This window comes from Ranitomeya variabilis, chromosome 4 (genome assembly GCF_051348905.1).
Source record: "Ranitomeya variabilis isolate aRanVar5 chromosome 4, aRanVar5.hap1, whole genome shotgun sequence".
Classification (NCBI taxonomy): domain Eukaryota; kingdom Metazoa; phylum Chordata; class Amphibia; order Anura; family Dendrobatidae; genus Ranitomeya; species Ranitomeya variabilis.
Window position 1 is genome coordinate 727400708 of NC_135235.1, and position 144179 is coordinate 727544886.

Genomic DNA, 144179 nt, shown 5'->3' on the forward strand with positions numbered 1-144179 from the left:
CTCGAAGGTCAATCTTGGTAAACCAACTAGCCCCCTTAATCCGAGCAAACAAATCAGAAAGCAAAGGTAAAGGGTATTGGAATTTGACCGTGATCTTATTAAGAAGGCTATAATCAGTACAGGGTCTCAAGGAGCCATCCTTCTTGGCAACAAAAAAGAATCCCGCTCCCAACGGTGACAAAGAGGGCTGAATATGCCCCTTCTCCAAAGACTCCTTAACATAACTCCGCATGGCAGCATGCTCTGTCACAGACAGATTGAAAAGTCGGCCCTTAGGGAACTTACAGCCAGGAATCAAGTTAATAGCACAATCAGTCCCTATGAGGAGGAAGGGAACTGGACCTGGGCTCATGAAATATATCCTGGAAATCCGACAAAAACTCAGGAACTTCAGAAGAAGGGGAAGAGGATATTGACATCAAAGGAATGTCACTATGTACCCCTTGACAACCCCAACTAGTCACCGACATAGATTTCCAATCCAGCACCGGATTATGTACCTGTAACCATGGAAAACCCAGCACAACAACTTCATGCAAATTATGCAACACCAGAAAACGACAATCTTCCTGATGTGCTGGAGCCATGCACATGGTCAGCTGAGTCCAGTACTGAGGTTTATTCTTGGCCAATGGTGTAGCATCAATGCCCCTTAAGGGAATAGGGCTCTGCAAAGGCTGCAAGGAAAAACCACAGCGTCTGGCGAACTCTAAGTCCATCAAGTTCAGGGCAGCACCTGAATCCACAAATGCCATGACAGAAAAGTACGATAATGAGCAAATCAGGGTACCAGACAAGAGAAATTTAGGCTGTACAGTACTAATGGTAACAGACCTAGCGTGTTGTGATTCGGTTTGTGGGCTCCCCCGGTGGTCTCTTGTGGTACTGGTGTCTTGTGAGCTTTGCTTTCTCAGTTCACCTGTTTCTATCAGGATGTGGGAGTATCCTATTTAGCCTTGCTCCTCAGTCATTCCAGTGCCGGCCATCAATGTATCCTGAGTCATTCTGTTGCATGTACCTGCTCCCAGTCTGCTGACCAGCTAAGTTGGACACTTTTGTCCTTAGTATATTTTTGTATGTTTTGTCCAGTTTGCAGTTATGTGATTCTCTGCAGCTGGAAGCTCTTGTGGGCTGAAGTTACCACTCCGGTGTCATGAGTTGGCACATGAGTTTAAGGTAACTTCAGGATGGTATTTGATAGGGTTTTGTCGCGAAGTCCACTATTGTATCCTTCTGCTATCTAGTTAGTGGGCCTCGCTGTGCTAAATCTGCTTTCATACTACGTGTGTCTTTTCATCTGAACTCACCGTTATTATATGTGGGGGGCTACTATCTCCTGTGGGGATTTTCTCTGGAGGCAAGCCAGGTCTATGTTTCATCTACCAGGGGTAGTTAGTTCTCCGGCTGGTGCGAGACGTCTAGCAAAAACGTAGGTACGTTCCCTGGCTACTATTAGTTGTGTGATAGGTTTAGCATCGTGGTCAGCTCTAGTTTCCATCACCCGAGAGCTTGTCCGTTTTTCTATGTGTCCTGATGTTCCCCTGCCATTGGGAACCATGACACTAGCGACCCTCTTAGTACGCTTAGGGCAATCAGAAATAACATGAGCAGAATCACCACAGTAAAAACACAGCCTATTCTGACGTCTGAATTCCTGCCGTTCTGCTCTAGTCAAAATCCTATCACATTGCATAGGCTCAGGACTCTGCTCAGAGGACACTGCCATATGGTGCACAACCTTGCGCTCGCGCAGACGCCGATCAATCTGAATAGCTAGAGACATAGATTCGCTCAAACCAGCAGGCGTGGGGAACCCCACCATAAGATCTTTAAGGGCTTCAGAAAGACCCTTTCTGAAAATTGCTGCCAGGGCATCCTCATTCCATTTAGTGAGCACAGACCACTTTCTAAATTTCTGGCAGTATAATTCTGCCGCTTCCTGACCCTGACACAGAGCCAGCAAGGTTTTTTCTGCCTGATCCACAGAATTAGGTTTGTCATACAGTAATCCGAGCGCTTGAAAAAATGCGTCTACATTAAGCAATGCCGGATCTCCTGATTCAAGGGAGAATGCCCAGTCCTGAGGGTCACCACGCAGCAGAGAGATGACAATTTTCACCTGCTGAATGGGGTCACCAGAGGAAAGGGGTCTCAAAGCAAAAAACAATCTGCCGTTATTTTTAACCCCTTCACCCCGAAGCCTGTTTTCACCTAAGTGACACGGCCAATTTTTACAATTCTGACCACTGTCACTTTATGAGGTCATAACTCTGAAACGCTTCAACGGATCCTGCTGATTCTGACATTGTTTTCTCGTGACATATTGTACTTCATGATAGTGGTAAAACTTCTTCGATATGACTTGCATTTATTTGTGAAAAAAACAAAAATTTGTCGAAAATTATGAAAATTTAGCAATTTTCACACTTTTAGTTTTTATGCCCTTAAATTAGAGAGTTATATCTCATAATACAGTTAATAAACAACATTTTCCATATGTCTGCTATACATCAGCACAATTTTGGAAACATAATTTTTTTTTGTTAGGGAGTTATAAGGGTTAAAAGTTGACCAGCGATTTCTCATTTTTGCAACAAAATTTGCAAAACCATTTTTTTTACGGACCACCTCACACTTGAAGTGACTTTGAGGGGTCTATATGACAGAAAATGCCCAAAAGTGACACCATTCAAAAAACTGCACCCCTCAAGGTACTCAAAACCACATTCAAAAAGTTTATTAACCCCTCAGGTGCTTCACAGGAATTTTTGAAATGTTTAAAAAAAAAATTGAACATTTAACTTTTTTTTCACAAAATTTTTACTTCAAATCCAATTTGTTTTATTTTACCAAGGGTAACAGGAGAAAGTGGACCAAAAAAGTAGTTGTACAATTTGTCCTGAGTACGCCGATACCCCACATGTTGGGGTAAACCATTGATTGGGCACATGGCAGAGCTCGGAAGTGAAGGAGCGCCATTTGACTTTTCAATGCAAGATTTGCTGGAATTGAGATCGGAACCCATGTCGCGATTGGAGAGCCCCTGATGTGCCTAAAACAGTGGAAACCCCCACAAGTGACACCATTTTGGAAAGTAGACCCTCTAAGGAACTAATCTAGATGTGTGGTGAGCACTTTTAACCCCCAATTGTTTCACTAAAGTTTAGAATGTAGCGCTGTGAAAATTAAAAAATCATTTTTTCTTTCCACAAAATGATGTTTTAGCCCGCAATTTTTTTCCCCAAGGGTATCATGAGAAATTGGACCACAAAAGTTATTGTCCAATTTGTCTTGAGTACGGTGATACCCCATACATTGGGGGGGAACCACTGTTTGGGCGCACGGCAGAGTTCGGAAGGGAAGGAGCGCCGTTTGAAATGCAGACTTAGATGGATTGGTCTGCAGGTGTCATGTTGCATTTGCAGAGCCCCTGATGTACCTAAACAGTAGAAACCCCCCACAAGTGACCCCATATTGGAAACTAGACCCCCCACGGAACTTATCTAGATGTGTTGTGAGAACTTTGAACCAACAAGTGTTTCACTACAGTTTATCACGCAGAGCCGTGAAAATAAAAAATATTTTTTTTCCACGAAAATTATATTTTAGCCCCCACGTTTTTATTTTCCCAAGGGTAACAGGAGAAATTGGACAACAAAAGTTGTTGTCCAACTTGTCCTGAGAACGCTGATACCCCATATGTTGGGGGGAACCACTGTTTGGGCGCACAGGAGAACTCGGAAGGGAAGGAGCACTGTTTTAGTTTTTCAAAGCAGAATTGGCTGGAATTGAGATCGGACGCCATGTCGCGTCTGGAGAGCTCCTGATGTGCCTAAACAGTGGAAACTCCCTAATTCTAACTGAAACCCCAACCCCAACCCTAACCCTAGCCCTAACCCTAGTCCTAACCCTAGCGCTACTTTCACACTAGCGTTTTTTTGCATACGTCGCAATGCGTCGTTTTGGCGAAAAAACGCATCCTGCAAAGTCATCTGCAGGATGCGTTTTTTCCCCATAGACTAACATTAGCGACGTATTGACACACGTCGCAACCGTCGTGTTGTGTCGGTTGCGTCGTGTTGTGGCGGACCGCCGGCAGCAAAAAAACGTTACATGTAACTTTTTTTGTGCCGACGGTCCACCATTTCCGACCACGCATGCGCGGCTGGAACTCCGCCCCCACCTCCCCGCACCTCACAATGGGGCAGCGGATGCGTGGAAAAACAGCATCCGCTGCTCCCGTTGTGCAGCGCTTGCACAGTATGCGTCGGTACGTCGGGCCAACGCAGCGCGACGGCCCCGTACCGACGCTAGTGTGAAAGTAGCCTAACGGGAAAATGGAAATAAATATATTTTTTAAAATTGTCTTATTTTTCCCTAACTAAGCGGGTGATGAAGGGGGGTTTGATTTACTTTTATAGCGGGTTTTTTAGCGGATTTTTATGATTGGCAGCCGTCACACATTAAAAGACGCTTTTTATTGCAAAAAATAGTTTTTGCATCACCACATTTTGAGAGCTATAATTTTTCCATATTTTGGTCCACAGAGTCATGTGAGGTCTTGTTTTTTGCGGGACGAGTTGACGTTTTTATTGGTACCATTTTCGGGCACATGACATTTTTTGATCGCTTTTTATTCCGATTTTTGGGAGGCGGAATGAACAAAAACCAGCAATTCCTGAAATTCTTTTAAGAGGGGCGTTGATACCGTTCCGCGTTTGGTAAAAAAGATAAAGCCGTTTTATTCTTCGGGTCAGTACGATTACAACGATACCTCATTTATGTAATTTTTTTATGTTTTGGCGCTTTTACACAATAAAAACTTTTATATAAAAAATAATTGTTTTTGCATCGCTTTATTCTGAGAGCTATAACTTTTTTATTTTTCTGCTGATGATGCTGTATGGCGGCTTTTTTTTTGCGGGACAAGATGACGTTTTCAGCGGTACCATGGTTATTTATATCCGTCTTTTTGATCGCGTGTTATTCCACTTTTTGTTTGGCGGTATGAGAATAAAGCGTTGTTTTTTGCCTCGTTTTTTTTTTTTTACGGCGTTCACTTAAGGGGTTAACTAGTAATATAGTATTATAGGTGGGGTCGTTACGGACGCGGAGATAATAAACATGTGTACTTTTATTGTGTGATTTTTTTTTTTATTTAGATAAAGAAATTTATGGGAATATTTTTTCTTTATTTTTTTCTTTATTTAGGAATTTTTTTTTTATTTTTTTTTTTTTACACATGTGGACATTTTTTTTTTTTTTTTACTTTGTCCCAGGGGGGGACATCACAGATCGGTGATCTGAGAGTGTGCACAGCACTCTGTCAGATCACCGATGTGACAGGCACTTTGCAGAGGCTTGCCGGCGCCTGCACTCAGCAGCTCTCAGCAGGCGCCGGCAAGCAGGGTCATCTCATGACCCGGAAGGAGTCCCACGGCCATCTTGGATCCGGGGACTCATCGCGCTGCTCCGGTAGGAGAGCGCAGGGAGCCCCCGTCCCTGCGCGATCCCCCTCTATGCCGCTGTCACTATTGACAGCGGCATCAGAGGGGTTAAATACCCGCGATCGGCGATAGCGCCGATTGTGGGCATTGCTGCGGGGTGTCAGCTGTCATATACAGCTGACACCCACAGCCGATCACCGCGGCGCTCAGCGCGAGACCGCCGTGATCGAGTCGCCGTACTAGTACTGCGGCTGTCAGTAATGCAGTGCCGGCAGCGCAGTACTAGTACGGCGCATGTCGAAAAGGGGTTAAAGTTCAAAAACTTGGATCTGTCCCCAAAAAACAAATCAGGAGTAGGAATTCTAGGCTCTAAAGCCGGAGTCTGAACAACATAATCTTGGAAACTCTGTACCCTTGCAGCAAGTTGATCCAGACGAGAGAACAGACCCTGAACATCCATGTCAGCGCCAAAATCCTGAACCACCCAGAGATTAAGGGGAAAAAAAAGACAAAACAGGCTGCAGAAAAAAAAAATGGCTCAGAACTTTTTTTTTCCCCTCTTTTGAGATGCATTCAATACATTGCTGGCCAGCTGTACTGTTATGAGTTGGTGGTTAAGGAGCAACATGGGACGAGCTCTGGGGAGGTGGTATCTGTACTGACCGCAGTTCCTAAACCTAACACAACACTAGAAGTAGCCGTGGAATGTTCCTGACACTCCCTAGACATCTCGTCACAGCCGGAGAACTAACTACCCCTTAGGCCGGAGACACACTGGTGCGAGATACAGCCGAGTCTCGCTGGTTAAAAGCAAGCTGAGGCACCTGCACTCCGTAGCGGAGCGTGCAGCTGCATAGCAATACATGGAGCCGCACGCTCCGCTCCAGAGTGCAGGTGCCACAGCTTGCTTTTAACCAGCGAGACTCGGCCGTATCTCGCACCAGTGTGTCTCCGGCCTAAAGATGGAAACAGGAAAGCTATCTTGCCTCAGAGAAAATTCCCAAAGGATAGATAGCCCCCCACAAATATTGACTGTGAGTAGAGGGGGAAACGACATACACAGAATGAAACCAGGATTTAGCAAAGGAGGCCACTTCTAACTAGATAGACAGAATAGGAAAGAATACTGTGCGGTCAGTATTAAAAGCTAGAAAAATCCACCGCAGAGTTTACAAAAAATCTCCACACCTGACTAACAGTGTGGAGGGCAAATCTGCTTCCCCAGAGCTTCCAGCTTAACTGAATATTCAATACTGACAAGCTAGACTAGAGAAAACATAAAATGAGCTGAACGATTAAGTCCACAGCAAGTGGACAACAAATGAACAAGCAAGGACTTATCTTTGCTGAACTGGACAGACTATCAGGGAAATCCAAGGAGAGATCTGAATCCAACCAAGAAACATTGACAGCTGGCACTGGCTGAAGATTAGAGCCAGGCTAAATAGCAGAGCAGGAGAGACGATCAGTGGAAGCAGCTGCTAAAGCTAAATCCAAGGAGCAGCAGTTCCACTTAAAACCACCGGAGGGAGCCCAAGGGCAGAATTCACAACAGAGCTGCCAACCTCTTTGCTGTCCCTGCAATCCCATCACAGGGCGACTTTCCATGACTGCTACCAAAAACAATTCCATTCAGCGCTGATATTGAAATCAGCATTGTGGTGGCACAAGTTGAGAAAAATTTTGAAATGTTTGTACTGGGCTGCAGATCCATCGCTGAAGTAGTGGATATGATGAATCCCATAGATGAGTCTTGAGATACTCCACAATTACTGTTAAGAAAGTGTGGACTGCAACTGTCATGTCGTGAGCAATCACTGATTTATGCACAAGCTGATGTTCTGCGCAGCTTCACCATTTAACTCCTTGAAGTAAATTACAAATGGGTGTACTGTAGCTTGACTATTTTCCCAGTGGAAACCTTGAATGGCATCTTGAACAATAAATGAGTAATTTTCAGGAAATTCCATAAGGATCACAAGCTTTCCAGGTCTCAGATTTTCCTTCAACGATTTCAGATAGCAACTTTGATGCTTGGCAATGTAGTGATGGCTACAAAGTTTAGAAATTTTCAAAACCAATTCTTCAATGAAATCTTCTATAGTCAGTTGTTTGGTATCAAGAGTTTCTCGATCAGTGTGAATCCATTGTTTGAACTCAATAATATCTTCAGGGTCACTGTTGACAAACACATTGACTAGAAATTCTTTTAAAACTTCAGGACCCGGGCATTTATAACAACGGCCAAGCATACAGTCCTTGGATTCAATTCCACAGACAATTTTGCATTTGAGCTCTTTGTAGTCATCATTGATTGGGCATGCTGCAAGCATTAGTTTGACATTTTGGTGAATGGTACACACACAAACGGAATGTGTTCCAGCAGATCCAACGGTTACGCACCACTTTGGCCGAAGCTCACAAAACTTGGAAAATCCAATTTGAGGGCCATTCCGATCCCGATAGGCAACAAACATTTCCCTCATATTGCTCAGTAATAGTCGCTTTTAATAATAGCGACTAATAGTCGCTAAGGCTATATCAGATGAATTTCGGTGTCTCTGAACGAATGGTCAAACAAGCATGAAAACTTAAATGTGAACATGGGAGCTTAGCCTTACCTAGAGTCAAGTGTAGCAAGAAACTTTCTGAGGAAGTGAAGAAAAAGGTGCAGGCATTTTTTGAGGATGATGAATTCAGTCGAATGTGCCCTGGTAAAAAAGACTATGTGTCAGTGCGAATAGCAGGGGAATAAAAGCAGATGCAAAAGTGACTATTACTGAGCAATATGAGGAAAATGTTTGTTGCCTATTGGGATCGGAATGGCCCTGAAATTGGATTTTCCAAGTTTTGTGAGCTTCGGCCAAAGTGGTGCGTAACCGTTGGAACTGCTGGAACACATTCCGTTTGTGTGTGTACCATTCACCAAAATGTCAAACTAATGCTTGCAGCATGCCCAATCAATGATGACTGCAAAGAGCTCATATGCAAAATGGTCTGTGGAATTGAATCCAAGGACTGTATGCTTGGCCATTGTGATAAATGCCCGGGTCCTGAAGTTTTAAAAGAATTTCTAGTCAATGTGTCTGTCAACAGTGACCCTGAAGACATTATTGAGTTCAAACAATGGATTCACACTGATCGAGACACTCTTGATACCAAACAACTGACTATAGAAGATTTCATTGAAGAATTGGTTTTGAAAATTTCTAAACTTTGTAGCCATCACTACATCGCCAAGCATCAAAAGTTGCTATCTGAAATCGTTGAAGGAAAATCCTTATGGACTTTGCTGAAAATTACTCATTTATTGTTCAAGATGCTATTCAAGGTTTCCACTGGGAAAATAGTCAAGCTACAGTACACCCATTTGTAATTTACTTCAAGGAGTTAAATGGTGAAGCTGCGCAGAACATCAGCTTGTGCATAATCAGTGATTGCTCACGACATGACACAGTTGCAGTCCACACTTTCTTAACAGTAATTGTGGAGTATCTCAAGACTCTCATCTATGGGATTCGTCATATCCACTACCTCAGCGATGGATCTGCAGCTCATTACAAAAATTTGAACATTTTTCTCAACTTGTGCCACCATAATTCTGATTTCAATATCAGCGCTGAATGGAATTTTTTTGCTACCAGTCATGGAAAGTCGCCCTGTGATGGGATTGGAGGGACAGCAAAGAGGTTGGCAGCTCGTGCCAGTCTTCAACGCCCAACTGAAAACCAAATACTGACCCCGGTGGATTTATTCAACTTTTGCAACGAGCAACTGCATGGAATCAAGTTTTTTTTTTTGTTCCAAAAGAAAAAATTGACGAAATACGGGTAGTTCGGGAGGAAAAGTTCAAAGATGGACATGCAATTGCTGGAACAAGAGAAAAATGACCAGTTTGTGCCAATTGATGACAAAAAGATTCGCATTTCAAGGGTGTCAAATGACCCATCATCTTTCATTACAAATGTAGATAGATCTGTCAGATCAGAAATGCCTTTTGTGCCAATTGCAAACCTCCAGCCAGGGCAATAAATTGCCTGCATTTACGATAGGAACTGGTGGATTGGAAATATTTCTGAAATTTCAGTCGACGAGCATGATGCATTAATAAATTTTATGCATCCTCATGGACCAGCTAGCTTCTTTCACTGGCCTGTGAGAAATGATACATGCTGGATTCCCGAGCAGTCAATCATTGCAATAATTCCAGCACCAGCTGCAACAGCAATGGGCCGACAATACACCTTCTCTGAACCGATTATGTTGCAAATTCAGCAACAATTCCAGACCACTTAGACTGAACATTATGGCTTGGGAACCAGCAAAAGATACCCAATATTAGGCTTGGGATCCTAGGCAAAGACACCCACCCTCAGGCTTCGGAATCTGCGATAAAGAGACCGCCCGAGGCTCGCCTTGCATGGCTATCGGCCATGGCTCCTAGGCGATGGGGTTGCCAATTCTCGAAAGACAGCATTATTACAATTCTTAATAGGATTATAATACCAATTCTTAGGGAATTGGTTGTGGTATAACCACCATGGACCAACGCAAGGGTTTGAATAGAGCAGTTACCATTCATTGCGTATTAATAAATAACACCATGTTCAGTGGCATTTTTCATTTCTTAAACGGAGAGACTCCAAAAAAAAACCCAATGATCCTTGTAGAGAAAAATGTGCTCTTTCTAATGATATCAGAATTAATATATTTTAGGGGTACCCTTTTTGAGAAATTTGACCTAAAAATAGGTAAAATTCGTTTTTTAAGTTTTTCATCATATGTGGGTGTGAATATTTCCACAAATACATATGCTTTGACCGTGATATTGCAGCAATGCAAAGTCATGTAGATGTTTGGTGTACAGGGCAAAGCACCAGTTACTATTGGTTTTTGGTCTTGAGTTATATATGGGCAAAGTTTGGCATAAATTTTATGCAACGCGTTTTTCAAGCTACTTTGACACAAAATTGCGGCCGAAATATTGTTTTGTCATAGCCGGTAATAATTTTATCGTGTTTAGCAGCAAAAGTTGAGCTAGTATGCCAAATTTCAGCATCACAGCCAGTATAGAACTCTAATGGCTATGTGCCAAAGTTTGCAAAATCCTCTTAGCTGAAGCCGCAGGCTTGGTGGAACCTCCAGTGAAAGGTCAACAGTGCCCAATGTATTTGAGATCTGGCCCTAAAAATTTACAGAACCTCTTTTCAAACATACATGTACATCCTTATAAATTTTCAGCAAAATCGGAGAAGGTCGAGTGGGGACGATTTTTAAAACTGGTCCACTTGATGTGGAATGACCCACATACAAGACTCTGATGGCTTTGGTGATGCCCTGTACTACTGTAGTGCCGTGTATCATCTGCTGTCAGTGTAATACTAACGGCCCCATACACATGAGATAAGTGTTGCCTGAACGGTCATTTGGCAGCCGGCCATCTCTCGCGACTCCCCATACACACAAATATTCCAGCTTTCCTGTGGTCTGTATGAGAGAGTCGCCTCCAAACTCCTCTAGCAGAGGATTATCTAGATCCTTCTATGGCCTGACATCATCTGTCGGGAGGCCGCCAAATACATTATATAGTCAACCAAACCCCCCGAAATCAGTGCTTTCATTCAGCTTTAGTCTAATGTGTATGGGGGTGTAAGATGGCCTGCCAGATGAGTCCTTGAGGAGAGATATACACTCACTGGCCACTTTATTAGGTACACCTGTCCAACTTCTTGTTAACACTTAATTTCTAATCAGCCAATCACATGGCGGCAACTCAGTGCATTTAGGCATGTAGACATGGTCAAGACAATCTCCTGCAGTTCAAACCGAGCATCAGTATGGGGAAGAAAGGTGATTTGAGTGCCTTTGAACGTGGCATGGTTGTTGGTGCCAGAAGGGCTGGTCTGAGTATTTCAGAAACTGCTGATCTACTGGGATTTTCACGCACAACCATCTCTAGGGTTTACAGAGAATGGTCCGAAAAAGAAAAAAAATCCAGTGAGCGGCAGTTCTGTGGGCGGAAATGCCTTGTTGATGCCAGAGGTCAGAGGAGAATGGGCAGACTGGTTCGAGCTGATAGAAAGGCAACAGTGACTCAAATCGCCACCCGTTACAACCAAGGTAGGCCTAAGAGCATCTCTGAATGCACAGTGCATCGAACTTTGAGGCAGATGGGCTACAGCAGCAGAAGACCACACCGGGTACCACTCCTTTCAGCTAAGAACAGGAAACTGAGGCTACAATTTGTACAAGCTCATCGAAATTGGACAGTAGAAGATTGGAAAAACGTTGCTTGGTCTGATGAGTCTCGATTTCTGCTGCGACATTCGGATGGTAGGGTCAGAATTTGGCGTAAACAACATGAAAGCATGGATCCATCCTGCCTAGTATGGAGCATCTTTGGGATGTGCAGCCGACAAATCTGCGGCAACTGTGTGATGCCATCATGTCAATATGGACCAAAATCTCTGAGGAATGCTTCCAGCACCTTGTTGAATCTATGCCACGAAGAATTGAGGCAGTTCTGAAAGCAAAAGGGGGTCCAACCCGTTACTAGCATGGTGTACCTAATAAAGTGGCCGGTGAGTGTATATCATTTCAGCTATTAGCTGTGGTGATGTGAGCGCGGAAGCATGCTCCAGAAATACAGTGCTGAGAGAGTTATTAAGCCATTCCAGGGCCGGGTTTTACGAGCAGTCATAAGAGATGGGTGGGAATGACTGCCCGCATATCCCAACCCCAGGGGCACGATTTGGCAGATAAAATGGAGGCCGAGTCTCTCTTTCAGTGTCTGGACCTTAATGTGTGGATCTCCTGTGTGTTTGTCTGTGCTAAAGAATTGGACACTATCCTGAGCAGGCGGACCCGTTGTATGGACTTTTTACTTTATGTTTTCACTTTGTGTTCTGGAAAAGGCTGTTCTTTTGTTTTGCCAACCTGAGCAGTTTATGAAGTTTAAATAAACTTGCCTGGACATTGGTGCAATAGCAATTCCTGTGCCTACCTCAACCTCAGCCGAGTGAGTACAGACCTCTACAGAGGTTAGAAAGTAACTTATTGGACGCTACCTCTGGCCCGGCCTAATAGACCTTCACACATTGCAGCCCAGACACCATTATTAGGTATGTAATTTTTGTAGTATCTAGACCGCCCCATACTATCGAGTACTTGGGGGCGGAGGGCATTCAGCCGAACTCTCTCACACCTTCTTAGATGCCATGTTTGCTTTTCACAGCAGCAAGTGGTTAAACTGCCAGGGTTTTTGTTGCATCCGCTCCTGTGCCCTCTCTGCGGTCTATATCTATGTTCTGGGGCCCAAAATAGTTAATTTGTAAAAAAAGGTTTCACTTGTTAAAAAATAATAAAATATGTTTCCTTCTTTTTTATGTTTTTTTTATTTTTACAAGAATTGTTGGAGCCAATTTTCTTTTGAAACATTTTAATATCTGATTTTTCTGGTGTTTTTCTTGCAATATAGGAAAGCCTAAGGCCAGAAATAAACCCCATAAACACTGTACATGGAGACTTTGGGATCAGATAATTTCTGTCCATGGTGTTTGTGGAAACAAAAAAGCTTTTATTAAAGCCTCAAACTTCTGTGTGTGACTCAGAGCTGAGATCTAACGTGATAGAAGATTGCAGTGCGGGGAAGACGGGAAACCTTCTGTAGGGATTGGCTCAGGTGAGCAATGGTAGGGCCGCAGTAATGAGGCAACACACAGGCTTCTAGTCCAAACTTCAGTGGTTTATTGTCACTTTAAACAGTCCGAGACAGAAAGTAAGAGAAAAAACAAACATACTCCAGCTTGGAGAACCACTGGTCTCAGACTCACCCTTACACGGGACGGGCTTAACTAAGCGGCTGCCAAGTCAGCGGCTTCTGCCAGGTGCCATTCCCAGGGTTGCTAATAGTCATATCATGAACCTTTGTGACATGTGTGGGAGAGAAAAACAGTTCAGGCTCCTTCCAGCCTAGTTCCATCTTGCTGGGAGAAATATATCTTCCATCCAGCACTACACCTTTTACTGCACCACATACCTTCCCCCTTTGTTCAACCCTATGGGGGTGGACACATGACATACAGTGAACTCTGGACAGGGCATCTGCATTCCCCTGTAGTCTGCCTGCCCGATGTTCTACTGAAAATTTAAAATTTTGCAGGGACAGAAACCATCTGGTGACTCGTGCATTTCTCTCCTTAGCTTGACTCATCCATGTAAGAGGGGAATGATCTGTCACCAAGCAAAACTTTCTCCCCAGCAAATAATAGCGAAGAGACTCAAGTGCCCACTTAATGGCCAGGCACTCTCTCTCCACAATACTGTACCTGATTTCGGCTGGGGTAAGCTTTCGGCTCAGAAAACTAACGGGATGCTCTTCTCCGTTAATTTCTTGAGACAACACGGCACCAAGACCTACCTCAGAGGCATCGGTTTGCACAATGAACTCTCTTTTGAAATCAGGTGTAATCAGGACAGGTGTACCACACAGTACTGATTTTAACTTTACAAAGGCCTCTTCTAACTGATAATTCCATTGGACCATCACACTCTTCCTCCCTTTCAAGCAGTCTGTTAGAGGCGCGGACAATGTTGCAAAGTTGGGAACAAATCGCCTGTAATATCCCAGTAAGCCTAAAAAGGCTTTTACCTGCTTTGTTGTGAGGGGACGGGGCCAGTTCTGTATTGCCTCCACTTTGTTTATTTGAGGCTTAAGGACCCCTCTCCCAATGACATAACCCAAGTACCGAGCTTCCTCCAACCCTATGGAACACTTCTTGGGATTGGCTGTTAGCCCTGCTTGTCGGAGTAAATCAATCACCGCCTGTACCTTGGGTAAGTGACTTTCCCAGTCTGCACTGTACACAACAATATCATCCAGATAGGCTGAGGCATAACGGCGATGGGGACGGAGAACAATATCCATTAGCCGTTGGAACGTCGCCGGCGCGCCATGCAAACCAAAAGGTAATACCTTATACTGAAACAGCCCTTCGGGCGTTACAAAGGCCGTTTTTTCCTTAGCTGCCTTTGTCAGGGGCACCTGCCAATACCCTTTTGTAAGGTCAAGGGTTGTAAAATACCGTGCCTGCCCAAACCGTTCTATCAATTCATCCACCCGGGGCATGGGGTAAGCATCAAATTTTGTAACTTCATTAAGTTTCCTGAAGTCATTACAGAATCTTAGGGTCCCATCAGGCTTAGGTATTAGGACTATTGGACTGGCCCAGTCACTTTGCGACTCTTCTATGACCCCTAATTGTAACATATGTTCCACCTCCCGGGATATGGCTTGTCGCCGAGCCTCAGGCACCCGATATGGCTTTAACCGGACTTTGGCCTGTGGCTCCGTAACAATGTCATGTTGGATTATGGAGGTACGTCCATAATCCAAGAGGTATATACCTCTTCTCCTGTTATCACGCCGACCTTTTTAGAAAACACCAGTGATTGTCTTACCGCTGTCTCTAACATCATGTCCTCCCTCTATCTGAAACTGAACCTGTCAAAAACTGAACTCCTCGTGTTCTCTCCCTCTACAAACCTACCTTTGCCCGACATTGCCATCTCTGTGTGCGGTTCCACCATTACTCCAAAGCAACATGCCCGCTGCCTTGGAGTCATCCTTGATTCCGAGCTTTCATTCACCCCCCACATCCGATCACTGGCTCGCTCTTCTTATCTGCATCTCAAAAACATTTCCAGAATTCGCCCTTTTCTTACTTTCGACTCTGCAAAAACTCTTACTGTCTCACTTATTCATTCTCGTCTGGACTATTGTAACTCTCTACTAATTGGCCTACCTTTTACCAGACTCTCCCCGCTCCAATCTGTCCTGAATGCTGCTGCCAGGATCATATTCCTCGCCAACCGTTACACCGATGCCTCTACCTTGTGCCAGTCATTACACTGGCTACCCATCCAATCCAGAATCCAGTACAAAACTACTACCCTCATCCACAAAGCACTCCATGGCTCAGCACCACCCTACATCTCCTCTCTGGTCTCAGTCTACCAACCTACCCGTGCCCTCCGCTCTGCTAATGACCTCAGGTTAGCATCCTCAATAATCAGAACCTCCCACTCCCGTCTCCAAGACTTTACACGTGCGGCGCCGATTCTTTGGAATGCACTACCTAGGTTAATACAATTAATCCCCAATCCCCACAGTTTTAAGCGTGCCCTAAAAACTCATTTGTTCAGATTGGCCTACCGCCTCAACGCATTAACCTAATTATCCCTGTGTGGCCTATTAATAAAAAAACAACAACATAATCACGTTCCTCCATCATGTTCTCATACACTTTATGCAGTTAATAGCCTCTGTGTCTGTACTGTTACATACTTAGGCAGTTAACTGGTTCATGCAGCTTTACATGAACACCCGAGCCTTACACTATGGCTGGTCCAAATAACTAAAGCAATTGTTACCATCCACCTCTCGTGTCTCCCCTTTTCCTCATAGATTGTAAGCTTGCGAGCAGGGCCCTCATTCCTACTGGTATCTGTTTTGAACTGTGATTTCTGTTATGCTGTAATGTCTATTGTCTGTATAAGTCCCCTCTATAAGTTGTAAAGCGCTGCGGAATATGTTGGCGCTATATAAATAAAATTATTATTATTATTATTATTATTACGTCCAGGGAGTTCAGAAAAAACGTCCGTATTTCGGCTAACAAACTCCCGGACCTCCTGAACCTGTTTAGGAGACAACGTATCTGGTATTTTGACTGCAGACCAGGCTTCTTCTGACTCACTCAGAGGTAACGGAGCCTTCTCTACAGAAAATGCAGGCAGCGGACTATCCCCCCCAAGGTAGTCTCTGTCTTTCCAGAATTTAAGCAAGTTAACATGATAAACCTGCTCTGGCTTCCTACGGCCAGGTTGGTGTACCTTTATAGTCTACCGGTCCCACCTTCTCCATAATCTCATAGGGCCCCTGCCACCTTGCTAGAAATTTGCTATCCACTGTGGGCACAAGTACCAACACGCGATCCCCAGGACTAAAGGTTCTTACCCGAGCCTCCCGGTTATAGACCCGACTCTGAGACTGTTGGGCTGCCTCCATATGTTCCCGTACCAATGGTAGGACCTCCCATACTGCAACAACAAATATGGGAGTAAAAGATCCCAATCCTTCCCATCTTTAGAAACGTTTTTTTTTAGCATGCTCTTTAGCGTTTTGTTGAATCTTTCTACCAGCCCATCTGTTTGGGGGTGATAAACTGAGGTGCGCAACTGTTTGACATTTAACAAGCGGCAGAGCTCTTTCATTATTTTTGACATAAAGGGGGTTCCTTGGTCTGTTAAAATCTCTTGCGGAATCCCCACCCTAGAAAACATTCCCATGAGTTCTTTTGCTATGAGCTTAGCTGACGTATGGCGCAGCGGAACAGCCTCAGGATAGCGGGTGGCATAATCTAGAACTACTAGGATGTGTTGGTGCCCCCTTGCTGACTTATTGACAGGACCGACCAGATCCATTGCCACTCTTTCGAAAGGCACCTCTATAATAGGTAAAGGCACTAAAGGACTCCGAAAGTGTGACTGGGGACTGGTTACCTGGCACACAGGACAGGAATTACAATACCGTTTAACCTCTTCATGGACCCCCAACCAGTAAAACCGCTGCAAAATTCGGTCTAGGGTTTTCTTTTGGCCCAAATGCCCTCCGAGTACATGCGCATGCGCTAGGTCCATTACCAGTTTACGATAGGCCTGAGGTACCAATAATTGTTCTACCATTTCCCCACGTACTTTCTCAACTCGATACAACAGGTCTCGGTTTAGCTCAAAGCGTGGCAATTTGGTGGCTGCCCCAGGTTGTTGGGGTTCCCCGTTAATAAACAGTACATTTTCCCTGGCCCGAGTCAAAGTAGGGTCTAGGAGTTGAGCTGTACCAAAATTATCGCTCGATACATTTAAATCTACCAATTCAGGTCCTGGCGGTAAGTCTTCCACATCCCCGGCCAACACTTCTATGGGAGAATTTTCCCCCTCCTCCACCGAAGGGGAGGTCACCCCTACCGCCAACTCTTCTTCCTCTGGGCTACCAGGTTCATGCCCCAGTTCTGGAGAATGTAGCCTGGTTGTCACCGGTGTCGGCAGGTGTCCACTGGGTGAGACAACTGTGGGCCACAGTACAGAAAATAAAGGAAAATCTCTACCAAGTATCACTTCATAATGTAAGCTAACCACAACCCCCACCTCATGGCACCGCCTCCCCGCTGGCGTGTTTATCACCACTAGGGCAGTGGGATAGTCTTTTAAGTCCCCATGTATACATAACACCCCAATTTTCCGACCAGTGTACTCGCTGGACTGAACCAGACTGGCTCGTACTAGGGTCACGAGACTCCCTGAGTCCAGTAGGGCCACAGCTGGGGTACCCTCCACATCCACCTTACACAAATGTCCCATATTGGATCCCTCCTGGATACCTGTAGCGCAAATCAGTTCGGCATAATGGGATTGGCGATACCCAAAGTTTGTCTCCATGGGCTCAGTCAGGTGGGGGCAATCAGCTCTCAAATGGCCAGGCTCCTGGCACCGCCAGCAGACTATGGGGCCTCTTTCTCCTCCAGATAAGTCATGAGTGGCCTTCCTGGGCTCTGCTTGTCGAGCTAGGGGTGGAGATTTAGGGAACCTTCCGGACACCTTCCGGGGAGTTCCTCCCTGGAGCTCTTTGGTGGCCCCATATCGCTCTATCAGATCCATCATCTGGAGCGCATTAGTAGGGGACGCCTGCCCGACCCATGATTGGAGGGAGCGGGGCAATCCCCTCCAAATTTATCAGTCACTATGCGGTCCAGTATGGCCACGGGAGACAGAACCTCAGGCTTTAACCACTTCTGAAATAAGTGCAACAGGTCATAATATTGGGAGCGAGCTGGCTTAGAGGGGGTTAAACTCCCACTGATGTACCCGCTGGGCCCGAACCAACACATTTACCCCAAGACGTGCCAGTATCTCACCCTTGACGACTGCGTAGTCCTCCCTCTGCTCAGGGGATAGATCTTGATAGGCCTTCAAAGGTCCTGGAGCCAGAAATGGAGCAATGACTTCTGCCCACTGGTCCCGGGGTAGTCTCTCCCGCTCAGCTACTCCCTCAAACATCTCCAAGTACGTCTCGACATCATCAGATTTCTCCATTTTGGGGATCGCTGTACGAACCACTTTCCGGACATCATGGATTCCCCGTGAAGTTTCTCTTGTCTGCGATGCCATGATATGCTGTATCAACAGCTGGTTGGTTTCCTGCTGCTGCTGCGTAGCCTGCTGCTGTTGTCGCATAGCATCCACAAGCACTTTTATTGTGGCCTCCATTTCTGCAGAGTTCCCCGACTTGGTCTGCTCCACTACTTTCACCCAGGACATAAGCTGGAGTAAAAATAAGCAAAAATAGCCTGGCCTCACTGCGTATGCCCGCATTCGAGCACCAAATGTAGGGATTGGCTCAGGTGAGCAATGGTAGGGCCGCAGTAATGAGGCAACACACAGGCTTCCAGTCCAAACTTCAGTGGTTTATTGTCACTTTAAACGGTCCGAGACAGAAAGTAAGAGAAAAAACAAACATACTCCAGCTTGGAAAACCACTGGTCTCAGACTCACCCTTACACGGGACGGGCTTAACTAAGCGGCTGCCAAGTCAGCGGCTTCCGCCAGGTGCCATTCCCAGGGTTGCTAATAGTCATATCACGAACCTTTGTGACATGTGTGGGAGAGAAAAACAGTTCAGGCTCCTTCCAGCCTAGTTCCATCCCCAGGATAACGTGCCAAACAAAAGAAACTCCATTACATACATTCCATAACAGTCCAAAACTTATCTTGCTGGGAGAAATATATCTTCTGTCCAGCACTACACCTTTTACTGCACCACACTTCATATAGACGGCCGGTGGGGATGGAGTCAGTGACGGACTCTGGACAAATCTGTTCCTAGAGCCGTAGTAGAAGATGAAGATGTCGTCCTCACCATGAAGTCGTTATTTCTCCTGTCACGTGTAATGAATATCTCCTGCAGTATTGCTAATGCCGATTCCAGGGTCGGTAAATGAGACGAGAATTAGCGTTATGGAAGATGAGTCTATGAGAAACGTATTCAGCTGCCGACTCCGAGGGAGAAACTGCTTGTTGTCTGTGGCCTAAATATATAGGTTTTATTAGTAGATGGAAAGAAGAAAACTAAATACTGTAAAATAATAAATCTCCTCATATGTTTCCCTTATTATCTCCGGTAAGTGTATTACACTGGATTTTTATGATGTTACATCGGCTCATCTTCTCATTCAGGTCTCTACAATATCGGATCCTCTCAGTGAAGATCTTCTATAGAAGAGAATTTTCCTGATTTACCCATCAAGGATGAATATGGACAGAGACAAGATGGCGGAGAGGATATTACACCTCACCCTAGAGCTCCTCTTCCGGCTTACTGGAGAGGTGAGAGATTCTGATGACGTCACATTACATCATTCTTATCTATGGGAATAACAGATGGACAGAACTGGAGAGGTGAGGACTCTGGAAATGTCTGTAGTGAGATTTATTAATGTGTCTCTCCATAACCAGGATTACACAGTAGTGAAGAAGACCTCTAGTGAGCGCTGTCAGGACCCTGTGTCTGAGGGATGGGAAAGACCCCTGAGCCCAATCACGGGGCTTCCAACTCACCCCCTGTTACATGAGGACATCAAAGACCAGAAGATCCTAGAACTCACCTACAAAATGATTGAGATGCTGACTGGAGAGGTGACACTGCTGGGAATGCTGGGACATTATACAGTAAAACTATGAAGGGATCGGGGGATGATGATATCATTGTATGTGTCAGGTTCCTATAAGGTATCAGGATGTCGCTGTCTATTTCTCCATGGAGGAGTGGGAGTATTTAGAAGGACACAAAGATGTGTACAAGGACGCCATGATGAAGATTCCCCAGCCCATCACCTCACCAGGTAATAGACAGGACTAAATACACAGGACCTATAATTTTCTTTATGTAAATAATTAGTTCAGTCCCTGTATGTGTTTCCTCCAGAACTATCCATTAAGAGGACAACACCAGAGAGATGTCCCCATCTTCTTCTTCTTCCACAGGACTGTAAACAAGAAGATCCCAATGTTCCTCAGGATCATCAGGTAGATGGAGAGCAGATGTCATGAGATCTCCCTTATGATGTGTAGACGGCTGTGAAGGTCTTTTTTTATCCACTAGTATATACTCGAGTATAAGCCGACCCCTAATTTTGCCACAAAAAACTGGGAAAACTTAATGACTTGAGTATAAGCCTAGGGTGGAAAATGCAGCAGTTACCGGTAAATGTCAAAAATAAAAATAGGTACCAATAAAAGTAAAAATAATTGAGATATCAGTAGGTTAAGTTTTTTTGAATATCTATATTGAATCAGGAGCCCCATATAACGCTCCATACAGGTCATGATGGGCCCCATAAGATGCTCCATATTAAAATATGCCCCATATAATGCTGCATAAATGAGGATTATGGCCTCATAAGATGCTCCATACAGACATTTGTCCCATATAATGCTGCACAAATGCAGATTATGGCCCCATAAGATGCTCCATGAAGATATTTGCCCCATATAATGCTGCACAAATGTTGATTATGGCCCCATAAGATGACCATACAGACATTTGCCCCATATAATGCTTCACAAACGTTGCTTATGGCCCCATAAAATGCTCCATACAGTCATTTGCCCCATGTAATGCTCCACAAACGTTGCTTATGGCCCCATAAGATGTTCCATACAGTCATTTGCCCCATGTAATGCTACACAAATGTTGATTATGGCACCATAAGGTGCTCCATGTAGACATTTGCCCCATGTAATGCTCCACAAACGTTGCTTATGGCCCCATAAGATGTTCCATACAGTCATTTGCCCCATGTAATGCTACACAAATGTTGATTATGGCCCCATAAGATGCTCCATGTAGACATTTGCCCCATATGCTGTTGCTGCGTTAAAAAAATAAATCACATACTCATCTCTCGTCGCTTCACTGCCGCCGCTTCGTTCCCTGTCCTCTGCAGTGATTGTTCAGGCAGAGGGTGGCGCGCAGACACTAATCACGTCACTCCGCCCTCTGACCTGAGCATTACTGCAGAGGACGGAACGCAGCGGTGCAACGGGGAGCAGGTGAATATCATGCACTGCGTTATACTCACCTGCTCCTGGCGCGGTGCAGTCCCTGGTTCTCCGGCGCCGGCAGCTTCTTCCTGTAGTGAGCGGTCACATGGTACTTCTCATTACAGTAATGAATATGCGGCTCTACCCCTATGGGAGTCCATATTCATTACTGTAATGAACGGTACCATGTGACCGCTCACTACAGGAAGAAGCTGCCGATGCCGGGTAACCAGGGTCTGCGCCAGGAGCAGGTGAGTATTAGACAGCTGCTGCTCCCACTCCCCTGCCGACCCCTGGGTATGACTCGAGTATATACGGTATATGTTTTATACTTAGAATCATAGTTTCAGTTATATTCCATTGGTCCTCGTGTTTCCATATGCAAATGAGAATAAGGATGATCTCTCTACACTGTGACATCCATTCAGATATTTGTAGACTGTTATTAAGTCTCCTCTTAGCCTTTTTTTTTTGCAAAATAAACATTCCCAAATCCAACCCCTTCGCGACATGCTCCATACTAGTACCTCTGCAGGAGGTGCTATTGTGCCCGGGGCAGTATTAGTACAGTGCCGCGAATACCGCGGCCTCATGGTGAGGGCCGCGGCGATCGCGTGTGGGTGTCAGCTGTATGTGACAGCTGACACACGGCAGCAATGCCCACGATCGGTGCTATACCGATCATGGGCGTTTAACCCCTTTGATGCCTCTGTCAGTAGTGACAGCGGCATAGAGAAGCATCGCAAAGGGAGGGGGCTCCCTGCGTACATCCCTCAGAACAATGCGATGCGATCGCATTGTCCTGAGGGTCTCCATGGGGACCCCAGCACCAAGAAGGCCGAGGGTTTCTTCCAGGTCCTGCAGGGAGGTGGCTTGCAGGACCTGAGAAGCCTCTTTCACTGCCTGTCAGATCGCTGATCTGATACTCTGCAGTGCTAAGTTTCAAATCAGATCACTCAATCCACATAAAAAGCAAGTCCCCAATCAGATGTGTCATCTGTTAACGGAAATATAGGGGGCTTCTACGTTAGTAGTACAAAGGCTCTGGAAAAGCAAAATGGCTCCTGACCCGCCAAAAGAAATTCAGCAAATCTTCCCCTCCCAAACCAAATGCCCCCTCCCTTCTGAGCCCTAGTGTGCCTAAACAACATATAGCACCCACCTGTTTGGACTGTAATATGGTGCTACTTCCCTTCTTAGCTTTGCACTGTGCCTCAAAAGTAGTTTTCGACCACATATGGGTATGGGTAAACTCAGGAGAAATTGCAAAGCAAACTTTTGTGTCCATTTTCTCCTTTTGCCCTTGTGAAAATACAAAATTTGTAGCTAAAAAAGATTTTTTTTGTCGGAAAAATTTGATTTTTTTCAATTTTTACAGCTTACCGTATTTTTCGGACTACATGACGCACTTTTTCCCCCCCAAAAAAGGGGGGAAAATGGGGGGTGCGTCTAATAGTCGCAATGCAGGCTTACCGTGGCGTCAGAGGTGCGGTGGCAGAGGTGCGGCGGCAGAGGTGTGGCAGCAGAGGTACGGAGATGAGGAGGCGCAGTGAGCGGGGTCCCTTTTCCCGGTGAGGTGAGGCAGCAGAGCCGGGTGAATCCTGATGTTATCGGTGGGCGCGGCCATCTTCCTGAGGCCGCGCGTTCGCAGATGGAGCTCTGCTGCCCGGGGCTTCAGGAAAATGGCCGCGGGATGCCGCGCGTGCGCAGATGGGGATCGCGGCGGCCATTTTCCTGAAGCCCCGGGCAGCAGAGCTCCATCTGCGAACGCGCGGCCTCAGGAAGATGGCCGCGCCCACCGTTATCAACAGGATTCACCCGGCTCTGCTGCATTACCGGGCTGCTGCATCACCTCACCGGGACTTTGGACTCTGTATACTCCATCCTTTTGCTTCCCAGGATGGGTGCAGCAGGGTTCAGGAAGGATCTCGTGGGCACATGGACTGGAGATGATGGAGGTAGTGGTGTACATTGTGAAGCGAGTATTCCACAGGCGCTCAGATGTCTGAGTCCTTGCCGCTTCCCGGCGCTCCTCACCACCGCATGGCACGGCCGGCTCTCCGCCTCCAGCAGGGCTCGCAGCAGTACAGAGGCGCTTTTCCCCCAGTGTTCGGTCATGGCGGCCGTGTCTCGGTAGCGAAGCTCCTCACTTATTACCGGCTTCTGAAATAGGAAGCGGCAAGGACTCAGACATCTGAGCTCCTGTGGAATACTCGCTTCACAATGTACACCACTACCTCCATCATCTCCAGTCCATGTGCCCACGAGATCCTTCCATCACCTCACCGGGGAAAGGGACCCCTCTCACGCCATACCTCTCACTGTGCCTCCTCATCCCAGCACCTCTGTCGGTAACCACTGCTGCCACCCTCCCATGGACACCAGGCCGTGGCGTCGCCCACCTAAGCAGGAAGGGACCCTGCTCAGGTGCACGCCGTACCGCATCACCCCACCTCTGCCGCAACCATGCCTCCTGTGACCCTGCTCTGCCACCACCAGCCCTCAGGTAAGATACTGTAAATTCGGACAATAAGACGGACCCCCATCTTATAAAAAATCTTTTTTTCTGCAATTTTCACCCCAAATTTGGGGTGCGCCTTATGGTCCGGTGCGTCTTATAGTCCGAAAAATACGGTAATATTATAAACGTCTGTGAAGCACCTAGGGGTTCCAGGTGCTCAATACACATCTGGATAAGGTCCCAAAGGGGTCTAGTTTCCAAAATGGTGTCACATGTGGGGGTTTCCACTGTTTAGGCACATCAGGGGCTCTTCAAACGGGACATGGCATCTGCTAATTCCATCAAATTTTGCATTCACAAAATCAAATGGCGCTCCTTCCCTTCCAAGCCCTGCCGTGCGCCTAAACAGTGGTTTTCCTCCACATATGGGGTATCGGCGTACTCAGGAGAAATGGCACAACAAATTTTATGGAGCAATTTCTCTTGTTACCCTTATGAAAATGCAAAATAGGGAGCTAAAAAAGATTTATTTGGGAAAAATGTGATTTGTTTTTTTTTTATTTCCACGCTATAAACTTCTGTGAAGTTCCCTAAGGGGTCTGGTTTCCAAAATGTTGTCACATGTGGGGGTTTCCACTGTTTAGGTGCGTCAGGGCCCAGGGGCTGGCTGGCAAATTTTAGCCTGGGGGCAAGCACAATGCAGTGGCCCACTGTGACGCGGACCGTGGCCCATCTCAAGGCTTGGGTCTCCAGTAGTAGCACTTGAGTATAGCACATGTGTGACAGAGGTACACTTTCTAACAACCCATTTCATAAAAATGGTTGAGGAACAATAAATACTTATCAATAGAAAAAATGCTCTGTTAGTGTATCACCACCGATAACGCAAGTAAGTGCTCAATTAACAAATGTATTTCTCTCATTTGCTTCACATCAGCGTGTCAGCCAGGGGTCCTCAGCATACCATAACATTGCTGTTAGCGCAAATCCTGCCTTTCTGCAGGTCCCGCTCTCTGAACCCTCGGCACGCTATACCACCACCGCCAGTACATGCTAATACTAATTTTATTAAATTATCGGTAGTGGTTGTAGTAGTGCCTATACAACCAGCCGATATTTCAGCCTCATATTTTTATTTTGGGGAAGAAAAAAAAAATATACAAAAATACATGACAGCAGATATAACAGGTATGTCTTTAAAGCACCACTACAGCATTTTTGTTCAGCTATCGAGTAGCACTTTAAATGTAAGCCCCCTGCCCCTGTCTTATTCTCACCCTGTAGTAGCTCCATCCTTTTTCAGCAGTTTGCCAGTCCCGTGGCGCCATCTTGTGCCCATAACTTCTGACTGGCCAGTTACGTCACAAGCTCCCAATGTATCTCTAGGAGAGCCAGACCGAGGCTCTCAGAAATGTATTGAGTTGTGACCTCCGATACACTCCATGAAACACTGTATCTGCCGGAAGGTCACAAAGGAGCACAGTGGGAGCAACACTGGAAACAGATGATGATGGCAGAGGGTGAGTATAAAGCAGGGAGCAGGAGACTTACATTTAGAGCACCACTCCAGCACTGAAGAAAAACAAATTGCTAGAGCGGTGCTTTAAACACCGAGAATTCTCATACAGTTAGCAAAGATGTCATCAGAGCTGAACTTTCACGAATAATTTCCAGCACTTGAAACTGAACTAGTTCCAAGAGATCTCGCTCCTCAGACATGATCATAAAGGCTTCAAGCAGGTCTTGTCCCATTGTAACCCACAGTCCTGTCTTCATGAGTTTAAGCTTGCTGAATGCTCTTTCACATGCAACTTGTGAGAAAGATGGCGTCAGTAAGTACTCATATGCCACAGTCAGAGTCTCATAGGCAGCTGAATAGAGATTGTACATGACTTGCATTTAATTTTCACAACGTCTGTAGGTACACCCCATTCATCTCCATCTCCTCCATATTCTTCTGTAGCTGCAGTTGCTTTTTCTGGTTCATCCAAGTGCACCATCAACTTAGGAAAGAGGTTTGCAAAACTAGTTCTGAGCTCACTAATAAGAGCTTCCTCATTAACTTTTGATAATTCAGAGATTCTTGTTAGGTTGCTGTTGTGAATTTGGTTTTGGGCTCCCCCGGTGGTCACTGGTGGTACTGGACTTGTGTCCTCACTTTCTCTGTTCACCTGTTTCCTCCAGGATATGGGAGTTTCCTATTTAGCCTTGCTGCTCAGTCATTGCCTTGCCGGTCACCAATGTAACCAGAGCTTTCTGTTGCATGTTCCTGCTCCTAGATATCTGATCAGCTAAGTTGGACTTTTGTCCTGAGTATTGTTTTGCATTTTTGTTCCAGTTCACAGTTCTGTTATATTTCTGTAGCTGGAAGCTCTTGTGAGCTGAAATTACCACTCCAGTCTCATGAGTTGATACTTGAGTTTAAAGTAATTTCAGGATGGTCTTTTGAATAGGGTTTTCAGCTGACCGTGAAGTTCCCTTTCCTACTTTCCTACTATCTAGTAAGTGGACCTCGCTTTGCTGAACCTGCCTTCATACTACGTATGTCTTTTCCCTCTGAACTCACCGTCAATACATGTGGGGGGCTTCTGTCACCTTTTTGGGGAATTTCCGCTAGAGGTAAGTCAGGCCTGTTTTTCCTCTGCCAGGGGTAGTTAGTCCTCCGGCTGGCGCTGGGCGTCTAGGGATATAACGTAGGCACGCTACCCGGCCACTGTTAGTTGTGCGGTAGGTTTAGCTCACGGTCAGCTCTAGTTGCCATCATCCAAGAGCTAGTCCTGATTTATGTTTTTCTGTATTTCTCTTGCCATTGAGAACCATGACAGGTTGCCTTCCTTGAGTAGGTTGGGGTCATTTTGAATATTTTCAAAAAATTTTGGCTGCAAAAATTGAGTATCAATTATCAACTGTTTATTTTCTGAAAATCTTTCAGTGAGGCTTGTCAAAATCTGATCTAAAATTGGCCTGTATACTTCCACACGAAAACGTTGTGTTTGATCAGCCGGCCGTTCATCAACCGAGCTTTCACCTGCCATTCTTTTCTCTCTGCCAGTCTTCTTCACTTGGATCTCTAGTTCAATCTCCAAGAATGAAATAATATCACGACTCGATATTAGATCATTCATTGTTAATGCAAACTGTGTATCAGTTTCTTTAATATGTTCACATGTTATCTTCTTAAGCTGGTCAATCGCATTTTCAATCATTGCCCATGCTACCATAAAGTCAAGGCTACTTTTCTGCAAATATTTTGAAACAGGCCCGATAACTTCAAAAATAGGAAGAAACACGTGTGCTGTTAAGGCTAGGTTAATGCAGCCCATTCAACACATGCGTTAAACGGGCTGCATTAACACAAGTGGCGAAATTCGATTGCGCTAGCGCAGATAGAGCTAGCAGATGCTCTATCAGCCCCTAGGAGTGACGGACCCGGAAACGCTGCAGCCCGCGTCTCAGGGTCCATCACACAATGACGGCATATCGCTAGCGCAAGCCCATTTTGGGCGTGCGCTACCGATGCCCCCCGAAATAGAGTTTAATGGCAGTGTTAACGGACTGCGTTACACTGTGTTATGCCACGGTGTAACACAATCCGTCTAACGGACTGCCTGGATGCAATGTGAACCTAGCCTAAAATGGTCTTGAACTCGCACAGCTTTTCATACCGGGATGCAGCCTCAGATGCAGTTCTTGAATCACAGTTGTGCATTTGTGAGATTAAAAATAAAACCTCAATGGCATCCAGAAAAAGAGATTGCTTCTCCCCAAATAGCCAATTAAGTTCCTTCTCCTTTGCCCACCATCTTGTTTCTCCAATTTTCTGTAATCTTAAAAGTTTTTCATGACCGTGGCGTTTTTGAAGTCGTCCTCCCCAAATGTTCATTCGCTTGTGTGAATCTCCAATAAAGGATGCCATGCGAATTAACAGCACAAAACAGTTTTTTGCCTCAAGGACCTCCCAACAATCGGAGATACAGAGATTGAGGATGTGACTGTAGCACCAGATGTAAATAGTCAGGCACTTCTTTAGCAATCTGTGCTCGTAAGCCTACATATGAACTTCAAATATTTGCTGCACCATCAAATGATTCTTCAGCGATCTTATGGTAGTCAAGTCCAAGTACTTTGAAGTTAGCCATTAACAGTTCATGAAATCCTCGACCAGATGCATCTTTTACTGGAAGAACAGAAATGAGTCGTTCCTGAATCTCTTCATTTTTCACGTACCTTAAGAGAACTGTTGCTTGATCTACAATCCCTGCATCTTGAGTGGAATCAACTTGGATGCTAAATCTCTTTTCACCAATTCCACAAACTATGGCTTGTTTTACTCAATGACCCACTGCCATAACAACTTTATTAGCGGTCTTGTATGATAAAAAGTCACTAAACTTCCACGACAAACTGCAATTTTCCCGGCTTTTCCTCGTTTTTCTTTTTTGACTCTCTTGAATACTTTTTTCAAGTTGATTTTTTAATGGTACGTCATAATGGGATAACAGTAAGATCATTTCCAAAAAATGACCATGGTTAATTTCACTATTGTTAAGGTTGTAGAGTGACTCGTTGGTTCCATGGGCACGAAAAGGCAAGCCTTGCTTCCCTAATAGTTTTATCACATCAAAAATGCGTTTCCTGACTTCAGTATTCTGAAGTACTTCCTTCTTTCATTTTGAAGCTTGAACTGGGTTTATTAACATGTCGATGGTTTTGTTTTTCTTTGCTATGAGTTATGCATTAGCGGCATCACAATCAGGGCCGTATTTAGAGTTTCTGCTGCCCTAGGCACTTTTAGCGCTGCCTCCCCCATTGGTGAGTATGACACTATCGGCAGTGACTTTGGCAAGAATCGCTGATGTGAAAGTCGCCTTTTGCAGCAGATCAGGCAGTTTTTTCACATCTGCCGCGTAACGGATCACTTACGGCAACACTGCGTTTGGCTTCATTCATTCCCTATTGGATTTGCAGCACTTGCTGGCAAATGCGGTACCATACCTCCCAACTTTTGAAGGGAAAGAGGTATAAAGGTAAATTTTAGGCCACGCCTCTGACCACACCCATTTCACAACTAGTCACACCCATATCCAAGTCCCAACCAAACCCATTTAGCACTGCTGATCACACTGTTTCATATACAATAATTATAACCCAAAAAAAACATGGCCACACAATGCTCCATAATGTATAATGGCCACGCATGATGCTCCATACTGTATAATGACCCCACATGATGTTCAATACTGTATAATGGCCCCACATGATGCTCAATACTGTATAATGGCCACACATGATGCTCCATACTGTATATTGGCCACACATGATGCTCCATACTGTATGATGACTGCACATGATGCTCCATACTGTATAATGGCCACACATTATGCTCCATACTGTATAATGGCCGCACATGATGCTCCATACTGTATAATGGCCGCACATGATGCTCCATACTGTATAATGACCCCACATGATCTTCAATACTGAATAATGACCCCACATGATGCTCAATAGTGTATAATGACCCCACATGATGCTCAATAGTGTATAATGCCCCCCTCCCATCTTGTATGCATGGCTCATCTTCCTCCCATCCCATATGCATGGCTCATATTCTCCCCTCTTGTATGCATGGCTTATAATCCCCCCCACCTCTTGTATGCATGACTCATATTCCCCCCTATGCGTGGCTCATCTCTCCACCCCCACCCCCCGTGTGCATGGCTCATCACTCCACCACCCCCACCCCCCCTGTATGCATGGCTCATCTCTCCACCCCCCCCTGTATGCATGGCTCATCTCTCCACACCCCCCCCCCCCCGTATGCATGGCTCATCTCTCCATTTCTCGGAGGTGAAAAAAAAAAATACCTTGCTCAGGTGCCGCCCCCCGCAGCGTCCCCGCCCTAGGCACGTGCCATCGAGTGCCTAGTGGCAAATACGGCCCTGATCCCAATGGCTGTTTGATAATTCATGTTTTATAACAGCTTGGTAGCAGTGTCTAAAATTTGTAGAGCCATCAGTAAAAGGTGAAGCAGCATTTGAAATGCCAATGCATATGCTGCAGAAAAAGGCTTCAATTTTTCGATTTATCACCTTCAAGATAACCAAGAGCGCACAACATGATCTCCATTTTGTCCTCCGATAATAGAAATCTGCCTCCTCAAATGGGATGTGGTTTACTATTAAACATTTGAAAACTGTAAATCGTTAAAGCAATATGGACATGGTGACATTTGATTGGTCTTCAAACTGCCAAAAGCTCCATCATTTTTAGTGGATAATGAAAATGATCATACATTTAGGTGCGACTTAAAGATATTCGAGCAGAAACCAGATGAACTTAATATGCTCAAGAAAATCCATGAACTCAAAGTAAAACACCATGCAAAGATTGGGTGCTGTACGTTCACGCTTACAGCCACTACCATTATTGTTAGAATAATATTTGTAGTATCTTTCTTTAACATTGTGATTATGTTAAAGCATGCTATATCATATCCCTCTGAAGGTGCAGTTAGAGGGCCATATAAGTCGGACTGAAATTTGCCCACAATGTTACCATGGCCCGCAGCTCTCTGGAGCCGGGCACGACAGCTGCATATGTATCTGTATATTGTGGACAGATTTCAATCCGACTTATATGGCCCTTTGACTGCACACTTATGGTTACTGTAGAAGACTCAAAAAGTCTCATGCCAGAGAGTTATGTGGACCAATAGACTTAGGGTACCGTCACACAGTGGCATTTTCATCGCTACGACGGCACGATTCGTGACGTTCTAGCGATATAGTTACGATCTCGCAGTGTCTAACACGCAGCAGCGATCAGGGACCCTGCTGAGAATCGTACGTCATAGCAGGTCGTTTGAAACTTTCTTTCGTCGCTGGATCTCCCGCTGTCATCGCTGGATCGTTGTGTGTGACAGCGATCCAGCGATGCGTTCGCTGGTAACCAGGGTAAACATCGGGTTACTAAGCGCAGGGCCGCGCTTAGTAACCCGATGTTTACCGTGGTTACCAGAGTAAAAAAAAAAAAAAAAAACGTACATACTCACCATCTGATGTCCGTCAGGTCCCTTGCCGTCTGCTTCCCGCTCTGACTGACTGCCGGCCGGAAAGTGAGAGCAGATCACAGCGGTGACGTCACCGCTGCACTCTGCTCTCACTGTACGGCGGCGCTCAGTCAGCGCAGGAAGCAGACTGCGAGGGACCTGACGGACATCAGATGGTGAGTATGTACGGTTTTTTTTTTTTTTTTTACTTTTACGCTGGTAACCACGGTAAACATCGGGTTACTAAGCCCGGCCCTGCGCTTAGTAACCCGATGTTTACCCTGGTTACCAGCGAACCTCGGCATCGTTGGTCGCTGGAGAGCGGTCTGTGTGACAGCTCCCCAGCGACCACACAACGACTTACCAACGATCACGGCCAGGTCGTATCGCAGGTCGTGATCGTTGGTAAATCGTATAGTGAGACGGTACCCTTACTGTTGAACCCATACAATGCTCTATGCACTTGGCTCTTGCAGGAGCTAGGCATTTCAGAGCATTCTTTTGACTAATCGGGGAACCCCAATGACTGGAAGCACAAAAGCCTTTGTTTGTATATGATTGGTACTTTTTAAACATTTTAAGCCATAATTTAAGGAAATACATAAAGTAACAAGTAATTTATTTTAAAAACAAGTAAGAGTGACTGCATGTAGCCCTACGACCTACTGCCATTTTTAACCTGTCAGCTTGTTTTGCCGCTATAAGATGCGGCCACTGATTTTCAGGGCTTATCTACAGCATTCTAGAATGCCATAGATAAGCCCATGATCTGACCTGCAAGATAAGAAAAATAAATGTAATTATACTTGTCATGAACCGGGGGTGTTTGGTTGTGTAACGGTTCACAGCATGCTGCCAACAATATGCCACGAATCCCAGCATTATGTCAGGGATCCCGGGGAGAATACCTTTGTCGTCCCCACCTCTCACACCAATTTGTCACGCATTGGTGTGGTTTGGTTGCCCCCTGGTTCCTTCTGAAGGGGATTTATTTATATCCCACTCCCCAATTCCCAGTTAGGAACTTGCAGCTCTCTGGCACCCCCTTTACCTTCAGGTCAGATTAGGTACTGCACCTAGGGTAATTCGTCGCCAGAAAGGCTGCTATGTACTAGCTATTAGGCTCACTGCAGCCAGGGCGATTTAACTACTCCCACTCAGGCGGGAACAATAATTAACAACGCCGCCGTGGCTACAAAGCTTCCCAAATGCACAGAACAAAGTATGCTGCCACCAGCTCCGATTTTCACAAGGATTATCGGGTCCGGAGCCAACCCAAATCAGTAGCGTAATTCAGTTCAGAGGAAGCGAGAGTTCGTTTATAGAGCAGAAGACAAACTAGTAAATTATATATTTACCTTCATAAAAAGATAGGCAGTGTTTACAAAGTATTAAAAAGATACAGTATTATAAAGAAGACAATTCATGTGTGCATTACAGATTACAAATAAAATAGGATTAACAATGAAAAGAGAACACTTACAGGTCGTTCAGATCATTTCATATTATCATGGCAGCCGTGTGCTCAGGAGATACCGTATTTTCTGCTGTATAAGACGACTGGGCGTATAAGACGACCCCCAACTTTTCCATATAAAATATGGAATTTGGGATATACTCGCCGTATAAGACGTGGGTCATCTTATACGCTCAGTCATCTTATTCGGGGTGTGCGGTGCGGATGGTTCCCAGGATCTGGAGGAGAGGAGACTCTCCTTCAGGCCCTGGGATCCATATTCATGTAAAAAAAAAAAGAATAAAAATAAAAAATATGCATATACTCACCCTCCGACGGCCTCTGGCTCTCAGCGGTGCAAGCGGCAGCCTCCGTTCCTAAGAATGCATTGAGCGTAGGACCTGCGATGACGTCGCGGTAACACGACCGGTCACGTGACCACGACGTCATCGCAGGTCCTACGCTCAATGCATTCTTAGGAACGGAGGCTGCCGCTTGCACTGCTGAGAGCCAGGAGTCGTCGGAGGGTGAGTATATGCATATTTTTTTTTTTTATTCTTTTTTTTTTTTACATGAATATGGATCCCAGGGCTTGAAGGAGGGTCTCCTCTCCTTCTAACCCTGGGAACCATCCAGGATCGCTCCCTGCGCACGCCGTACCCGGCGTATAAGACGACCCCCGACTTTTGAGATGATTTTCAGGGGTTAAAAAGGCGTCTTATATGCCGGAAAATACGGTACATCCAGGTACATTAGAACAGCTTTGCCGGGCTGTTAGCTCGCTTCCTGGGCCAAGACTAACTCACAACTCAGCAGGAATAAGATCTATGCCCTCTTGTCGTGACATCACTAAGTGGGCTGAGTAACGACATGCATTCCTCTTCTACTGTTTTACGTTTCTGAGCCTCCAGACACAGACATTCCTGGGTCAGTAAGGGATGGGGAACAAGTGGCTGTAGGAGATTGGTCCAGTGATTCTAGTGAGGGTTTTGAATTACACATACAAGCAGCAGGCAGAGAGAGAAGAAGGGGGGTCGGAATAGCCCACAGCGTGTGTTGTCAGCTTTAAGGGACTTAGCAGAGCTCACAATACACAATCAGATACCTCATGTTCCTGACAGGTTGCCCCAGTTCTTTCTTCAGGGATTTACCTTTATTGTCCCCACATCTCACACCAATGTGTCACGAATTGGTGGTTTGGTTGCCCCCTGGTTCCTATTGAAGGGGATTTATTTATATCCCACTCCCCAATTCCCGGTTTGGAACTCGCAGCTCCCTGGCGCCCCCCTTACCCTCAGGTCAGTCAGGGAACTGCAACTAGGATAATTATTTGCCAGAAAGGCTGCCTTGCTATGTACTTGCTATTGGGCACACTGCAGCAAGGGCAATATAACTAGTCCCGCTCAGGCAGGAATTATAATTATCAAACGCCGTCCGTCCCTGCCAGTTTTGCCCAACCAGCTCAGAATGCTTTGCTGCCACCAGCTGCTATTACTATGATTAGTAACGGGTCAGGAGCCAACCCAATCAGTAGCGTGATTTACTTTAGAGTATGTTGGGGGTAAGCAGGGGTGTAACTACAACAGGTGCAGGAGTTGCAATCGCACCCGGGCCCTGGAGCCTAGGAGGTCCTTAAAGTCCCTTTGGCCTATAGAAAAAGACTATTGCTATTAAAGATTTAAAATATTTGGGGCCCCGTTGGAGCTTTCACATGGAGGCCAGCGAGTTTCAAGTTACGCCACTGGGGGTACGTTTTAGAACAAGGAGAACAAGACTAGTAGATATTATAGCTTTTACTCCAAAAAGATGAGGCAGTGTTTGCAAAAAGTATAAAAAATATTACGAGATGAGACAATTATAGTATGTACAAAACAATTACAAAATAAAAGGGATTCAAGTTGAAAAAAACACTTACAGTTCTCTCATATCATGGCAGCTTATGTGGCTGGGGGAAAGGGGGACACATCCCAATGCATCAGAGCAGATTGCAGAGTTTCTGTTAGCTGACTTCCTGGCCAAAAGACACGCCTAAAATGAGGCTGAATTTCATACCCTTGGCTCGTTACATCACTGAGGGACTGGATACTCCCCTTTTTATGAAAGTTATGAAATATGGCTATTAGCCATAATTCCTGGGGAGAAGCCCGTAGAAGGAAGACAAAATTATCATTTTTCTCAGCATGAAAGGGATGTTCAATTAAGTCTAAACATGATTTGACTATATACCTCGGTTAAGTCGTAATCCACTACTTGGATTCTGCCGGTACGGGAAATTAGGAAACGCACTGGTGTGTGTAGCTCTATCGTTGCACATCCCAAATATGTACTGTAACTTTCACACCTATACCACTACTTGGGGTTGAGTTATTCCATCTTGAATAACTCTCATACACAAATGGAAGCACATGGCTTCAAACAAAGAACTGGTTTCTGCTAACCAACACATTCTTGAGGGAGGGGGGAATGAGTGGTATAGAATTACAGAGTGAGAAGGAGAGCTTTCTAGGCAGTGAGAAGGAGGAGCTGTGGAGGGGAACCACAGCTGCAGCGTGTGTCTTACACAGACCTAATGGATGTAGCAGACTTCAGTGTGCGTGATAATATCGAAACAAATACGTCATATTTCCTGACAATACTCACCCAGGGGGGCGGTCCGGTTCGATGGGTGTCGCGGATCCGGATCCGGCGCCTCCCATCTTATGATTGCCGTCCTCTTGCTTGCTTAATGGTTCTTGGCATCGCACGCCTGCGCAGGAGTACTTACTTGCTCTGTTGAGGACAGAGGAAAGTACTGCCGTGCGCTTTTGCCGGAAGGGTCAGAGAAGCCCAGCGCCTGTGCACTGCAGTACTTTGCTTTGCTGTCAACAGGGCAGATAAGTACTCCTGGCCAGGAGTGTGGTGCCAAGAACCATGAAGCAAGCAGGAGGGCGGCAATCATAAGAAGATGGGAGGTGCCGTACCTGTGACACCCATTGGACCTGATGCATCCTCTCCGGGTGAGTATAATAAAACTTATTTTTTTTACCTTTCAGGTGGGATCGGGGGCTTACGTGCAGCATTATAGAATGCTGTAGATAAGCCCTGAAAGGCAGTGGCCATATCTTATATCAGCCAAAACAACTGACAGGTTCCCTTTAAAAAAGATGATATAACTTGGCATTTTTTTATTTATATTTTAAATGCCACACTTACAAAAGGACAGTAGATACCTGTCTTATAACCAGCTGATAAGAAATCAGGGTTGCCAATTTGATATTTTTTATTCTATCTGAATAACTTAATCAAAAGTCATAGACTTTTTTTGGCAGACAAATTGAAAACCGTAATGAATAAAGTATATCAGTTATTTCTATCTACAGCTTTGATATTATTGAAAACATTAGCAACATGCACTGTACCGTATATACTCGAGTATAGCCGAGAATTTCAGCCCATTTATTTAGGCTGAAATTGCCCCTCTCAGCTTATATTCGAGTCACACCCAGGGGTCGGTAGGGGAGGCGGAGCAGCAGCTGTGTAATAATACTCACCTGCTCCTGGTGCGGTCCATGCAGATCCCTGGTTCCCCAGCGCCGGCAGCTTCTTCCTGTATTAAGCGGTCACATGGTACCGCTCATTGCAGTAATGAATATGGAACCGACTCCACTCCCATAGGGGTGGGGTCGCATATTCATTACTGTAATGAGCGGTACCATGTGAACGCTCAATACAGGAAGAAGCTGCTGGGCCCAGGGGAACCAGGGACCGCTCCAGGAGCAGGTGAGTATAACGCAGTGCGCGATATTCACCTGCTCCCCGTTCCACCGCCGCCGGCCACCGCTTCGTCTTCCGCTTCCTCTGCAGTGACGCTCAGGTCAGAGGGCGCGATGACATGATTAGTGTGCACGCCGCCCTCTGCCTGAACAGTCAGTGCAGAGGACGGGGAAGACGCAGCGGCGGCCATCGGCGTTAGAACGGGGAGCAGGTGAATATAGCAAGTACCGGGGGCCTGAGCGACGAGAGGTGAGTATGTGTTTTTTTTTTTATCGCAGCAACAGCAAATGGGGCAAATATCTCTATGGAGCATCTTATGGGGCATAATCATTGTTTGTGCAACTTTATATGGGGCAAATGTCTACATGGAGCATCTTATGGGGCCATAATCAATGTTTGTGCAGCTTTATATGGGGCAAATGTCTGTATGGAGCATCTTATGGGGCCATAATCCGCATTTGTGCAGCATTATATGGGGCATATTTTAATATGGAGCATCTTATGGGACCCATCAAACTTTATGGAGCATTTTATGGGGCTCCTGATTCAATATGGATATTCAAAAACACTTAGCCTACGGATGTCTCAATTAATTTTTCTATTATTGGTATCTATTTGTATTTTTGACATTTACCGGTAGCTGCTGCATTTTCCACCCTAGGCTTATACTCGAGTCATTAAGTTTTCCCAGTTTTTTGTGGCAAAATTAGGGGTCTCGGCTTATACTCGGGTCGGCTTATACTCGAGTATATGCGGTAATTTGTAAAATCACAATAACCTACGAAACCTCATCAAGCTTCAAATGACAGGACACAAAAAAAGAAAGCTGGCGACCCTGATCTGTATTCTGATCACTTTTTACATACCACCTTATAAGACAGTCTCATTTGTTTTGGATCCTTTCCAGCTAAATCAAGCTCTTTCATCTTTTTCTCTCGAGCTTTCTGAGCACCTCCTTTACCTGCTTTTGATTTTCCACTCTCCATATTTATTTATAAACTACAAACAACTACCACCATAGAAAAAAAACAAAATTAAATAATAGAAGCAGCAGCCCGGCTAAACAATAAAGCTCAATATGACATTTCAGCCATTAATTTACACTCAATAACAATATGGCTTAGGCCTGTTTCACACTAGCGTGTGTGATGGGAGAAGCTCGCACGAGTCTCTCACAACAACACCCGGTGCTGCCGCCGGCCTTCTGTTATGACCCCAGTGGACAGGGTCTCAGAGGTACGTGTAAGTCTGCGAGATACAAAAATCCAGCTCATAGGGCAGTGGTAACTGGGTTGACCAAATATCTACTCCTAACGCCAACACTAGAAGTAGCCGGGGATCATGCCTACGGTGATCGCTAGATGACTCGCGCCAGCCGGAGAATCTAACTACCCCTAGGAGAAGAAAACAAAGACCTCTCTTGCCTCCAGAGAAAGGGACCCCAAAGCAAGATACAAGCCCCCCACAAATAATAACGGTGAGGTAAGAGGAAATGACAAACACAGAAATGAACTAGGTTCAGCAAAGAGAGGCCAGCTTACTAATAGCAGAATAAAGCAAGATAACTTATTTGGTCAACAAAAACCCTATAAAAATCCACGCTGGAGATTCAAGAACCCCCGAACCGTCTAACGGTCCAGGGGGAGAACACCAGCCCCCTAGAGCTTCCAGCAAAGGACAGGATACAGATAGGAACAAGCTGGACAAAAATACAAAACAAAACAAAAGCAAAAAGCAAGGAAGAGACTTAGCTTTAACCAGCAGGAACCAGGATCAGTACACAAGAGCACAACAGATTAGCTCTGATTTCAACGATGCCAGGCATAGAACTGAAGGTCCAGAGAGCTTATATAGCAACGCCCCTGAACTAACGGCCCAGGTGATCATATAGGAGAAGACAGAAGCTCCAGAGTCAAATCACTAATGACCACTAGAGGGAGCAAAACGCAAATTCACAACAGTACCCCCCCCTTAGTGAGGGGTCACCGAACCCTCACCACGACCACCAGGGCGATCAGGATGAGCGGCGTGAAAGGCACGAACTAAATCGGCCGCATGAACATCAGAGGCGACCACCCAGGAATTATCTTCCTGACCATAGCCCTTCCACTTGACCAGGTACTGAAGCCTCCGCCTGGAGAGACGAGAATCCAAGATCTTCTCCACCACGTACTCCAACTCGCCCTCAACCAACACCGGAGCAGGAGGCTCAGCAGAAGGAACTACAGGCACAACGTACCGCCGCAACAAGGACCTATGAAACACGTTGTGGATAGCAAACGACACAGGAAGATCCAGACGAAAGGATACAGGATTAAGGATTTCCAATATCTTGTAAGGACCAATAAAACGAGGTTTAAATTTGGGAGAGGAAACCTTCATAGGAACAAAGCGGGAAGAAAGCCACACCAAATCCCCAACACGTAGTCGGGGACCCACACCGCGGCGGCGGTTGGCAAAGCGCTGAGCCCTCTCCTGTGACACCTTCAAGTTGTCCATCACAAGATTCCAGATCCGCTGCAACCTATCCACCACAGAATCCACCCCAGGACAGTCAGAAGGTTCCACATGACCCGAAGAAAAACGAGGGTGGAAACCAGAGTTGCAGAAAAACTGCGAAACCAAAGTGGCGGAACTAGCCCGATTATTAAGGGCAAACTCAGCCAACGGCAAGAAGGTCACCCAATCGTCCTGATCAGCAGAGACAAAACACCTCAAATAAGCCTCCAAAGTCTGATTAGTTCGCTCCGTCTGTCCATTAGTCTGAGGATGGAAAGCCGACGAAAACGACAAATCAATGCCCATCCTACTACAAAAGGATCGCCAGAATCTGGAAACGAACTGGGATCCTCTGTCTGACACAATATTCTCAGGGATGCCGTGCAAACGAACCACGTTCTGGAAAAACACAGGAACCAGATCGGAAGAGGAAGGCAGCTTAGGCAAAGGAACCAAATGGACCATCTTGGAGAAGCGATCACATATCACCCAGATAACAGACATGCCTTGAGACACCGGAAGATCAGAAATGAAATCCATGGAGATATGTGTCCAAGGTCTCTTAGGGACAGGCAAGGGCAAGAGCAACCCGCTGGCACGAGAACAGCAAGGCTTAGCTCGAGCACAAGTCCCACAGGACTGTACAAATGACCGCACATCCCTTGACAAGGAAGGCCACCAAAAGGATCTGGCCACCAGATCTCTGGTGCCAAAAATTCCTGGGTGACCTGCCAACACCGAGGTATGAACCTCGGAAATGACTCTGCTGGTCCACTTATCAGGCACAAACAGTCGGTCAGGTGGACAAGAATCAGGCCTATCAGCCTGAAATCTCTGCAACACACGTCGCAGATCTGGATAAATAGCTGACAAGATAACTCCATCCTTAAGAATACCAACAGGTTCAGCGACTCCAGGAGCATCAGGCACAAAGCTCCTGGAAAGAGCATCGGCCTTCACATTCTTTGAACCTGGTAAATACGAGACAACGAAGTCAAAACGGGAGAAAAACAATGACCAGCGGGCCTGTCTAGGATTCAGGCGTTTAGCAGACTCGAGATACATCAGATTTTTGTGATCAGTCAAGACCACCACACGATGCTTAGCACCCTCGAGCCAATGACGCCACTCCTCAAATGCCCATTTCATGGCCAACAACTCCCGATTGCCCACATCATAATTTCGCTCAGCAGGCGAAAACTTCCTAGAGAAAAAGGCGCAAGGTCTCATAACAGAGCAACCAGGGCCTCTCTGCGACAAAACGGCCCCTGCTCCAATCTCTGAAGCATCCACCTCAACCTGAAAGGGAAGCGAGACATCAGGCTGGCACAAAACAGGCGCCGAAGTAAACCGACGTTTCAACTCCTGGAAAGCCTCCACGGCAGCAGGAGCCCAATTAGCCACATCGGAGCCCTTCTTGGTCATATCCGTCAAAGGTTTCACAATGCTAGAAAAATTAGCGATAAAACGACGGTAGAAGTTAGCGAAACCTAAGAACTTCTGAAGACTCTTAACTGACGAGGGCTGAGTCCAATCAAGAATAGCTCGGACCTTGACTGGGTCCATCTCCACAGCAGAAGGGGAAAAAATGAACCCCAAAAAGGGAACCTTCTGTACACCAAAAAGACACTTTGAGCCCTTGACAAACAAAGAATTTTCACGCAAAATTTTAAAGACCATCCTGACCTGCTCCACATGCGAGTCCCAATTATCAGAAAAAAACAGAATATCATCCAGGTAAATGATCAAAAATTTATCCAGATAGTTCCGAAAAATGTCATGCATAAAGGACTGAAAAACTGAAGGGGCATTAGAGAGCCCAAAAGGCATCACCAAGTACTCAAAATGACCTTCGGGCGTATTGAATGCGGTTTTCCATTCATCACCTTGCTTAATGCGCACAAGGTTGTACGCACCACGAAGGTCTATCTTGGTGAACCACTTGGCACCTTTAATCCGGGCAAACAAGTCAGACAACAACGGCAAAGGATACTGAAATTTGACAGTGATCTTATTTAAAAGCCGATAGTCAATACAAGGCCTCAAAGATCCGTCCTTTTTAGCCACAAAAAAGAATCCCGCACCAAGAGGGGAAGAAGACGGACGGATGTGTCCTTTCTCCAGAGACTCCTTGATATATGAACGCATAGCGGTATGTTCAGGTACCGACAGATTAAACAGTCTTCCCTTAGGAAATTTACTGCCTGGAATCAAATCTATTGCACAGTCACATTCCCTATGAGGAGGCAATGCACTGGACCTGGACTCGCTAAAGACATCCTGATAATCAGACAAATACTCCGGAACTTCCGAAGGCGTAGAAGAAGCAATAGACACAGGCAGGGAATCCTCATGAATACCACGACAGCCCCAACTTGACACTGACATAGCCTTCCAGTCCAGGACTGGATTATGGGTCTGTAACCATGGCAGCCCCAAAACAACCACATCATGCATTTTATGCAAAACAAGAAAACGTATCACCTCGCGGTGTTCAGGAGTCATGCACATGGTAACCTGTGTCCAATACTGCGGTTTATTTTCTGCTAATGGCGTAGCATCAATACCCCTAAGAGGTATAGGATTTTCTAATGGTTCAAGAATAAAACCACAGCGCTTAGCAAATGAGAGATCCATAAGACTCAGGGCAGCACCTGAATCTACAAACGCCATGACAGGATAAGATGACAGTGAGCAAATCAAAGTTACAGACAGAATAAACTTAGGATGCAAATTACCAACGGTGACAGGACTAACAACCTTAGTTATACGTTTAGAGCATGCTGAGATAACATGTGTAGAATCACCACAGTAGTAGCACAAGCCATTCCGGCGTCTATGAATTTTCCTCTCATTTCTAGTCAGGATTCTATCACATTGCATCAAATCAGGTGTCCGTTCAGACAACACCATGAGGGAATTTGCGGCTTTTCTATCACATTGCATCAAATCAGGTGTCCGTTCAGACAACACCATGAGGGAATTTGCGGTTTTGCGCTCCCGCAACCGCCGGTCAATTTGAATAGCCAGGGCCATAGAATCATTCAAACCTGTGGGAATAGGAAAACCCACCATAACATTCTTAATGGCTTCAGAAAGGCCATTTCTAAAATTAGCAGCCAGTGCACACTCGTTCCAATGTGTCAGCACGGACCATTTCCGAAATTTTTGGCAATACACTTCAGCCTCGTCCTGGCCCTGAGACATAGCCAGCAAGGCTTTTTCTGCCTGAATCTCAAGATTGGGTTCCTCATAAAGTAAACCGAGCGCCAGAAAAAACGCATCAATATCAGCCAATGCCGGATCTCCTGGCGCCAACGAAAAAGCCCAATCTTGAGGGTCACCCCGTAAGAATGAAATAACAATTTTTACTTGTTGAGCAGAGTCTCCAGACGAACAGGGTCTCAGGGACAAAAACAATTTACAATTATTCCTGAAATTCCTAAACTTAAATCGGTCTCCTGAAAACGGTTCAGGAATCGGTATCTTGGGTTCAGACCTAGGATTTCTGATAACATAATCTTGTATACCCTGCACACGAGCAGCAAGCTGGTCCACACTTGTAATCAAGGTCTGGACATTCATGTCTGCAGCAAGCTTAAGCCACTCTGAGGTAAAGGGGAAAAGAAAAAAAAAAATGAGAGAGGGAAAAAAAAACCTCAAAATTTTCTTTCTTATAATCCCACTTCTGCAATGCATCAAACATTCAATACTGGCCTGGCATACTGTTATGACCCCAGTGGACAGGGTCTCAGAGGTACGTGTAAGTCTGCGAGATACAAAAATCCAGCTCATAGGGCAGTGGTAACTGGGTTGACCAAATATCTACTCCTAACGCCAACACTAGAAGTAGCCGGGGATCATGCCTACGGTGATCGCTAGATGACTCGCGCCAGCCGGAGAATCTAACTACCCCTAGGAGAAGAAAACAAAGACCTCTCTTGCCTCCAGAGAAAGGGACCCCAAAGCAAGATACAAGCCCCCCACAAATAATAACGGTGAGGTAAGAGGAAATGACAAACACAGAAATGAACCAGGTTCAGCAAAGAGAGGCCAGCTTACTAATAGCAGAATAAAGCAAGATAACTTATTTGGTCAACAAAAACCCTATAAAAATCCACGTTGGAGATTCAAGAACCCCCGAACCGTCTAACGGTCCGGGGGGAGAACACCAGCCCCCTAGAGCTTCCAGCAAAGGACAGGATACAGATAGGAACAAGCTGGACAAAAATACAAAACAAAACAAAAAGCAAGGAAGAGACTTAGCTTTAACCAGCAGGGACCAGGATCAGTACACAAGAGCACAACAGATTAGCTCTGATTTCAACGATGCCAGGCATAGAACTGAAGGTCCAGAGAGCTTATATAGCAACGCCCCTGAACTAACGGCCCAGGTGATCATATAGGAGAAGACAGAAGCTCCAGAGTCAAATCACTAATGACCACTAGAGGGAGCAAAACGCAAATTCACAACAGCCTTCTTACCGTAGCGTGCAGCTGCATGTATTTCTGTGTGAGTCTCTCACATCAACACCCGGTGCTGCCGCCGGCCCTCTGAACGGAGCGTGCGGCTGCATGTATTTCTATGTGTGTCTCTCACATCAATACCCAGTGCTGCCACCGGCCCTCTGACCGGAGCGTGCGGCTGCATGGATTTCTATGTGAGTCTCTCGCATCAACACCCGGTGCTGCCGCCAGCCTTCCGACCGGAGCGTGCGGCTGCATGTATTTCTATGTGAGTCTGTCGCATCAACACCCGGTGCTGCCGCCTGCCCTCTGACCGGAGCATGCGGCTGCATGTATTTCTGTGTGAGTCTCTCACATTTTCACCGGGTGCTGCCGCCTGCCCTCTGACCGGAGTGTGCGGCTGCATGTATTTATGTGTGTGAGTCTCTCACATCTTCACTCGGTGCTGCCACCGGCCCTCTGACCGGAGCGTGCGGCTGCATGTATTTCTGTGTGAGTCTTTCACATCAATACCCAGTGCTGCCACCGGCCCTCTGACCCGAGCGTGCAGCTGCATGTATTTTTACGTGAGTCTCTCGCATCAACACCCGGTGCTGCCACAGGCCCTCTCAACGGAGCGTGCGGCTGCATGTATTTCTATGTGAGTCTCTCGCATCAACACCCAGTGCTGCCGCCTGCCCTCTGACCAGAGCGTGCGGCTGCATGTATTTCTGTGTGAGTCTCTCACATTTTCACCGGGTGTTGCCACCGGCCCTCTGACCGGAGCGTGCAGCTGCATGTATTTCTGTGTGAGTCTTTCACATCAACACCCGGTGCTGCCACATGCCCTCTCAATGGAGCATGCGGCTGCATGTATTTCTGTGTGAGTCTCTCACATCTTCACCCGGTGCTGCCGCCGGCCCTCTGATCAGATTGTGCGGCTGCATGTATTTCTATGTGAGTCTCACATCTTCACCCTGTGCTGCCGCCTGCCCTCGGACCGGAGCGTGCGGCTGCATGTATTTCTATGCGAGTTTCTTGCATCACACACGCTATTGTGAAACCGGCCTTAAAGGAAACCTAGCATGTCCCCAAAAGCTATGAAGCTGCAGATATGTGGTTACTCTGCAGGTTAGTAGCACCTGCTCTGATGCTGGAAGGAAATTCACTATATTCCATCTGGCAGTCTCACTCTTTCAGTCACGTGGTTACTGCCGGCGTGGGTTCAGTCATCACTCTGTGTATAGGGAGCAGTGGCTGTGACTATTCCCGCTGCATTGACTGACAGCTAACTATGCATTAGAACCTGCTGTCAGTCAGTGAACACGCAACTGAAAGAGCGAGACTGTCGGATGGAATAAAGTTAATTTCCTCCCAGTATCAGAGCTCTCAGCACCCGTATAAACAGGGTGCAGTATACACAGGTACTATATACAGGGTACAGTATATACAGGGTACAGTGTATATATATGGTACAGTATACACAGGTACTACATACAGGGTGCAGTATACACAAGGACTATATACAGGGTGCAGTATACACTGGTCGTATATACAGGGTGCAGTATATATATGGTACAATATGCATAGGTACTATATACTGTACAGGGTGCAGTATATATATGGTGCAGTATACACAGGTACTATATACAGGGTGCAGTATATAAAGGTATTATACAGGGTGCAGTATATATAGAAAAATTCTGATAAGCATACTAGATGGTGGAGACAACCTAGATATTATATTATAAGTGTGTGTATATATACACACACACTTGTCCAACTTCATCTACCACAACACCACCTATGCATGGACATACGGACAACTGCAGTTTATACTATGCAAATCAAAAGAGGACAATCAGTCATAAAGTCCAGACAATACCATTTTTATTATATCAACAACATATAAAATACAGACAAACGATGCATGACTGGGCTAAAAAGATGACAATGGGGGGTCACCTACAACATACAAAAAGAAGCCCAAGGCAGGGTGCCACCTAACTAGCAATAATACTAATAGCATATGGGGAATGGCTCAGAGTACACACAGCTGTAAAGTGATAGTCTCCCGTACAGCTGGGAGGTGTTCTATCCCCAGCACTGAATACTCCATATAGGCATTAGATATCCGGGCTAAATAGGCCATATACATTACCCGATGCCGATGGTCTGTAAAGTAGGGACACCCGTACACCCCGACGCGCGTTTCGGTAGTGTTCCTTCCTCAGGGGGCGCATGGAGAAACAGGGGGCAAGGCTGAATAAATAGGGTCCCTTCATACAGGCGGCACAGCAGCACATACCGTCACTTCCGCCCAGTCACAGCTAGCCGAGCGCTAGGCAGCCGGAAACACGTGGGGCCCCACGTGACCAGGCAGTCCGCGCACAGCCAGCAGAGAACCGATGATGAGAAGAGCGCATGCGTGCGCTTACTAAAAGTACAGTGCCACCATTACAGAAAGGGGAAAGAGTGTGGGCAAAGAAACCGTGGAGCCGCAATAACAAAGCTGCACCCAGATATCCATCTATAACATACGATATATGGTCCAAATGGACCAGAGGCTAATCCATTGCTAATCTATATAGATATAATTATCCATAGAAAACGATGCTGCGCAGCAAGAGGGAGCAAATATAAGACACCCCTGATGTCAAAAAATGCACATAAAAATATAGCATATTACCTCATCAAGAGAAAAAATAAAAAATGTAATACAAAATATCAGTATAAATATATAATAGTATATAGAGAGTAAGCATATTAAGTCAGACGTACAACTATATATTCATATGTCCATAGGGGGTACATTGTCTCTTCACCATACCCAAATAACAGCACTCAAATAGGCATTTCATATTCCCATAGTATGCTCTCTGCTCAACACACAGCAACTAGAATAGAGTTCATCTTTTGCTCCAAGAATCTTCACAGGCTCCAGATAGAACGAATGCCCACATCCCTATCCCATCAAACAGGGCCCTACAATCAAGGAATAGAAAGGGAAAAGGTTAAAACCAAATAAAATCAATAAGCATGCGGGTACATACCCCGACACAACAACGTGACGACTAAAGAAAAGGCACATAACTAATGTTTTCGTTCAAACCCTTTGGGGAAACGGTGTCCAGGGCCCATATCCAGCGTGTCTCCAACTGACCCAAACGCTTAAACAGATTGCCCCCACGGATATTAATATTAAGTGCATCAATGGGCAGTTCCTCCGTTTTTTGACATCAGGGGTGTCTTATATTTGCTCCCTCTTGCTGCGCAGCATCGTTTTCTATGGATAATTATATCTATATAGATTAGCAATGGATTAGCCTCTGGTCCATTTGGACCATATATCGTATGTTATAGATGGATATCTGGGTGCAGCTTTGTTATTGCGGCTCCACGGTTTCTTTGCCCACACTCTTTCCCCTTTCTGTAATGGTGGCACTGTACTTTTAGTAAGCGCACGCATGCGCTCTTCTCATCATCGGTTCTCTGCTGGCTGTGCGCGGACTGCCTGGTCACGTGGGGCCCCACGTGTTTCCGGCTGCCTAGCGCTCGGCTAGCTGTGACTGGGCGGAAGTGACGGTATGTGCTGCTGTGCCGCCTGTATGAAGGGACCCTATTTATTCAGCCTTGCCCCCTGTTTGTCCATGCGCCCCCTGAGGAAGGAACACTACCAAAACGCGCGTCGGGGTGTACGGGTGTCCCTACTTTACAGACCATCGGCATCGGGTAATGCATATGGCCTATTTCAGCCCGGATATCTAATGCCTATATGGAGTATTCAGTGCTGGGGATACAATACCTCCCAGCTATACGGGAGACTATCACTTTACAGCTGTGTGTACTCTGAGCCATTCCCCATATGCTATTAGTATTATTGCTTGTTAGGTGGCACCCTGCCTTGGGCTTCTTTTTGTATGTTGTAGATGACCCCCCATTGTCATCTTTTTAGCCCAGTCATGCATCGTTTGTCTGTATTTTATATGTTTTTGATATAATAAAAATAGTATTGTCTGGACTTTATGACTGCTTGTCCTCTTTTGATTTGCAGGGTGCAGTATATATATGGCACAGCATAGACAGGTACTATATAAAGGGTGCAGTATACATGGTACAGTATAGACAGGTACTATATAAAGGGTGCAGTATACACAGGTACAACATACAGGGTGCAGTATATATATGGTACAATATACACAGGTACTATATACAGGGTGTAGTATATACAGGTACTATATACAGGCTGCAGTAAACACAGGTACTACATGCAGGGTGCAGTATACAGTGGGGCAAAAAAGTATTTAGTCAGTCAGCAATAGTGCAAGTTCCACCACTTAAAAAGATGAGAGGCGTCTGTAATTTACATCATAGGTAGACCTCAACTATGGGAGACAAACTGAGAAAAAAAATCCAGAAAATCACATTGTCTGTTTTTTTATCATTTTATTTGCATATTATGGTGGAAAATAAGTATTTGGTCAAAAACAAAATTTAATCTCAATACTTTGTAATATATCCTTTGTTGGCAATGACAGAGGTCAAACGTTTTCTGTAAGTCTTCACAAGGTTGCCACACATTGTTGTTGGTATGTTGGCCCATTCCTCCATGCAGATCTCCTCTAGAGCAGTGATATTTTTGGCTTTTCGCTTGGCAACACGGACTTTCAACTCCCTCCAAAGGTTTTCTATAGGGTTGAGATCTGGAGACTGGCTAGGCCACTCCAGGACCTTGAAATGCTTCTTACGAAGACACTCCTTCGTTGCCCTGGCGGTGTGCTTTGGATCATTGTCATGTTGAAAGACCCAGCCACGTTTCATCTTCAATGCCCTTGCTGATGGAAGGAGGTTTGCACTCAAAATCTCACGATACATGGCCCCATTCATTCTTTCATGTACCCGGATCAGTCGTCCTGGCCCCTTTTGCAGAGAAACAGCCCCAAAGCATGATATTTCCACCACTATGCTTTACAGTAGGTATGGTGTTTGATGGATGCAACTCAGTATTCTTTTTCCTCCAAACACGACAAGTTGTGTTTCTACCAAACAGTTCCAGTTTGGTTTCATCAGACCATAGGACATTCTCCCAAAACTCCTCTGGATCATCCAAATGCTCTCTAGCAAACTTCAGATTGGCCCGGACATGTACTGGCTTAAGCAGTGGGACACGTCTGGCACTGAAGGATCTGAGTCCATGGTGGTGTAGTGTGTTACTTATGGTAGGCCTTGTTACATTGGTCCCAGCTCTCTGCAGTTCATTCACTAGGTCCCCCCGCGTGGTTCTGGGATTTTTGCTCACCGTTCTTGTGATCATTCTGACCCCACGGGGTGGGATTTTGCGTGGAGCCCCAGATCGAGGGAGATTATCAGTGGTCTTGTATGTCTTCCATTTTCTAATTATTGCTCCCACTGTTGATTTCTTCACTCCAAGCTGGTTGGCTATTGCAGATTCAGTCTTCCCAGCCTGGTGCAGGGCTACAATTTTGTTTCTGGTGTCCTTTGACAGCTCTTTGGTCGTCACCATAGTGGAGTTTGGAGTCAGACTGTTTGAGGGTGTGCACAGGTGTCTTTTTATACTGATAACAAGTTTAAACAGGTGCCATTACTACAGGTAATGAGTGGAGGAAAGAGGAGACTCTTAAAGAAGAAGTCACAGGTCTGTGAGAGCCAGAAATCTTGATTGTTTGTTTCTGACCAAATACTTATTTTCCACCATAAAATGCAAATAAAATGATAAAAAAACAGACAATGTGATTTTCTGGATTTTTTTTCTCAGTTTGTCTCCCATAGTTGAGGTCTACCTATGATGTAAATTACAGACGCCTCTCATCTTTTTAAGTGGTGGAACTTGCACTATTGCTGACTGACTAAATACTTTTTTGCCCCACTGTATATATGGTACAGTATAAACAGTTACTATATACAGGTGCAGTATATATATGGTACAGTATAGACAGGTACTATATACAGGGTGCAGTATATATATATGGTACAATATACACAGGTACTATATACATGTACTATATACAAGGTGTAGTGTATATACAGGCTGCAGTAAACACAGGTACTACATGCAGGGTGCAGTATATATATGGTACAGTATAAACAGTTACTATATACAGGTGCAGTATACACAGGTACTATATACAGGGTGCAGTATATACAGGGTGCAGAATACACAGGTGCTATATACAGGGTGCAGTATATATATGGTACAGTATAAACAGTTGCTATATACAGGTGCAGTATACACAGGTACTATATACAGGGTGCAGTATATATATGGTACAATATACATAGGTACTATATACAGGGTGTAGTATATACAGGTACTATATACAGGCTGTAGTAAACACAGGTACTACATGCAGGGTGCAGTATATATATGGTACAGTATAAACAGTTACTATATACAGGTGCAGTATACACAGGTACTATATACAGGTGCAGTATACACAGGTACTATATACAGGTGCAGTATACACAGGTACTATATACAGGTGCAGTATACACAGGTACTATATACAGGGTACAGTATGCACAGGTACTATATACAGGGTGCAGTATACACAGGTACTATATACAGGGTGCAGTATATATTAAACACACAAATTTTTGCATATCCCATTAAATTCTTTAGGAACAAAAATTAAATTGAAGTGACCAAGGAAAATATATTAAAATGATGAAATGTATTAATTCATACAAAAATTGATCAAAATGACAGGAACAAAAGGTACTGGATGGTGGAGGCTGTCTCATAAAGTCCACATGTTAATTTTTAATGACATAGAACATATAGCTTATATCAGTAATTGCCAATGATTATTTTTGGGCTTGATCCTAAGTAAAAAGGTACATGTGCAAAAAAGGTGCTCTAATGCTATAAAGTGCTTAGTGCAGAAAAATGTACTAACATTTCATTTGTGCCTTAAATACAATCATCATATGAAGTAGTAGTTGCTATTTCCACAATTAGCCATCAGATGGTTCTGTTATCCCATACTAAAACATTCTCCTAGCAAGTCAAGCATTTATCATTAAATCAATAAATATCAGATAGACGATTTTAAAGGGAACCTGTCACCTCGTTTTTCCGCTATAAGATGCGGCCACTGCCTTTCAGGACTTATCTACATCATTCTATAATGCTGTACATAAGCCTCCGGTCTGACCTGAAAGATAAGTAAAGCAAGTTTTATTATACTCACCCAGGGGAGGTCCAATCCAATGGATGTCGCATGTCCGGGTCCGGCGCCTGCCATCTTCATGCGATGTCGTTATCCTGCTTGCTTCGTGTCATACTCCTGCGCAGGCGTACTGATTTGGTCTGTTGAGGGCAGAGCAAAGTACAGCAGTGCACAGGCGCTGGGCCTCTCTTACCTTTCCCAGCGCCTGCGCATTGCAGGACTTTGCCCTGCCCTCAACAGGGCAGATCAGTACACCTGCACAGGAGCACAATGCGAAGCAAGCAGGATGATGACATCGCATGGAGATGGGAGGCACCGGACCCAGACCTCTGACACCCATCGGATCGGACCCCCCCCCCCCCCCCCCGGGTGAGTATAATAAAATTTGTATTCCTTATCTTTCAGGTTGGACCGGGGGCTTATCTGCAGCATTATAGAATGCTGTACATAAGCCCCGAAAGCCAGTGGCCGCATCTTACAGCAGCAAATGAGGTGACACGTTCCCTTTAAGTATTCAACTGAGCAAATGCACTAATAAGACTGGCACAAATACTATTGTTGCATATATTCATGTTAATACCATCTAATTCAGTTTGCTATTCAAAAAATGGCATAATACAACCCAAAGGTGTCTGGGATAATATTGGACGTGGACACCACTTACCGCAGGGCACAGGCACTGAGCAGCAGGGACTGGAGTAGGAGTGGGACTCAGACTATCCTGTGGGCTGTGGGCCTGTGGCAAACTGTAATGGCGGCCACTGCCTGTCTTCTCAGCCTCAGATCCAGAGGGTTCAGAGGCGTGCTTACGTATTAGGCTGTACATGACAGGACTCTCTGAACCCCAGCTGGATCCAATCCCAGCATGCCACTGGGTGCCATAGCAATGCGCTCTCAGCCTGCAGTGAGTCCCGCCCGCCCCGCTGTCAGCTGTGTGTGGCCGGCCGCTCTCCACTACCGCGGGCCGCAGTCAGGTGTTCTTTCATTGTACACGCTTCAGGGCGGGCAGGTGCTGATTAAGTGGCTCGGGGAGCAAATGCTTCTGCCACCTGGCTCAGCCCGCCCCTGCCTACAGCACATTTCTTGGGATTCACCATCAGGCCCACGGCTTTGAGCAAATCTACCGCTTGCACCTAGAACAAGTGGGTATGCCAGTCAGTACTAAAGATGAAAACGCCTTCCAATGGGGGTTCCAGTACTATGTCCATTAACCTCTGGAACGTGGCTGGGGCCCCATGTAGTCCAAAGGGCAGGCTGACATAGTGGTACAGACCCTCCGGTGTTATGAAGTTGGTCTTTTCCTTTGCCGACTCTGTAAGATGCACCTACCAATATCACTTAGTCAGATCGAGCGTGGTGACGTACTGGGCCTGACCCAGGAGCTCGATCAGCTTGCCTACCCTGGACATTAGGTAAAGGTCGAACTTTGACACCTCAGTTAACTTAAGGAAGTCAATACAGAACCGTTATGACCCAGCCGGCTTCAGGATTAGCACCATCGGGCTAGCCCAGTCACTCCGGGATTCCTCAATTACTCCCAGCTGAAGCATTTGTTTCACCTCACTCATGATCGCTTGTCTGCGGGCCTCGGGCACACAGTATGGTTTCATTTATACCGTCACGTGAGGCTCGGTGACAATGTCATGCTGGATGACATAGGTTTGACTGGGTAAACCCGATAATACATCAGTATTCCCTTTTACCAATTTCCGTACCTCTCGCTGCTGCTGTTTCAAGAGGGTATCTCCTATCTTTACCTCTCCCTCAGCCTCCGTCTGGGCCGATATCGGAGGGTTCCCAGATGATATGTTGGGAGTCACCTCCGTAAGCATACACTCCCGGTCCTTCCACGCTTTCAACAGATTAATGTTGAATGAGAGACTCATTGCCAGAGAGAGCAAAAATAATCCCAAAATATTCTTTAACTACATAAATAGTAAGAAACTAAAAAATGATAGTGTTGACCCCCTTATAATTAGTCTGGGTGAAATGGTGGATGAGGATGAGGAAAAAGCCAATATGTTAAATGACTTTTTTTCATCAGTATTTACAAAAGAAAATCCCATGGCAGACAAAATGACTAGTGATAAAAATTCCCAATTAAATGTTACCTGCTTAACCCAGCAGGAAGTACGGCGGCGTCTAAAAATCACAAAAATTGACAAATCTCCGGGCCCGGATGGGATACACCCCCGAGTACTGCAGGAATTAAGTACAGTCATTGATAGACCATTATTTTTAATCTTTAAAGACTCCATAATAACAGGGTCTGTACCACAGGACTAGCGTATAGCAAATGTGGTGCCAATATTCAAAAAGGGGACAAAAACTGAACTCGGAAATTATAGGCCAGTAAGTTTAACCTCTACTGTGGGTAAAATCCTGGAGGGCATTCTAAGGGATGCTATACTGGAGTATCTGAAGAGGAATAACCTCATGACCCAGTATCAGCACGGGTTTACTAAGGACCGTTCATGTCAGACTAATTTGATCAGCTTCTATGATGAGGTAAGTTCCGGACTGGACCAAGGGAGCCCAGTGGATATAGTGTATATGGACTTTTCAAAAGCTTTTGATACGGTGCCACACAAAAGGTTGTTACATAAAATGAGAATAATGGGGATAGGGGAAAATATGTGTAAGTGGATTGAGAGCTGGCTCAGGGATAGGAAACAAAGGGTGGTTATTAATGGAGCACACTCGGACTGGGTCGCGGTTAGCAGTGGGGTACCACAGGGGTCAGTATTGGGCCCTCTTCTTTTTAACATATTTATTAATGACCTTGTAGGGGGAATTCAGAGTAGAATTTCAATATTTGCAGATGACACTAAACTCTGCAGGGTAATCAATACAGAGGAGGACAATTTTATATTACAGGATGATTTATGTAAACTAGAAGCTTGGGCTGATAAATGGCAAATGAGCTTTAATGGGGATAAATGTAAGGTCATGCACTTGGGTAGAAGTAATAAGATGTATAACTATGTGCTTAATTCTAAAACTCTGGGCAAAACCGTCAATGAAAAAGACCTGGGTGTATGGGTGGATGACAAACTCATATTCAGTGGCCAGTGTCAGGCAGCTGCTACAAAGGCAAATGAAATAATGGGATGCATTAAAAGAGGCATAGATGCTCATGAGGAGAACATAATTTTACCTCTATACAAGTCACTAGTTCGACCACACTTAGAATACGGTGCACAGTTCTGGTCTCCGGTGTATAAGAAAGACATAGCTGAACTGGAGCGGGTGCAGAGAAGAGCAACCAAGGTTATTAGAGGACTTGGGGGGGTCTGCAATACCAAGATAGGTTATTGTTGTGAATTCCGTTCTCGGGCTCCCTCCTCTGGTCATGAATGGTACTTTGTTGGGTTCTGTTCATGGGCTCCCTCTGGTGGCTTTGAGTGATACTGCTGGTCTTTAGCTGGGCTCCCAGGTGCCTCGTTTTCTGCTATGCTGGTTTCCTATTTAACTCCACATGGACCTTTACTTGTTGCCAGCTGTCGTTGTATTCAGTATTGGTTCAGATCTCTCTGGGACTACTCTTGTGACCTGTCTCCTTCAGGAGAAGCTAAGTTTATGCTTGTTCATTTTTGCTCATTGCTTTTGGAAAATGTTTCTCAGTACATGATCAGTTCAGTCCAGCTTGCTTCCTTTTTGGAAGTGCATTTGAAAAGCAAGGTGGATTGCTGTTAAGGGGAGAAAGAGACAAAAAAAAAAAATCTATAAATCTTCAGCACAGCGAGTGTGAGCGAGCTGAGTGTGAACGGAGCGTAAGTGCGAACGGCGGTAAGTGAGTGACTTGTGATTCAGTGAAGAGGTATTTGGAAGGCCTTTAACAAATACCTGTGTGAATTGGTGTGAGTTGCTGAACTGGGAGTAGCTATATACATAAGGAGTTAACTTAGGGTGGGGGCTCATAATTAAGGGGATATAAGGGGCAGCTGTTTGGGGCTCAAGTCCTTTTTGGAAGTGCATTTGAACAGCAAGGTGGATTGCTGTTAAGGGGAGAAAGAGACAAAAAAAAAAAATCTAAATCTTCAGCACAGCGAGTGTGAGCGAGCTGAGTGTGAACGGAGCGTAAGTGCGAATGGCGGTAAGTGAGTGACTTGTGATTCAGTGAAGAGGTATTTGGAAGGCCTTTAACAAATACCTGTGTGAATTGGTGTGAGTTGCTGAATTGGGAGTAGCTATATTCATAAGGAGTTAACTTAGGGTGGGGGCTCATAATTAAGGGGATATAAGGGGCAGCTGTTTGGGGCTCAAGTCCTTTTTGGAAGTGCATTTGAACAGCAAGGTGGATTGCTGTTAAGGGGAGAAAGAGACAAAAAAAAAAAAATCTAAATCTTCAGCACAGCGAGTGTGAGCGAGCTGAGTGTGAACGGAGCGTAAGTGCGAACGGCGGTAAGTGTGTGACTTGTGATTCAGTGAAGAGGTATTTGGAAGGCCTTTAACAAATACCTGTGTGAATTGGTGTGAGGTGCTGAATTGGGAGTAGCTATATTCATAAGGAGTTAACTTAGGGTGGGGGCTCATAATTAAGGGAATTTAAGGGGCAGCTGTTTGGGGCTCAAGTCCTTTTTGGAAGTGCATTTGAACAGCAAGGTGGATTGCTGTTAAGGGGAGAAAGAGACAAAAAAAAAAATCTATAAATCTTCAGCACAGCGAGTGTGAGCGAGCTGAGTGTGAACGGAGCGTAAGTGCGAACGGCGGTAAGTGAGTGACTTGTGATTCAGTGAAGAGGTATTTGGAAGGCCTTTAACAAATACCTGTGTGAATTGGTGTGAGTTGCTGAATTGGGAGTAGCTATATTCATAAGGAGTTAACTTAGGGTGGGGGCTCATAATTAAGGGGATATAAGGGGCAGCTGTTTGGGGCTCAAGTCCTTTTTGGAAGTGCATTTGAACAGCAAGGTGGATTGCTGTTAAGGGGAGAAAGAGACAAAAAAAAAAAAATCTAAATCTTCAGCACAGCGAGTGTGAGCGAGCTGAGTGTGAACGGAGCGTAAGTGTGAACGGAGCGTAAGTGTGAACGGCGGTAAGTGTGTGACTTGTGATTCAGTGAAGAGGTATTTGGAAGGCCTTTAACAAATACCTGTGTGAATTGGTGTGAGTTGCTGAATTGGGAGTAGCTATATTCATAAGGAGTTAACTTAGGGTGGGGGCTCATAATTAAGGGAATTTAAGGGGCAGCTGTTTGGGGCTCAAGTCCTTTTTGGAAGTGCATTTGAACAGCAAGGTGGATTGCTGTTAAGGGGAGAAAGAGACAAAAAAAAAAAAATCTATAAATCTTCAGCACAGCGAGTGTGAGCGAGCTGAGTGTGAACGGAGTGTAAGTGCGAACGGCGGTAAGTGTGTGACTTGTGATTCAGTGAAGAGGTATTTGGAAGGCCTTTAACAAATACCTGTGTGAATTGGTGTGAGTTGCTGAATTGGGAGTAGCTATATTCATAAGGAGTTAACTTAGGGTGGGGGCTCATAATTAAGGGGATATAAGGGGCAGCTGTTTGGGGCTCAAGTCCTTTTTGGAAGTGCATTTGAACAGCAAGGTGGATTGCTGTTAAGGGGAGAAAGAGACAAAAAAAAAAATCTATAAATCTTCAGCACAGCGAGTGTGAGCGAGCTGAGTGTGAACGGAGCGTAAGTGCGAACGGCGGTAAGTGAGTGACTTGTGATTCAGTGAAGAGGTATTTGGAAGGCCTTTAACAAATACCTGTGTGAATTGGTGTGAGTTGCTGAATTGGGAGTAGCTATATTCATAAGGAGTTAACTTAGGGTGGGGGCTCATAATTAAGGGGATATAAGGGGCAGCTGTTTGGGGCTCAAGTCCTTTTTGGAAGTGCATTTGAACAGCAAGGTGGATTGCTGTTAAGGGGAGAAAGAGACAAAAAAAAAAAAATCTAAATCTTCAGCACAGCGAGTGTGAGCGAGCTGAGTGTGAACGGAGCGTAAGTGTGAACGGAGCGTAAGTGTGAACGGCGGTAAGTGTGTGACTTGTGATTCAGTGAAGAGGTATTTGGAAGGCCTTTAACAAATACCTGTGTGAATTGGTGTGAGTTGCTGAACTGGGAGTAGCTATATTCATAAGGAGTTAACTTAGGGTGGGGGCTCATAATTAAGGGGATATAAGGGGCAGCTGTTTGGGGCTCAAGTCCTTTTTGGAAGTGCATTTGAACAGCAAGGTGGATTGCTGTTAAGGGGAGAAAGAGACAAAAAAAAAAATCTAAATCTTCAGCACAGCGAGTGTGAGCGAGCTGAGTGTGAACGGAGCGTAAGTGCGAACGGCGGTAAGTGTGTGACTTGTGATTCAGTGAAGAGGTATTTGGAAGGCCTTTAACAAATACCTGTGTGAATTGGTGTGAGTTGCTGAATTGGGAGTAGCTATATTCATAAGGAGTTAACTTAGGGTGGGGGCTCATAATTAAGGGAATTTAAGGGGCAGCTGTTTGGGGCTCAAGTCCTTTTTGGAAGTGCATTTGAACAGCAAGGTGGATTGCTGTTAAGGGGAGAAAGAGACAAAAAAAAAAATCTATAAATCTTCAGCACAGCGAGTGTGAGCGAGCTGAGTGTGAACGGAGCGTAAGTGCGAACGGCGGTAAGTGAGTGACTTGTGATTCAGTGAAGAGGTATTTGGAAGGCCTTTAACAAATACCTGTGTGAATTGGTGTGAGTTGCTGAATTGGGAGTAGCTATATTCATAAGGAGTTAACTTAGGGTGGGGGCTCATAATTAAGGGAATTTAAGGGGCAGCTGTTTGGGGCTCAAGTCCTTTTTGGAAGTGCATTTGAACAGCAAGGTGGATTGCTGTTAAGGGGAGAAAGAGACAAAAAAAAAAAATCTATAAATCTTCAGCACAGCGAGTGTGAGCGAGCTGAGTGTGAACGGAGCGTAAGTGCGAACGGCGGTAAGTGTGTGACTTGTGATTCAGTGACTTTGGAATCAGGGAGTTTCCAAGGGAGGAATTGCTGTCTGTATTTTATTAATACTTTGTATTTATTTTTAATTAACGTTTCTGTGTGGTCCAATCCCCATTAGGAAATGTGCTCCACAATTGTTAATGCCATCCAGTGCACATCTTGCCACATGTATGCAGTCCTTGACCAGCCGGTCGAGGGTGCATACTGCTGTGCGAGATGTGAGCACGTTGTGCATTTGGAAGCCCAGATTCTGGATCTGAATGTGCAGCTGGCAACACTGAGATCCATAGACAATATGGAGAGGAGTCTTCTGCTCACAGAGCAGACGCTCAATGGGATAGATGAGGAGGGGGATGGTAGGATGGAGCTGCAGGACAGTGACGCAGTTAGCTGGGTGACAGTTAGGAAGCGGGGTAGAGGGAAGAGTGCCAGGGAGGCTAGTCCTGATCTGGCACACCCCAATAAGTTTGCTAAGTTGGCAGATGAGGGGGGTGCCAGTACAGGGGTAGCACTGCTGCAGCCAGGTATGTCCTCTGAAAGCCGGAGGAGTGACTGCTCCAGTAAGGAGGGAAATAGGAGAGCAGGGCAGGCCAGACAGGTGCTGGTAGTGGGGGACTCAATTATTAGGGGAACAGATAGGGCAATCTGTCACAAAGACAGGGATCGTCGGACGGTGTGCTGCCTACCTGGCGCTCGAGTCCGACACATCGCTGATCGGGTGGACAGATTATTGGGAGGGGCTGGTGAGGACCCAGCGGTCATGGTGCACATTGGCACAAATGACAAAGTTAGAGGTAGGTGGAAGGTCCTTAAAGATGATTTCAGGGAATTAGGCTGCAAGCTGAAAGCAAGGACCTCCAACATGGTATTTTCCGAAATACTGCCTGTACCACGTGCCACGCCAGAGAGGCAACGGGAGATTAGGGAGGTTAATAAGTGGCTCAAGAATTGGTGTAGGAAGGAGGGGTTTGGGTTCCTGCAGAACTGGGCCGACTTCTCAGTGGTCTACAGGCTCTATGCTAGGGACGGGCTGCACCTCAATGGGGAAGGTGCAGCTGTGCTGGGGGAGAAAATGGCTAGACGTTTGGAGGAGTGTTTAAACTAGGGACTGGGGGGGAGGGTATTCTTTTTATAGGAGGGGAAGATAGTGCAGATAGAGACCTGGGCACAAATAAGGAAGTTGGGGGTGGCGGTGGCATGGGGGGTGGGGTTAGAACAGTTAGTAATTTAAGAAAGAATAGAGGTACAGAGAGGAACATCAAGTGCATGTATACTAATGCCAGAAGCCTCGCCAACAAAATGGACGAATTAGAACTAATGTTGTTGGAGCATAATTATGACATGGTGGGGATATCTGAGACGTGGCTGGATGAGAGCCATGACTGGGCTGTTAACTTGCAGGGCTATAGCCTGTTCAGAAATGACCGTACAGATAAGCGAGGGGGTGGGGTGTGTCTGTATGTAAAATCGTCCTTAAAACCCATCCGGCGTGGGGGGGCGTGTCCTGGCCATGAGGAAGGAAGGCTGCTAATTCCCTGAGCTCCTGCTTCCCCGGCCGAATAAAGCCCTGCAACAGCCCAGAAACTGACTTTACCAGAGCCTATGCCTGCTAAACGGAAGCCTGCACGCCCCACCACCCCTTCTGGACCCCCTGTGGAGTTCTCTGCAAGTATATCTCGCTTTTTAAGAAGCTCTGGCAAGGGGCCTTGGAGCTGCACTGTTCCTAAGATGGCTGATCCCTCCCCCAAGCCCTGCAGCACTACACATGAGGCAAAAAACAAACAGAGAGAGAAGGAGACACCTCAGGCCTGCAAGGAGGTTTCCAGAGCATCTGTCACCAGACTGTTTACTCAGGAGAGGCCCCTGGAGGCCCCCCTGCAGGGGGTCTCAGATGAAGGTACCGCAGGGGAGAGGGAGGATGGTGGGGGCTCGGATCATGAGACTGTACAAACAGTGGGAGAAGTGGTGAGGTCCTGGTCACAGAGAGCAGAGCTCTACCCCTCCCAAACTGAATGGCCTGTGCTGCAGGAGACTCAGCTGCCTCTTAGTCTGTCACCTCAGCCACTTACACCTACAGAGGGGATGCTTCAACAACTCTCTATTCAGAAACCGGGCTGTGGGGCAGGTTATCTCTCCCCTCTACTAAACCACCCCACAGAAGCCACAGGGGGTGAGCGACGAGTGGAGCCGACCATCACTGGAGGCCCCAGTGGTTCCCCCATTTTACCAAATATGCGGCCACAAGATAGCCCTGACCCAGACATGTGGGAAGCTTTTAAGGCCCGTATTAGCAACGTCCCAACTAAAGAGGAACTTGAGAGCTTTATCTCCAGGGTGGAGAACTCCTTTAAAGCTGAAACAATGGCCCTGAGAGGGGACGTCTCAGCTCTAGCGGGCAGAGTCACACTTACTGACACTACTGTGGAAAATCTCTCCAGCAAGATTCTAGCCCTTGAGGATAAACTGTCAGCCCAGACGTCCACCTTTGAGAGCTTTCTAGACCATATGGAGGACTTGGAGAATCGGGAAAGAAGGCAAAATCTGAGAGTGAGGGGTCTACCGGAATCAGTCCAAGCCAGTGACCTAACTGCGACTCTTCAAGCTTTGTTCAATTCCGTTAGGAACACTGCCCCGGAGGTGGGTATTGAATTTGACAGAGCTCATAGGTCGCTGGGCCCTCTCCCCGAGGATGGAGGTCTGCCTAGAGACGTGATTTGTCGTTTTCATAGGTACCAAGTGAAGGAAGAAATCCTCAACTGTTCCAGAAAGACCCAGGAGATCCGATTCCAAGATTACCAATTACAGTTCCTCTCGGATCTGTCACGGAGAACCCTCCAAAAGAGGAGAGCTTTGCGACCTCTACTTAACCTCCTTCGCCAGAGCCAGATCCCCTATTCTTGGGGATATCCGTTCCGCCTTCAGGTTCGGCGGGGAACCCAGATGGTGTCCTTATCTCACCCCAGGGAGCATCGTTCATTTCTCTCCCTTCTGAACCTCGAGGATCTGGGCTTACAATTCCCTGACTGGCCTTATCCCGTTGGTCAGGATATGGGCCCTATGCCACAGCGCCGAAAGAGGGCGCGTCGCAACCGTGGAAGAGGCCGCACTAGATCTCGTGGTAGAGGACAGAACTGTAATGATGTATCTGAAGACGGCTGATATGCAAGCGTCCAGTATTTTTGGTTCAGTCGGTTGTAGACCTTTAGGTCTTTGGTCTAGCTTCAGGCAGTAATGGCTGTGTTGATGATATATGCTTTGCTCTTTTCCCTTGGTCATTTTCCCTTCCCTCTCCACTATTCCATTCTCTTCCTTTCCTCTTCATATTCTTCCCCCTCCCTCTCCTCTCCTTTGATTACCCCTCCCCCCCTTTTTTCTTCTCCCTTTCCCTCCCCCTCTGGTTGTTCGGTTGGTTGTACTGGGTAATTTTGTGTATTTTCTTTGTCTCAGGGTAGTTCGCCGGGGAACATAGTGTGTTATACAGATATATTGTTTATCAAATCCGTCGGTATACGACTTATTTTGTTATATATTGTTTTGACTTTCTTCCTTTTTTCAGTGGAAAGGACACGACTCGTTACGGGGTTATACGGTTGGTCCAAACCGTGATAATCGTAAAACGACTATACCCCATATCTTAAGTAAGAGTTTTCAATTTTCAGCTCCCCCAGGGGTACAATTTACTGCTACATTCCTTTTTTCTTCTATATTTGCCTACTCTTTTTCTCTTCTTTTTTTTCTAATTTGCTGCGTCTTGTTTTCTGCTCTAATCTCTCAGGTGTCAGGATAACCCCTTTTTGGGGCCTAACGGTTGGGTACTCGACGTTCTATTGAAAAATGGGTTCCTTAAAATTTGGGTCCCTAAATGTACGGGGTTTCAATACTCCCCAAAAACGAAGCCACGTACTTTCAGATATGCACAAGCTAGGGGTTCAGATACTCTTTCTTCAAGAAACTCATTTTAGAACTGACCGGATACCAGTTATCGGGGGTAGACTTTATGATAGATGGTCCCATAGTTCCAACCCCGAATCGAGGACAAAAGGTGTCTCAATAGCCTTTTGTAAGAATTTAAATATCATATTGATAGACACGGTCATAGATGAAGGGGGACGCTATATTTTTATGAAAGTTAAAGTTGCTGAACGGATCCTGACCCTTGTTAACTGGTATCTCCCGAACCGGGAACAGCCTAAGGTCTGCAAGTCTCTATTGTTGAAACTGTCTTCATTTGCGGAGGGCCAGGTTGTGATAGGTGGAGATTTTAACTTTGTCTTTAATCCCAAACTAGATACCTCCTCTGGTCGGGGGGCGGTCCCATCGAAAAAGGTGAGAGCCCTACAAAAATTCTTACTTAAACTACATCTGATAGATGTCTGGAGAATCCTCAATCCTAGAGGTAAGGATTATACTTTCTATTCTACTCCACATAACTCCTACAGCAGAATTGACCTTTTTCTGGTCAGCAGGGGGGTCTTATCTTGGAGGCCTGATGCCAGGATTGGTAATATGGTTCAGTCGGATCATTGCCCTATTTTTTTATCCTTGGAGATACCTGGGCTGGCTATGAAAAAATTCTCATGGAAATTGAATGGCAACCTTTTACGAGACGCAACCTGTTTGAGTGATTTGAAATCTGACATTGCAGCGTTCGCCCATACTCATGCGACAGATCCCACACCTCAGGCAATTAAATGGGAAGCACTGAAGTGCGTCATGAGAGGCACCCTAATCAAACATGGGGCTAGAATCAAAAAACTTCAGACTGAGGAAATAGACGCTTTGTTGTCACAAATTCAGACCCTGGAAAGCAGGCATAAGAATTCGAGGTCCTCTGAGACTTTGGTCGAGCTCACTACAAAAAGGCTTGAACTTAAAGGCCTGCTGGATAGACGGTTTATGGGTGACAAGGAAAGAACTAAAGGGTTTTTCTACAAAAGAGCTAATGTTTGCGGGCGCCCTCTAGCACGACTGCTTCATCCCAGATCGGGTCCCACCCTTATCTCATCACTCAAAAATGATAAGGGCCAACTGGTTCATAGTAATGAGGAGATCCTAGAGGTCTTTCAAAAGTTCTATAAATCTCTATACAACATTAGGGGCAGGTTTGGATCCCACCACGTTGAAAAATAAAATTAAATCTTATATGAATAGGATCAAGGTCCCGTCCCTCCTTGAGGCGGATTTGGCTGTCCTGGAAAAGGACGTAACCCCTGAGGAGCTGTCAGAAGCTGTTAAATCCACGTCCACCTCTAAATGTCCTGGGCCGGATGGGTTCACTCCCTTATTCTATAAATCCCTTCTATCTGACTTGCTTCCCCAAATGGTCCTCACCTTTAATGCGATTTCTGAGGAGAATAGTTTTACCCCCCAGTCTCTAGAGGCTCATATTTCTGTTCTGCTAAAGCCTAATAAAGATCCCCTGCTGGCCGGGAGTTATAGGCCAATCTCCCTGATCAACGTCGATGTAAAATTATTTGCTAAGATATTGGCTGACAGATTGTCGGGACTTCTCCCATCTATTATCGACATTGATCAGGTGGGCTTTGTCAAGGGCCGGGAGGCGCGGGACAGCATTATCAGGTCTCTTCTCCTTATTGAGAGGACCAAGATGCAAAAGTCCCCTCTTTGTCTTCTGTCGATTGACGCGGAAAAGGCCTTTGATAGAGTCCATTGGGATTTTCTACGGGAGACCCTGACCCATATTGGCTTACAATCCAATTTCCTGGGGAAAATTATGTCATTATATTCAAAACCCTCAGCTCGTGTTAGAGTCAATGGATCTTTGTCCGATCGTTTTTATATCCAGAACGGTACTAGACAAGGCTGCCCGTTGTCGCCCCTATTATATGTTTTAGTTATTGAGCATTTGGCTAAGGCTATCCGAGTTAATGACAGTATCTCAGGGATTCAAGTTGGAAACTCTAACCATAAAACGGCCCTATTTGCCGACGACATCCTCCTCTTTGTCTCTAACCCAGTCGTCTCTTTTCCAGTGCTTATGAAGGAGTTTGAATCCTTCGGGGATTTAAGTAACTTCAAGATTAATTACTCCAAAACTGAGGTCCTAAACATTTCTCTATCTTCTTCCGTGGTGGCTTCCTTGAAGCAGGCCTTCCCCTTCAGATGGCAACGGGATCAGATTTCATATCTCGGGGTGAACCTCACTTCGGATCCTCTTCAATTATTTTCTTTGAACCATCAGGTCATTTTGAACAAGGTGGGATCCCTTCTGGAGTCTTACGGCCCATTGAGGCTGTCGTGGCTCGGTAGGATTCAGGTGGTAAAGATGGATATCCTGCCGAGATTTCTTTATATCTTTCAGGCAATTCCCATTTGGCCACATACAGTTAGGTCCATATATATTTGGACAGAGACAACATTATTCTAATTTTGGTTCTAGACATTACCACAATAAATTTTAAACAAAACGATTCAGATGCAGTTGAAGTTCAGACTTTCAGCTTTCATTTGAGGGTATCCACATTAAAATTGGATGAAGGGTTTAGGAGTTTCAGCTCCTTAATATGTGCCACCCTGTTTTTAAAGGGACCAAAAGTAATTGGACAAATTCAATAATTGTAAATAAAATGTTCATTTCTAGTACTTGGTTGAAAATCCTTTGTTGGCAATGACTGCCTGAAGTCTTGAACTCATGGACATCACCAGACGCTGTGTTTCCTCCTTTTTGATGCTCTGCCAGGCCTTCACTGCAGTGGTTTTCAGTTGCTGTTTGTTTGTGGGCCTTTCTGTCTGAAGTTTAGTCTATAACAAGTGAAATGCATGCTCAATTGGGTTCAGATCAGGTGACTGACTTGGCCATTCAAGAATATTCCACTTCTTTGCTTTAATAAACTCCTGAGTTGCTTTGGCTTTATGTTTTGGGTCATTGTCCATCTGTAGTATGAAACGACAACCAACCAGTTTGGCTGCATTTGGCTGGATCTGAGCACACAGTATGTCACTGAATACCTCAGAATTCATTCGGCTGCTTCTGTCCTGTGTCACATCATCAATAAACACTAGTGACCCAGTGCCACTGGCAGCCATGCATGCCCAAGCCATCACACTGCCTCCACCGTGTTTTACAGATGATGTGGTATGCTTTGGATCATGAGCTGTACCACGCCTTCGCCATACTTTTCTCTTTCCATCATTCTGGTAGAGGTTGATCTTGGTTTCATCTGTCCAAAGAATGTTCTTCCAGAACTGTGCTGGCTTTTTTAGTTGTTTTTTTAGCAAAGTCCAGTCTAGCCTTTTTATTCTTGATGCTTATGAGTGGCTTGCACCGTGCAGTGAGCCCTCTGTATTTACTTTCATGCAGTCTTCTCTTTATGGTAGATTTGGATATTGATACGCCTACCTCCTGGAGAGTGTTGGTCACTTGGTTGGCTGTTGTGAAGGGGTTTCTCTTCACCATGGAGATTATTCTGCGATCATCCACCACTGTTGTCTTCCGTGGGCGCCCAGGTCTTTTTGCATTGATGAGTTCACCAGTGCTTTCTTTCTTTCTCAGGATGTACCAAACTGTAGATTTTGCCACTCCTAATATTGTAGCAATTTCTCGGATGGTTTTTTTCTGTTTTCACAGCTTAAGGATGGCTTGTTTCATCTGCATGGAGAGCTCCTTTGACCGCATGTTTACTTCACAGCAAAACCTTCCAAATGCAAGCACCACACCTCAAATCAACTCCAGGCCTTTTATCTGCTTAATTCAGAATGACATAATGAAGGGATTGCCCACAACTGTCCATGAAATAGCCTTGGAGTCAATTGTCCAATTACTTTTGGTCCCTTTAAAAACAGGGTGGCACATGCTAAGGAGCGGAAGCTCCTAAACCCTTCATCCAATTTTAATGTGGATACCCTCAAATGAAAGCTGAAAGTCGGAACGTCAACTGCATCTGAATTGTTTTATTTAAAATTCATTGTGGTAATGTCTATAACCAAAATTAGAAAAATGTTGTCTCTGTCCAAATATATATGGACCTAACTGTAAATCGTTTTTTATTAAAATACAGTCCTTGATTTCCCGTTTTATCTGGAAGGGAAAAACACCGAGGGTGAGTTACAAGGTTTTATCTAGGCCACGCCAGTTTGGTGGGGTTGGTCTACCCAACCTCCGAAACTATTGCAGGGCGGCCATATTAGTTCGCCTCTTGGACTGGAAATATAAAATTAAATTTAAAAAATGGGTAGAGTTGGAACAAGAATGGTCCGATTTGCCTCTTCAGTATCTTCAGTGGATCCCAAAGCAATATGCTCTTCAACAGGGGAGTTTTTCCTTCCTAACCTCAGAGGCTATGAGGGCATGGCACTGCAGTGGGGTGAAGGGGTCCGCTCCTTCTGGGGCCAGCCTTCTTACACCTATTTTTTGCAACCCGGCATTTCCTCCGGGCATTCACAGGAAAGCCTTCATGGGATGGAAATACGAGGATGACATACGGGTTGGTGATATCTTACAGCGTGGCGAGATTCCCACCCTCTGTTCCCTCCAAACCCAATCTCCCTCCACTAAACTTCTATGGTGGGAGTACTTGCAGGTCCGGTCTTTCCTGGCCTCTTTGAATTTGCCTAGGGGTTCGAACTGTAGACTCTCTCCCTTGGAACTGTTGTTTGCCGGTGGTGACGCCCCGAGCAGGGGAATCTCTTCCCTCTACTCAATTTTTTCAACACCTGATTCTGACGCAAGGCTCTATTTCCAGTCTGCTTGGGAGAAGGATTTAGGGCGGACTCTGTCGGATGAGGATTGGGAGCGTTGCTTCCTGATGAACCATAAACTCCCGAGTTCCAGTGAGGCCTCGGAGAAGGGGTATAAACTGCAATATAGGTGGTACCTCACACCTGACAGGTTACACAAATTTTCTCCCTCAATTTCAAACTGCTGCTGGAGGTGTGGAAATGGCATTGGCTCCCTTTTGCATATCTGGTGGGACTGCCCCTTGATTAGAACATTCTGGGACCAAGTGTTCCGAATTTATGGTTTGATCACAGGCAAGCACATCACCGGTACTCCGGAGATAGCATTGCTCTCCATGATTCCCGGTTCGGTGAGATCCCAAAAAAAGGACATCCTTAAATTTTGCCTAGCAGCTGCTAGAACGGTCATCCCCCGCCGATGGCGAGACCCGGTTCCCCCCGATGTTGTGGAGTGGTTTTCAGAATTTGAAACCATCTTTAGGATGGAGGAAATTGAAGCAGACCTTTCACAGACAAGGGTCTCCTTCTTAGGTACCTGGACTGAATGGATTCTATTTAAAGATTCTGCTCGTTTCCCTGACCTGTTTACCTGAATACACCTGTCTATTCTACAGTCGATTACTAAGCTACTCTTCCTTTCTTTTCGTGTTCTCATTTTATATATCTTTTCTTGAGCCCCACCTAATTGGGCTCCCCCCTCTATTTTTTCTTCTTTCTATCTCCCTCTTGGGTGAGCTGTTCACCTTCCACCAGCTCGGTGTGATAGGTCTGTACCATGATTTACCAGTTACTTTTATAATGATACTATCTGCGTGCATGTCTCGCTTTAGGGGACATGGGCGAACTGATTTTGGGTATGCTTTACTTTATTTACGGTAATGAAAGTCCTCGCCTGTTGCGGGGGCAAGGAGTCATTGCTTATATGTTAAAGATACCGTAGTTATTCTTGAGGGTTTACTGCCTCTAATTTTTTATTTTTTTTTTTTCTCTCTTTTTTGTAAGATTTATGCAAGGTTTGTGAATGAGTGTTTTTTTGTGTTACTCTTCTCGAATTGTATATTATAAGAAAAAGTACTTTGATCATTGACGTAGTTTTCAACTACTGTTTTTCTTGTAAAATTCTCTTCTCTTTAATAAAAATATATTTAACCAAAAAACCCATCCGGCGTGATAATATAGGTGAATCTAATGAAAATGTAGAGTCCCTGTGGGTTGAGATAAGGGGAGGGGGAAAAAATAATAAATTACTGATAGGGGTTTGTTATAAATCTCCAAAAATAATGGAAGCAATGGAGAATATCCTCGTAAAGCAAATAGATGAAGCTGCGACTCAAGGAGAAGTCATTATTATGGGGGACTTCAACTACCCTGAAATAGATTGGGGAACAGAAACCTGCAGTTCCAGTAAAGGTAATCGGTTTTTGACAACTATGAGAGACAATTACCTTTCACAACTGGTTCAGGACCCAACAAGGAGGGGGGCACTGCTAGACCTAATATTAACCAACAGGCCAGACCGCATAGCAAATATAAGGGTTGGGGGTCACTTGGGGAATAGTGATCACAAAATAATAAGTTTTCATGTAACCTTTAATAAGATGGGTAGTAGGGGGGTTACACGGACACTAAACTTCAGGAGGGCAAATTTCCAACGGATGAGAGAGGATCTTGGTGCAATTAACTGGGACGATATCCTGAGACACAAAAATACACAAAGAAAATGGGAGACGTTTATTAGCATCCTGGATAGGACCTGTGCACAGTATATACCCTATGGGAATAAACATACTAGAAATAGGAGGAAACCAATATGGCTAAATAGAGCTGTAAGGGGCGCAATAAGGGACAAAAAGAAAGCATTTAGAGAATTAAAGGAAGTAGGTAGTGAGGAGGCATTAAATAAATACAGAAAATTAAATAAATTCTGTAAAAAGCAAATCAAGGCAGCAAAGATTGAGACAGAGAGACTCATTGCCAGAGAGTGTAAAAATAATCCCAAAATATTCTTTAACTATATAAATAGTAAGAAACTAAAAAATGACAGTGTTGGCCCCCTTAAAAATAGTCTGGGGGAAATGGTGGATGAGGATGAGGAAAAAGCCAATATGTTAAATGACTTTTTTTCATCAGTATTTACAAAAGAAAATCCCATGGCAGCCAATATGACTAGTGATAAAAATTCCCAATTAAATGTTACCTGCTTAACCCAGCAGGAAGTACGGCGGCGTCTAAAAATAACTAAAATTGACAAATCTCCGGGCCCGGATGGGATACATCCCCGTGTACTGCAGGAACTAAGTACAGTCATTGATAGACCATTATTTTTAATCTTTAAAGACTCCATAATAACAGGGTCTGTACCACAGGACTGGCGTATAGCAAATGTGGTGCCAATATTCAAAAAAGGGGCAAAAACTGAACTCGGAAATTATAGGCCAGTAAGCTTAACCTCTACTGTGGGTAAAATCCTGGAGGGCATTCTAAGGGATGCTATACTGGAGTATCTGAGGAGGAATAGCCTCATGACTCAGTATCAGCACGGGTTTACTAGGGACCGCTCATGTCAGACTAATTTGATCAGCTTCTATGAAGAGGTAAGTTCCGGACTGGACCAAGGGAGCCCAGTGGACGTAGTGTATATGGACTTTTCCAAAGCTTTTGATACGGTGCCACACATAAGATTGTTACATAAAATGAGAGTAATGGGGATAGGAGAAAATATGTGTAAGTGGGTTGAGAGCTGGCTCAGGGATAGGAAACAAAGGGTGGTTATTAATGGAGCACACTCGGACTGGGTCGCGGTTAGTAGTGGGGTACCACAGGGGTCAGTATTGGGCCCTCTTCTTTTTAACATATTTATTAATGACCTTGTAGGGGGCATTCAGAGTAGAATTTCAATATTTGCAGATGACACTAAACTCTGCAGGGTAATCAATACAGGGGAGGACAATTTTATATTACAGGATGATTTATGTAAACTAGAAGCTTGGGCTGATAAATGGCAAATGAGCTGTAATGGGGATAAATGTAAGGTCATGCACTTGGGTAAAAGTAATAAGATGTATAACTATGTGCTTAATTCTAAAACTCTGGGCAAAACCGTCAATGAAAAAGACCTGGGTGTATGGGTGGATGACAAACTCATATTCAGTGGCCAGTGTCAGGCAGCTGCTACAAAGGCAAATAAAATAATGGGATGTATTAAAAGAGGCATAGATGCTCATGAGGAGAACATAATTTTACCTCTATACAAGTCACTAGTTCGACCACACTTTGAATACTGTGCACAGTTCTGGTCTCCGGTGTATAAGAAAGACATAGCTGAACTGGAGCGGGTGCAGAGAAGAGCGACCAAGGTTATTAGAGGACTGGAGGGTCTGCAATACCAAGATAGGTTATTACACTTGGGGCTATTTAGTTTGGAAAAACGAAGACTAAGGGGTGATCTTATGTTAATGTATAAATATATGAGGGGACAGTACAAAGACCTTTCTGATGATCTTTTTAATCATAGACCTGAGACAGGGACAAGGGGGCATCCTCTACGTCTGGAGGAAAGAAGGTTTAGGCATAATAACAGGCGCGGGTTCTTTACTGTAAGAGCAGTGAGACTATGGAACTCTCTGCCGTATGATGTTGTAATGAGTGATTCATTAATTAAATTTAAGAGCGGACTGGATACCTTTCTGGAAAAGTACAATGTTACAGGGTATATACACTAGATTCCTTGATAGGGCGTTGATCCAGGGAACTAGTCTGATTGCCGTATGTGGAGTCGGGAAGGAATTTTTTTCCCCATGGTGGAGTTACTCTTTGCCACATGGGTTTTTTTTGCCTTCCTCTGGATCAACATGTTAGGGCATGTTAGGTTAGGCTATGGGTTGAACTAGATGGACTTAAAGTCTTCCTTCAACCTTAATAACTATGTAGCTATGTATATGCTATTTCCTTGCTAGCTGGAAGCTCTGGGGTGCAGAGTTGCGCCCCTCACATCGTGAGTCGTTGTGGGGGTCTTTTTGTATTCTCTGCGTGGATAATTTTGTAGTATTTTATACTGACCGCACAGTTCCCTTGCTATCTTCTGACTATTTAGTTATTAGCGGGCCTCATTTGCTAAAACCTGTTTTCATTTCTATGTTTGTGTTTTCTCCTTAACTCACCGTTATTGTTTGTGGGGGGCTTTCTATTCTTTGGGGAAATTTCTCTGAGGCAAGTGAGGCTTTGTTTCTCTCTAGGGGTAGCTAGCTCTCAGGCTGTGAAGAGGCGTCTAGGCAGAGTCAGGACTGCTCCACGGCTGCCTATAGTGTGTGTTGATAGGATGAGGGTTGCGGTCAGTAAAGTTCCCACATCCCCAGAGCTTGTCCCATATTTCTGGTTTACCTATCAGGTCATTTCAAGTGTTCCTAACCACCAGATCCATAACAGTACAGCTGTCCCATAAAGTGTTAATGCATCGCAAAAGAGGGATAAGAGAAGTTCTGAGCTCATTTTTTTTTCTCTGCAGTGTGTTTAGCCTCTCTCCTCCCCTTAATCTCTGGGTGGTTCAGGACTCAGCTGCAGATATGGACATTCAAAGCCTGTCCTCTAGTGTGGATCATCTCACTGCAAGGGTATAAAGCATTCAGGATCATGTAGTTCACAGTCCTATGTCAGAGCCTAAAATACCAATTCCTGATTTGTTCTCTGGAGATAGATCTAAGTTTTTGAATTTTAAAAATAATTGCAAATTGTTTCTTTCTCTGAGACCCCGCTCCTCTGTTGACTCTGCTCAGCAAGTTAAAATTATTATTTCTTTGCTACGTGGTGACCCTCAAGATTGGGCATTCTCCCTGGCGCCAGGAGATCCTGCATTGCTAAATGTGGATGCATTTTTTCTGGCGCTTGGATTGCTTTATGAGCAGCCTAATTTAGTAGACCAGGCAGAAAAGATTTTGCTGGCTCTGTCTCAGGGTCAGGATGAAGCAGAGGTTTACTGTCAGAGGTTTAGGAAATGGTCTGTGCTCACTCAGTGGAATGAGTGTGCCCTGGCAGCGATTTTCAGAAAGGGTCTTTCTGAAGCCCTTAAGGATGTTATGGTGGGGTTCCCCACGCCTGCGGGTCTGAATGAGTCAATGTCTTTGGCCATTCAGATTGATCGGCGTTTGCGGGAGCGCAGACCTGTGCACCATCTGGCGGTGTTTTCTGAGCAGAAGCCTGAGTCTATGCAATGTGACAGGATTCTGACCAGAATTGAACGGCAAAATCACAGACGTCAGAATAGGCTGTGTTTTTACTGTGGTGACTCCACTCATGTTATCTCTGATTGTTCTAAGCGCACAGAAAGGGTCTCTAGGTCTGTCACCATTGGTACTGTACAGCCTAAATTCATTTTGTCTGTTACTTTGATTTGCTCTCTGTCATCCTACTCATTTATGGCTTTTGTGGATTCAGGCGCTGCCCTGAATTTGATGGATTTGGCATTTGCCAGGCGCTGTGGTTTTATCTTGGAGCCTTTGCAATTCCCTATTCCACTAAAGGGAATTGATGCTACGCCATTGGCCAAGAATAAGCCTCAGTACTGGACTCAAGTGACCATGTGCATGACTCCTGCACATCAGGAGGTTATTCGCTTTCTGGTGTTACATAATTTGCATGACTTCTAAGAACAGGTACCACTGATACATAGCTTAAACACAAGTACTGGGAAAATACACCCTATACATTGGACAAGAATCTCTGTAAAGAGGACACTCCGAAACTATCTAACCTACAGCGAAATATGGAGTACATAGTCCCATACACAAGTATGAAGGATTTGTAACACAATTTTATTAACAATCATAGACTACATAATCATAGAATAAATATATACAGACTGACAATACAAGGTACAGAAATGGTGCAAATACAGACAGACACAAACTACTGTAGTGGCAAAAGGAGGAGGATTGTGTGATTTAGCTGCTACATCCCATTTTGCCACTACAGTAGTTTGTGTCTGTCTGTATTTGCACCATTTCTGTACCTTGTATTATCAGTCTGTATATATTTATTCTATGATGATGTAGTCTATGATTGTTAATAAAATTGTGTTACAAATCCTTCATACTTGTGTATGGGACTATGTACTCCATATTTCGCTGTAGGTTAGATAATTTGCATGATGTTGTCGTGTTGGGTCTGCCATGGCTGCAGGTTCATAATCCAGTCCTGGATTGGAAAGCAATGTCTGTGTCAAGGTGGGGTTGTCAAGGGGTACATGGCGATGTTACTTTGGTGTCAATTGCTTCTTCTACTCCTTCTGAAGTCCCTGAATTTTTGTCGGATTACCAGGATGTATTTGATGAGCCCAAATCCAGTGCCCTACCTCCTCATAGGGATTGTGATTGTGCTATAAATTTGATTCCTGGTAGTAAGTTCCCTAAGGGTCGACTTTTTAATTTATCTGTACCAGAACATGCCGCTATGCGGAGTTATATAAAGGAGTCTTTGGAGAAAGGGCATATTCGTCCGTCCTCGTCACCCTTGGGTGCAGGGTTCTTTTTTGTGGCCAAGAAGGATGGTTCTCTGAGACCCTGTATAGATTACCGCCTTCTTAATAAAATCACGGTCAAATTTCAGTACCCTTTGCCTCTGCTGTCCGATCTGTTTGCTCAGATTAAGGGGGCTAGTTGGTTCACCAAGATAGATCTTCGAGGAGCTTATAATCTTGTGCGTATAAAACAGGGCGATGAATGGAAAACAGCATTTAATATGCCCGAAGGCCATTTTGAGTACTTGGTGATGCCATTTGGGCTTTCTAATGCCCCTTCCGTGTTTCAGTCCTTTATGCACGACATCTTCCGAGAATATCTGGATAGATTTATGATTGTGTACCTGGATGATATTTTGGTCTTTTCTGATGATTGGGAATCTCATGTGAAGCAGGTCAGGATGGTATTTCAGGTCCTGCGTGCCAATGCCTTGTTTGTGAAGGGCTCTAAATGTCTCTTCGGAGTCCAGAAGGTTTCCTTTTTGGGCTTTATTTTTCCCCTTCTACTATCGAGATGGATCCAGTTAAGGTCCAGGCCATTTATGACTGGACTCAACCTACATCGGTGAAGAGTCTTCAGAAGTTCTTGGGCTTTGCTAATTTTTACAGTCGCTTCATCACTAATTTTTCCAGTGTGGTTAAGCCTTTGACGGATCTGACCAAAAAGGGTGCTGATGTGACGAATTGGTCTTCTGCGGCCGTTGAGGCCTTTCAGGAGCTGAAACGTCGGTTTTCTTCGGCTCCTGTCTTGCTTTAGCCGGATGTTTCTCTTCCTTTTCAGGTCGAGGTTGATGCTTCTGAGATTGGAGCAGGGGCTGTCTTGTCGCAGAGAAGCTCTGATGGCTCTGTGATGAGGCCATGTGCTTTCTTTTCTAGAAAGTTTTCGCCTGCCGAGCGGAATTATGATGTTGGTAATCGGGAGTTGTTGGCAATGAAATGGGCATTTGAGGAGTGGCGACATTGGCTTGAGGGAGCCAAACATCGCGTGGTGGTCTTGACGGATCACAAGAATTTGATTTATCTCGAGTCTGCCAAGCGGTTAAATCCTAGACAAGCTCGATGGTCGCTGTTTTTCTCCCGTTTCGATTTCGTGGTTTCGTACCTTCCGGGCTCTAAGAATGTGAAGGCTGATGCCCTTTCTAGGAGTGTTGTGCCTGACTCTCCGGGAGTTTCTGAACCGGCTGGTATCCTCAGAGAGGGGGTGATTTTGTCTGCCATCTCTCCTGATTTGCGGCGGGTGCTGCAGGAATTTCAGGCCGATAGACCTGACCGTTGTCCACCAGAGAGACTGTTTGTCCCGGATAGATGGACCAGTAGAGTTATTTCCGAGGTTCATTGTTCGGTGTTGGCGGGTCATCCTGGGATTTTTGGTACCAGAGATTTGGTGGCTAGGTCCTTTTGGTGGCCTTCCTTGTCGCGGGATGTGCGTTCCTTTGTGCAGTCCTGTGGGATTTGTGCTCGGGCCAAGCCTTGCTGTTCTCGTGCCAGTGGATTGCTTTTGCCTTTGCCTGTCCCAAAGAGGCCCTGGATGCATATTTCCATGGATTTTATTTCGGATCTTCCAGTCTCTCAGAGGATGTCTGTCATCTGGGTGGTTTGTGATCATTTTTCTAAGATGGTCCATTTGGTGCCCTTGCCTAAGTTACCTTCCTCCTCTGATTTGGTTCCGCTGTTTTTTCAGAATGTGGTTCGTTTGCATGGTATTCTGGAGAACATTGTGTCTGACAGAGGGTCCCAGTTTGTGTCCAGATTTTGGCGGTCCTTTTGTGCTAAGATGGGCATTGATTTGTCTTTTTCTTCGGCCTTCCATCCTCAGACGAATGGCCAAACCGAACGAACTAATCAGACCTTGGAAACTTATCTGAGATGTTTTGTTTCTGCTGATCAGGATGATTGAGTGACCTTTTTGCCATTGGCTGAGTTCGCCCTCAATAATCGGGCTAGTTCTGCTACTTTGGTTTCGCCTTTTTTTTTGTAATTCTGGTTTTCATCCTCGTTTCACCTGAGGTCAGGTTGAGCCTTCTGACTGTCCTGGGGTGGATTCTGTGGTGGATAGGTTGCAGCAGATTTGGAACCACGTAGTGGACAATTTGAAGTTGTCACAGGAGAAGGCTCAACGCTTTGCTACCCGCCGTCGCTGTGTGGGTCCCCGACTTCATGTGGGGGACTTGGTTTGGTTGTCTTCTCGTTATGTTCCTATGAAGGTTTCCTCTCCTAAGTTTAAGCCTCGTTTCATCGGTCCTTATAAGATTTTGGAAATCCTCAATCCTGTATCATTTCGTTTGGACCTCCCAGCATCTTTTACCATCCATAATGTGTTCCATAGGTCATTGTTGCGGAGGTATGTGGTGCCTGTGGTTCCTTCTGTTGATCCTCCTGCTCCGGTGTTGGTCGAGGGAGAATTGGAGTATGTGGTGGAGAAGATCTTGGATTCTCGCATTTCGAGACGGAAGCTTCAGTACTTGGTTAAATGGAAGGGCTATGGTCAGGAGGATAATTCCTGGGTTGTTGCCTCTGATGTCCATGCTGCCGATTTGGTTCGTGCCTTTAATTTGGCTCGTCCTGATCGGCCTGGGGGCTCTGATGAGGGTTCGGTGACCCCTCCTCAAGGGGGGGTACTGTTGTGAATTCCGTTCTCGGGCTCCCTCCTCTGGTCATGAATGGTACTTTGTTGGGTTCTGTTCATGGGCTCCCTCTGGTGGCTTTGAGTGATACTGCTGGTCTTTAGCTGGGCTCCCAGCTGCCTCGTTTTCTGCTATGCTGGTTTCCTATTTAACTCCACCTGGACCTTTACTTGTTGCCAGCTGTCGTTGTATTCAGTATTGGTTCAGATCTCTCTGGGACTACTCTTGTGACCTGTCTCCTTCAGGAGAAGCTAAGTTTATGCTTGTTCATTTTTGCTCATTGCTTTTGGAAAATGTTTCTCAGTACATGATCAGTTCAGTCCAGCTTGCTTATATGCTATTTCCTTGCTAGCTGGAAGCTCTGGGGTGCAGAGTTGCGCCCCTCACATCGTGAGTCGGTGTGGGGGTCTTTTTGTATTCTCTGCGTGGATAATTTTGTAGTATTTTATACTGACCGCACAGTTCCCTTGCTATCTTCTGACTATTTAGTTATTAGCGGGCCTCATTTGCTAAAACCTGTTTTCATTTCTATGTTTGTGTTTTCTCCTTAACTCACCGTTATTGTTTGTGGGGGGCTTTCTATACTTTGGGGAAATTTCTCTGAGGCAAGTGAGGCATTGTTTCTCTCTAGGGGTAGCTAGCTCTCAGGCTGTGAAGAGGCGTCTAGGCAAAGTCAGGAACGCTCCACGGCTGCCTATAGTGTGTGTTGATAGGATCAGGGTTGCGGTCAGTCAAGTTCCCACATCCCCAGAGCTTGTCCCATATTTCTGGTTTACCTATCAGGTCATTTCAAGTGTTCCTAACCACCAGGTCCATAACAGGTTATTACACTTGGGGCTATTTAGTTTGGAAAAACGAAGGCTAAGGGGTGATCTTATGTCAATGTATAAATATATGAGGGGACAGTACAAAGACCTTTCTGATGATCTTTTTAATCATAGACCGGTGACAGGGACAAGGGGGCATCCTCTACGTCTGGAGGAAAGAAGGTTTAAGCATAATAACAGACGCGGATTCTTTACTGTAAGAGCAGTGAGACTATGGAACTCTCTGCCGTATGATGTTGTAATGAGTGAGTCATTACTTAAATTTAAGAGGGGACTGGATACCTTTCTGGAAAAGTATAATGTTACAGGGTATATATATTAGATTCCTTGATAGGGCATTGCTCCAGGGAACTAGTCTGATTGCCCTATGTGGAGTCGGGAAGGAATTTTTTTCCCCATGGTGGAGCTTACTCTTACCACATGGGTTTTTTTGCCTTCCCCTGGATCAACATGTTAGGGCATGTTAGGCTATGGGTTGAACTAGATGGACTTAAAGTCTTCCTTCAATCTTAATAACTATGTAACTATGTAATGTGATACAACTGTTCAGGTTTTCTTTTCCCCGGACTGGTAAACCCAGTTTTTCCCAAACTTCATACGGCCCTTGCCACTGGGCCATAAGCTTGCTTTCGGTAGTGGGCACCAAAACCAACACTCGATTTCCCACATTAATTGAGCGAACCATGGCTTTTTTGTTATATACGTGACTCTGTGCTGCCAGAGCATCCACCAAATACTTCTTTACTATAGGCATGACCGCTGCAATTTGGTCCTGCATGTTGGCAACGTGATCAATGACACTCTTATAGGGTGTAGGTTCCTGCTCCCATGTCTCTTTGGCTACATCCAACAGACCCCTAGAATGCCTTCCATACAGTAGCTCAAAGGGTGAAAATCCCATGGAAGCCTGCGGTACCTCCTGAATGGCGAACATCAGGGCAACAACATGTCCCAATTCCTTCTATCATTAGAGACTACTTTCTTCAACATGGATTTGAAGGTTTTGTTGAAGCTCTCGACTAACCCGTCGATCTGGGGGTGATACACCGACGTTCGTAACTGTTTTATTTTTTGAAGCTTGCGCAGTTCCTTTGTCACCTTGGACATAAAAGGAGTCACCTGATCAGTGAGGATCTCCTTCGGTAGCCCAAGGTGACAGAACATGGCAAACAACTCCCAGTCGATAAGTTTAGCTGAGGTGTGCCGCAGCGGTGTGGCCTCCGGGTACTTGGTGTCGTAATTTTCGACCACCAATATGTGTTAGTGGCCCCGGGCAGATTTTACTCTTGGCCCCACGAGATCCAGCGCAATCCGTTCAAAAGGTACCTCCATGATGGGCATAGGTACCAATGGACTCCTGTAGTTCGTGGTAGGTGAGGTCATTTGGCACTCCGGTCACGTGTCACAGTACCTCTGGACCTCCGCATAGACCCCAGGCCAAAAAAATGCTGCAGTATGCATTCCTGCGTCTTCTTGGCCCCCAAGTGCCCCCCCCAGCATGAGGGTGTGAGCCATTTTGAGCACCGTGCGAGGGAAGGATTGAGGCATTATCAGTTGTTCTACCACTTCATCCTGGATTTTGTCAACCCTATACAATAGGTCTTGGTTGACAGCCATGCGAGGAAAAAATGTTTCTGCACCTAGTTGCTGAGCCACTCCATTAACCTTTATCACCCTTTATTGTGCGCAAGCAAGGGTGAGATCCTGGAACTGAGCGGTCCCAAACTTACCAGGGGGGCCCTTCCAGCTCAGGGATCAGTGGGGTCTCCCCGACCTCACCTGCCAATACCTCTAGGGCAGAGGTCCCCAACCTTTTTTGCACCAGGGACCGGCTTTAAGCAAGACCAGTTTTCCATGGCCCGGTGGGGGTGGGGCAGGGGCGGGGCTTTGGTCATATGGGGGTGGGGTTATGGAGGGATGGAGCTTAGTGCATACTTATCATATAATTATGACATTTATAATGAGAATGTAATTCAACTTACCATAGGTTCAGAATGAGTGGGAGCACCATGCTTGTTTCCCTGGTGCTCTGCACCATTATTGCCCCATAGCTGTGCCATATAGTGCTCTGCACCATTATTGCCCCATAGCTGTGCCATACAGTGCTCTGCACTGTTTATTATTGCCCCATAGCTGTGCCATATAGTGCTCTGCACCGTTTATTATTGCCCCATAGCTGTGCCATACAGTGCTCTGCACCGTTCATAATTGCCCCATAGCTGTGCCATACAGTGCTCTGCACCGTTTATTATTGCCCCATAGCTGTGCCATACAGTGCTCTGCACCGTTCATAATTGCCCCATAGCTGTGCCATATAGTGCTCTGCACCATTATTGCCCCATAGCTGTGCCATATAGTGCTCTGCACCATTATTGCCCCATAGCTGTGCCATATAGTGCTCTGCACCATTATTGCCCCATAGCTGTGCCATATAGTGCTCTGCACCATTATTGCCCCATAGCTGTGCCATATAGTGCTCTGCCCCATTGCCTCATAGCTGTGCCATATAGTGCTCTGCACCATTATTGCCCCATAGCTGTGCCATGTAGTGCTCTGCACCATTATTGCCCCATAGCTGTGCCATACAGTGCTCTGCATCATTATTGCCCCATAGCTGTGCCATATAGTGCTCTGCCCCATTGCCCCATAGCTGTGCCATATAGTGCTCTGCACCATTATTGCCCCATAGCTGTGCCATATAGTGCTCTGCACCGTTATTGCCCCATAGCTGTGCCATATAGTGCTCTGCACCATTATTGCCCCATAGCTGTGCCATATAGTGCTCTGCACCATAATTGCCCCATAGCTGTGCCATATAGTGCTCTGCACCATTATTGCCCCATAGCTGTGCCATATAGTGCTCTGCACCGTTGCCCCATAGCTGTGCCATATAGTGCTCTGCACCATTATTGCCCCATAGCTGTGCCATATAGTGCTCTGCACCGTCCATTATTGCCCCATAGCTGCTGCTGCTGCTGCAATAAAAATAATAAAACACATACTCACCTCTCTTGCTTGCAGCTCCTCGGCGCCATCTTCCCGGCGTCTCTCCGCACTGACTGATCAGGCAGAGGGCGGCGCGCACACTATATGCGTCATCGCGCCCTCTGACCTGCACAGTCAGTGAGGAGAGAGAGACGCCGGGAAGATGGAGACAGCGCCCGGCGTGTGGGAACGAGGACAGGTGAATATGACATACTTACCTGCTCCCGGCGTCCCGCTCCTCCCCCTGCCTGTCTTCGGTGCCGCAGCCTCTTTTTCTATCAGCGGTCACCGGCACCGCTTCATTAGAGAAATGAATTATGCGGCTCCGCCCCTATGGGAGGTGGAGCAGCCTATTCATTTCTCTAATGAGCGGTCCCACGTGACCGCTGAACAGGGGCGCCGCGGACCGGCTGAAAAACCCCAACGGCCCGGTCCTGGTCCGCGGACCGGCGGTTGGGGACCTCTGCTCTAGGGGACACCTATAGGGTTTACACGGCAGGTGTCCCTGACTTGGGATCTTCGGGTTCCGTGCCCAGAATATCATATACCTTAGGAGGGTTAACCCTGGTCTCCACAGGGACCAGAACAGTGGTAAGTCTCTTCCCAATACAGTCCCATACGGAAGAGTCTTTACCACTCTGACCACGTCTTATCTCTCCACACGGTGTGGAAAACGTAACCTCCATGGTCAGGTACTCTCGGAGTTCCCCATGTATGCATACCACCCCCACTTCCCGTTCATTGGGGTTGTTCCCAGCAACAAGGGACCCATGTACCAGAGTCCCTAAGCTCCCCGAGTCGAAGAGCGCATCCGTCTGGTACCCGTTAACAAATACCTTGCACAGCTAGGGTTCGGTACCGGTGGTGCCTACAGTGGTGGAGCACAATGGCTGGGCGAACATAGACACGATATGAGTATACCCACAGACCATGGGTTCAGCTGTCAAGGGGCAGTTGGCATCCACATGTCCAGGGCCCAGGCACTGCCAACACTTGATAGCTGTGGCGCGACTGGACCTTAGGGACGACTTAGGGGACACGGGACTGCTGTCACTCTCGCTCGGTCCTGATTGGCCCCAGTAGAGTGACATGGATTTTTCCCAGGCTCCTGGGTTGGTGGGGCCCAACGTGACAGCTGTAATGGAGCCATGTCTCTCATAAAGTCCTGAGTGGCCATGTACCACTCAATCAGTACAACCACCTGGTCCAGAGTGCCCGGGTCCCCACCCAATGCTGTGTGGCATGAAGGTATTAACCCCCAGTCGGGCAAGGATCTCACCTTTTAGCATGGTGTAGTTCTGGGCGTCCATCCGACTGAGGTTAAAGTAGGCCTCTAGCACTTCACACCTCAGGAATCGAGCCACCACTTTGGCCCACTGGAACGTTGGCAGGTTCTCCCACACTGCCGTGTGCTCATGGACGGTGAGGAAAGCTTCCATGTCGTCTTCCAGACTCAATTTCCTCAAAGCGGAGCAAACCTTTTCTCAGGCCTCGCAACATTCCAGGGTCGGCGTTGGAGGTGCCTCACGCAGGACTGCAATTTGCTGCAGCAACAGGTTATTGGTTTGTTGCTTTTGTTGCTGTGTGAGGACCAGCTGCCTCAGGATTTCCTCCATTTTGTCCACAGGCCTGGGTTGCAATGTGGCAAACTGTAGTGCAGTGGGGATGGTTCAGTGTGACAGACAGTGACCACAGGAAAAGTTCACAGCAAACATGTTTTAGTGTCCACACTCACACATTGTACAGCATACGGCATTCGGTTCACAGCCTGGAAACAAAACAGTCCGTGGGTGTCTTGTTGCTGCGGGCGACTGCACCACCGTATCACACTGCGGGGTGCCAGAAGCTCATTCTGCTGGCTCTTTGTTAACTCACACAGACTGAACTTCTGCAGAGCTGACCGCTCCGCAAGTTGCAAACTCTAAACTGACACACCCAAACCCGTGCTGCAGGGGTTTTAACATGGAATCTGTGGCCATGGGCCACTTGCAAGACCCGGCTGGAGGAAACGGACTGCCCAGCTACCTTCCTGTAGTCAGTTTCAAAAATAAATTCCCTTAAAGGGTTTTCCTGAACATTTTCTTGGTCAAATAGCTTGACCAGGCCATGCTTACTTTTACTTTGTTTTGTGACTCACAGGCATCCTGTTGTGACCACAAGGCACTCTACGGGGTCTAATAGGAGTTCGTCCACATCCTGGGGGATACATATCACCATTCACATATGAACCCCCCGCCTTACAGCCACCATATATTAGTAATGTCACCTATGTGCCACCATATATTAATAATGTCACCTATGTGCCCTCATAGTTTAGTAATGTCAGCTATATGACCCTTTTTATTACTAATGTCACTTATGTCCCCAATATATATATAATGTCTCCTATGTGCCCCCATATATTAGTAATGTCACCTATGTGCCCCCATATATTAGTAATGTCTCCTATGTGCTCCCATATATTAGTAATGTCATCTACAGGTGCTTCTCACAAAATTAGAATATCATCAAAAAGTTAATTTATTTCATTTCTTCCATACAAAAAAGTAAAACTCTTAAATAGAGTCATTACAAACAGAGTGATCTATTTCAAGTGTTTCTTTCTGATAATGATGATGATTATCGCTTACAGCCAATGAAAACCCAAAGGTCATTATCTCAGTAAATTACAATACTTTATACCACCAGCTTGAAAAATGATTTTAAAATCCAAAATGTTGGCCTACTGAAATGTATGTTCAGTAATGCACTCAAAACTGGGTCGTGGCTCCTTTTGCATCAATTGCTGCATCAATTGGCGTGGCTTGGAGGCGATCAGCCTGTGGCACTGCTGAGGTGCTATGGAAGCCCAGTTTGCTTTGATAGCAGCCTTCAGCTCGACTGCATTGTTGGGTCTGTTGTCTCTCTTGACAATACCACATAGTTTCTCTATGGGGTTAAGGTCAGGCAAGTTTGTTGGCCAATTAAGCACAATGATACTGTTGTTTTTAAACCAGGTATTGATACTTTTGGCAGTGTGGACAGGTGCCAAGTCCTGCTGGAGAATTAAATTTCCATCTCCAAAAAGCTTTTCGGTAGAGGGAAGCATGAAGTGCTCTAAAATTTCCTGGTAGACGGCTGCGCTGATTTTGGTCTTGATAAATCACAGTGGACCTACACCAGCAGATGACATGACTCCTCATCACTGATTGTGGAAACTTCACACTAGACCTCAAGCAGCATGGATTGTGTGCCTCTCCACTCTTCTTACAGACTCTGGAACCTTGATTTCCAAATGAAATGCAAAATTTACTTTCATCTGAAAACAACACCTTGGATCACTGAGCAACAGTCCAGTTCTTTTGCTCCTTGGCCAAGGTAAGGTGCTTCGGGTGCTGTCTATTGATCATGAGTGGCTTGACACAAGGAATGCGACACTTGTAGCCCATGTTCTGGATATGTATGTGTGCGGTGGCTCTTGAAGCAATGACTCCAGCAGCAGTCCACTCCTTGTGAATTTCCCCTAATTTTTTGAATGGCCTTTTCATAACAATCATTTCAAGGCTGTGGTTATCCCGGTTACTTGTGCATCTTTGTGCAACCTTTTGTGGCTTACCCTCCTTTCTGGAGTGTGTCAATGGATAAATGTCAAGTCAGCAGTCTTCCCCATGATTGTAGAGGAAACTGTAACAGAATAAGGGACCTTTTTAAATGCTTAGGAAATCTTTGCAGGTGTTTTTGTTAATTATTCTAGTTTACTGAGATAATGACTTTTAGTTTTCATTGGCTGTAAGCCATAATCATCAACATTACCAGAAATAAACACTTGAAATAGATAACTCTTTTTGTATTGACTCTATATAATATTGAATAACTGGAATAATCTCAATCTTGAGATTGTGGGCCCAATTCCAGCTATTGCTGTCAGGCCTGTGATTTCTATCTACACCACAGTGTATAGGATAATAAAGTAGAATAAAATTGTTATGGACGTGACTTAACTAACATTGTGCAGTGATTCTGTTTTCCCTATAGTGAAGGATATTTCTTATTGCTAAAACTGTGATTTTTTTCACATTAAACCTTTTTTAAAACTTTTTTAAACACCTCTGATTAGTGCGATCATACAACATACGAGCCTCTGATGGCTCCGGTGGTGCACTGTACTACTGTAGTGCCGTGTATCATCACTGCTGTCAGTGTAATACTAACGGCCCCATACACATGAGATAAGTGTTGGCTGAATGGTCATTTGGCAGACGGCCATCTCTCCTGACTCCCCCACACACACAAATAGCTCTAGCGGAGGATTATCTACAGGAAGAACGAACAGATTAGCCTCTTAAATTTAGGATGCCAGATCCTTCTCTGCCCCAGCATCATCTGCCGGGAGGACCAGAAATACATTACCGTATTTTTCAGACTATAAGACGCACCTGATTATAAGACTCACCCCCAAATTTGGTGAAGAAAAAGAGAAAAAAATATTTTTTTATGTTAAATGGGGGTCTGTCTTATAATGCCAGTGTCCGTCTAACAAATCATATGTCCCTCATCCTGGTATCTATATAACCCCCATCCTTGTGCTGGCACATGCCCCCCTGGTCACTATATGCCTCCCTGTGCTGCTGTCAGGCATATGACCCTCTGGTCATTATATGCCCCCCTGTACTGCTGGCAGACTCATGCCCCCCCTGGGTCACTATATGCCCCCCTTTGCTGCTGGCAGGCACATGCCCCTCCTGGGTCACTATATGCCCCCCTGTGCTGGCAGGCACATGCCCCCGGTCACAATATGCCCCATTGTGCTGGCAGGGACATGCCCCCTGTGCTGTTGGCAGGCACATGCCCCCCCACCCACAATATTCCCCCCTGTGCTGCTGACAGGTATAGCCCCCCCTGTCACTATATGCCCCCCAGTGCTGCTGGCAGGTACAGGCCCCCCCCGGTCACTATATGCCCCCTGTGCTGCTGGCAGACACATGCCCCCCTGTGCTGCTGGCAGGCATATGCCCCCCTGTGCTGCTGGCAGGCACATGCCCACTGTACTGCTGGCAGGCACATGCCCCTCCCTGTGCTGCTGGCAGACACACGCTCCCCCTCCCGTGCTGCTGGCAGGCACATGCCCCCCGAGCTGCTGGCAGGCATATCCCCACACCTGTGCTGCTGGCATACACATGCTCCCCCCCCCCCCCGTGCTGCTGGCAGACATGCCCCCCCCGTGCTGCTGGCAGACACATGCCCCCCCCCTGTGCTGCTGGTAGGCACATGATAAAATAACAAACTTAACTGCCCTTTCTCTGATGGCTCCGTGCTCACAGCTCCTCGGTTGCGCTTCCTGTTTCCCAGGCCTCGGATCATGTGACCTGGGCACACAGTAATGTCATCACTGTGCTGTGCCGATTACATGATCGGATGTCAGCACAGACACAGGAAGCAACCGAGGAGCTGTGAGCATGGAACCATCAGAGAAAGGTGAGTTAAGTGTTTGTTATTTTATCATATGCCTGCCAGCAGCACAGGGGGGCATATCCATGATGGGAGTGGGGGGGAGAGTGCAGGCACATGTAATATTCGCTGCTCCCCTGTGAATCAACTTGGCACAGGTTCAGCGCCGAGGTGATAAACAGCAGGTGCAGTGAATATTACATGAGGCTAATGAGCGGGAGCACAGAACCTCCTGCTGTCTCAGCAGCCCGCAGGCAGCCCACCCCAGCCCCGACACCACTCCAGAGCCGCCCCCCTCCTCTACAGCACAGCACACAGATTCGGATTATAAGACGCACCCCCCACTTTCCCAAAAAATTTTGGGGAACAAAAGTGCGTCTTATAGTCCGAAAAATATGGTATATGGTCGGCCAAACCCCCTAAATCAGTGCTTACATGTAACTTTACTCTAATGTGTATAGGGGCGATAAAAGGTAACTTATTAGACGCTGCCTCTGGCCCGGCCTAATAGACCTTCGTACATTGCAGGCCCAGACACCATTATTAGGCATGTAAGTATCGTAGTAACTAGGCCGCCCCATACTGTTGAGTACTTGGGAGTAGAGGGGCATTCAGCCGAACTCTCACACCTTAGATGCCATGTTTGCTTTTGGCAGCAGTAAGTGGTTAAACTACCAGGATTTTTGTTGCAGACGCCCTGTACCGTCCCTGCAGTGTACATCTATGTTCTGGTGTTCGAAAGACATAATTTTTTTAATCAATTGTTTATTGTGTGAAAAAATAAAATGTGTCTTCTGCTTTTTCCATGTATTTTTCTTTTTACAAGAATTGTTGGAGCCAATTTTCTTCAGAAAATAAACACATATTAAAATGTTTCTAGTGTTTTTCTTGTAATATAGGAAAGCCTAATGACAGAAATAAACCCCATAAAACACTGTACATGGAGACGTTGGGATCAGATAATTTCTGTCCGCCGTGTTTGTGGGAAAAAGAAAGCTTTTATAAAAGCCTCAAACTTCTGTGTGTGAATCAGAGCTGAGATCTAACGTGATAGAAGATTCCAGTGCGGGGAAGACGGGAAACCTCCATATAGAGGCTGGTGGGGATGGAGTCAGTGACCGACTCTGGACAAATATGTTTCTAGAGCCGTAGTAGAAGATGATATCGTCCTCATCATGAAGTCGTTATTTCTCCTGTCACGTGTAATGAATATCTCCTGCAGTATTGCTAATGCCGATTCCAGTGTTGGTAAATGAGACGAGAATTAGCGTTATGGAAGATGAGTCTATGAGGAACGTATTCAGCTGCCGACTCCGAGGAAGAAACTGCTTGTTGTCTGTGGCCTAAATATATAGGTTTTATTAGTAGATGGAAAGAAGGAAACTAAATACTGTAAAATAATAAATCTCCTCATATGTTTCCCTTATTATCTCCAGTAATTGTATTATTACACAGGATTCTTATGATGTTGCATCGGCTCATCTTCTCATTTAGGTCTCTTCAATATCGGATCCTCTCAGTGAAGATCTTCTATATAAGAGAATTTTTCTAAATCGCCCATCAAAGATGGATATGGACAGAGATAAGATGGCGGAGAGGATATTACACCTCACCCTAGAGATCCTCTTCCGGCTTACTGGAGAGGTGAGAGATTCTGATGACGTCACATTACATCATTCTTTTCTATGGGAATAACAGATGGACAGAACTGGAGAGGTGAGGACTCTGGAAATGTCTGTAGTGAGATTTATTAATGTGTCTCTCCATAACCAGGATTACACAGCAGAGAAGAAGACCACTAGTGAACGCTGTCAGGACCCTTTGTCTGAGGGATGCGAAAGACTCCTGAGCCCAATCACGGGGCCTCCATCTCACCCCCTGATACATGAGGACATCAATGACCAGAAGTTCCTAGAACACATCTACAAGATGACTGAGCTGCTGACTAGAGAGGTGACACTGCTGGGAATGCTGGGAAATTATACAGTAACACTATGAAGAGATCGGGGGGATGATGGTATCATTGTATGTGTCAGGTTCCTATAAGGTGTCAGGATGTTGCTGTCTATTTCTCCATGGAGGAGTGGGAGTATTTAGAAGGAAACAAAGATCTGTATAAGGACATCATGATGGCGTTTCCCCAGCCCCTCACATCACCAGGTAATAGACAGGACTAAATACACACGGCTTATAATTATCTGTATGTAAAGAATGAATTCAGTCCCTGTATGTGTTTCCTCCAGATCTATCCAGTAAGAGGACAACATCAGAGAGATGTTCCCGTCCTCTTCTTCCACAGGACTGTAAACAAGAAGATCCCATTGTTCCTCAGGATCATCAGGTAGATGGAGAGAAGGTGTCATGAGATCTCCCCTATGATGTGTAGACGCCGGTGAAGGTCTTGTGCTCAGTCTTTTATTATCCCCCAGTATTATATGTTTTATACTTGTGTAATGTGAACGGTGGAGATGGCAGGATTAGAGCTGATCATAGATGTGACTTCTCCATCTGTCTGTGACTTTTACAATATTTGTTTCAGGGTGAAGTTCTGACCCGTATTAATACTGCAGGGACGTATGTGAGGGGTGATGAGTGGTGTAAAGAGGAGATTCCTGCATATGACTACCCAGGTGAGTAGTGACCGCTAAATGCAGAGAAGTCCCAGATTCTCAGTCACCGGCTGTGACTGCTTTATAGGTGGGGTAGTCTGACTGCATCATAATCGTGCGATCACCATTTGGCCTCCCGACCACAACATTCTCCTCCACCAAAAACTGTTCAAATGACTTTGGGTATTGAAAGCCTTTTTTGTAGAACTTACCACCTGGATGATCTACCTACCCCCTGGGATTAGAAAACACTGACCGTTACCTGCCCAGATCTGTAAACAACAAAGTCAAGACAGCGAATGTAGAATGTGCTGACAAGTTAGAAAATCACTTGAAGAATTATATTATGATGGGCCTGTAAGAGAGAGCGGAGGGTAATGATGCTGTTGGTTTCCTAGATCTCTGAGATCTTATTGGATGAATCTACCTTCTCTCCCTTCTGTGCAGCTGAATGTGCTCATATGGTCCCTACAAGACCAGGTCCAGTCTTCTTGTCCAAACTTTGCTTTTACGATCGACAACATTAAATTTGCAGTGAGGCCAAGTGTGAATTTCTGTACAATAACAGCAGAGTTTCCCTTTATCCTGACTTTTAAATTTCTTTTAAAACCTTCTAACTTCAAACAGGATTGTGATAAACTACAGGAAAATCATTATACCTGTGCCATGATATATCTCTAAGCTGTGCATGGTTGATGGCTGTAATATACATTTATTCACACCTGCAGGAGATATGTTGACATTGCTCGAGCCCTGGTTACATGGATTCACTCCACGTCCTAAATAACATTATGTGTTCGATCCTAAGGAGTTCACCTTACTGCACAATCTCTCCTGAAATGGGGGCGCTAATACTTTCTCTACTCTTCTGGTCAGGTCTCATAGTAGCTCCAATGGTCCACCATAAATGAGTGCAACTCTGGTTTAGTGTTGGAGTTCTTACCTTGTACATACATTGTTGTTGGGGATGTAACATACTTTTTTATTCTTTGTCTTTTTTCTACCTGTTCATTCTGTATGATATTTTGATTGTGGTGGGATCGGCCTACCTCACTTATGTGAGTGTGTAACTGATAGTCTTAAAAAAGCTCTCCATCGCCTCTTCTAAATGCCGAAGATCTAAATTTAAAGTGAACCTCTCAGCAGGATTGTGCACAGTAACCTACAGACCGTGTCAGGTCGGTGCCGTTATACTGATCACATTGATACCTGGTGATGAAATCCGTCTTGTGGTTGTTGTTTAATCTTTATTTGTAGTTTTCAGTTAATGAGATTCTCGTGCTCTGAGGCGTGGCTGTGGGTGTGGCTGGGAATGTGGGCGGAGCTGTGGGTGAGGCTGTGTGCGGGGCTTTATGTTGTACTCTGATTACATATTCATCTGTATTGGCTTATCACAGATCACTGATCCCTCAGTGACCTGCGCCCTATTTTACATAATGCATATAATAGTGTTGATATTATTGTTGATTTTGCCTATAATATTGTGGCTATTATGAGGCTTAGAAAAAAATAACATCCAGCAAAATGACACTGGAGGCTCCTGTCCAGTAGCATCTATCTCTTACTTATAGATGCTACTGCGCAGGCGCTGCCATCGCCGGTGAGATTTTACTGGATTGCTTTATAGAAACCCTGTTGCTTCTCAACAGCCTTTGAGCCGCTACAGGTATGTGCATACGTTGCAAAATTGCCTGTGAAAGGTTCTGCGTAGATTCTGGATCTCTTGGAAGAAAGCACAGGTAAAAATCCGCATGGATTTGATGCGGATTTTCATGCTTTTTTTTTTGTTCGGATTTGCGTTTTTGAAAGCTAAATAAAGGAAAAAAAAAGAATTGTGATGTAATTTCTTGTCCCACCTTCATTTACATACTCCATTGAACAATAATGTTTACACACACAGAAAGAAAGAGATAGATAAATAGATAGATACATAGATAGATTGATCTATAGATAGATAATACCAAGCCCGATGTTTAGGAGTAAACATAATAAAATAGTACATAAAAAAGTGAAATAAAGACACACACAAAATCTGCTTTAGGCCCGGGGTCCCACTTGCGAGAAACTCGCAAGAGTCTCAGACCTTAATACCAGGCACTGCTGCCGACAATCGGGACTGGCGTGGTAAGCTGCATAGAAATACATGCAGCCGTACACTCCGATCCCGAGTGCCGGGGCAGTGCCGAGTATTCATGCGAGAGACTCGTGCGAGTTTCTCACAAGTGTGACCCCGGCCTTAAACGCAATATCTGTTTAATTTATAAAAATAAAATGGCGTGGGCGCCCGTGCAATTTTCTGCACCATAGAGGGAAAGCCAGCGACTAGGGGCCGATGTTTATAGCCTGGGAAGGGGTTAATACCCATGGATCTTCCCAGGTTATGAATATCAGCCCGCAGCTGTATATTTAGTTTTTACTGGCCATTAAAATAGGGGCCCCCCAAAAAAAACTATGTGGGGTCCCCCTATAATTAATAGCCAGAAATGGGTAGGCAGACACCTGCCGGCTGATATTCGTAGCCTAGGAAGGGGTCATGGGTATTTCCCCCTCCCCGGCTACAAACACCAGCTCACAGCTGCCCCAGAAATGGCGCATCTATAAGATGCGCCAATTCCGGCACTTAGCCTCTCTTCCCACTCCCCTGTAGCTGTGGCATATGGGGTAGTAGTTGGGGGTTGATACCACTTTTGAATTGTAAGGTGACATCAAGCCAGCTTAGTAATGGAGAGGCGTCAATAAGATACCTATCCACTACTAATGCTATAGTTGTTAATGGGTTAAATAAACAAAGACACAGCCAGAAAAAAGTATTTTAATGAAATAAAACACTACACAGTTTTGCCATCTTTATTGTTCTGCCAATCCATGCGACGCCCTCGATCTCCTGCAAAAAAAAAAAACAACCAACACAAATACTCCCTGGTCCGATGCAGTCCATTTAATAACGACTGTCCCACGACGATCTCCCCTATAGAGCTGTCACATCAGCAGATGTGACAGCACTATAGGCCTCCAGTGACACACTGACAGGTGACACTGGCTCCTGCAGTGCAACACTGAAGAGGATACCTGAGTTCAGGCTCTCACTTCACGGCAACGCTGCGTGAGAATGACAGTATGAACTATACTGAACTCACGGCGGAGTGCAGAGGATTATCTCCTCTCACTGTATCACCGGAGCCCCTGGAGAGCGGTTCCATATAACAGCTCTCCACGGGAGATCGTCATCGGATGCTCATTATTACATGGATTACATCGGATCAGGGAGTATACTGTTGGATTTTTATTTTAATTTTTTTTGCAGGTGATCGAAGGCTTCGGAGACTAGGTGTATGGTCAGTATGTACTATATGTGTATGGTTTTTTTTAGACTTGAACACAGTAGCTGGATGATGGTACTACTTCTGTCCCATTATCCGGCTTCCTGTCACTGTAGCAGGCATAGCCGGATGGGACTAGTAGTCCAATTGGAATATGCCTGCCCACACAAAGCCACACACACAGATACACACAACCATACACGCACAAATACACACACATACACAGACACGCACATCTTCTCCGTACATAGTCTTTGCCCACACTCTTCCCCCTTCCGATCTGCAGTGTTTCTCACAGGAACATCCGCAGCACATCCGCAGATCTTTTTTAAACCTGCGATATTGCTGCGGATTTGCCTGACACAATGGAAGTCAATGGGTGCAGAAACTATGGAAATCCGCAAAAAGAATTGACATGCTGTGGGAAAAAAAACTGCAATTCTGCGCATTTTTAAAATCTGCAACGTGTGCACATAGCCTAATGTTTTTCCATCGACAGATGATGGACCTGTTTGGATTTGTTTTTTGGGAGATGAGAATTGGTATTATTTTCGCCTACATAACATTGATTGGTTTATTTTTATTCTATATTTGGGAGGCAGAATGAACAAACAGTTGAACACCACACACTACCGGTTCATCTAATAAGCTTTTCTATTAGACTGTGAACTGTCATTGTCTTGGTAAATAATTAAAGTTCTTTTTACATAGCTTGCCATTTTTATGGACAGTTTAATTAGAAATGTTCAAAAATATAAAACTCAAGGATATTTTATTAAAAAATAATTGTTTTTTATCTTGGCAGATGACTGTACCAGGAGATCAGAAGGACAGCTGACATCTTCAATTTTTAAATATGATGATCTTGAGATCCTACAAGATACAACTGAAGTGAATGCTATTACTTCAGTTATAACATCATCCCTTCACAGCAAAGATCTGTCAGCTGATCCTTTGAAACAGATCATGTCTTCTGATTCATTACTGACTACTAAGGAAAATCAAAGTCACAAAAAAGGCATTAAAAAACAAACTGCTCCTAAAGCAAATAAGTCATTTTCATGTTCAGAATGTGGGAAATATTTTAACACGAAAACGCATCTTGAGAACCACCAGAGAACTCACACAGGGGAGAAGCCTTTTTCATGTTCAGAATGTGGGAAATGTTTTAACACAAAAGCATATCTTTATACCCACAAGATAGCTCACACAGGGGAGAAGCCTTTTTCCTGTTCAGAATGTGGGAAATGTTTTAACCGGAAAGAGCTTCTTGTTAAACACCAGAGAACCCACACAGGGGAGAAGCCTTTTTCCTGTTCAGAATGTGGGAAATGTTTTAACCGGAAAGTGCTTCTTGTTAGACACCAGAGAACCCACACAGGGGAGATGCCTTTTTCCTGTTCAGAATGTGGGAAATGTTTTAGCTGCAAATCAGATTTGGTTAGGCACCAGAGAACTCACACAGGGGAGAAGCCTTTTTCATGTTCAGAATGTGGGAAATGTTTTAGCTGGAAATCAGATTTGGTTAGGCACCAGAGAACTCACACGGGGGAGAAGCCTTTTTCCTGTTCAGAATGTGAGAAATATTTTAACCAGAAAACACTTCTTGTTAGACATCAGAGCATTCACACAGGGGAGAAGCCTTTTTCCTGTTCAGAATGTGGGAAATGTTTTAACTGTAATGCAAATCTTGTTAGTCACCAGAGAGTTCACACAAGGGAGAAGCCTTTTTCCTGTTCAGAATGTGGGAAACGTTTTAACCGTAATGCAACACTTGTTAGTCACCAGAGAACTCACACAAGGGAGAAGCCTTTTTCCTGTTCAGAATGTGGGAAATGCTTTAATTGGAAACAGCATCTTACTAGACATCAGAGGAGTCACACAGAGGAGAAGCCTTTTTCCTGTTCAGAATGTGGGAAATGTTTTAATCGGAAAGAGCATCTTATTAGACATCAGAGCAATCACACAGGGGAGAAGCCTTTTTCCTGTTCAGAATGTGGGAAATGTTTTAATCGGAAAGAGCGACTTGTTAGACATCAGAGCAATCACACAGGGGAGAAGCCTTTTTCCTGTTCAGAATGTGGGAAATGTTTTAATCGGAAAGAGCGTCTTGTTATACATCAGAGCAATCACACAGGGGAGAAGCCTTTTTCCTGTTCAGAATGTGGGAAATGTTTTAAGTGTAATGCAAATCTTGTTAGTCACCAGAGAACTCACACAAGGGAGAAGCCTTTTTCCTGTTCAGAATGTGGGAAATGCTTTAATCGGAAAGAGCATCTTATTAGACATCAAAGCATTCACACAGAGGAGAAGCCTTTTTGATTTTCTTAATGTGGGAAATATTTTACTTGGAAATCAACTGTTAATAAACATTAGAGATGTCACATAGGGGAGAAGCCATTTTTATGTACATAATGTTGGAATAGTTTTAAGCAAAATTAGATCTTCTTAAAGGGGTTGTCTCATGTCATTCCTCATGTTTGCTGACAAAAGGATAAAACTAAACTTTATTAATTCCAAATGTAAAACTATACCCATAATTCACCCCCTGAAGGATAGTCAGAAGGTGACTAATAGAAAAAACATGTACCCCACATTTCAGTATATAGGGTGAGGTGAGGTATACACACTCACTCTCAAAGCCTCTCACTTCTATGGGTTTCATCGTCCTCACCAAAGACGACTCATCGGGAGACTTTATTAAATATTGACCTATATTCAAGCCAGACTAGATGGGGAAAAACAGCTAAAATCGTGTATCATGTTATCCCAAACAGTCAGAAAACTAGCCATATAGAGGCAGATCCCAGACGTCAAACTATATACTTCGTATGTTTATAAGCTACTCCAGTGGCGGTCAGTCAGGAATAGAAAGTATGTGAAAATACAATATAATGTTTTTTTTATTTGTTTGGTATTGTAACAGCTGTCTGCCACTCAGGGAAACTTATCTGCCCCAAAGATCATTACTAGCTTCTAAATAATGGCCATGCTGCGGTCTGTCAAGCAATGAGTGCAATATCATTATAAAGACTAGGGATATGTGCAACCATAATGTCTGGGAGATCTGTGCTATTATTTAGTATGAATATGGAAATTATCTCTGGAAGTTGTGTTCCCTGAGCGGTATATACTGTATTTTCACATACTATCTATTCCTGACACTGGAGTGGCTTATAAACTTACAAAGTATATAGTTTGAAGTCTGTGATCTGCCAATATGTGGCTAGCTTTCTGACTATTTCGGATAACATGATACATGATTTTATTTTTTTTTTAATCTAGTCTCGCTTGAATATAGGTCAATATTAAATAGTCTCTTGATGAGTCGTGTTTGGGGAGGACGATGAAACGCATAGAGACAGAAAGCTTGGAGAGTGAGTGTGTATATGTCACCTCACCTTATATACTGAGATGTGGGTTAAATGTTTTTTTCTATTGGTCACCTTTTGACTAACCTTCAGGGGATGAATTATGGGTATAGTTTTACATATGGAATTAATAAAGTTTAGTTTTATACTTTTGTCAGTGATTCTTCTAATCAAGGGATAATTATATACATATATATATATATATATATATTTTTTTTTTTTTTCTCAGTGAACTCATTCCTCATGTTTGGCCTCATTAAAATAAAAACACTCATACTCTTCTGGTGTGCCGGCTACACTTCAGCGGTGTTGAGACTCACTGTTCCGGGGCTTATGTGAGTTTATCACATCACACGAGCTCTGCGCCCAATCAGTGGCAGCTTCACTGTTCCTTCCTTCGGACGTATTGAACATCAGCAGGAAGCCAGGGCCGCGACTGGTCCCTGACTGCCTCATGATGCTTGATTTGTCTGAAGGTGGGGACAGTGATGTCAGCGCTGTTTGGGCACAGGGCTCACATGATGTAAAAACCTCAAGAGACCCAAGAATGCAAGTACCCACACTGCTGAAATGGTGCCGGTGTGGGAGGTTTGTATAAGTGTTTTTATTTTATTAGAACCAAACATGACGAATGAGAAGGGGTTATCCAAGTAGTGGACAACCTTTTTAAACATCAAAAATCCCACACAGAGAGAAGTCATTATTAATTATGAGCGAGTGTACTCGTTGCTCGGGTTTTCCCAAGCACACTCGGGTGACCTCCGAGTATTTATGACTGCTCGGAGATTTAGTTTTCATTGCGGCAGCTGAATGGTTTACAGCTACTAGCCAAGCTGAGTACATGTGGGGGTTGCCTGGTTGCTAGGGAATCCCACATGTACGCAGCCTGGCTAGTAGCTGTAAACCATTCAGCTGCTGCAATGAAAACTAAATCTCCGAGCAGTCATAAATACTCGGAGGTCACCCGAGCATGCTCAGGCAAACCCGAGCAATGAGTACACTCGCTCATCACTAGTCATTATCATTAGTGATGAGCGAGTGTACTACTCGTTGCTCGGGTTTTCCCTAGCATGCTCGGGTGATCTCTGAGTATTTCTTAGTGTTCGGAGATTTAGTTTCGCCCCAGCTGAATTATTTACAGTTAGTAGCCAGAGTACATGTGGGGATTGCCTGTTTGCTAGGGATTCCACACATGTAATCAAGCTGGATAGTAGCTGTAAATCATTCAGCTGTCGGGATGAAAACTAAATCTCCGAGCAATCATAAATACTTGGAGACCACCCGAGCGTGCCCGGGAAAAAACGAGCAACGAGTACGCACGCTCATCACTAATTATCATACCTAGAGTGTGAGAAATGAATTACAAGAAAATCGTATTTTGTTGACTATCAAAAATAACTCAGACACGGAGAAACTATATTTTCCGGCGTATAAGACGACTGGGCGTATAAGACGACCCCCCAACTTTACCAGTTAAAATATAAAATCTTCTTAAAAGTCGGGGGTCTTCTTATACACCCTATGTCGTCTTATAGGGCCGGTGAATATGTGCCTTTTGGGGGGGGGGGGGAGTGATCCTGATGCCGAGGGGGCGTCTCACAGGAAAGTGAGTATCCCCCATTACCTTATCGTAGCGGTGCAGCGTGGGGGTCTCAGTGCTGGGAGTGGCGGCGGCGGCTGCTGTGCTCTGGTGCGGCGGCTGCTGTGCTCTGGTGCGGCGGCTCCTCTTCTGTGTGGGGCCTCTGTGCTGTGAGGTGGCGGTGGCGGCGGCATATCTTTATCCAGTTGGGGCTCCTCCGGCATCTCCTTAGCCCTGGAGGCCCCGCCGCAACTCCATCGGTGCAATGCAGCGGCCATTTTCCCGGAGGCAGCTCAATAGGTGCGATGCGGTGGCCTCCGGGAAAATGGCCGCTGCTCAGATTCAGATCTCGTCCCGAAATCTCGGGACACGAGATCTGAATCTGAGCAGCGGCCATTTTCCCGGAGGCCACCACATTGCACCGATGGAGTTGCGGCGGGGCCTCCAGGGCTAAGGAGATGCCGGAGGAGCCCCAACTGGATAAAGATACGCCGCTGCTGCCGCCACCTCACAGCACAGAGGCCCCACACAGAAGAGGAGCCGCCGCACCAGAACACAGCAGCCGCCGCCGCTCCCAGCACTGACACCCCCACGCTGCACCGCTAGGATAAGGTAATGGGGATTACTCACTTTCCTGTGAGACGCCCCCTCGTCATCAGGATCACTCCCCCTCCCCACCCACCATATACACCGGCGTACACGACGATTCCCGGCGTATAAGACGACCCCCGACTTTTAAGAAGATTTTCGGGGGTTAAAAAGTCGTCTTATACGCCGGAAAATACGGTATATATGTTATTGGCAAATTGTATAAAAACATGATGCGCGCGGCGTGCGTTCAAGGATGGAATATTATATGGGAGTTTTATAGAATAAATTCAAATTGAGAATATTATATGGGAGTTTTATAGGATAAACAAATCTGTAAAAATAACTCATCTTTATTAGGTAAAGTATAAAAGAATTGCACCATTTTCCGATACCCGTCGCGTCTCCATTTTTCATGATCTCGGGTTGGGTGGGGGCTTACTTTTTGTGTGCCGAGCTGACATTTTTAATTAATACAATTTTGATGCAGGTACGATTTTTTGATCGCCCATTATTGCATTTTAATGCAATGTTGTGGTGATCTAAAAAAACCTTAATTCTGGCGTTTTTACTTTTTTCTCTCGTTGCGCAGTTTAGCAATCAGGTTAATTTGTTTTCATACTGATAGAACGAGCAATTCTGAACACAGGGATTCCAAATACGTATATGTTTGATTTGTTTTATTGTTTTATTTTGAATGGGGCGAAAGGGTGTAATTTGAACTTTTATATATTTTTTACATTTTTTAATATTTTTAAAAACATTTTTACTTTTGGCATTGTGAAGACATTGTATCTTAATTAACCAGATGACTGTATTTAGCAAACGAAGAATAAAGCCCCCGTCTCACATAGCGAGATCGCTAGCGAGATCGCTGCTGAGTCACAAGTTTTTTGACGCAACAGCGACCTCAGTAGCGATCTCGCTATGTGTGACACGTACCAGCGATCAGGCCCCTGCTGCGAGATCGCTGGTCGTGTCGGAATGGCCTGGACCTTTTTTTGGTCGTTGAGGTCCCGCTGACATCGCTGAATCGGTGTGTGTGACACCGATCCAGCGATGTTTTCACTGGTAACCAGGGTAAACATCGGGTTACTAAGCGCAGGGCCGCGCTTAGTAACCCGATGTTTACCCTGGTTACCAGCGTAAATGTAAAAAATAACAAACAGTACATACTCACCATCTGATGTCGGTCAGGTCCCTTGCCGTCTGCTTCCTGCTCTGACTGCCGCCGTAAAGTGAGAGCACAGCAGTGACGTCACCGCTGCGCTCTGCTCTCACTGTACGGCACTCAGAGCAGGAAGCAGACGGCAAGGGACCTGACCGACATCAGATGGTGCGTATGTACTGTTTGTTATTTTTTACATTTACGCTGGTAACCAGGGTAAACATCGGGTTACTAAGCGCGGCCCTGCGCTTAGTAACCCGATGTTTACCCTGGTTACCCGGGTGCTGCAGGGGGACTTCGGCATCGTTGAAGACAGTTTCTGCCCACTTTGATGCCAGTTCTGATGCCCAGAACCCATTTGGGCCAGGCTGGAGAGACCTGAATTTGATTTGGGCCATCATTATGTATTCTTAGTGTGAGATCAGTGGCCCAAAGTCATTTAACCCCTTAAAAACATCAGTTACTTATTCAAATCTGTGAAAATGGGCTGTTTGCCCACTTTGATGCCAATTCTGATGCCAAGAACCCATTTGGGCCAGGCTAATGGGACCTGGGTTTGATGAAGGGCATCGCTATCTATGAATTCTTAGTGTGAGATCAGTGACCTAAAGTCATTTAACCCCTTAAAACACCAGTTACTTATTCAAATTGCCAAAATCGACTGCCTGCTAACTTTGATGCCAGTTCTGATGTCCAGAACGCATTTGGGACAGGCTGGCTGGAGATCAGGGCTGTGGAGTCGGAGTTAATTTTGGTTGGAGTTGGAGTCGGTAAAAATGTACGGACTCTGACTCCAGCTTTAAAAAAAAATGTATTAATATTTCATAATTGAACTTTCATATGAATTTTATGTTACTCAAATATATATGTTCTATCAAACTATGAACAACAGTGATAAGCAGTTCTGCTGGAGGTAGAGACATTTCTTCTTGTGTGTCACTGTTCTCCACTGCCCTTATCTAATCTTATACTTGGTTAACCTCATGCTTCCCCAACCCCCCTACTTACAATGTATGAAACTGAAAGTGAAAATGTGTTGCAAATTCTTAGTAGTAAAGCTCCTCCTCTAGACTAGATGTTTACTAGGTGTGTGTCTTCCAAGCATCTCACAGCTGCTACTCAGAAGAGGAAGACTGTAAGAAGTATTTTTCCTTTCAACAAACTTTGCATCAGTTAACTGTGAGTACATGAGGAATAACAGTATTACTGACCACTATATCAGTAGTACGACCTTGTAATAATTTTCTACAATTGTTTTTAGGAAAAACAATTGTCATTTAGATTGTGAATGCAGAATTAAAAACCTGAGAATGTCAAAGAAGCGTCACATTAAATCAGCTGTATTTGAACATTTCACCATCACTCAAGATAGAAAACATTATTTCTTTAAGTGTATGACAAATGATCCAGACGAAAACAAATACTGTGAAGCCAAGATCAGTGCATATTCAGGCAAAGATAAAAATGCTCCTACCAGAGCTTCTAATCTAAAGAGACATTTACAGTGCTTTCATCCAGAAGTACTGAAAGCAGTGGATGAGAAAGACTGCATCCAAACCAATGAACCAGTGCCCAGCTCTTCCAGCCAAACAAAGAAGCAGAGAACTTTGCAGCCATCAGTTACAGGATATTTTGTCAGTGACAAAGTTACTGTGACAATGACAGTAAGTACATTTAAAAAAACAGATCATAGAGCTTGTTGTAAAGGATAGTGTGCCTATTTCATTATTTTCATGACCAGCTTTTATGTGTCTGAATGGGGAAATGGCCCGCGAGCTTGCTGTTTCTCTGGAGAGAGAGTATTAGAAAATTAGTAATGAAAGAAGCTTTTAAACAAAAGGAAGAACTTAAAAAACCTCTCAAAGGACGCTTTCTGTTTCTTAATATGGATGCCTGCACACGTCACAGAGTGATCTATTTTGCCATCAATGTCCGATTTGTTTGTGACAAAAATGAAATAGTTACCAAGACATTGACAGTAAAAGACACCAAAGCTCATCACACCAGTGAGTTTCTCCAGGTCTTGGTGGAAAAGGTTCTGCAAGACTATGAACTTAAAAAAGAGCAAGTTCTTTCTGTCGTAACTGACAATGCTTCAAATATGATAAGTACTATTAAGCTAATGAATGAGAGTAATGATGGTGACCAGCAGCTACAACATTCTGGTTCCACAGACAGAAATGTTTGAAATAGAGGAACACAGTATTGTAACTGAGGAGCAAACTGAAGTTGCTTCAGATGAACAGCAACATGATAGTTTAGGCTACGTTCACATTTGCGGCTAGCGCCGCAGCGTCGGGCGCCGCAGCGGCGCCGCATGCATCATGCGCCCCTATATTTAACATGGGGGCGCATGGACATGCGGTGCACTTGCTTTTTGCGCCGCATGCGTCCCTGCGGCGCCCGCGTCGGGGCGCAGAGGACGCAGCAAGTTGCATTTTTGCTGCGTCCAAAATCAATGGAAAAAAGGATGCATGCGGCGCAAAAAGCAGCGTTGTGCATGTGTTCACATTTGCGCTGTGCGTTGCGGCGGCGACGCTGCGGCGCACACCGCAAATGTGAACGTAGCCTTAGATGATCTTGTTGAAACTGTCAATACATTCTTTCATTCATCACATGCGCTGTGTTGTGCATACGCTACAGCTGGCTATAAGAGACAGTCTGTAAGAAGGACATGCTGCTGCACTGATTGGCAAGGTGAGAAAATTGGCTACTGTTGCCAGAACCCCTAAAGTTGACTCAATTTTGAAGAGACGTGCTGGAAAAGGGGCAATTATTGATCAAGCCACACGATGGGGCAGTACTTACTTAATGATTCAGCGCTTGGTTGAACTGAAAACCATTTTTGTAGACATGGCTAACCCTCAACTGACGCTAAATAAGTCAGTGGAATCAGGTGACTGAGCTGGAAAAATTTCTAGAGCACCCATTTACAGTGACTAAAAAATTACAAGTGCAGCGCCCCAGAGTCCTGGTCGTTGCAGTACTGTGGCTCCGCCGCTAAGGGGGGCTATGGTACGTCTGATGGCACTGAAGGAGTTCATCTGACCAGGTATCACATACACCAATACATTTCACAGTCGGGCCTCCAGGGGGAGCTAAGGGTTCTATTCATTAGGCCACTCCTCACATACTGGTAAAACTGGGGGTCAGGCAGGAAGTTAGAGAGAACGCTGACTGGGTTGGAACCAGGCAACACCTTGTGGCAGAGGGTGTTGTGGGGGAAGATTCGGTAGGGTCCCTGTCAGGTTTGGGACCCTGACAGAGGCCTGGCAACGAGAGAGAAAGCTACGGGACCGCGCCTGCACTTGATAGCGGCGGTGCCCTAAGAAAGGACAAGAAGCGAGATTTATTGTGCTGAGTGAGAAACGAGATCAAAGCAAGAAGGAGAATACCAGTAGGAGTCGTGCTGTAAGATCGAGGCAACATCCTACTGAGGCGTAAACAACCGGCGGCCGGAACGCCGAGGAAGTATATATCTAGCTCCAAGCAATACTTCAAACCAACGGCAGGACAGTCAGTCACAGGCGGGCTGTCTCACCTAAATCACCTAAGAAGACATAGGGGGCAACCTGTGGAGAGGGGCGACTCTAGGGTCCCGGAAGAGCTCCGAGCCTACCCGTCATACGGGTGCGTCCCAACCATAACACCGGGAGGGACGGATTAGCAGAACATCATCTAATCGAGTTGTGAGGGAACACGAGAAACAGACACAACAGTTGTGGGGACTTTTCGTAAGCACAGCGGGGGAGGACCACAACACACAGCGCTAGCAGGAAGGCACAGATTTCCACCAGCAAAGGGAACTCTGGAGGTGCCATTGGACCGGCCGGACTTGCGCAGCCTGGTTAACCGTATTCCGGACTGAGGACCCAGAGATCTTCAGTAAAGAGGTAAAGAGACTGCACACCTGGTGTCCTCGTTATTTGACTGCGACCGGCACTACACTACCACCATCATCCACATCTATTACTGTACGCCCCTCATCAGGGTCACGGACCGGGTCTAGCCACCATGACAACCCCAGAGCAGAGACTCAGAGGCCCGGTACCGGGTACCCCTCGGCCCTGCGGCAGTGGGGGCGCTACAACTTGGCGTCACGAACAGGATCTACTTAAGCCTGAAGAATCAGGTCATGTGTGCCTTGGAACTGTGATTTATTATACTTGGACTGTGATTTATTGCAAAGACTGTACTGTGCCATTTACCGCCAAAAGTTCCCGCCAAAAGTCGTCGCCATTGCAGCGCCACAGGGAGCGCAGAGGGAGAAGAAGGGCGTGCCATGGGAGGAGACTACCAAAGCGGCGCCAGAAGTAGCGACCGCCCCCTCCGACTCCTGCTGCGAGAGGACGACCTACCCAGCAGCAGAGGAGAACCGCCCCCTGATTTGCAACGGCGGGAACGAGGTGAAGAAGGAGCTCGACCTCGGAGAAATGGCGGAGCCAGGTTCATGCGTTGCTGCCGAATGCCAGACAGCGATGAGCAGCAAGTGCCCGAGCAACGGCGAGGTGATCCCGGCTTGCCCTCACCCATCAGAAGCGGACTCGCATCCACCGCCGGTGAAGGACCTGAACTCCTTGGAGCCGCCAGTGGAGGAGCTGAGCCTACCTATCCCAGCCACGGAGCCATGGAGGGCAGAGCCACATCAAGAGGCCACTCCGGAAGAGCCGCGGTCCGGGCTGCAGCCGATTCCAGTGTCCTCGTCAACGGAACAGATCGACATCGGTGGAATCACATCAGGCGCAGGTATGGACGGTGCCCCTACTCCCCCGGCTGATTCTGCTCTCCCGACCGATCCGGCTCCCCTGACCGATCCCGCTCCGGTGACCGCTCCTCACCCCAGCAGCAATAACCGCGCCTTTGCGGTGGAACGGGTGGTCCTCACCCCCGACGTGATGGGGAAGCTGGTACCTCCCCTACCGACCAAGATGGGGGAACCCATAGATGTGGGCCCAGATGAGGTGATCCTCCGGTGGGACACCCCCTGGAACGAGCCGTATGGAGCTCCGGGGGAGAGCCTCACCCTTGCTGTGCTCACTTGGGAACAGTATAAACAATGTCTGATCCAACACTGGAAAAACCGAGACGAAACAGAGCAATCTGATATGCCGAAGATGCAACGCAGGAAGCCTGCGCACAACAAGAACGATGTGGTAAAGCGGGGGACTGTGCTAGCCTTCCACCCGAAGAGGGGTTGGGGCTCCATACAGGAACCGGGACTACCAACTGACGTCTTCGTTACTAGCTACAATGTAAAAACTCCCTGCTGCAGTCGAGATGGTGACTGTTGTGGATTCTGTTTTTGGGCTCCCTCTGGTGGTTACAACTGGTACTGGGTGACTTTGGTGGGTTGCGGTCTCTAGTTTCCACCTGTCCATCAGAGGCTGGGTGTTTCCTATTTAACCTGGCTTTCCTGTCATTCCCTTGCCGGCTATCAATGTATCAGTGTGTCTCTGTTACCTTTGTTACCTGCTTCTAAAGCCTTCAAGACAAGCTAAGTCTGGATTTCCCTGTTTCATGTTTGCTTTCATGTTTTTTAGTCCAGCTTGCAGATATGTAATTCTCTGCTGCTGGTTGCTCTAGTGGACTGAAATTACCACTCATGTACCATGAGTTGGCACATGAGTTCAAGTAATTTCAGGATGGTATTTTGAAGGGTTTTTTAAGCTGACCGCGCAGTTCACCTTTTGTATCCTCTGCTATCTAGCTTAAGAGGGCCTCATTTTGCTGAATCTGTTTTCATAACTACGTTTGTGCCTTCCTCTCATTTCACCATCATTATATGTGGGGGGCTACTATTTCTGTGGGAATATTTCTCTGGAGGCAAGAGAGGTCTATTATTCTTCTGATAGGGGAAGCTAGATCTCTGGCTGGCGCGAGACGTCTAGAGTCCCCCCAGGAACGTTCCCCGGCTGCTGTTAGTTGAGTGTTGAGGTTCAGGGTCGCGGTCAGCTCAGGTTCCATCACCCTAGAGCTCGTCCTGTTTTTGCCCGTGTTATGTTGACAAATTCCCTGCCATTGGGAACATGACAGTATAGCCGGCCCTACAGGTCTGAATGAGGCTATGACTATGGCCATTCAGATTGATCGGCGTTTGCGGGAGCGCAAACCTGTGCACCAGTTGGCGGTGTCTTCTGAACAGGCACCTGAGACTATGCAATGTGATAGAATTCAGTCCAGAAGTGAACGGCAAAATTATAGGCGGAAAAATGGATTGTGTTTTTATTGTGGTGATTCAGCTCATGTTATATCAGCATGCTCTAAACGCACAAAAAAGGTTGATAAATCTTTTGCCATTAGTACTCTGCAGTCTAAGTTCATTTTGTCTGTAACTCTGATTTGTTCACTGTCATCCATTTCCGTCGATGCCTATGTGGATTCGGGCGCTGCCCTGAGTCTTATGGATTGGTCATTTGCCAGACGCTGCGGTTTTAGTCTGGAGCCTCTGGAAGTTCCTGTTCCTTTGAAGGGAATTGACTCTACACCATTGGCTGTGAATAAACCGCAGTACTGGACACAAGTGACCATGCGCATGACTCCCGTTCATCAGGAGGTGATTCGCTTCCTTGTACTGTATAATTTACATGATGTACTAGTGCTTGGTCTGCCATGGTTACAAACTCATAATCCAGTCCTGGATTGGAAAACAATGTCTGTGGTAAGCTGGGGATGTCAGGGGGTTCATGATGATGCACCTCTGATTTCAATCGCTTCATCTACTCCTTCTGAGGTCCCTGCGTTTTTGTCTGACAATCGGGATGTTTTTGAGGAGCCTAAGCTCAATTCGCTCCCTCCTCATAGGGATTGTGACTGTGCTATAGAATTAATTCCTGGCAGTAAGTTCCCTAAGGGTCGTTTATTTAATCTGTCAGTGCCAGAGCATACTGCTATGCGGAATTATATTAAGGAGTCCTTGGAAAAGGGACATATTCGTCCATCTTCGTCCCCTCTGGGAGCAGGTTTTTTTTTGTGGCTAAAAAAGATGGTTCCCTGAGGCCTTGTATAGATTATCGCCTTCTGAATAAGATTACAGTCAAATATCAGTATCCATTGCCATTATTGACTGATTTGTTTGCTCGCATTAAGGGGGCTAGGTGGTTCACTAAGATAGATCTTCGCGGTGCGTATAATCTTGTGCGGATAAAGCAGGGTGATGAGTGGAAAACCGCATTTAGTACGCCTGAGGGCCATTTTGAGTATTTGGTAATGCCTTTTGGACTTTCTAATGCTCCTTCAGTCTTTCAGTCCTTTATGCACAATATTTTCCGTGAATATCTGGATAAGTTTATGATTGTGTATTTGGATGATGTTTTGGTGTTTTCTGATGACTGGGAGTCTCATGTTCTACAGGTCAGGAAGGTGTTTCAGGTTCTGCGGGCCAATTCTCTGTTTGTGAAGGGCTCAAAATGTCTCTTCGGAGTCCAGAAGATTTCTTTTTTGGGGTACATTTTTTCTCCTTCTACTATTGAGATGGATCCCGTCAAGGTTCAGGCGATTTGTGACTGGACACAACCTACATCTGTTAAGAGTCTTCAGAAGTTCTTGGGTTTTGCTAATTTTTATCGTCGGTTCATTACTAATTTTTCCAGTGTTGTTAAACCTTTGACTGATTTGACTAAAAAGGGTGCTGATGTTGCTAATTGGTCTCCTGCGGCTGTGGAGGCCTTTCGGGAACTTAAGCGCCGGTTTTCTTTTGCTCCTGTGTTATGTCAACCAGATGTTTCACTTCCTTTTCAGGTTGAGGTTGATGCTTCCGAGATTGGACCGGGGGCGTTTTTGTCACAGAGAAGTTCCGATGGCTCGGTGATGAAGCCATGTGCGTTCTTTTCTAGAAAATTCTCGCCCGCCGAGCGCAATTATGATGTGGGTAATCGGGAGCTTTTGGCCATGAAGTGGGCATTTGAGGAGTGGCGTCATTGGCTTGAGGGTGCTAGACATCGTGTGGTGGTCTTGACTGATCACAAAAATCTGATTTACCTTGAGTCTGCCAGGCGTCTGAATCCTAGACAGGCTCGTTGGTCGTTGTTTTTTTCTCGTTTCAATTTTGTGGTTTCATACCTGCCAGGTTCAAAGAATGTGAAGGCAGATGCTCTTTCCAGGAGTTTTGTGCCTGACTCTCCTGGAGACTCTGTGCCTACTGGTATCCTTAGGGATGGGGTAATATTGTCCGCCGTCTCCCCAGACTTGCGACGTGCATTGCAGGAGTTTCAGGCGGATAAACCTGATCGTTGTCCACCAGAAAGACTGTTTGTTCTGGATGATTGGACCAGTAGAGTCATCTCCGAGGTCCATTCTTCTGTGTTGGCTGGTCATCCTGGAATATTTGGTACTAGAGACTTGGTGGCCAGGTCTTTTTGGTGGCCTTCCTTGTCAAGGGATGTGCGCACCTTTGTGCAGTCTTGTGAAGTGTGTGCTCGGGCTAAGCCTTGCTGTTCTCGGGCCAGTGGGTTGTTGTTATCCTTGCCTATCCCGAAGAGGCCTTGGACGCACATTTCCATGGATTTTATTTCAGATCTCCCTGTCTCACAGAAAATGTCCGTTATCTGGGTTGTGTGTGACCGCTTTTCTAAGATGGTTCATTTGGTACCCTTGCCTAAGTTACCTTCCTCCTCTGAGTTGGTCCCTTTATTTTTTCAGAACGTGGTTCGTTTGCATGGGATTCCGGAGAATATCGTTTCTGACGGGATCCCAGTTTGTGTCTAGATTTTGGCGGATGTTTTGTGCTAAGATGGGCATTGATTTGTCTTTCTCGTCTGCATTCCATCCTCAGACGAATGGCCAGACGGAGCGAACTAATCAGACCTTGGAAACTTATTTAAGGTGTTTTGTTTCCGCTGATCAAGATGACTGGGTTGCCTTTTTGCCACTGGCCGAATTTGCCCTTAATAATCGGGCTAGTTCTGCTACTTTGGTTTCTCCTTTCTTTTGTAATTCGGGGTTTCATCCTCGTTTTTCCTCTGGTCAGGTGGAACCTTCGGATTGTCCTGGAGTGGACATGGTGGTGGACAGGCTTCATCAGATTTGGAATCAGGTGGTGGACAATTTGAAGTTGTCTCAGGAGAAGGTTCAGCAGTTTGCTAATCGCCGTTGCCGCGTGGGTCCCCGACTTCGTGTTGGGGACTTGGTGTGGTTGTCTTCTCGTTTTGTCCCTATGAAGGTCTCTTCTCCCAAGTTCAAGCCTCGGTTCATCGGTCCTTATAAGATCTTGGAGATTCTTAACCCTGTATCTTTTCGGTTGGATCTCCCAGCATCGTTTGCTATTCATAATGTGTTCCATCGGTCGTTATTGCGGAGGTATGAGGTGCCCGTTGTTCCTTCGGTTGAGCCTCCTGCTCTGGTGCTGGTGGAGGGAGAATTGGAGTATGTTGTTGAGAAGATCTTGGATTCTCGTGTTTCCAGACGTAAACTCCAGTATTTGGTTAAGTGGAAGGGTTATGGTCAGGAGGATAATTTGTGGGTGGTCGCCTCTGATGTTCATGCGACTGATTTGGTCCGCGCCTTCCATAGAGCTCATCCTGATCGCCCTGGGGGTTCTCGTGAGGGTTCGGTGACCCCTCCTCAAGGGGGGGGGGTACTGTTGTGGATTCTGTTTTTGGGCTCCCTCTGGTGGTTACAACTGGTACTGGGTGACTTTGGTGGGTTGCGGTCTCTGGTTTCCACCTGTCCATCAGAGGCTGGGTGTTTCCTATTTAACCTGGCTTTCCTGTCATTCCCTTGCCGGCTATCAATGTATCAGTGTGTCTCTGTTACCTTTGTTACCTGCTTCTAAAGCCTTCAAGACAAGCTAAGTCTGGATTTCCCTGTTTCATGTTTGCTTTCATGTTTTTTAGTCCAGCTTGCAGATATGTAATTCTCTGCTGCTGGTTGCTCTAGTGGACTGAAATTACCACTCATGTACCATGAGTTGGCACATGAGTTCAAGTAATTTCAGGATGGTATTTTGAAGGGTTTTTTAAGCTGACCGCGCAGTTCACCTTTTGTATCCTCTGCTATCTAGCTTAAGCGGGCCTCATTTTGCTGAATCTGTTTTCATAACTACGTTTGTGCCTTCCTCTCATTTCACCGTCATTATATGTGGGGGGCTACTATTTCTGTGGGAATATTTCTCTGGAGGCAAGAGAGGTCTATTATTCTTCTGATAGGGGAAGCTAGATCTCCGGCTGGCGCGAGACGTCTAGAGTCCCCCCAGGAACGTTCCACGGCTGCTGTTAGTTGAGTGTTGAGGTTCAGGGTCGCGGTCAGCTCAGGTTCCATCACCCTAGAGCTCGTCCTGTTTTTGCCCGTGTTATGTTGACAAATTCCCTGCCATTGGGAACATGACAGGTGACCCATTGCAAAGGGGGGATCAGGTGACCTACACTCGCCGCCGGAATGCACAAGGATGGTGCGCTCGGAACGTCCACCGGTGTGAGCCTGAGGGAGCGTCACCTGTTGCCGCGTCCCCGATTGATCCGGATCTGACAGATCTTGTTACTATCACCACCGTCCGCCTTGTAGCAGCCGCCGAGCTTGCAAGCAGGATTAGCCTTCAAATCCAGACACCGGCTGATCTGATGGCACCTGGGAGACCAACTACCAGCACAGGTGCTGCATCGGCCGGGGATCGAAAACCACCTTCTGCACCACAAGAGTAAGATCTTAAAACTCTGAATATGTAAATAGTTCTTCAAACTGTTTGTTTTCTGCTACTTTGCTGCTAAAACCCGTCTAGGGTTATTCTTAAAGGGATCCCTTTGTTGACCCGGGATCCCTATTGTTTTTGTTTGTTTTCTACGTTTTGCACAAGTTATCAAAGAACTGCTAAATCATGAACAATGCATGATACAAACTCCTTGTATATAGTTTGCACCTTCTTAAAGGTGCTCTCTACTGGTTTTACATAAAGACGGACTCTTTGCGAAGATACGGTTCTTGGAACCTGCACTGGAGTCCTTGTTGCATACGGACTTGCGGCTTGAGAAGTTGTACTACCTCAAAGAGACTTGGTCCCCTCTTAAAGGGGATGTTCATATCCTGCACTTATGAACAGTGTTGCCTTAAGATGGTTGAATGGCAATAATGTCCTAAAAAGAAAGTATTGATGATGTTGATATGTGAAAGTTAAATGTAACCAACTAGTTGATTGTAAGAAATGTTTAATAATGTGATAGAGAATGAGGACAGAAAGTGAACCCGTAGGGGTTAGTGGTGAGTCCTCTTAGGAGCCATATAGGGATGGCTCAGTGATCTTGAACTGAAAGAATGAAAAATATGTTCTATACTGTGTATAGTAGTGGAAGGACAGTAGGCCCGGGCAGAAAGGGGCGGTCCTGTAACAGAAAGGAGAGGCAGTAGGTCTGGAGCAGTTAGGACAGGCGGTCCTGCAGATTTAAAGAAGGAGAATGCATAAAAGTTGATTAGCCTTATAATGTGATTATAAGAAGGTCTTTAGTGGATTTAGAGAGTACGTCCTTAAAGGCAATGTTAAACTATTGTTCAGAATTTGCACTCAGTAGAATACCCGGTTGGGTAAGAAAAGTTATTTATAGTAAGTTATTTAAAAGTATTTTACCATGTTTGTAACGTTCAAGTGTCCTCACCTCCCATAAAGGGAAGCTCTGTTCAAATATGCTTATTGTTATTGCACTCACAAAAATTGTATGTCTTTTTGCTGACATGTATTGTTGTTTTCTTCCCAGTCCAGGAGTACTGGATTTAACCGGGGGGGAGTGCAGCGCCCCAGAGTCCTGGTCGTTGCAGTACTGTGGCTCCGCCGCTAAGGGGGGCTATGGTACGTCTGATGGCACTGAAGGAGTTCATCTGACCAGGTATCACATACACCAATACATTTCACAGTCGGGCCTCCAGGGGGAGCTAAGGGTTCTATTCATTAGGCCACTCCTCACATACTGGTAAAACTGGGGGTCAGGCAGGAAGTTAGAACGCTGACTGGGTTGGAACCAGGCAACACCTTGTGGCAGAGGGTGTTGTGGGGGAAGATTCGGTAGGGTCCCTGTCAGGTTTGGGACCCTGACAGAGGCCTGGCAACGAGAGAGAAAGCTACGGGACCGCGCCTGCACTTGATAGTGGCGGTGCCCTAAGAAAGGACAAGAAGCGAGATTTATTGTGCTGAGTGAGAAACGAGATCAAAGCAAGAAGGAGAATACCAGTAGGAGTCGTGCTGTAAGATCGAGGCAACATCCTACTGAGGCGTAAACAACTGGCGGCCGGAATGCCGAGGAAGTATTTATATATCTAGCTCCAAGCAATACTTCAAACCAACGGCAGGACAGTCAGTCACAGACGGGCTGTCTCACCTAAATCACCTAAGAAGACATAGGGGGCAACCTGTGGAGAGGGGCGACTCTAGGGTCCCGGAAGAGCTCCGAGCCTACCCGTCATACGGGTGCGTCCCAACCATAACACCGGGAGGGACGGATTAGCAGAACATCATCTAATCGAGTTGTGAGGGAACACGAGAAACAGACACAACAGTTGTGGGGACTTTTCGTAAGCACAGCAGGGGAGGACCACAACACACAGCGCTAGCAGGAAGGCACAGATTTCCACCTGCAAAGGGAACTCTGGAGGTGCCATTGGACCGGCCGGACTTGCGCAGCCTGGTTAACCGTATTCCGGACTGAGGACCCAGAGATCTTCAGTAAAGAGGTAAAAAGACTGCACACCTGGTGTCCTCGTTATTTGACTGCGACCGGCACTACACTACCACCATCATCCACATCTATTACTGTACGCCCCTCAGCAGGGTCACGGACCGGGTCTAGCCACCGTGACAACCCCAGAGCAGAGACTCAGAGGCCCGGTACCGGGTACCCCTCGGCCCTGCGGCAGTGGGGGCGCTACTCAAGCAGAGGACTTAACTCCAGGTATTTTCTTAAAGGGCCACTGTCACCCCCTCCAGCTGTTATAAACTAAAAGAGCCACCTTGTGCAGCAGTAATGCTGCAGTCTAACAAGATGGCTCTTTTAGTTTTTGCTTCTGTTATTCCCTCAATAAAGCGTTTTATAATTTTCCCTAAATACCTGTCTTTGTACCTGGAGGCGGGTCTGAAGCCTCCTCTGTGAAGCACCCAACTGCCGTCACTCAACGCTTCTGGGGCGATGGTCGCCGCCCCCTGCGCGCTGTTCTTAAATCCAGCGCCTGCGCTGTGCGTGCCTGCCTGGGGCAGGCGCAGTGTTCATTGGCCGTCCTAGCGCTGATGCCGGGTTCCGTTCTGCACCTGTGTGGGCAGTGCGGCCACCCTGTTGCTGAATCCCCGCCCCGCACTGTGTTATGCATTATGCACAGTACGGGGCTAGGATTCCTGGGCATGCGCACTGCGCTTGTCAGACGCTCCCCCAGGTTCCCTGCCTTCCAGCGTCGGTCTGTGCAGGAATCCCAGCCCGCACTGTGCATAATGCAAAACACAGTGCGGGGCGGGGATTCAGCAACAGGGTGGCCGCACTGCCCGCGCAGGCGCAGTCAGGCACCCGGCATCTAAGCTATGATGACCAATGAACACTGCGCCTGCCCCAGGCACGCACAGCGCAGGTGCCGTATTTAAGAAGAACAGCGCGCAGGGGGCGGCGACCATCGCCCCAGAAGAGATGAGTGACGGCAGTTGGGAGATTCACAGAGGAGGCTTCGGACCGCCTCCAGGTACAAAGACAGGTATTTAGGGCCAATTATAAAACGCTTTATTGAGGGAATAACAGAAGCAAAAACTAAAAAGCCACCTTGTTAGACTGCAGCATTACTGCTGCACAAGGTGGCTCTTTTAGTTTATAACGGCTGGAGGGGGTGACAGTGGCCCTTTAAAGGAGTGGAAGAACCTGATGTTTCGCCTGTTCCAAAGAGGAGGGTTAATTGCAAGTGACATTGCTACATCAATGAAATGGAGAGAGGAGCTACTATTACAAAATAACATTCTTTTGGCAGCTGTTTATGTAGACCCAGTGCATCGGATTCTTCTAGATGATCAACAGCTAATTAAAGGAAAAGAAGCTCTGTTTGAAATAGCAGTAAGGATGAAAGGGTTGCAGAACAGTCAGGAGGAACAAGAAGAATTTGGTCGTCCTGACACATCTTCACCCTCGTCAACTGATGAAGAATTTAATTTAAAAAAATATTTGGATCACAAGGACCATGCAAAGCCTTCTCGCATAGAAGAGTCATCCCCATCAAAGAACACAGCCAGTACATTTCAGCAGAATTTTTCATGTGCATTAAAAGAAATTGAGAAATTTGACCATTCATCAAAAATAACAGTGCAACAAGCGATTCCTCTGTATCCTGACATTGTCAGAGATGTTGCCCGAGTGGTTACTGCTTTGCCACCACTTTTGCCAAGTTAGTGTAGAGAGGTTGTTCTCTGCTCTCAAAATAATTAGATCAGATTTGAGGGCATCCATGAAGGAGGATCTGACAGAGGCAATACTTTTTCTGAGGACAAATTTATAGATTTCTTATTAACTGTATAACAGTGTTTATTGCATATTTACTTACAAGAGTTTAGAAAAGTTTATAAAAGTTATTTGCTATATTCTAATAAATATAGTTTTTCCTCTAAGTGGTCTGATTACTTATATAATGGTGAGAAACTGAATAAGCACGATGTTAATATTTTACAACAGTAAATTTATTGTTACGAATTGGCCATTTATGAAGGAGTTGGAACCGGAGTCAAAACCTGATAAAATCCAGGAGTCGGAGTCGCAACTGTGGCTTACCGACTCCACAGCCCTGCTGGAGATACCTGGTTTTTATGTGGGGCATCACCATCTATGTATTCTATGTGTGAGATCAGTGGCCCAAAGTCATTTCACCCTTTCATTAACACCCTTCGGTGCCCACTTTGATGCCCATTTTTGTGCCAGTTTTATGAATTTTGTAGCTGATTTTAAGTATTCACATCAGGGCACCTTGCTGCATTGTATGTTATTATTGTGATGCTTATTTTTTGTTATTAAACCTATAAAAAACAAAGGAAAAAATTGCTGAATAAGAAACTGACAAATAAGAAACCAACTTCAGTCTCGTGATATATCACTTGAAATCAATTTATAAGGTCAATAGATCCTGTGCACTATTGAACCCGTTCTACATTTATATTGGTATATGGTCTCCATCCTGGTATGTGCTGCTTCTATCCTGCGCCTTAATCCTGTCATGTGGTACTCACATCTTCCGCCCCAATCCTGTCATGTGCAGCCCCCATCCTGCGCCCTATTCCTGTCATGTGCAGCCCCCACCCTGTGCCCTCATCCTGCTTTGTGTGCCTCCAACTTGTCATGTGCTACTCTCTTCCTGTGCCCTCATCCTGTCATGTGCGCCCATCCTGAGGCCCCAATCCTGTCATGTGCTCCCATCCTACGCCCCAATCCTGTCATGTGGTGCTCAGATCCTGCACCCCCATGCTGTTATGGACTGCTCTCATCCTGCACCCCATTATGGAATGTGCTGCCCCCATCCTGATATGTGCTACTCCAATTCTGCATCCCCATCCTGTCATGTGGTGCTCCTCCTGCGTCCCCATCCTGTCATGTGGTGCTCTCATCCTGCGTCCCCATCCTGTCATGTGCTGCTCCCATCATGCGCCTCCATTCTGTCATGTGCTGCTCCCATTCTGCTTCCCCATTCTGTCATGTGCTGCTCCCATCCTGTGCCCCCATTCTGTCGTGTGCTACTCCCATTTTGCGCCCCCATTCTGTAATGTGCTGCCCCCATCCTGAGCCCCCATTCTGTCATGAGCTGCTCCGATCCTGTGCCCCCATCCTGTCATGTGCTGCTCCCATTCTGCATCCCATTCTGTCATGTGCTGCTCCCATCATGCGCCCCCATTCTGTCATCTGCTGCTCCCATCCTGTGCCCCCATCCTGTCATGTGCTGCTCCCATCCTGTGCCCCCATTCTGTCGTGTGCTATTCCCATTTTGCGCCCCCATTCTGTAATGTGCTGCCCCCATCCTGAGCCCCCATTCTGTCATGAGCTGCTCCGATCCTGTGCCCCCATCCTGTCATGTGCTGCTCCCATCCTGCATCCCCATTCTGTCATGTGCTGCTCCCATCCTGCGCCCCCATCCTGAGATGTGCTGCTCCCATCCTGTGCCTCCATTCTGTCATGTGCTGCTCCCATCCTGCGGCCCCATCCTGTCATGTGCTGCTCCCACTGTCATGTGCTGCTCCCTCATCGTGTCGTGTGTTGCTCCCATCCTGCGCCCCCATTCTGTCATGTGCTGCTCCCATCCTGCACCCCCATTCTGTAATGTGCTGCTCCCATCCTGTGCCCCTATTCTGTAATGTGCTGCACCAATCCTGCACTCCCATCATGTCATGTGCTGCTCCCATCCTGCACCCCCAATATGGTATGCGCTGCCCCCATCCTGCGCCCCCATTATATGTGCTGCCCCATCCTTGTATGTGCTACTCTAATTCTGTACCCCTATCCTGTCATGTACAGCTCCCATCCTGTGCCCCTATTCTGGTATGTGCTGCCCCAATCCTGTGCCCCATTCTGTAATGTGCTCCCCCCATCCTGCACCCCCATTCTGTAATGTGCTGCCCCCATCCTGAGCCCCCATTATGTCATGAGCTGCTCCCATCCTGTTCCAAAGAACTGAGGCGAGCTTCCAGGGCTGCTGAGCGCAGATGGAAAAGATCCCACTCCAACGAGCACTTCATCGCATTCAAACAGTCCCTCACTACTTTCAAGACCACACTCGCCACAGCTAAACAAACCTAATTCTCATCTCTCATATCCTCCCTGTCTCACAACCCTAAACAGTTATTCAACACCTTCAATTCTCTCCTCCATCCCCCAGCACCTACTCCCTCCCCACTTATTTCAGCTGAAGACTTTGCCTCATTTTTCAAGCAGAAGATTGAGAACATCAGAGACAGTTTTGGTCAACAACTCCCAAAGCCCTTCCTCCCGACTTCCCAGCCCTCCACCTCCAAAACCAACTTCACCATTACAGAAGATCAACTCTCCACTCTACTCTCAAGATCGCATCTCACCACCTGTGCACTTGACCCGCTCCCATCCCACTTCATCCCAAACCTCACCCATCTCTTCAACCTATCACTAACAACTGGTGTTTTCCCCTCAAGCTTTAAACATGCCTCCATCACACCTATCCTCAAAAAGCCCTCTCTTGACCCATCCTCTGTATCTAGCTATCGCCCTATATCACTTCTCCCTTATGCCTCCAAACTACTGGAACAACATGTCTACCTTGAACTGTCCTCCCATCTCTCTTCTTGCTCCCTCTTTGGCCGCTTACAATCTGGCTTCCGGTCACACCATTCCACTGAAACTGCCCTAAGTAAGGTCACCAATGACCTCTTAACCACCAAGAGCAAGCGACACTACTCTGTCCTCCTCCTCCTCGACCTGTCTGCTGCCTTTGACACAGTGGACCATTCCCTATTATTACAGACCCTCTCATCCCTTGGCATCGCAGACTTGGCCCTAACCTGGATCTCGTCATACCTAACAGACCGGACCTTCAGCGTCTCACACTCACACACCACCTCCTCCCCTCGCCCCCTATCTGTCGGAGTCCCACAAGGTTCAGTCCTTGGGCCCCTGCTCTTCTCCATTTACACCTTTGGCCTGGGACAGCTCATAGAATCTCATGGCTTTCAGTATCACCTCTATGCTGATGACACACAGATCTACATCTCTGGAGCAGATATCACCTCCCTACTAACCAGAATCCCTCAATGTCTGTCCATTATTTCATCCTTCTTCTCCGCTAGATTTCTGAAACTTAACATGGACAAAACAGAATTCATCATCTTTCCCCCATCTCACGCGACCCCCCCAACGAACCTATCCATTACAGTACATGGCTGCCCACTCTCCCCAGTCCCACAAGCTCGCTGCCTCGGGTAATCCTTGATGCTGATCTCTCCTTCAAACCACATATCCAAGCCCTTTCCACTTCCTGCCGACTTCAACTCAAAAATATTTCATGAATCCGTACATTCCTCAACCAAGAGTCTGCAAAAACCCTAGTCCATGCCCTCATCATCTCTCGCCTTGACTACTGCAACCTCCTGCTCTGTGGCCTCCCCTCTAACACTCTCGCACCCCTCCAATCTATTCTAAACTCTGCTGCCCGACTAATCCACCTGTCCCCCCGCTATTCCCCGGCCTCTCCCCTCTGTCAATCCCTTCACTGGCTCCCCATTGCTCAGAGACTCCACTACAAAACCCTAACCATGACGTACAAAGCCATCCACAACTTGTCTCCTCCATACATCTGTGACCTCGTCTCCCGGTACTTACCTACACGCAACCTCCGATCCTCACAAGATCTCCTTCTCTACTCCCCTCTTATCTCCTCCTCCCACAATCGTATGCAAGATTTCTCTCGCGTATCACCTCTACTCTGGAACCCTCTACCACAACACATCAGACTCTCGCCTACCATCGAAACCTTCAAAAAGAGCCTGAAGACCCACCTCTTCCAACAAGCCTACAACCTGCAGTAACCACCGATCGACCAAACCGCTGCATGACCAGCTCTATCCTCACCTACTGTATTCTCACCCATCCCTTGTAGATTGTGAGCCTTCGCGGGCAGGGTCCTCTCTCCTGTACCAGTTATGACTTGTATTGTTTAAGATTATTGTACTTGTTTTTATTATGTATACCCCTCCTCACATGTAAAGCGCCATGAAATAAATGGCGATATAACAATAAATAATAATAATCCTGTGCCCCCAACCTGTCATGTGCTGCTCCCATTCTGAGGCACCCATTCTGTCATGTGCTGCTCCTATCCTGCGCCCCCATTCTTTCGTGCAGCTCCCATCCTGCCCCCCATTCTGTCATGTGCTGATCCCATCCTGCGCCCCCATTCTGTCATGTGCTGCTCCCATCCTGCTCCCCCATCCTGTCATGTGCTGCTCCCATCCTGCGCCCCCATCCTGTCATTATACACAGTATAATGTCCCCTCACTGTATAGTACCACCCATACACTATACTGATCCCTTAGTAGCCCCCAATCTGTTTGATGGCCCCAACAATGTATGATGACTAGTGTTGACTGTTGAGCATTCCGATACCGCAAGTATCGGGTATCTGCCGATATTTGCGGTATCGGAATTCTGATACCGAGTTCCGATACTTTCAGTATATCGGATACCGGAATCGGAAGTTCCCATAATTCAAAGAGCCAGAATTCAGCCAATGAGGAATAATTAGAAGTGTGGACACATCCTGTTCTGCATGGTAGGCATGTAACTACTGGCATGGCTGTGATTGGCTGCTGAAATAATGTCATGATGCAGTATAAAAGTCGCCGCCGCCATTTTGGGTTCACTCTGCTGTGAATTCAGGACATGACACTATGTTCTGACTGAGGGCCAGTTTAGAGATAGCGATTTGCTTCATTGTGCTTTACCCAGGCTAATATAGCAACCGCTGTGTGAGAACCTGTTTGTGCCTTGCAGCGCTGTTCACGGCTGTCTGCAAGGTGTCTGTGTGAGTGCAGCTCACTCTGAAGTCTGGTCTGCAGCCACCACTGGTTGTAGTCAGCTCAGGGTGCGTCACTGCCTCATACCGTTCCATTGTCCGTTTTTCAAATAGTGCAGCATGCTGCACATTTTTTCATATTTATCCTATTAGTGGCTTTCCATCCGTATCCTGCTAGATTGTGGAAAACACTATATAGGATTACATAGCGGAGTTTTTTTGGCCTTGCAGTGCCATTTACAGCTGTCTGCACGGTCTCTGTGTGAGTGCAGCTCACTCTGTAGTCTGTTCTGCCGCCACAGCCGGTTGTAGTCAGTTCAGGGTGCGTCACTGCCTCATACCGTCCAATTGTCCGTTTCTCAATTAGTGCAGCCTGCTGCACCTTTTTTCAAATTTATCCTATTAGTGGCTTCTCATTCATATCCAGCTAAATAGTGGAAAAACACTATATAGGATTACATAGAGGAGCTTTTTTTGGCCTTGCAGCGCCATTAACAACAAACAATTAAATAAATAAACCTCAAGGCACAGTGCACAAATTGCAAAGGAAGACACATACATATATATATCAACCAATGTGCACCAATGGAGGAAAGTGATGGACAAATCCGGAATTAGAATAGCAAAACAAAGGAAACCCAGACAAAAAAGTCCAAAATGTGAAACAATAATATTTATTTGTAAGTGAACAGTGGGTAGGTGGGGAACTACCAACGAGACACAAAACCAGGGACATATAAATGATAAAAATAACTGTAACAATATGTAATGATAAATATACAGGTTAATACATCATAAAGAGGGACCATATAGCAGCATGGGAATCTAGATGGCAATGCAAATATATCACAAAGTGCACATGCAAAAATATGTGTAAACAATGGACTGGCTAAAGTAACCATAAAACTAAATAAATGTAAGGCCGATAGTGACCGAGGCTTATAAATAAGCAGAATAAAGGTCAAAAGAATCCAACGACCAAATAGGTAGAAAGCAGCAAAGTGGCAAGTGCCAGAATCAGATAGAGTGCTACTGTAATGAAGCAAACACGGACATGAGTATTACCTGCTATATGGTGGATATGTCCAGGGATGTGCCTGACCCCGACGCGCGTTTCGGCGTCTGCCTTCGTCAGGGGGTCAGGCACACGAAGGCAGACGCCGAAACGCGCGTCGGGGTCAGGCACATCCCTGGACATATCCACCATATAGCAGGTAATACTCATGTCCGTGTTTGCTTCATTACAGTAGCACTCTATCTGATTCTGGCACTTGCCACTTTGCTGCTTTCTACCTATTTGGTCGTTGGATTCTTTTGACCTTTATTCTGCTTATTTATAAGCCTCGGTCACTATCGGCCTTACATTTATTTAGTTTTATGGTTACTTTAGCCAGTCCATTGTTTACACATATTTTTGCATGTGCACTTTGTGATATATTTGCATTGCCATCTAGATTCCCATGCTGCTATATGGTCCCTCTTTATGATGTATTAACCTGTATATTTATCATTACATATTGTTACAGTTATTTTTATCATTTATATGTCCCTGGTTTTGTGTCTCGTTGGTAGTTCCCCACCTACCCACTGTTCACTTACAAATAAATATTATTGTTTCACATTTTGGACTTTTTTGTCTGGGTTTCCTTTGTTTTGCTATTAACAACAAACAGTTTATAAAGTTCACCAAACACTCTGCTTTAGAGTTGTTTAGGCCACATTAGCTCATATTAAAGTCTAGTCCACACTTGATAAAATTAGTGTTCCTTATATCTGTTAGCAGCTGTTCAGGAATAAGCACACTAAGCCCTTAGTACTTTTCTGCCTATCTTTATCAGTCTACCAATATGAAGAAGGGAGGGAATAAGGCACGAGGGCATGGAGGTGGAGAAGGGAGAGGACGTGGGGATTCTGTGCCTGCTGCAGGCACCGGTGACTCATCATCCCCCAGTTTTAGCAGGGAACAGTCCTTCATGCGCAGCTTTGTAGGAGCTCTCTGTGCCCCGCTGCTGCGGGACAAACAAATTGAAGCAGTTGTCGGATGGATGGCAGCTAACTCATCGACTTCAATTAGTGCCACATCCTCTCAGGCACAGAGCACTGAAGAGCACCCATCTGTCTCTTCACCACCTGCCAAATTGCCCAGGCAGTCAGAAAGGCCAGGACAGGAGCCATCTCTACTTATGTTCTCTGAATCTCTTGGCTTGGAAAGAGGGGGCCAGCCAAGCAGCATTCGAGAAACTGAAGAAGAGGCTGTATGCAGTGATGCGCAACAGCTATGTCTCTTTGAATCCAAAGAGGCGAGTGGGCTAGTGCCTACAGTCAGCACACCTCAGTACGCATCTGATGATGAGACTCAGGTGCCACTTTCAGGTGCGTACTGTGCTGCCGAGACTACCCTGGAGAAGCAGTTGGTGGAAGAGGGTAGTGTAGATGATGAGGTCCTTGACCCATCATGGCGTGAGGTACAGGAAGGTGGTGGGAGCAGCTCTGAGGAAGAGATTCCCCGAGCGGCCCAAAGAGGGAGAGGGAGGGGGAAGACTGCGGTGCCTGTAGCCTCCACTTTGGCACCTGTTAGGAGCATGCCTCTTCCAAAAGCCAAAACGGGCGCTCCTAAGACTTGCAGTGCCTGGTCCTTTTTTGACACAGTTGCAGATGACATTTGCTTTGTCAAATGCAAGGTGTCTCATCAGAAAGTCAAAAGAGGTAAAAGTGTCAGTAACCTGAATACCACAAATATGTGGAAACATGTGCAGACCAAGCATGCGGTGGAGTTATAAAAACACACAGAAGACCTAGGCCAACCTACAGCGGCACCTACCACCTCTTCAGCTCGTGTTGTTGCCTCTTCCTCCAGCTCACACACAGCTGGTTCGGCTTCCTCACAGGATCGCCATGGAAGAACCTCTGGCACTGTTGTTCAGAGACCCAGTGTAATTCCACCCACAGCACCACGTTCCCAGTCATCCTCACACTCCCAGCCCAGTCTACAGCCATCGGTAACACAGGCATGGGAGAAAAGACGGCCATTCTCGGCAAACCACCCCCGAGCACAGGCTCTGAATGCTGGCACTGCAAAACTACTGTCCCTTGAAATGCTGTCATTCAGGCTGGTGGAGAGTGACACCTTCCGGAACTTGATGGCATTGGCAGTCCCACAATACAATGTGCCCAGCCGCTTTTATTTCAGCAGGCAAGCCGTCCCTGCCCTGCAAAAGCATGTGGAGGGAAACATTAAACATGCGCTACTGAACGCCGTCAGTAGCAAGGTCCACCTCACCACCGATGCGTGGACCAGTCACCATAGACAGGGGCGATACCTTTCACTCACTGCCCATTGGGTAAATGTTGTGGAGCCGGGTACAGATCGTGCGAGTGGTGCAGGACGTGTTCTGCCAACTCCAAGGATTGCAGGAATCCAGTCTGTACCCATAGACTCCTCCTCATACTCAAGTTCCTCTGAATCAGCGCTGCAGGAGCCGTCACAGTAAACCTCCACATGGACCTGTGAACGTTTACCTGTTACGACCGATATGAGCACAGCCATGGCCAAACGTCAACAGGCCGTATTGAAATTATTTTCTTTGGGGAATCGAAGCCACAGAGTGCAGGAGCTCTGGAATGCCATCAAGCAGAAGAGCGACGTGTGGTTTGTGCCAGCAAATCTCCAGCCAGGCATGGTAGTGTGTGACAATGGCCGAAATCTGGTGGCAGCTCTGGCCCTAGGCAAACTCACTCACATCCCATGTCTAGCACTTGTGCTCAACTTGGTCATTCAGAGTTTTTTGAGGGACTATCCGGATCTTGATGCACTGTTGCACAAGGTTCGCCTAGAGGGTGCTCACTTGCGTCTTTCCAGCATGGCAAGATCACGCATTGCAGCTCTCCAGAGCCGATTCTGCCTTCCGCAACATCGCATCATATTTGACCTACCCACCAGGTGGAATTCCACGTTACATATGTTGGAGCGGTTGTGTGAGCAGCAGCCAGCAGTAATGGAGTACCAGCTGCATCAGGCGCAAAGAAGACGCACTCCGCACCGTTCAGACTTCACAACCACTGAGTGGGCCACTATGAAGGACTTCTGCCAAGTTTTGCGGGCCTTCGATGATTCCACGCAGATGGCGAGTGCAGATGATGCACTAATCAGCATGACTGTCCCTCTTATCTGCCTGCTGGAAGGAACACTGCAAGCGCTAAGGGATGATGTTGTGGAAGAGGTGCAGGATGAGGAGCCTCCAATTCCATCTGCTTCTGGACAGTCAGCGCAACGTGGTTCCTCACAAAGGCCTAGGCAGGGGACACTTTGTGAGGAAGATGAGGAGGAGTCAATGGAGGAGGAAGACATCTGTCCAGAGGAGGGAGTTACACAATTCTCCAGTAGTCAGTGTGTAGAGCGAGGGTGGGGTGATGCAGAGCAGGCAGAGATCACACCTCAAGCAGGGGACAGCGTTTCTTGGTCAGTTGGCAGTCTGCAGCACATGGTTGATTTCATGCTGCAGTGCCTAAGAAATGACCGCCGCATCGCCCACATTCTCAACACGGCTGATTACTGGGTGTACACCCTCCTAGATCCTCGCTACCGGGACAACTTACAAAGCCTCATAACACCGTTGAACCGGGAGCGTAAAATGCGGGAGTACCAACAGACACTGGTGAATTCCATCATCTTCTCCAGTCCAACTGAGAGCAGTGCTGCTAGTGCTTTACAAAGCAGCTCAGTGCGTCGAGGCAGTGGAGGAAGCTCTGCACAAAGAGGGAGCAGAAGCAGTGCCTCAGCACAAGGCAAGACCAGTATAGCCCAACTGTGGCACAGTTTTGTGTGCCCGCCACAAATGTCTACACCATCACAGACGGCTCCAGTCAGCAGGAGGCAACGTTTCCGTCAGATGATGACAGACTATATGTCTTGCCCTCTCAGTGTACTCCCAGACGGCTCTTCCCCCTTCAAGTTTTGGGTCTCTAAGCTGGATACATGGCCAGAGCTTAGCCAGTATGCATTGGAGGTGCTGGCTTGCCCTGCTGCTAGTGTATTATCGGAACGCGTCTTTAGTGCCGCAGGTGGTGTAGTAACAGACCATCGCATGCGACTATCCTCTGATAATGTTGACCGGCTTACTTTTCTGAAAATGAACAAGGCCTGGATCTCGCAGGAATTTACCACTCTTCTTCCAGATTAAATAATTGGTTGGCTTCAGTATCCAGGTCTCCTGTTGTGTTCATGTTTCTACCACCTCAACGGTAATCCCTGGGCTTCAACACCGCCAGTTGCTGCTCAGAAGTACCGTCTGCACAGTCAACACATGACCCAGTGTTATTGGGTTTCAGTAACGTCAGCTGATCCCCAGCTGTGTATCCGGCAATGTGTCCTGCGACCTCCACGCTGACACAACAGCAGAAATGAAAGGGAACCCGTCCCCCCCAGGTGTTTGTAACTAGAAGAGCCACCTTGTGCCGCACTAATGCTGCATTTGAACAAGGTGGCTCTTTTAGTTATTCTCCTTGCACATGCTTAAAGGGGTTGTCCACTACTTTCATTTAACCCCCCAATGTATCCCCCAGAGGCCCCTAATTAATTTTATAAATACCTTCTGTTGCCGTTTTCGCCAGTGAGCGGCGCTATGGCGGCGGCTGAGTCCGGGTCACGTGACCCCCAGGCTGCAGCCGCCGCTAATTTCCTACGACGTCACGTCAAATCAATTTCCAGACTCTGGAAATTGACGTAATGTCAGCAACAGGCGTGTCCCAGCCACACAGTCAGCAGTCACTCAAAAGTGACTGGGCTGTGGGCGGGGCTGTGGGCTGCCAGCGGGGCTGTGCTGGGGGCGGGCGGGGCTGTGCTGGGTCAGTGGGTGCTCAGTGGTCGTCGTCATCTCAGTGGTTGTCATCTCTGGTGTCGTCGTCATCTTAGGGGTGGTCTTCCGGGTCGTCTTCTTTAGGGTGTTGAACTTGGAAATGTAGCAGAAGGTACAAGAAGGCTGAGATAATGGCGAGAACCAGCTGATGGAACTGGAACTCGGATGGCTACCCGAAGGTCCAAGAGCCAATGGAACTACCGAGGACCAGCTGACGTTACTGGAACCCGGTTACTAAGCAGGAGGTACCCGTGCCTGAAAGCACTACCAAGGACCACCTGACGTTGGTGGAACTCGGATACCTAGAGGGAGGCACCTAAGCCAAAGGCTCTGCCCGGAACCAGCTGACGGTACTGGAACCAGGATGGGGAGCAGAAGGTACAAGAGCAAAAGACACTGCCGAGAACCAGCTGATGGTACTGGAACCCGGATGGGTAGCCGAAGGTCCAAGAGCCAATGGAACTACCGAGGACCAGCTGACATTACTGGAACCTGGTTACTAAGCAGGAGGTACCCGTGCCTGAAAGCACTACCAAGGACCACCTGACGTTGGTGGAACTCGGATACCCAGAGGGAGGCACCTAAGCCAAAGGCTCTGCCCGGAACCAGCTGACGGTACTGGAACCAGGATGGGGAGCAGAAGGTACAAGAGCAAAAGACACTGCCGAGAACCAGCTGACGGTACTGGAACCCGGATGGGTAGCCGAAGGTCCAAGAGCCAATGGAACTAGCAGAGTGTAGGCCGAAGCCTGCACTGGAGGCGTTTGGAGGTCTGTTGTGTCTGCGTGGCGTTTGCAGGACACGATGCCGGCTACACAGCAGGGGAACAGCTGGCAGTGCTAAACCCCACTGACAGAGTGGCGGGTGTTTTGCTCTGTGCAGCCAGCACTTCCGGGCACCAACTGGCGGTGTTAGAGCCCAGGCTCTGCGGGAGGAGCAGAGTGTAGGCCGAAGCCTAATTGAAGCAATTTTAAAGGTAGCCTTTAACCCCCCCTCAGGTGTTACAAACTAGAAGAGCCACACCTTGGGCAGCAGTAATGCTGCCCAAGTCAAAGGTTGCTCTTTTAATTTTGTTCCTTGCACACGCTGAATGAAGCACGTATGACATTTAGCCCCTTATACAGTCAAAACTGTCTTGGAGGCGGGAGTTCCCTTCTTAATGAGACGCAGCACAGCTGGCAAAAATACCACCTTGGTGCTTGTCGCAGCCTCCTGAGCATCGCATTTTGCTGGACAGGAGTCTGCGCTGTTGCGTTATCCCTTGGCCATGCGCTGTTCGTCTTCTGACATCATTTGATGTCGGCCGGTGCGGTTCGCGATGACCATGAATCCCAGCCCCGCAGCGTCTTTACATTGTTTCACACTGCGGGGCTGGGATTCATGGCCTTGCACAGTACATATGTTCGCCTCTTCCTCGGGTCCTTACACCTGCTTCAGACTAAGCGGCGCCAGCTGATCCCTTAAGGCATGCCACGGCCATGAGGCCGCACAGTCTGAAGAAGGCGGAAGGAGATGAGGGACAGGCGAAGATATGCACTGCTCATGCCCATCAATCACACCCTCGCAGTCTAAATAAATAAGACACCGAGGGGCGTTGTGTCGGGCAGGGCGTCCGTAGAGGCGCAGCCAGCCAAACAATGATGTCAGAAGACAGGCAGCGCTACCAAGGGGGTTGTTGCGTGTCATTACAAAGGAAACTTACACCCGAGGGACGTTTTAATGGTCTCAGGGGACACATTTTAGACGTGTTCAGTTCCACGTGTGCAAGGAGAATAAGTTTATGAGCCACCTTGCACACATGCAGCATTACTGCTGTACAAGGTGGCTGTAAAACATACAAACGCCTGGGGGAGGGGGGACAGGTTCCCTTCAATTTCAGTTCTTGTGTCTGCGTGGCGTTTGCAGGACACGATGCCGGCTACACAGCAGGGGAACAGCTGGCGGTGCTGAACCCCACTGACAGAGTGGCTGGTGTTTTTCTCTGTGCAGCCAGCACTTCGGGGCACCAACTGGCGGTGTTAGAGCTCGGGGTCAGCAGGAGGAGCAGAGGGAGCAGAGTGTAGGCCGAAGCCTGCACTGGAGGCAGCTTTGTGTCTGCGTGGCTGTTGCAGGACACGTTGCCGGCTACACAGCAGGGGAACAGCTGGCGCTGCTGAACCCCACTGACAGAGTGGCGGGTGTTTTGCTCTGTGCAGCCAGCACTTCCGGGCACCAACTGGCGGTGTTAGAGCCCAGGCTCTGTGGGAGGAGCAGAGTGTAGGCCGAAGCCTAATTGAACCAATTTTAAAGGTAACCTTTAACCCCCCCTCAGGTGTTACAAACTAGAAGAGCCACACCTTGGGCAGCAGTAATGCTGCCCAAGTCAAAGGTTGCTCTTTTAATTTTGTTCCTTGCACACGCTGAATGAAGCACGTATGACATTTAGCCCCTTATACAGTCAAAACTGTCTTGGAGGCGGGAGTTCCCTTCTTAATGAGACGCAGCACAGCTGGCAAAAATACCGCCTTGGTGCTTGTCGCGGCCTCCTGAGCATCGCATTTTGCTGGACAGGAGTCTGCGCTGTTGCGTTATCCCTTGGCCATGCGCTGTTCGTCTTCTGACATCATTTGATGTCGGCCGGTGCGGTTCGCGATGACCATGAATCCCAGCCCCGCAGCGTCTTTACATTGTTTCACACTGCGGGACTGGGATTCATGGCCTTGCGCAGTACATATGTTCGCCTCTCACTCGGGTCCTTACACCTGCTTCAGACTAAGCGGCGCCAGCTGATCCCTTATGGCATGCCACAGCCATGAGGCCGCACAGTCTGAAGAAGGCGGAAGGAGATGAGGGACAGGCGAAGATATGCACTGCTCATGCCCATCAATCACACCCTCGCAGTCTAAATAAATAAGACACCGAGGGGCGTTGTGTCGGGCAGGGCGTCCGCAGAGGCGCAGCCAGCCAAACAATGATGTTTGAAGACGGGCAGTGCTACCAAGGGGGTTGTTGCGTGTCATTACAAAGGAAACTCACACCCGAGAGATGTTTTAATGGTCTCAGGGGACACATTTTAGACGTGTTCAGTTCCACGTGTGCAAGGAGAATAAGTTTATGAGCCACCTTGCACACATGCAGCATTACTGCTGTACAAGGTGGATGTAAAACATACAAATGCCTGGGGGAGGGGGGACAGGTTCCCTTCAATTTCAGTTCTTGTGTCTGCGTGGCGTTTGCAGGACACGATGCCGGCTACACAGCAGGGGAACAGCTGGCGGTGCTGAACCCCACTGACAGAGTGGCTGGTGTTTTTCTCTGTGCAGCCATCACTTCGGGGCACCAACTGGCGGTGCTAGAGCTCGGGGTCAGTAGGAGGAGCAGAGGGAGCAGAGTGTAGGCCGAAGCCTGCACTGGAGGCAGCTTTGTGTCTGCGTGGCTGTTGCAGGACACGTTGCCGGCTACACAGCAGGGGAACAGCTGGCGGTGTTGAACCCCACTGACAGAGTGGCTGGTGTTTTTCTCTGTGCAGCCATCACTTCGGGGCACCAACTGGCGGTGCTAGAGCTCGGGGTCAGCAGGAGGAGCAGAGGGAGCAGAGTGTAGGCCGAAGCCTGCACTGGAGGCAGCTTTGTGTCTGCGTGGCTGTTGCAGGACACGTTGCCGGCTACACAGCAGGGGAACAGCTGGCGGTGCTGAACCCCACTGACAGAGTGGCGGGTGTTTTGCTCTGTGCAGCCAGCACTTCCGGGCACCAACTGGCGGTGTTAGAGCCCAGGCTCTGTGGGAGGAGCAGAGTGTAGGCCGAAGCCTAATTGAACCAATTTTAAAGGTAACCTTTAACCCCCCCTCAGGTGTTACAAACTAGAAGAGCCACACCTTGGGCAGCAGTAATGCTGCCCAAGTCAAAGGTTGCTCTTTTAGTTTTGTTCCTTGCACATGCTGAATGAAGCACGTATAACATTTAGCCCCTTATACAGTCAAAACTGTCTTGGAGGCGGGAGTTCCCTTCTTAATGAGACGCAGCACAGCTGGCAAAAATACCACCTTGGTGCTTGTCGCGGCCTCCTGAGCATCGCATTTTGCTGGACAGGAGTCTGCGCTGTTGCGTTATCCCTTGGCCATGCGCTGTTCGTCTTCTGACATCATTTGATGTCGGCCGGTGCGGTTCGCGATGACCATGAATCCCAGCCCCGCAGTGTCTTTACATTGTTTCACACTGCGGGGCTGGGATTCATGGCCTTGCGCAGTACATATGTTCGCCTCTCACTCGGGTCCTTACACCTGCTTCAGACTAAGCGGCGCCAGCTGATCCCTTATGGCATGCCACGGCCATGAGGCCGCACAGTCTGAAGAAGGCGGAAGGAGATGAGGGACAGGCGAAGATATGCACTGCTCATGCCCATCAATCACACCCTCGCAGTCTAAATAAATAAGACACCGAGGGGCGTTGTGTCGGGCAGGGCGTCTGCAGAGGCGCAGCCAGCCAAACAATGATGTTTGAAGACGGGCAGTGCTACCAAGGGGGTTGTTGCGTGTCATTACAAAGGAAACTCACACCCGAGAGACGTTTTAATGGTCTCAGGGGACACATTTTAGACGTGTTCAGTTCCACGTGTGCAAGGAGAATAAGTTTATGAGCCACCTTGCACACATGCAGCATTACTGCTGTATAAGGTGGCTGTAAAACATACAAACGCCTGGGGGAGGGGGGACAGGTTCCCTTCAATTTCAGTTCTTGTGTCTGCGTGGCATTTGCAGGACACGATGCCGGCTACACAGCAGGGGAACAGCTGGCGGTGCTGAACCCCACTGACACATTGGCTGGTGTTTTTCTCTGTGCAGCCAGCACTTCAGGGCACCAACTGGCGGTGTTAGAGCTCGGGGTCAGCAGGAGGAGCAGAGGGAGCAGAGTGTAGGCCGAAGCCTGCACTGGAGGCAGCTTTGTTTCTGCGTGGCTGTTGCAGGACACGTTGCCGGTTACACAGCAGGGGAACAGCTGGCGGTGCTGAACCCCACTGACAGAGTGGCGGGTGTTTTGCTCTGTGCAGCCAGCACTTCCGGGCACCAACTGGCGGTGTTAGAGCCCAGGCTCTGTGGGAGGAGCAGAGTGTAGGCCGAAGCCTAATTGAACCAATTTTAAAGGTAACCTTTAACCCCCCCTCAGGTGTTACAAACTAGAAGACCCACACCTTGGGCAGCAGTAATGCTGCCCAAGTCAAAGGTTGCTCTTTTAATTTTGTTCCTTGCATACGCTGAATGAAGCACGTATGACATTTAGCCCCTTATACAGTCAAAACTGTCTTGGAGGCGGGAGTTCCCTTCTTAATGAGACGCAGCACAGCTGGCAAAAATACCACCTTGGTGCTTGTCGCGGCCTCCTGAGCATCGCATTTTGCTGGACAGGAGTCTGCGCTGTTGCGTTATCCCTTGGCCATGCGCTGTTCGTCTTCTGACATCATTTGATGTCGGCCGGTGCGGTTCGCGATGACCATGAATCCCAGCCCCGCAGTGTCTTTACATTGTTTCACACTGCGGGGCTGGGATTTATGGCCTTGCGCAGTACATATGTTCGCCTCTTACTCGGGTCCTTACACCTGCTTCAGACTAAGCGGCGCCAGCTGATCCCTTATGGCATGCCACGGCCATGAGGCCGCACAGTCTGAAGAAGGCGGAAGGAGATGAGGGACAGGCGAAGATATGCACTGCTCATGCCCATCAATCACACCCTCGCAGTCTAAATAAATAAGACACCGAGGGGCGTTGTGTCGGGCAGGGCGTCCGCAGAGGCGCAGCCAGCCAAACAATGATGTCAGAAGACGGGCAGCGCTACCAAGGGGGTTGTTGCGTGTCATTACAAAGGAAACTCACACCCGAGAGACGTTTTAATGGTCTCAGGGGACACATTTTAGACTTGTTTCGTTCGGCGTGTGCAAGGAGAGTAACTTAATGAGCCACCTTGTACAAATGCAGCATTACTGCTGTACAAGGTGGCTGTAAAACATACAAACACCTGGGGGAGGGGGGACAGGTTCCCTTCATTTTCAGTCCTTGTGTCTGTGTGGCGTTTGCAGGACACAATGCCGGCTACACAGCAGGGGAACAGCTGGCGGTGCTGAACCCCACTGACACATTGGCTGGTGTTTTTCTCTGTGAAGCTAGCACTTCCGGGCACCAACTGGCGGTGTTAGAGCCCAGGGTCAGCAGGAGGAGCAGGGGCAGCAGAGTGTAGGCCGAAGCCTGCACTGGAGCAAGTTGAAAGGGAACCTTTAACCCCCCCTCCCCCAGGCGTTTGTAGCTGAAAGAGCCATCTTGTACAGCACTAATGCTGAAAAAAAGTAAACTTAGTACTTTTAATTATGGCCTGTGATCCACCACGAAAAGAGGCACTTTTTCCTTTTGCATCATTACTGCTGCACAAGGTGGCTCTTTCAGTAGCAAACGCCTGGGGGGGGGGGGCTTACAGGTTCCCTTAAATTTAAGTTGTTGTGCCTGCGTGGCAGTCGCATGACACGTTGCCGTATACACAGAAGGGGAGCAGCAGGCATTACTGAACCCCACTAACACATTGGCGAGGTGTTTGGCTCTGTGCGGGCAGCACTTCCGGACAACAACTAGCGGTGTTGGAGCCCAGAGACAGCAGGAGGAGGAGGAGGAGGTGGAGGAGATAGGAGGGATTGCCACACACACAGCTGGGGAACAGCAGACGTTACTGAACCCCAATAACAGAGGAGCGACTGGTGGCTGTGCGGACAGCACTTCCGGACAACAACTAGTGATGTTGGAGCCCAGGGACAGCAGGAGGAGGAGGAGGAGGAGATAGGAGGGATTGCCACACACACAGCTGGGGAACAGCAGATGTTACTGAACCCCAATAACAGAGGAGCAACTGGTGACTGTGCGGCCAGAACTTCCGGACAACAACTAGCGGTGTTGGAGCCCAGGGACAGCAGGAGGAGGAGGAGGTGGAGGAGATAGGAGGGATTGCCACACACACAGCTGGGGAACAGCAGACGTTACTGAACCCCAATAACAGAGGAGCGACTGGTGACTGTGCGGACAGCACTTCTGGACAACAACTAGCGGTGTTGGAGCCCAGAGACAGCAGGAGGAGGAGGTGGAGGAGGAGGAGATAGGAGGGATTGCCACACACACAGCTGGGGAACAGCAGCCTTTACTGAACCCCAATAACAGAGGAGCGACTGGTGACTGTGCGGACAGCACTTCCGGACAACAACTAGCGGTGTTGGAGCCCAGGGACAGCAGGAGGAGGAGGTGGAGGAGATAGGAGGGATTGCCACACACACAGTTGGGGAACAGCAGATGTTACTGAACCCCAATAACAGAGGAGCAACTGGTGACTGTGCGGACAGCACTTCTGGACAACAACTAGCGGTGTTGGAGCCCAGGGACAGCAGGAGGAGCAGAGGAACACAGTGTGGGCCGAAGCCAGATTGCAGCAAGTCGAAAGGGAACCTTTAACCCCCCCCAAGGCTTTTGTAGCTGAAAGAACCATCTTGTGCAGCACTAAGGATGCAAAAGGAAAAGGTGGCTCTTTTAATTATGCTCCTTGCAAACACAGAACTAAACTAATGTGTCCCCTGATACCGTGAGACCGTCCCAGAGGTGGGACTTTCCTTCGTAATGGGACGCAGCGCAGCCGTCATTCCTACCCCCTTGGTGCCGTGCGCTGCCTCCTCAGCGTTGTTTGATTCTGTCCCGGAGCCTGCACTGTTATGTTATCCCTTGGCCATGCACACTTAGTGCTGCCCGTCTTCTGACATCATATCGGTGTCAGGCTGGAAGCGCCTGTACGGCCACGCTGACCGAGATCCCACCTCGCAGTGTCGTCCAATGTAATCCCACTGCGGGCCTGGGATCCATGGGCATGCGCAGTGCATATCCTCGCCTCTCACTCCCCTCCTTCCAGCTTCTTCAGACTGTGCGGCGTCACTGCCGTGGCATGCTATTAGGGATCAGCTGACGGCGCACAGTCTGAAGAAGGCGGAGGGAGAAGAGTGAGAGCCTGAGTTGAAGATATGCACTGTGCTTGCCCTTGGATCCCAGGCACGCAGTGTGATTAAATCAGAAGACACTGCGCAGCCAGCCTGACACCAAATAATGTCAGTAGACGGGCAGCGCTAAGTGTGCATGGCCAAGGGATAACATAACAGCGCAGGCTCTGGGACAGATTCAAACAACGCTGAGGAGGCGGCGCATGGCACCAAGGGGGTAGGAATGACGGCTGCGCTGCGTCCCATTACGAAGGAAAGTCCCACCTCCGGGACGGTCTCAGTCATTTTAGAATAAGTGTTAAGTTCTGCATGTGCAAGGAGCAAAAGTAAAAGAGCTACATTTTCCTTGTGCAGCATTACTGCTGCACAAGGTAGCTCTTTCAGTAACAAACGCCTTGGGGGGGGGACAGGTTCCCTTACATTTAAGTTGTTGTGTCAGCGTGGCGGTCGCAGGACACATTGCCGGCTACACAGCTGGGGATCAGCTGACGTTACTGAAACCCAATAACACTGGGTCGTATGTTTTGACTGTGCAGGCAGCACTTCTGAGCCTCAACTGGCGGTGTTGTAGCCCAGGAATTACAGTTCAGGGTGTAGAAATATGAACACAACAGGAGGCCTGGAAATTCCTGCGAGATCCAGGCCTTGTTTATTTTCAGGAAAGTAAGCCGGTCAACGTTATCGGAGGATAGTCGCATGCAACGGTCTGTTAGTACACCACCTGCTGCACTAAAGACGCGTTCCGATAATACACTAGCCGCAGGGCAAGCCAGCACCTCCAATGCATACTGGCTTAGCTTTGGCCATGTATCCAGCTTAGAGACCCAAAATTTGAAAGGGGAAGAGCCGTCTGGGAGTACAGCAAGAGGGCAAGACATGTAGTCTGTCACCATCTGACGGAAACGTTGCCTCCTGCTGACCGGAGCCGCCTGTGATGGTGTAGACATTTGTGGCGGGCACAGAAAACTGTGCCACAGTTGGGCCATACTGGTCTTGCCTTGTGCTGAGGCACTGCTTCTGCTCCCTCTATGTGCAGAGCCTCCTCCACTGCCTGGATGCACTGAGCTGCTTTGTAAAGCACTAGCAGCACTGCTCTCAGTTGGACTGGAGAAGATGATGGAATTCACCAGTGTGTCTTGGTACTCCCGCATTTTACAATCCCGGTTCAACGGTGTGATGAGGCTTTGTACGTTGTCCCGGTAGCGAGGATCGAGGAGGGTGTACACCCAGTAGTCACCCATGTTGAGAATGTGGGAGATGCCGCGGTCGTTTCTCAGGCACTGCAGCATGTAATCCACCATGTGATGCAGACTGCAAACTGGCCAAGAAACGCTGTCCCCTGCTTGAGGCGTGATCTCTGCCCGCTCTTCATCACCCCACCCTCGCTGTACACACTGAGTACTGGACAATTGTGTAACTCCCTCCTCTGGACGGATGTCTTCCTCCTCCATTGACTCCTCCTCATCCTCCTCACAAAGTGTCCCCTGCCTACGGCTTTGTGAGGAACCACGTGGCGCGGGCTGTCCAGAAGCAAATGGAATTGGTGACTCCTCATCCTCCACCTCTTCCACAACATCATCCCTTAGCGCTTGCAGTGATTTTTCAAGCAGGCAGATAAGGGGGACAGTCATGCTGACTAGTGCATCATCTGCACTCGCCATCCGCGTGGAATAATCCAAGGGATGCAAAACCTGGCAGACGTCCTTCATAGTGGCCCACTCTGTGGTTGTGAAGTCTGAACGGCGCGGAGTGCGACTTCTTTGCGCCTGATGCAGCTGGTACTCCATTACTGCTTGATGCTGCTCACACAACCGCTCCAACATATGTAACGTGGAATTTCACCTGGTAGGTAGGTCACATATGATGCGATGTTCCGGAAGGCAGAATCGGCGCTGCAGAGCCGCAATGCGCGATTTTGCCGTGCTCGAACGCCGCAAGTGAGCACACTCTAGGCGGACCTTGTGCAGCAGTGCATCAATATCCGGATAGTCCCTCAAAAAGCTCTGCATGACCAAGTTGAGCACATGTGCCAGACATGGGATGTGAGTGAGGTTTCCAAGGCCCAGAGCTGCCACCAGATTTCGGCCATTGTCACACACTACCATGCCTGGCTGGAGATTCGCTGGCACAAACCACACATCGCTCTCCTGCTTGATGGCATTCCAGAGCTCCTGCGCTGTGTGGCTTCGATTCCCCAAAGAAATTAATTTCAAGACGGCCTGTTGACGTTTGGCCACGGCTGTGCTCATGTCGGTCGTAACAGGTAAATGTTCATCACGGGTCCATGTGGAGGTGGACTGTGACGGCCCCTGCAGCGATGATTCTGAGGAACTTGTGTAAGAGGAGGAGTCAATGTGTACAGACTGGATTCCTGCAATCCTTGGAGTGGGCAGGACACTTGCTGCGCCACTCGCACGATCTGTACTCTGCTCAACAACATTAACCCAATGGGTAGTGAGGGAAAGGTATTGCCCCTGTCCATGTTGACTGGTCCACACATCGGTGGTGAGGTGGACCTTGCTACTGACGGCGTTCAGTAGCGCGTGTTTTATGTGTCCCTCCACATGCTTGTGCAGGGCAGGGACGGCTTGGCTGCTGAAATAAAAGCGGCTGGGCACATTATACTGTGGGACTGCCAATGACATCAAGTCACAGATACTGTCAGTCTCCACCAGCCTGAATGACAGCATTTCCAGTGACAGAAGTTTGGCAATGCCTGCAGTCAGAGCCTGTGCTCGTGGGTGGTTTGACGAGAAAGGCCGCCTTTTCTCCCATGCCTGTACTACCGATGGCTGTAGACTGGGCTGGGAGTGTGAGGATGACTGGGAACGTGGTGCTGCGGGTGGAATTACAGTGGGTCTCTGGACAACAGTGCCAGAAGTTCTTCCATGGCGATCCTGTGAGGAAGCCGAACCAGCTGCGTGTGAGCTGGAGGAAGAGGCAACACGAGCTGAAGAGGTGGTAGCTGCCGCTGTTGGTTGGCCTAGCTCTTCAGTGTGTTTTTGTAACTCCTCCGAGTGCCTGGTCCGCACATGTTTCCACATGATGGAGGTATTGAGGAAGCTGACATTTCTCCCTCTTTTGACTTTCTGATGACACACCTTGCATTTGACATAGCAAATGTCATCTGCAACTGTGTCAAAAAAGGCCCAGGCACTGCAAGTCTTGGGAGCTCCCTTTTTGGCTGTTGGAAGAGGCATGCTCCTAACGGGTGACAAAGTGGAGGCTACAGGCTGCGCAGTCTTCCCCCTCCCTCTACCTCTTTGGCCCGTTCTGGGAATCTCTTCCTCGGAGCTGCTCCCACCACCTTCCTGTCCCTCACGCCACGATGGGTCAAGGACCTCATCATCTACACTACCCTCTGCCACCAACTGCTCCTCCTGGGTAGTCTCAGCAGCAGAGCACGCACCAGAAAGTGGCACCTGAGTGTCATCAGCGGATGCGTTCTGCGGTGTGGTGACCGGAGGCACTGGCCCACCCGCCTCTTCTCAGAGAGAAAAAGCTGTTGGGCATCACTGCACACTGCCTCTTCTTCCATTTCTCCAATGCTGCTTGGCTGGCCCCCTGTTTCCAAGCCAAGAGATTCAGAGAATAGAAGTAGAGACGGCTCCTGTCCTGGGCTCTCTGTCTGCCTGGGCAATTTGGCAGGTGGTGAAGAGACAGATGGGTGCTCTCCAGTGCTCTGTGTCTGAGAGGATGTGGCACTAATTGAAGTCGATGCGTTAGCTGCCATCCATCCGACAACGGCTTCAATTTGGTCTTCACGCAGCAGCGGTGTACAGCGCTCTCCGACAAAGCTGCGCATGAAGGACTGTTCCCTGCTGAAACTGGGTGCTGATGAGTCACCGGTGCCCGCAGCAGGCACAGAATCCCCACATCCTCTCCCTGCTCCGCGCCAACTGTTGTGAATTTGCTTTTTGCTCCCTCTAGTGGTTACTAGTTTTTTGACTCTGGTTTTTCTGTCATTCCTTTTATCCGCACCTGGGTCGTTAGTTAGGGGTGTTGCTATATAAGCTCCCTGGACCTTCAGTTCTATGCCTGGCAACGTAGTTATCAGAGCTAGTCTGCTGTGCTCTTGTCTACTGATCCTGGTTCCGGTTTTATCAGCTAAGTTTGCTTTTTGCTTTTTGCTATTTGTTTTGTATTTTTGTCCAGCTTGTTCCAAATCTATATCCTGACCTTTGCTGGAAGCTCTAGGGGGCTGGTGTTCTCCCCCCGGACCGTTAGACGGTTCGGGGGTTCTTGAATTTCCAGTGTGGATTTTGATAGGGTTTTTGTTGACCATATAAGTTACCTTTCTTTATTCTGCTATCAGTAAGCGGGCCTCTCTGTGCTAAACCTGGTTCATTTCTGTGTTTGTCATTTCCTCTTACCTCACCGTTATTATTTGTGGGGGGCTTCTATCCAGCTTTGGGGTCCCCTTCTCTGGAGGCAAGAAAGGTCTTTGTTTTCCTCTACTAGGGGTAGTTAGATTCTCCGGCTGGCGCGTGTCATCTAGAATCAACGTAGGAATGATCCCCGGCTACTTCTAGTGTTGGCGTTAGGAGTAGATATATGGTCAACCCAGTTACCACTGCCCTATGAGCTGGATTTTTGTATTCTGCAGACTTCCACGTTCCTCTGAGACCCTCGCCATTGGGGTCATAACAGTTTGCCAGGCCAGTATTAAATGTTTAATGCATTGCAGAAGAGGGATTATAAGAAAGAAGATTCTGAGTTTTTTTTTTTTTTTTCTTTTTTCTTCTTCCCCTTTACCTCAGAGTGGCTATGCTTGCTGCAGACATGAATGTCCAGACCTTGATTACAAGTGTGGACCAGCTGGCTACTCGTGTGCAGGGCATACAAGACTATGTTATCAGAAATCCTAGGTCAGAACCTAAAATACCGATTCCTGAACTGTTTTCCGGAGACAGGTTTAAGTTTAGGAATTTCATGAATAATTGTAAATTGTTTTTGTCCCTGAGACCCTGTTCATCTGGAGACTCTGCTCAGCAAGTAAAAATTGTTATTTCGTTCTTACGGGGCGACCCTCAGGATTGGGCTTTTTCGTTGGCGCCAGGAGATCCGGCATTGGCTGATATTGATGCGTTTTTTCTGGTGCTCGGTTTACTTTATGAGGAACCCAATCTTGAGATTCAGGCAGAAAAGGCCTTGCTGGCTATGTCTCAGGGGCAGGACGAGGCTGAAGTGTATTGCCAAAAATTTCGGAAATGGTCCGTGCTGACACATTGGAACGAGTGTGCACTGGCCGCTAATTTTAGAAATGGCCTTTCTGAAGGCATTAAGAATGTTATGGTGGGTTTTCCCATTCCCACAGGTCTGAATGATACTATGGCACTGGCTATTCAAATTGACCGGCGGTTGCGGGAGCGCAAAACCGCAAATTCCCTCATGGTGTTGTCTGAACAGACACCTAATTCGGTGCAATGTGATAGAAAAACCGCAAATTCCCTCATGGTGTTGTCTGAACAGACACCTGATTTAATGCAATGTGATAGAATCCTGACTAGAAATGAGCGGAAAATTCATAGACGCCGGAATGGCTTGTGCTACTACTGTGGTGATTCTACACATGTTATCTCAGCATGCTCTAAACGTATAGCTAAGGTTGTTAGTCCTGTCACCGTTGGTAATTTGCAACCTAAATTTATTCTGTCTGTAACTTTGATTTGCTCACTGTCGTCTTATCCTGTCATGGCGTTTGTAGATTCAGGTGCTGCCCTGAGTCTTATGGATCTGTCATTTGCTAAGCACTGTGGTTTTACTCTTGAACCATTAGAAAATCCTATTCCTCTTAGGGGTATTGATGCTACGCCATTGGCAGCAAATAAACCGCAGTATTGGACACAGGTTACCATGTGCATGACTCCTGAACACCGCGAGGTGATACGTTTCCTGGTTTTACATAAAATGCATGATTTGGTTGTTTTAGGGCTGCCATGGTTACAGACCCATAATCCAGTCCTGGACTGGAAGGCTATGTCAGTGTCAAGTTGGGGCTGTCGTGGTATTCATGGGGATTCCCTGCCTGTGTCTATTGCTTCTTCTACGCCTTCGGAAGTTCCGGAGTATTTGTCTGATTATCAGGATGTCTTCAGTGAGTCTGAGTCCAGTGCACTGCCTCCTCATAGGGACTGTGACTGTGCTATAGATTTGATCCCAGGCAGTAAATTTCCTAAGGGAAGACTGTTTAATCTGTCGGTACCTGAACATACCGCTATGCGTTCATATATCAAGGAGTCTCTGGAGAAAGGACATATTCGTCCGTCTTCTTCCCCTCTTGGTGCGGGATTCTTTTTTGTGGCAAAAAAGGACGGATCTTTGAGACCTTGTATTGATTATCGGCTTTTAAATAAGATCACTGTCAAATTTCAGTATCCTTTACCGCTGTTGTCTGACTTGTTTGCCCGGATTAAAGGTGCCAAGTGGTTCACCAAGATAGACCTTCGTGGTGCGTACAACCTTGTGCGCATTAAGCAAGGTGATGAATGGAAAACCGCATTCAATACGCCCGAAGGTCATTTTGAGTACTTGGTGATGCCTTTTGGGCTCTCCAATGCGCCTTCAGTTTTTCAGTCCTTTATGCATGACATTTTCCGGAAGTATCTGGATAAATTTTTGATTGTTTATCTGGATGATATTTTGGTTTTTTCTGATAATTGGGATTCGCATGTGGAGCAGGTCAGGTTGGTCTTTAAAATTTTGCGTGAAAATTCTTTGTTTGTCAAGGGCTCAAAGTGTCTCTTTGGTGTACAGAAGGTTCCCTTTTTGGGGTTCATTTTTTCCCCTTCTGCTGTGGAGATGGACCCAGTCAAGGTCCGAGCTATTCTTGATTGGACTCAGCCCTCGTCAGTTAAGAGTCTTCAGAAGTTCTTGGGTTTCGCTAACTTCTACCGTCGTTTTATCGCTAATTTTTCTAGCATTGTGAAACCTTTGACGGATATGACCAAGAAGGGCTCCGATGTAGCTAACTGGGCTCCTGCTGCCGTGGAGGCTTTCCAGGAGTTGAAACGCCGGTTTACTTCGGCGCCTGTTTTGTGCCAGCCCGATGTCTCACTTCCCTTTCAGGTTGAGGTGGATGCTTCAGAGATTGGAGCAGGGGCCGTTTTGTCGCAGAGAGGCCCTGGTTGCTCTGTTATGAAACCTTGTGCCTTTTTCTCTAGGAAGTTTTCGCCTGCCGAGCGAAATTATGATGTGGGCAATCGGGAGTTGTTGGCCATGAAATGGGCATTTGAGGAGTGGCGTCATTGGCTCGAGGGTGCTAAGCATCGTGTGGTGGTCTTGACTGATCACAAAAATCTGATGTATCTCGAGTCTGCTAAACGCCTTAATCCGAGACAGGCCCGCTGGTCATTGTTTTTCTCCCGCTTTGATTTTGTTGTCTCGTATTTACCAGGTTCAAAGAATGTGAAGGCCGATGCTCTTTCTAGGAGCTTTGTGCCTGATGCTCCTGGAGTCGCTGATCCTGTTGGTATTCTTAAAGATGGAGTTATCTTGTCAGCTATTTCTCCGGATCTGCGACGTGTGTTGCAGAGATTTCAGGCTGATAGGCCTGAGTCTTGTCCACCTGACAGACTGTTTGTCCCGGATAAGTGGACCAGCAGAGTCATTTCCGAGGTTCATTCCTCGGTGTTGGCAGGTCACCCGGGAATTTTTGGCACCAGAGATCTGGTGGCCAGGTCCTTTTGGTGGCCTTCCTTGTCAAGGGATGTGCGGTCATTTGTGCAGTCCTGTGGGACTTGTGCTCGAGCTAAGCCCTGCTGTTCTCGTGCCAGCGGTTTGCTCTTGCCCTTGCCTGTCCCGAAGAGACCTTGGACACATATCTCCATGGATTTCATTTCTGATCTTCCGCTATCTCAGGGCATGTCCGTTATCTGGGTGATATGTGATCGCTTCTCCAAGATGGTCCATTTGGTTCCTTTGCCTAAGCTGCCTTCCTCTTCCGATCTGGTTCCTGTGTTTTTCCAGAACGTGGTTCGTTTGCACGGCATCCCTGAGAATATTGTGTCAGACAGAGGATCCCAGTTCGTTTCCAGGTTCTGGCGATCCTTTTGTAGTAGGATGGGCATTGATTTGTCGTTTTCGTCTGCTTTCCATCCTCAGACTAATGGACAGACGGAGCGAACCAATCAGACTTTGGAGGCTTATTTGAGGTGTTTTGTCTCTGCTGATCAGGACGATTGGGTGACATTCTTGCCGTTGGCTGAGTTTGCCCTTAATAATCGGGCTAGTTCCGCCACCTTGGTTTCGCCTTTTTTCTGCAACTCTGGTTTCCATCCTCGCTTTTCTTCGGGTCATGTGGAGCCTTCTGACTGTCCTGGGGTGGATTCTGTGGTGGATAGGTTGCAGCGGATCTGGAATCATGTGGTGGACAACTTGAAGTTGTCACAGGAGAGGGCTCAGCGCTTTGCCAACCGCCGCCGCGGTGTGGGTCCCCGACTACGCGTTGGGGATTTGGTATGGCTTTCTTCCCGCTTTGTTCCTATGAAGGTCTCCTCTCCCAAATTTAAACCTCGTTTTATTGGGCCTTACAAGATATTGGAAATCCTTAATCCTGTATCTTTTCGTCTGGATCTTCCTGTGTCGTTTGCTATTCACAATGTATTTCATAGGTCCTTGTTGCGGCGGTACATTGTGCCTGTAGTTCCTTCTGCTGAGCCTCCTGCTCCGGTGTTGGTTGAGGGCGAGTTGGAGTACGTGGTGGAGAAGATCTTGGATTCTCGCCTCTCCAGGCGGAGGCTTCAGTACCTGGTCAAGTGGAAGGGCTATGGTCAGGAGGATAATTCCTGGGTGGTCGCCTCTGATGTTCATGCGGCCGATTTAGTTCGTGCCTTTCATGCCGCTCATCCTGATCGCCCTGGTGGTCGTGGTGAGGGTTCGGTGACCCCTCACTAAGGGGGGGGTACTGTTGTGAATTTGCTTTTTGCTCCCTCTAGTGGTTACTAGTTTTTTGACTCTGGTTTTTCTGTCATTCCTTTTATCCGCACCTGGGTCGTTAGTTAGGGGTGTTGCTATATAAGCTCCCTGGACCTTCAGTTCTATGCCTGGCAACGTAGTTATCAGAGCTAGTCTGCTGTGCTCTTGTCTACTGATCCTGGTTCCGGTTTTATCAGCTAAGTTTGCTTTTTGCTTTTTGCTATTTGTTTTGTATTTTTGTCCAGCTTGTTCCAAATCTATATCCTGACCTTTGCTGGAAGCTCTAGGGGGCTGGTGTTCTCCCCCCGGACCGTTAGACGGTTCGGGGGTTCTTGAATTTCCAGTGTGGATTTTGATAGGGTTTTTGTTGACCATATAAGTTACCTTTCTTTATTCTGCTATCAGTAAGCGGGCCTCTCTGTGCTAAACCTGGTTCATTTCTGTGTTTGTCATTTCCTCTTACCTCACCGTTATTATTTGTGGGGGGCTTCTATCCAGCTTTGGGGTCCCCTTCTCTGGAGGCAAGAAAGGTCTTTGTTTTCCTCTACTAGGGGTAGTTAGATTCTCCGGCTGGCGCGTGTCATCTAGAATCAACGTAGGAATGATCCCCGGCTACTTCTAGTGTTGGCGTTAGGAGTAGATATATGGTCAACCCAGTTACCACTGCCCTATGAGCTGGATTTTTGTATTCTGCAGACTTCCACGTTCCTCTGAGACCCTCGCCATTGGGGTCATAACAGCCAACGCCCACGCCCACGTGCCTTACTCCCTGCCTTCTTCATCTTGGTTGACTGATAAAGATAAGCAGAAATGTACTAACGGCTTAGTGTGTTTATTCCTGAACAGCTCCTAACAGGTATAAGAAACACTAATTTTGTAAAGTGTGGACTAGACTTTAATATGAGCTAATGTGGCCTACACAACTGTAAAGTGGTGTGTGAACTTTATTATTTATTTATTTTTTGGGGGCTGAACTGACAACAGGGAGAGCTGCACTCACATGGAGACCATGCAGACAGCCGTAAACGGCGCTGCAAGACCCCAAAAACCTCCTCTGCGTTATCCTATGTAGTGTTTTTCCACAATTTAGCTGGATACAGGTGGAAAGACACTAATAGGAATTTTTTTAAAAAAATGTGCAGCAGCCTGCACTACTTAAAAAAAAGGATAATGGATTTTATGGTATGACGCAGTGACGCACCCTGAGCTGGATACAACCGGCTATGGCTGCACACAGACTACAGGGCGAGCTGCAGTCACACGGAGACCGTGCAGACAGCCGTAAACGGCGCTGCAAGGCCCAAAAAAACTACTCTACGTTATCCTATGTAGTGTTTTTCCACAATTTAGCTGGATAAGGGTGGAAAGACACTAATAGGGATTTTTTGAAAAAAAAAAATGTGCAGCAGCCTGCACTACTTGAAAAAAAAAAAATTGGATAGAACAGTATGAGGCAGTGAACCACCCTCCGTGAACTGAATACAACCAGCTATGGCCTATGGCTGCACACAGACTAGAGAGTGGGCTGCACTCACACACACACACACACAGACCTTGCAGATCGCTGTGAAAACAGCGCTGCAACCAGCTATGGCCTATGGCTGCACACAGACTAGAGAGTGGGCTGCACTCACACACACACACACACACAGACCTTGCAGATCGCTGTGAAAACAGCGCTGCAAGGCAAAAGCAAGGTGATTATTAGGTGAACACAGCGGTTGCTAAATTAGCCTTGGAAAAGAACAATGAAGCAAATCGCTATCTCAACTGGCCCTCAGTCAGAACACAGCGTCCTATGACTAACTGAATTCACAGCAGAGTGAGCGCAAAATGGCGCCAGCGACTTTTAAACTGCAGCATGACATCATTTCAGCAGCCAATCACAGCCTTGCCGGTAGTTTCATGCCCACCATGCTGAACAGGATGTGCCCACACTTGGAATCATTCCTCATTGGCTGAATTCGTGCAGTTTGAATCCTGGGAACTTCCGATTCCGGTATCCGATATGCGGCAAGCATCGGATCTTGGTATCGGAATTCCGATACCGCAAGTATCGGCCAATACCCGATACTTGCGGTATCGGAATGCTCAACACTACTAAGCAGACAACAGAGGCAGCTGTGGGAGAGGGGCGACTCTAGGGTCCCGGAAGAACTCCAGGCTTACCCCATCATACGGGTGCATCCTAGCCATATCATCTGGGGGACGGAGAGAACGAACATCAGAGACAGACACAACAGTCGTGAGGACTATCCAGGGGTGCTCAGCAGGGAAGGACTACAACACACCAGCGCTAGAAGGTAGACACTGATTCCCACCTGTCAAGGGAACTCCGGATGTGCCTTTGGACCGGCCGGTCTCAGACAGCCCTGTTAACAGTGCTCCGGATTGAGTATCTTGAAGCCTTCAGTAAAGAGGTAAAGAGACTGCAACCTTGTGTCCTCATTATGCGACCTGCACCGCACACCACCATCCACACCTTTCATTGGACGCCCCTTAGCAGGGTAATGGACCGGGTCTAGCCACCATGACGATCCCAGAACTGAGACAGAGAGGCCCGGTACCGAGTGTCCCCGTGGCCCTGCGTCTGGGGGTGCTCCAAACTTGGCATCATGAACAGGATCTACTTAAGCCTGAAGAATCAGGTCATGTGTGCCATGGAACCGTGATTTATTGTGCTTGGATTGTGACTATTTTGCAAAGACTGTGTGTTGCTAATTGCCGCCAAAATCCACCATCGCTGTGCACAAAGGGAGGAGCTATAGCTTCGTGGGCGGAGCCGGCCAAAAAGAGCGCGGAACCAGAGAGCGCGGTAAAGCGGCGACCCTGGAAGAGGAACACCAACTTCCAGCAGGTTAGCAGGGGGAAGGAGCGGCCATGTCTAAGTCGGGGGAAGCAGGGGTGTCGGTCGCGGCCGTAAACCCGGAGGCACCTCCGGTCCCCGCGGTGGACGCAGCCGCGGGCCTTGTACCACCGCCAGCTGCCGCAGAGCTCGCCGCCCCGATCCGCCAGCCGGAGGCTGCCGCGGCTACAACCGCCATAATGCCCTTCTCCATGCCGTACCTGCCCGGAGTGGCTTGGCTCCCGCGATACTCCGGGGAGTCGCATACATTAACCGACTTTAAAGAAGGGATCTGCAGCTTGCTTGAGTTCTACCCCTTGACAGAGCCTCAGGAGGTTCATATGATAACCAACCAACTCTTTGGGGAGGCTTTGAGAGAAGTGAAGTCCTGGCCCGCTGCAGATAAGGGAACTGCACAGCAGGTTTTTGCAAAGCTTAAAGCCACCTTCGATACCCGTACTGCTACAGAAATTAAATTGACTTTCTATTAATGCAAACAGAGACCGCAGGATAGCTTACGGGACTATGCCCTTAATCTCCAGGAGGCGCTGCGGGCCATTAAGCAGAGTGACCCCGGCAGCATGCAAGATGAGGATGAACTCCTGAAAGAGCGGTTCATTGAGGGACTCCTGTGCAGTCACCAAAGGGGCCAATTGCACTTCCTGGCCATGCATAATCCAGACCTGACTTTTGCACAATTCAAGGATAAAGCCATCCAGGCGCTGCAGGAGCGGCAGCCCAGCCGTACAGTGCCTCCCAGGCGTCCCGCTCTCACGTACCACCAAGAAGTGGCGTCGGATGCCCCAGTCACCGCCGAGGCCGATGCCCAGAGCTTAGAGGATGACCCCCCCGCAGGACTCCGCCTCCAGATGCAGGAGCTGACCAAGAGTGTTGCTGCCCTAGCCCGGATGGTGCAGTCCCTACAGGAGGCCCCCAAGGAGAAGATCCAGCTGGCCTCCAGACCAGAGGATGTCCCCTGGATGCGACAGAGGAGAACTCCGCCGACCAGAGGCCGGGACGACAATCGCTTCCATCGGGACGGACAACCTATCTGCCGCCGCTGTCACCAGGTGGGCCACCTTGCAAGGTACTGTCCTTTAAACGAGCAACCCCTGGGGCAAAGGGCCAACCCCCAGGAGTAGGACGATCAGGCCCGCAGTATTGGAGAGCCAAGTATGTGGGAGGGCGACCAGTTCTTCCTGTTGTGATCGACGGTATCCCCATGAACGCTCTGCTGGACACCGGTTCTCAGGTGACGACTATGCCTTACGTGCTTTATAAACGGTATTGGGAGGACACCGATACTACTCGTGGCCCCGATGATGACTTCACCATCATAGCCAGTAATGGTCAGCCATTGCCACAAGTGGGGTATAAAGAGGTCACCATCAAAGTGGGGCGGGTGGAATTGAAGGCCCAAGGGATTGTAATTGTTGATATTGACCGCCGTGAATGTAATCCCATGATGACCATTGGTACCAATGTTATAGAAAATTGTCTTGCAGAAGTTATCGTCTTGTTACAACAGGTAGCAGAAACCACTGGCCACAGTGAACAACGCGCCCGCAAAACGAAATCAGAGCTCTGATGCAGAGACAGCAGGTAGAGCTGACTGGTGGTGAAATTGGTCGTGTCACTGTGAGTGATTCCAATCCTATCGCGATACCCCCCAGGAGTGAGATGTTAATATGGTGCCGGGCAGCCATAGGCCTCAGGGGTAAGGACTGCCAGGCCCTGGTAGAACCCGTATATTCAGACAATAGGCCTACTCTCCTAACAGCCAGGGGGGTGGTCGACGTCCGCCAGGGGAGGGTGCCTGTACGTGTCCTTAATTGTGGGGAGGAAGAGGTCCAGCTCACCAAGTATGCCACGCTCGCCAAGCTGTTCGCTGTTAATAATAGTGTGATACAGACACCTGGACCCTTGGTCCCGTCTAACCTGGCGGAGGACAACGGTTCTGCAGGGCACTCGAAAGATTGGTGTCGGGAATTGCATGTGTGACTCTACCCCATCCCACCAGAAACAGGG

The 144179-nt window shown here is 46.9% G+C and overlaps 1 protein-coding gene across 1 annotated transcript; it reads left to right on the plus strand.

Moving 5' to 3' along the window:
* Positions 1 to 12817: 12817 nt before the first annotated feature.
* LOC143767937 (uncharacterized) lies at positions 12818 to 92816 on the plus strand. The gene is made up of 11 exons (XM_077256472.1): positions 12818 to 13128; positions 19740 to 19889; positions 20019 to 20198; positions 20281 to 20404; positions 20488 to 20588; positions 85943 to 86092; positions 86222 to 86401; positions 86485 to 86608; positions 86692 to 86789; positions 86988 to 87078; positions 91183 to 92816. Exons 2-11 carry the CDS (start codon positions 19812 to 19814, stop codon positions 92697 to 92699), a joined length of 2643 nt encoding a protein of 880 aa, XP_077112587.1. The 5' UTR covers positions 12818 to 13128; positions 19740 to 19811; the 3' UTR covers positions 92700 to 92816.
* The last annotated feature ends 51363 nt before the right edge of the window (positions 92817 to 144179 follow it).

Coding starts and splice junctions, on each gene's coding strand:
- LOC143767937 (XM_077256472.1), top strand. CDS start 19,812: ATGAATATGGACAGAGACAAGATGGCGGAGAGGATATTACACCTCACC. Junction 20,199..20,280: donor TTGAGATGCTGACTGGAGAG/GTGACACTGCTG, acceptor TGTATGTGTCAG/GTTCCTATAAGGTATCAGGA. Junction 87,079..91,182: donor TCCTGCATATGACTACCCAG/GTGAGTAGTGAC, acceptor TTATCTTGGCAG/ATGACTGTACCAGGAGATCA.